This window comes from Lepus europaeus, chromosome 20, assembly GCF_033115175.1.
Source record: "Lepus europaeus isolate LE1 chromosome 20, mLepTim1.pri, whole genome shotgun sequence".
NCBI lineage: Eukaryota > Metazoa > Chordata > Mammalia > Lagomorpha > Leporidae > Lepus > Lepus europaeus.
Genome location: NC_084846.1, coordinates 2,873,875 through 3,012,500, shown reverse-complemented (window position 1 = coordinate 3,012,500; position 138,626 = coordinate 2,873,875). Strand labels below are relative to the sequence as shown.

General features: G+C 62.6%; 3 protein-coding genes and 2 pseudogenes across 4 annotated transcripts; 3 read left to right on the top strand and 2 right to left on the bottom strand.

The window, feature by feature from the left end:
- The first annotated feature begins 29,292 nt into the window (after positions 1 to 29,292).
- Positions 29,293 to 50,601, top strand: LOC133749540 (long-chain-fatty-acid--CoA ligase ACSBG2-like). Its single transcript, XM_062178736.1, has 13 exons — positions 29,293 to 29,454; positions 30,236 to 30,324; positions 30,791 to 30,911; positions 32,259 to 32,342; positions 33,546 to 33,695; positions 36,604 to 36,780; positions 39,554 to 39,735; positions 39,815 to 40,048; positions 44,529 to 44,746; positions 46,847 to 46,986; positions 47,105 to 47,351; positions 48,483 to 48,590; positions 50,253 to 50,601. The coding sequence occupies exons 1-12, from the start codon at positions 29,308 to 29,310 to the stop codon at positions 48,554 to 48,556; spliced, it is 1,863 nt and encodes a 620-aa protein (XP_062034720.1). The 5' UTR covers positions 29,293 to 29,307; the 3' UTR covers positions 48,557 to 48,590; positions 50,253 to 50,601.
- Positions 49,802 to 50,011, bottom strand: LOC133750151 (U2 spliceosomal RNA; annotated as a pseudogene).
- Positions 50,602 to 52,169: 1,568 nt separating the features above from the next.
- On the top strand, positions 52,170 to 69,485 carry LOC133750008 (long-chain-fatty-acid--CoA ligase ACSBG2-like). Its single transcript, XM_062179384.1, is given in 17 exon segments — positions 52,170 to 52,227; positions 54,894 to 55,064; positions 55,067 to 55,110; positions 57,443 to 57,531; positions 57,633 to 57,661; positions 57,664 to 57,752; positions 58,571 to 58,785; positions 58,787 to 58,916; positions 59,664 to 59,811; positions 59,858 to 60,149; positions 63,276 to 63,487; positions 63,677 to 63,747; positions 64,303 to 64,393; positions 64,396 to 64,551; positions 67,793 to 67,860; positions 68,423 to 68,854; positions 69,381 to 69,485. Coding segments are annotated over 17 exon segments (2,400 nt in total).
- On the bottom strand, positions 68,174 to 133,003 carry MLLT1 (MLLT1 super elongation complex subunit). 2 transcript variants are annotated; one of them, XM_062178349.1, is made up of 12 exons: positions 132,948 to 133,003; positions 124,816 to 124,996; positions 110,871 to 110,953; positions 83,140 to 83,283; positions 79,293 to 79,418; positions 75,932 to 76,483; positions 73,247 to 73,334; positions 72,178 to 72,286; positions 70,596 to 70,695; positions 70,398 to 70,469; positions 70,240 to 70,311; positions 68,174 to 70,148 (listed from the first exon to the last, which is right to left on the bottom strand). In XM_062178349.1, exons 1-12 carry the CDS (start codon positions 132,957 to 132,959, stop codon positions 70,020 to 70,022), a joined length of 1,668 nt encoding a protein of 555 aa, XP_062034333.1. In that variant the 5' UTR covers positions 132,960 to 133,003; the 3' UTR covers positions 68,174 to 70,019. The 2 variants fall into 2 exon arrangements, with proteins under 2 accessions (XP_062034333.1, XP_062034334.1); XM_062178350.1 differs by lacking the exon at positions 132,948 to 133,003 and adding an exon at positions 131,920 to 131,993.
- LOC133749700 (synaptophysin-like protein 1) lies at positions 112,699 to 116,958 on the top strand (annotated as a pseudogene).
- Positions 133,004 to 138,626: the final 5,623 nt, after the last annotated feature.

Genomic DNA, 138,626 nt, shown 5'->3' with positions numbered 1-138,626 from the left:
CAGGCACCAAAGGCCGCTGACAGGAAGCGTCCAGGACAGGCGAAGCCACAGGACGGGAAGCAGCTGGGCGGCTGTCAGGCGCAGGGAGAGGAGCGGAAGGGGCTGCTAACGATGAGTACAGCGTGTCTTCTGGGGGGACGATAAGAGTGTTCTGAGATGGGGTGAGTGACAGGTGCACGGCTCCGTGCGTCACACGTCCTGCGACACACAGCTCGCGGTACTGGGGCACAGTGCTGGATAAGGCCGGTTTCTGCATTTACACATACTGTTATCTCGCAATGTACTCTTTCTTTTTGTCAAACATTAATTTATCTGGAAGGCAGAGAGCAGGAGAGACAGAGATTGAAAGAAATCTTCCACCCACTGGGTCATACCCCAAAGGGCTGCAACAGCCGGGGCGAGCCAGGGCAAAGCCAGGAGCCAGGAGCTCCACCCGGGTCTCCCACATGGGTGGAAGAGGCCCAACCACTTGGGCCATAGTCCGCTGCCTTCCGGAGCTGGATGGGAAGTGAATGGGAACCAGTGCTCCCGACACGGGAGGCTGGAATCGCAGGCAGTGGCTTAACCCGCTGTGCCCCAGCGCTGGCCCCTGCACTGCTTCAAGGCACAAAATGGTGGAGCACACGCCAGGATCAGCGCCTTGTCCAGCTCGTACTGACCGCGTCTCCCGACTGCACCCTCCAGGACGCTCGCCCGGTCACGACGCAGCGCTCAGGACATGTCCCCTGGACTGGGGGACGTGCGCCTGTCCTGAAAACCACTGCCCATACACCAGGGTGAGCTTCAAGGCACAGGAAGTCTGGCTCGCCGAAGCTGCCGGGGTCTATGCCCGAGTCCCGCGGCAGCAGTTGTCACAGAAAGCTAAAAACGGGAACAGACACTCGACGCAGTGGTTAGGATGCCCGCGGCCCCCCGCAGCGCCTGGGCTCTGCTCCCAGCTCTGCTCCTGCCCCCACTCCCTGCTCGCGCGCCCTGGGGCAGTGGTGGCGGCTCCAATGAGCGGCTCCTGCCCACCTGGGAGACCTCACTGAGTTCCTGGCTTCTGTCTGTCTGCGGCCTGGGTCAACTGTGGCACACATTTGGGGAGCGAGCACGCTAGTTCTGTTTCAAGAAAAAAAGGGGGGGGGAGGGGCGGAGGGAGAGAGGGAGGGAGGGAGGAAGGGAGGAAGGGAGGAAGGAAACAGCTGAAAAGCTCCCTCACAGAGAAACTTCAATGGTTTGGCCCAGCCTCGCTGTAACACTGTTATCATTAACAGGAATGAGGCACGTCTCCAAGTTAGAACTCCAACATCCACAGTGCCTGGCACACAGCGGCCGCTGACACTGGCACGATGAGGTTATGTTTAAAAACACAACTCTCCTCGCCAGCACTGCGGCGCAGCAGGTGAAGCTGCCGCGGCGTGGCAGCCCACACCGAAGTGTTGGTTTGAGCCCGGCTGCTCCACTTCCGATCCAGCTCCCTGCTAATGCACCTGGGAAAGCAGCGGAGGACGGCTCAGGTTGGGCCCTTGCCACCTATGTGGGAGACCTGGGTGGAATTCCTGGCTCCTGGTTTCAGCCCGGCCCAATCCTGGCAGCTGCCGGCATCTGGAGAGTGAACGAGCAGATGAGAGATCCCCCCCACCCCTTCCAAAGAAACCAAATGAAAAAATTTACACGACAATCATGAGTCAGATATCTACATACGGAAACTGGGAAGGTCCCATCATTTTATAAAGATCCAAGTAGCTACACGCTCATTGAATGGAGGTTATCCAGGTAAGTTACCGTGAGGTAAACGATGGCAGGGCTGGCACCGTGGTGGAACAGGTAACGCCGCCGCCTGCAGTACCAGCATCCCACATGGGCGCCAGTTCGAGTCCCGGCTGCTGCATCTCTGATCCATCTCTCTGCTGTGGCCTGGGGCAGCAGTAGATGCTCGGGCCCCTGCACCAGCATAGGAGACCCAGAAGAAGCTCCTGGCTCCTGGCTCCGGATTGGCCCAGTTCCAGCCTCTGTGGCTATTTGGGAGTGAACCAGCGGATAGAAGACCCCTCTCTCTCTGCCTTTCTGTGGCTGCCCGAGAGTCCAGGAAAATCGGGGAGAAAATACCCGCATGGCGGGGGCAGTGGGAGGCTCGGGGGCAGCGGCGGTTTCTGCTGCGGACAGGCCCCTCCCCGGCCGCGTCTGCCCAGAGACCCCGTCTGTTCTGGCGTGCCGGGGGCTTTAGGTCAGTCCCCCTCACGCTCTCATTCCAGAGAAGCCGGCTCCAGGTCTAGCCCCTGGGTTCTAGCCGGGACTCCTGGCTAAGGCTCAACTCAAAACAAGTCAGCTACCGTACGCGCCTCGGGAGTCGCGGAGCGGGGCCGGTGGGTGGGACGCCCGTGTCCCCCACCACAGCGCCTGGCTTCGGTGCCCGGCTCCTGACCCAGCATCCTGCGAGTGGGCACCTGCAAGGCAGCAGCGGCGGTCAAGGGTCCCTGCCAGCCGTGCGGGAGGCCTGGACGGAGCCCTCGGCTCCTGGCTTCAGCGCCAGCTGTGGCGGGCGTCCGGGGAGTGGACTGGCAGACAGAAGCTCTGCCTGCTTTTCAGGTAAAACTCGTGTACGAGCTGCCAGTGAGCGCTGGCAAATATCAGCCAAGGAGAAGAACAATGATGGAGAAACGGAAACTGTCGCTGAGGAAGGGAACCGTTAGGAGAAAGCCAGCCAAGAGAGCTTGCGAAGCCAAAATCCCCGCTGATAGCTTCAGAAAAACTTGGGTGACCAACAAACACCCTCTGCCTACAATCCCTCCGAGACCCGGGAGTGGTGAAGCCCCCCGCAACGCCGACTCAGAAGGGCTGCAAAGATGGGGCCGGCACTGTGGGACAGCGGGTGAAGCCACTGCCCACGGCACTGGCATCCCATATGATCCAGCGCGAGACCCGGTGCCCCCTTCCCATCTGGCTCCCTGCTAACGGGCCTGGGAGTTGGGTCCCTGCATCCACGTGGGAGACCCGGAATAAACTGCCGTCTCCTGCCTGGCCCAGCCCTGGCCCTCACAGAAGCAGTGGCTGGAAGATCCGCCCCCGCCCCCTCCGCCTCTCCCCCTTTCAAATAAATAAAAATAAATTTTAGAAAAAGAAAGAAAGGCTGGAGAGCAAGCAGAGGGCCATGAGCGAGGACCCTCAGACAGGTGCACAGCTCCTGGGCCACGCCCTCGGGGAACTCGACCCTGGGAGGCGAAGGAGGCTCCGGGGGGATTCTGCGGGCATTTAAGACAGACGGAGAAGCAGAACCAGTCAGTCAGTGTCTCAGAATCTCGAAGGGCGCCAGAAACAGAAACAGGATCCACTGAACTTGAAACAGAAGAACACGGCAGGTTAAGCATGATTATCCAGTACTAGGTCACGGAAGCCTGGTTGGTTTGTTTGTTTGTTTGTTTGTGAGGCACAGAGAAGGGGGAGAGACAGAGAGAGAGAGAGATGTCCTCCATCTGTGGGTTCACAAAGACCAGGACCCCATCCGGTCTCCCTCGTGGGTGGCAGGGGCCCAGGCACTCAGCAGGAGCAGTGGCTGCGAGGTGGGCAGACAGAGGCCCCGCAGGTCAGGTCCCCAGCAGGCCGCTCGGGGCCACTGGGCAGGAAGCAAAGGCTTTGGTGGGGAGGAAAGGTGGCGGGAATGCAGAGAGAACGCAAAGCAGCCGGGCAGCGGTTGCTGGGCGACAGTTGGCGCGGTCCAGGGCAGCAGGCGTGACCCTGCTAGCAGCCGGGCCTCCCCAGGCGGCCCCCACGGGCACGTGCGCGGCTCACAGTGACAGAGTGAGGCCGAGCCAATGCCACGGCACAGTGAGGTGATCTGAGCATCCCTCACAGGGAGCGGGTCCACAGGGAGAGGCCAGGTGGGCAGAGGCCACCAGCATCCCCCGTCACCAGGTTGTCAGGGGTCTGTGACCTGCTGAGGTCAGGAGTGAGCCAGGGCCTTCAAGGTGAGGGTCAGGGAGGGAGGAGGTGGCGCGGCTCTGGGCCAGCACGGGGCACAGACCTGGGCCCGCACCGCTCCTGCCCCGGCTCCCTGCTCACACGCCTGGGAGGCAGCCGGGACGGCTCAAGTGCTCGGGCCCTGCACCCACATGGGAGACACAGATGGAGCTCCTGGCTCCTGGCTTCAGCCTCACCCAGACCCAGCTGTTGTGGCCATTTGAGGAGTGAACCAGTGGAAAAAGATCTCTCTCTGTCTCTCCCTCTCTGTGTAACTCTGCCTTTCAAACAAATAAATCTAAAAAAAAGAGAGAGAGAGACTTAGAACTTGAACCCATCTCCACTTGAACACCTTCACCTGTGTGGCCAGCACAGGAGCCACTGGCCACATGGGCCACTGGGTCCGTCAAGTGTGGCCGCTTCAAGCTGCTCTTTCTAAGACGTAACACACAAAGAGAAATACCCTGGTGCTCATGTGCTCGTATTGATTACGTCTGGAAACAACAGCATTTTTGATACAGTGCACTGAGTGAAGCGCACTATTAAATTACGTTCATCCCTCTCTGTGTACGACACAGCTACCAACAATCTCAGGTTACGCGTGTGGGAAGGCCGTGGGTGATGACGCCGAGGGTGAATCACCAAGCCGTGACTGCGCAGTACCTGGAGAGACCCCGCATTCTTAGCAAGCAAGCAAAGTGATTCTTACATCTAAGTATGATCTCGCCAGCCCAACGACCGATTACTCTCCTTGGCGTCCCACAAATAGCTGGACACGGAGTCTGTCCTCTGGGCCTTCGCACGGGAGACAAAAAGGGTTCCTGACGGAGCCCACGGTGGCCATGGAGACGGGCGCTGGGGTCTCAGAGCCCTGGCCATCAGGCACTGGGCCGGACTAGTTCAAGGGCAGGGAGTGGCGGTCGGGGGAAGGGCACAGAGCCTGAGCTGGAGCGGGGGCAGGGGGACAGGCGGGGCCCCTCGGAGAAGGGCTGGGGGCAGCATGGGCGCAGGCAGGTCCGTCCTGTCTGGTCTCCAGCTTTCACAAGGCCCCCCAGCTAAGAATGGTTTTCACATTTTTAAGTGGATGGAGAAGTCACAATCAAAATACGTTCCGTGGCATGGAAACGACGGGAAGTCCACGTGTCCGCGTCCATGCATGGGTCTTACTGGCCCGCGGCCTGCGCGTGCTGTCTGCGTCTTGACGTCCACACCGCCGTCGCTGCGTGCTCCTTTCGAGGGAGGCTGCGCTGACTCAGGAACATTCCAGGGCTCCTGTGGCTCAGCTGGAATCAGGCCGCCTTGTCCGAGTCAGAGAGCCGCGCTCTCGCCAACGCGCAGAGACATCTACCAGGTGGAAACGTTCACTCCAATTTAAACAACCGGCCCCACAACTACTCCTCAAGCCCTCGGTACCCAAGCAGTGAGCAGGGACCCAAACGTCCCGGGAGGGTCACGCTGCTGGGCAAGGCTGCTCCGCCCATCCCGTCTGAGCCCCAGCGGACTGGGGAGCTCCCTCTGGGTCTCCCACGTGATGCAGGGCCCTGGCCCTTGGACCATCTCCCACTGCCCTCAGCGTATTAGCAGCCGGGACACAACCAGTACCCGAATGGGACGCTGGCACTGGCACCGCACTGCAACGCCTGTCGGACATGCTCACAGGGGTATCGCACACCACTCCCCCGCCTTGGCATGTCCTCACTGCTCACCAGGGAGGTAGCGCAAGTGCCCGGGATGGGGCGCAGTGCGCTGTTTGCCCAAGGACATCACGCACACCCACCCAGCCATGGCTTCCAGCCCCTGGAGGCAGCAAGTTTGGGAGAATGAAGAAAAACAGGGCCTGGGCCATGTCCTTCCTGTAAGGGAGGAGTTGGGGGCTGCCCTAGGCGTCCGGAATCAGAGGGTGTTCACCAGAGCCGCCCAATCAGACGTCAGAGGGGACCACGAGAGCTGAGACCTGCCGGGGGTGACGGCGGCTAGAGGGGTGAGGACATGACACCCCCAGTCTTCAGGCCTGGGCGATGCAGGGACGGCTCCAGCAACACCCTTGGCCGAGACCCCCAGACAAGGAGCTGAGTGCTGGCTACTTGGGTTTGTGGCAAGGGCAGGGCACTGAGGGTGGGACCCCACAGTAGTGCACCCCTCTACACTCGGGGCCTTGATCTTCCTGCTGGCCCTGTGTTCCCTGAAGCTACCCAAGAAGGATCCAGACTGAGCTAAGGCTGCTGGGTCAAGGCAAGTGGAGTTGGGCGAGGAGAAAGAGCTCCTCGGACCCTGGCCGAGGCAGGGGTGCCCGTCAACGCGTGCCCACCCTTCAAGGGCGTCCAGCACTCAGACAGCGTGGGCTTCGCGAGGCCACACCCCAGGCCCCCGGTGGATGTCTGAACCCATGGTAGCAGGCCCTGTGTGTGTCCTATTCTTATACACACAGGTCGATGGTAAGTGCTCATTTACAAGTGATTATCAACAGTAACTGATAATAAAATAGAACAAGCACAGTAATATGCTGTCATAGGAGTGACTTAAAACTGATAAGTTGCTTCTTTCTGGAATTTTCCATCTAATATCTTCAGCTTGTGGCTGGGGGGGGGGGGGGGGAACACAGGAATTGTAAAAGGCCAAGCAGGGGCCTGTGCTGAGGCATAGAGAAGGTTAAGTCTCCACCTGCGACGCCAGTGTCCCACAGGGGTTTGAGCCCCAGCTGCTCCACTTCCAATCCAGCGCCCTGCTAATGCACCCGGGAAAGCAGAGGAGGACGGCCCCGGTCCTCGGGCCCCTGCACTCAGTGGGAGACCCGGAGGACGCTCCTGGCTCCCAGCTTCCGATCGGCCCACTTACAGCCACTGCGGCCGTGGCAGCTGTCTGGGGGGCGGAGCAGCAGATGAGGGGTTCCTGCCTCACCTCTCTCTCCGTGTAACTCTGCGTTTCAAATAAATAAATAAATCTTAACAAACGTGACCTCTCAGAGCGAGCGCCTAGCCTAGTGTCCCGATGCTGGTTGAGATGCGTGGGGGGCCTGGGTTTGATGCCCAGCTCTGGCTCCTGACTCCAGCTTCCTGCTAGCGCAGACCCTGGGTGGCAGCGGTGCTGGCCCAACCGCTTGGTTCTCTGACACCCATGTGGGAGACCTGACTGTGTCCCAGCTCCTGGCTCCCGCCCCAGCCCACTTGGCTGTTGCAGGCCTATTCGGAGAGTGAAACAGTGAACGGGAGCTCTCTGCCGCTGTCTCTCAAAAAACAAAACCTCTTCGCCCGGTAAGAAATGTGGGGCTGCCTGGTGGAAGCTTCAGAAGCGGGCCTCTCCCAGCGCTGACCTAACAGGGCCACAGGATGGGGAGGCTGTTTCCTTCCAAGTCCACCAGGGCCACCTGGTCAACGACCTTGAACCCATGCCTCCATGTTGACTGTGCACCCCTGACACCAACACGAGACAGCAACGCTATTTTTCTTTAACGCTCCGCCGCCGAGTCCCGAGGCGTGCTCCTGTTAAACACGGAGACCATGCACGTCCCAGCATGGCTAAGGCTGTCTGGGCACCACGTGAGCCTTGCTCCAGTCTCAGACAAGAGAGCTGGGCAGGAAGACTGCCCACGGCCCTCTGCCAATGGCAGCGGCCTCACGTGTGCTGGGAGACACGGGCGGACCGGTGAGTCAGGCTGGGGATATGGTCTCCGAGGAGGGAAGCCAAGTTTGGCAACGTCTGCCTGCGGGGCGGCAGTGGCACAGTTCAGCCACGGCCTGGGACCCTGGTGTCAGAGGGCCTGGGTTCGAGTCCCTGCTCCCCTCCTGAGGCCGGCCCCCTGCTAATGCGCACCCTAGAAGGCCACCCACGCGGGAGGCCTGGACTGGGTGCTGGGCTCCTGGCTGTGGCCTGGCCCGGCTCCAGCTATTACAGGTATTTGGGGAGTGGAGCAGGGGATGGAAAATCTCTTCCTCTCTGCCTTTCAAATAAATTAAGTAGATTTTTCTTTGCAATTAAATAAATATTTGCTTACGAAGTGAGCACACCGTGTGCCACTCTGTAGGTCCTCTAGAACCTCGTCCACTGGCACAGCTCGGGCCAGGCTGACTTCCTGGCGGTGGCCCCAAGGTCTCTGGACCTTCCAATCGCCCACAGGTTGCTTGAGGCACAGCAGAAGCGAAGCTTTCACACACAGACAAGCTGCCCGATAACCTGGCTCTTGCACAGAGCGTAAGGGAGACTTCCTTCCCTCCACAAGGCTGGAGTGCCACGTCCTCACTGACTTTGAACAGAGGGACCTTGCCGATTTCCAGGCGAAACACGAGACACACTAAGCCCCTGCAGCCAGCGTGACACGGAAGCAGGCATTTCATAGTCTCCGCTGGGGCTCAGCGCCTAGCAGGGTTCCATCCCACGTGAGAGCCTCACCCCTCCCCGAGCTTTCTAGAAAAGAACTTGCCTTGACGTTTTAGCTGGGCAGAGAGGAGTCGAGTGACAGCAGAGGGGCCTGGCAGGCTGGTAGAGGAAGACCACTACGTATCAAAGGGCTGGGTGTTCAGACCAGCTCAGCACCAGGGAGTTCTCAAGGCTACCGGACACCTGACCAGGGTTTCGTGATTTCTGCTTCTTGTTAAAACTGAAGGCCAGTTGCTGGCGCCGCGGCTCACTAGGCTAATCCTCCGCCTTGCGGCGCCGGCACACCGGGTTCTAGTCCCGGTCGGGGCACCGATCCTGTCCCGGTCACCCCTCTTCCAGGCCAGCTCTCTGCTGTGGCCAGGGAGTGCAGTGGAGGATGGCCCAAGTGCTTGGGTCCTGCACCCCATGGGAGACCAGGATAAACACCTGGCTCCTGCCATCGGAGTAGCGCGGTGCGCCGGCTGCAGCGCGCCTACCGTGGCGGCCATTGGAGGGTGAACCAACGGCAAAGGAAGACCTTTCTCTCTGTCTCTCTCTCACTGTCCACTCTGCCTGTCAAAAAAAAAAAACAAAAACAAAAAAAACTGAAGGCCAGCACCACGTGGCACAGGCCTCGCCAGATGTTGACGAGCGCTCGCGTTCACATGGTTCACTCACTCACACACTGGAGAAGAGGCCCCATGCGCAATGGCCTACGGGACGTGGGCGGGCACAGCTGTCCCGTCCTCCGGCGCTTGCCATGAGCAGGAACAGGAAATAAGAGGCACACAAACTCCTGCGTGTTCAAGTGGCCTTGTGACGCTACGTGTGGTGGTGATTCCCCGGCAGTCCCTGTCACCTGTGGCCGATTAATCCACGGGCCCCCACCCCGGGGACACGTGGCAAGGCCTACAGACCCAGTCGGGTGTCCTCTTGGCAGGAGGGGGACGGGGTGCCGTCGACACCCTACAGGGCACAGCAGCCTCCGCCAGGCCCCGGCGTAGCCCAAGTGGGCACAGCCAGCACTAGCCTCCTGTTGAGAGACTCACGGTGCCGGGGCGAGGGAGCAGAGGGTTCGCCAGCAGAAGGGACGTCCAGGAGAGGGCTCAGCAGGGCGACACCTGTTGAGGGGATGCTGTCGGCGACGGTCGGCAAAGGTTCAGGCAGCAAGGCGGGAGTGCACCCCGTAAGGCAGTAGGAGGGAGCCTCTGGGCTCGGGGCTCCCGGGATGGCTGGGGCTGGGGATTTATAGGGCTGGTCCTGGGGGAGGGAGCCGCGTCACCGTGGAACCTCCTGTGGGAGGCCTTGGGTGGAGCACCATCCCCACGGAAGCTCCTGCCAGAAGTGCGGGGTAGAGACGCCAGGGAGACGGGTGGGCCAGAGTTGCCCGTTTCTTTATCTCAGCTGGGCCATCCAGAGCTTGGTCTTTGGCTATTTGCTGCTTGGTTTTCCCATAATGGCCCTGGACAAACGTGCGCGTCACTCATCTCCTTCTCCGCTTGGCCTGGCTTTGGTTTGCGCCAGCCACGATCTCAGATCAGCCACCATCTAAGGTCGGCCACCATCTAAGATTGGCCACCACCTCAGGCCACCACCTCAGACAGACCACCACCTCAGACAGACCACCACCTCAGATAGGCCACCACCTCAGACAGACCACCACCTCAGACAGGCCACCACCTCAGACAGACCACCACCTCAGATAGGCCACCATCTAAGATCGGCCACCACCTCAGGCCACCACCTCAGACAGACCACCACCTCAGACAGACCACCACCTCAGACAGACCACCACCTCAGACAGACCACCACCTCAGACCACCACCTCAGACAGGCCACCACCTCAGACAGACCACCACCTCAGGCCACCATCTTGGACAGACCACCATCTTGGACAGGCCACCATCTCAGGCCACCATCTTGAACAGACCACCATCTCAGGCCACCACCTCAGACAGGCCACCACCTCAGACAGACCACCACCTCAGACAGGCCACCACCTCAGACCACCATCTCAGACAGGCTACCACCTCAGACAGACCACCACCTCAGACAGACCACCACCTCAGACAGGCCACCATCTCGGGCAGGCCACCATCTTGACAGACCACCACCTCAGGCCACCATCTTGGACAGACCACCATCTCAGGCCACCATCTTGGACAGACCACCATCTCAGGCCACCATCTTGGGCAGGCCACCATCTTGGACAGACCACCATCTTGGGCAGGCCACCATCTTGGACAGGCCACCATCTCAGGCCACCATCTTGGACAAACTACCATCTCAGGCCACCATCTTGGGCAGGCCACATCTTGACAGACCACCACCTCAGGCCACCATCTTGGACAGACCACCATCTCAGGCCACCATCTTGAACAGACCACCATCTCAGGCCACCACCTCAGACAGACCACCACCTCAGACAGACCACCACCTCAGGCCACCATCTTGGACAAACTACCATCTCAGGCCACCATCTTGGGCAGGCCACCATCTTGACAGACCACCACCTCAGGCCACCATCTTGGACAGACCACCATCTCAGGCCACCATCTTGGGCAGGCCACCATCTTGACAGACCACCATCTCAGGCCACCATCTTGGACAGACCACCACCTCAGGCCACCATCTTGGACAGACCACCATCTCAGGCCACCATCTTGGGCAGGGCACCATCTTGACAGACCACCATCTTGGGCAGGCCACCATCTTGGGCAGGCCACCATCTTGACAGACCACCACCTCAGGCCACCATCTTGGACAGACCACCATCTTGGGCAGGCCACCATCTCGGACAGACCACCATCTTGGACAGGCCACCATCTCAGGCCACCACCTCAGGCAGGCCACCTCCTCAAGGAAGCAGCTTCCGAAAGAGGCACCTTCAACGAGCCATTTCTGAACCCGCAAAGCTTCCGGAATGTCTCCTTTTCTCCTCGCCTCCCCGATCCTGTCTCCCATACAGGAAGGCCGGTCCACGAGGAGACACTTGAGAGACTGGGCTGGACTGGGACAAGCCTCGAACGTCCAGCTCGGTCTGAATGGTTACGACAGAGCAGGAGGCCTGGACACCTGTTTGGCCAATGAGCGTGGAGAGCAGGTGCCCGCGGTGCGTTCCTCCCCAGATCGCCCAGAAGCGCCGTGGCGGGGCGGCAGGGAGGAGCCGAAGGGAGAGGAGGACTCCTGTGGGGAAGAAAGCCCAGGCCCAGGGGAGGGGGTAGCTGAGGCTGGAGAACCCTGCCTCTCGACAGGAGAGGGGGCCGCTTCCACCCTGGGGAGGGCCGTGGAGCTGGGTGAGAGCTGGGCTCGGGAGTGTGACCTTCTGCGCCCACATCGCACGCCTGTGGCACCCAAGACACCGCCCCAGAGACAGGCCCCTGTGCACGTAGATTCTTCTAGAAAATGAAGAGTTCTTTTTAGAACTGGAAGCCCACCCTTTCACCGGCCTCGGTGGGTCTAGAATTCCACACGCCTTTCCTCAAAGCGGGCACGTCTCTGGCTGTGTTCTGAGAGCAGGAGGTGCGGGGCGAGCCCGCGTGGGGCTCTAGTCGGTCCCCGCCAGCCCGTGTGGCGCAGGCACAAGTTTCTGTGGCTCACAGGCCTTGTCCTGCAGACCACCCCTCGGACAGCAGCAGGTCCATGGGAACACAGCACTGCCTCTAAGACATACATCGCAAACATACGTGAACACAATTGAGAAGCGGCAGAAGATGGACAGCCCCAGGCCTCGGGCCCCTGCACCCATGTGGGAGGCCCAGATGAAGCTCCTGGCTGCTGGCTTTGGCCCGGCTATTTTGGCCATTTGAGGAGTGAACCAGCAGATGGAAGAGCTCTCTCTCTCTCTCTCTTTCTCTTTGTAACTCTGCCTTTCAAATAAATAAAATAAATCTTTTTTAAAAAATCAGGGCTGGTGTTGTGGCAGGGCAAGTTAAAATCTTTTTTTTTTTTTTTTTGATGTAATCATTTATTTGAAAAGCAGACTTAGAGAGAGAGAGAGGGAGAGACAGAGAGAGGTCCTCCAGCCACCGGTTCACTCCCCAAATGGCCAAAAGTGCTGGAGCTGAGAAAGGCCGCAGCCAGGAGCTCCATCCGGGTCTCCTACATGGGTGCAGGGACCTTGGGCCCTCCTCTGCTGCCTCCCGGGCGCACTGGCAGGGAGCTGGACCAGAGGTGGAGCAGCCGGGACTGCTGCCGGCGCCCACATGGGACGGGGGGTCGGTGTGGCGGGCAGTGGCCTTACCCGCTGGAAGCAGCTTTCTCAAGGCCCCGTGACTGCCCGGACAATTCCTGGCACCGCGTGGCTTCCAGGCCCCCGAGCGCCAGGCCCTCTGCCTTTCTGCGGGGGCAGAAGCCTTGTGCTCGCGGAAGCCTCGTCTCTCCGCCCCGGCTGGACCTTACTCTTATGGCCTCCAGCGCTTTTGTGTTGTTGCTGTTAATTTTATTTACTTAGAAGGGAGAGAGAGAGAGAGAGGAGAGAGAGAGAGAGAGAGGTCTCCATCTGCTGGTTCAGCCCCACACGCCCACAGCGGCCAGGGCTGGGCCAGGGGCTCCATCCGGGTCTCCCGTGTGGGTGGCAGGGTCGAGGCCCCTCGAGCACGTGCACTAGCAGGGAGCGGGGGTCTGGGGCGGAGAAGCCAGGAACCACACAGCCTGACGAGCGACGTGGTCGTCCCAAGTGGTGTTGTAACCCCCGAACCGAACGCCTGCCCCACACTCAGGCCTTTCGATTTGATTTCCTCTTCTTCAACCTCTCTAGCTTCTCCCCCACCTGAGAGGTCCTTCCCAACCTCCTCCGGCCGGCCGGATTCACAGCAGCCGCCGCGGCCGTCCGCGGGCGCGTGCAGACTCCGCGCAGTCCACCCACGCCACGCAGTGTGATTCAGCCTGGGGAAGGTAGGGAACTGACACCTGGCACGGCCTGGCCTCGAGGCCCTTCCGCGGGCTGAATACACTGCTCACAAATGTTCCCTAACGGGCCACCCCAGGAGGTCCCCGTGGCCCCCGGAGTGGCCCCCCGGAGCCAGGAAGCAGACTGGGGGGTGCCAGGGCTAGGGGAGGAGGAGGGGGAGTGTTCCTGGGGCCAGAGCTTGAGTTTGGGAAGATGAGGAAGTGTGGGGGCGGGCGGCGGTGAGGGCCACACAACCACGTGGATGTGCCGAAGGCCATCAGACCGCGTGGGCAGTCTCCCGACGTGCACAGGAACCTGCACTCTCTCAAGTCCCTGTCCCACGAGCCTCGGCAAGTGCCCCCTTCTCCCCCCGCCTGTCGCACTGGCAGACTGGCAGTGTGTAACCGGCCACGGCGCAAGCCCAGACAGCCTGCGATCTCCACGGCTCTGGCCCGGCCTCGCGGCCCTCTCCACCCTCTTCTTGGGTGACCTCATCCATTCCTGAGCCAATTACACGCTGACCGCTCCCAAATCGTGACCTCTCGCCCCGGCGGGCCTGGGCTCCTGACCCCGACACCCAACCGCTCGCTGGCACCCCGTCCCCTCCGCGTCCCTCAGCATCTCGGGCGTGCCAGGCATGTGGCCGGGCGCAGCGCTCCCCTAACAGCCCAGCCGGCCTCTGCCGGGGCCCCTAACTCGCTGAAGTGTGACCCACCATGCAGCCCCTAAGGACAGACACCTCACCCCCGGGGACACCCAGGACCCGCGCAGCCTCGAGCCCCAGGCAGCGCTGTCCTCCTCGCCACCCCCGGGTGTTGCCTCACGGAGACCTGGCACCTTCTGCTGGCCAGAAGGGACAGCGGTCACACGGCCGGGGGCCGGCACTGTCTGGGTCTTCCTCCACACCTCGGCCCCTCCTCCCTCTGCTCACCAGGCTTCAGAACCTGGCCCCCCTTCCCTGCCTTGACCAGGCCCAGCTGATCCCCCCAACCGCCACAGGGCCTTTGCACCTGCACCCCCCCCCCAACACACACATAAGGTCCTTCCCTCCGAACTACACAGGACTGACTCCTAGGGGCTTCCAGAAACACCGCGGCCCACCACTCAAGTTCACATGTGCAAAGTCCCCATTACTCCCCGTTCTCAAACACACGCCTCCACACACGGGCGCAAGACAACAGGGAGACCCCAGGAGGCGGCGCACGCCTGGGCTCCACCAGGCCACAGATGACAGATCACCGCTCGACTGGCCACTTCCCTCACATCTACAAACTCTCCAGGGCTTTCCAATTGCTCCCCCATTTTAAAACACGAACTGCGGCAGTGTAGACGGGTCGCAGCCTCTGAAAGCCACTCGCTTACCCCTCGTCGGCAAGCAGCGGCAAGTCAGCGGCACTTTCTGGAAAGCCAGAATACTCCCAAACACGCTCAGATAGGAAGGAGCAACCGCCAGGGCCTCCGCCGGACCTTAAACACGCAGGACGCAGGCATCACAGAGCAGGAAGGCAGCTTCCGGAGACGGAGCAAGGTGCGGCAAGCCGGGCCGTCTGCTCTGGGGCCTGGCGGAGCCCCGGCACGCACGCCAGGCCCGGCCTCGGCTCCAGATGGCCTCTTTCCAGCCATCGACCGGGCTGGCATCTGAGAGCCAGCGATAACAGAGAAGGGAAACCAGTTTCCAGAGGCTCTCGTCTGCAAGTGCCGCCCACAGAGCTGGCACCCGCCGGGGCGCCGCTGGCCGAGGCACGGCAGAGGGGCCCGCTCTGCGAGCCGGCGGCCGGAGCTCGGGCGGCTGCTGGAGGTCCTTCCTGGCTGGGCACCCACACTCGGCAGAGGGGGCTGTCTGCACCAGGGAACTTTAGATTAATTCTCGGCCTCTCCTACCGAAAGCGCTCACTCAGACAAAACCCACGAGGGGACCTCACAAAGTCCACGGTGAGGCAGCTGCTGTGGTTGTGTTAAGTGGCCGCTCGGGCCGTCCACAGCCCGTATCAGAGAGCCTGGCTCGAGTCCAGCTTCCCCAGTGTGTGTAGGTAGCAGGTGATGGCCCGCCCCTCCGGGAGACCTGCATTGAGTGCCAGGCTCCTGGCTTCGACCTGACCAAGCCCTGGCAATCGCAGGCATTTGGGAGAATGAACAGGTGGATCGAAGACCTCAATCTCTCTCTTCGTTCCTCTGCCTTTCAAATAAATAAATAAATATCTTTTTAAGTTTTCAGAAAGTCCATAAAAATGGAATTAAAAGTTTCTTTTTACACGCAAAAAATTTTTTAAATCCATGCACAATTTTCTCATCATATGCATTTTCCATTATGTCGGGTTTTTTCCCCCATTTATTTGAGAGACAGAGAGGGGAAGCTCCCATCACTCTCCAAATGCCCCCACAGCCAGAGCCGAGCTGAGTCAGAGCCAGGAGTCGCCCAGGTCTCCCATGGGGGTGGCAGGAGCCCAGCTCCCCGTGCCATGAGTGCTGCCCCAGGGCCTGTGTTAGAGGAAGCTGAACCAGGAGCCGGAGCCAGGTGTCAAGTCAGATCTCACCTGCGAGGCCAAGTGCACCCCCGCCCTTGGACCCCCCCCCCATACTGGTACCAGTCAGGAAACAACACAAAAGAGCGCCAATCCCAGGCCACTGGCTCATTCTAGTAACGGCTAGCGGTGCTCGCGGTGGAGCACGGGCGGGCTGGGTGCTAAACACCAAGCTGTTATTCCCAAACTCACGGACGCCAGGCCTCCGAGCGCACGCGCAGTGACGTCACAATGTCAACCCTGCTCGCCGGGCCCCAGGGCCGGCACTGCCACCCACAACTCATCTTTTCCTCTCCCCGCCCTCCTCCAAGTGCGCCCAGTCCGAGCTCAGTAATACATTCATTTAACAGAGCTGTGCCAAGGGCCTCTGCGCTGACTTGTGACAACAGCACAGGCACGAGCTACGCACAGTCCAGCGCAGGTTTCGCTGGGCCCTCCAGGCCGCAGGCTAAGCGCTCTCTGCGGGCAGGGCTGCAGAAACTGCCCAGGGAGTTGAGGTGGACGGGATCCTGGATCCCAGGGGCACTAGACCGGGAGGGCCAGGGCTGCCCTCAGCTCCCAGTGCCGCGGAGCCACCAAAGCTCAGAACTAACACGGCAGGACCTGCAGGGGGCTGGGGGCCAGGCGTGGTCAGAATCTAAGTGACCTCCAAAGGAGGAGTGGGCAGGATCTGCTGACGGCCTGGGAGAGAGCAGTGAGGAGCAGCGAGCTGACCAGGAGCAGGTGTGGGGCTGTCAGTGAGCTCTGTTCCCTCCCCCCTTCCACGGGCTGTGCCAGGCACGTGTCTAAGTAAGAACACGGCCCAGGGAAGAGCTAAGCGCCATCTAAACTCCAGAGAGAGAGAATTCAGCCACTCTAAAAAAAAAAAAAAAATGCACAAGTCCACATCCCTTCGGACAACGCGGAATCCTGAACCGCAGGGCCGTGTCTGGCGGCGGACACCTGACCTAAGCTGCCAGGAGGATACTTCCGGTCCCGAAGCCCCGCCCCTAGCCCCCCCCCCCCAACGTGGGCATCTTCACCCAGGGTTGCAGAAATGTGAGCGTGGACTTGGACCTCCCCCTCGTTAGGCTGGGAGAGGCGGGGGTCTGTCGGGAACTCCCTTGGCTTTAGAAGTTGCCGCTTGACAAGTAAGAAGACTGAGCAGGGGCCCTAGGGTAAACAAGCAGCGAGAGGACCCCACGGACGTGTGATTCCCCAGCTACTCCCCAGCTACTCCGGGAATCCTGCAGGGCCCGCTAAAGCCACGAGAGTTAAATTAAGTAGGCAGTACTATGAGCCAATTCCAACTCTAACAGGAGGTAAGAGACGAGCGCCAGGGCCTGGCTGCCGGCAGGTCCCCGACACTGTTAAAGCGCCGGGGGTGACACAAGCCCCCGCCCAGAAAGCCAGTCCCAGCCGGCTTCAGAAGAGGCGCCTTCCTGGGACTCGGTGGGCTGCCCCCCGCCCCCCACCCTGGGCGCACCTGCGGGGCTTAGATGATTGGCAGGGGCAAACCTCTCCTGAACTGCTCGCCAAAGCAGGGGCCCTCGGGGATCACCCGCCGGGAGCCAGGCATGGCTCCCACCCCCGATCTCCCCACGCTGTGGATGAGGGCGCCCTGGGGAGCCCCGGAGACCACGGAGGTCAAACGCACCACCAATCCTCACCCGGAGCTGCCATGAGGCCATTGCTAAGCTTGGCAGGCCCGGGTACCCCCTCGCGCGGCCCCGGGGGGGACACAGGGTAGGGACAGAGAGGGGGACAGCTCCTGTCCACGCTTTGTGTGGTCATCATGACCGTCCCGTTAGGAGATGCCGCTGATCCGTTCCTTCCAGAAACTTCTGTGATTGACCCGTCCTCCTTGTGCCTACTCGGGCTGTTTTGACTGTTGTTGGTCTCGGAAATTATGACTAATTATGATTACTGGGCTCGGAAGGATCTTTATTTCGACTTTTGTACGGACTTACGGGGTAATATTATTGTCGCTACTGTGGGTCTTGGGAATATCTCATGTGAGCTTCACTTTTAAAACTTGTACTGGGCGCAGGACTGGCACACACATCCGGCGCACGGAGTCTGGGGAGCCCGCACGGGCTGCGCGCTGCGGGTCCCCACCCGGCCGGCCCGGCAGGTGGGCCCCGGGGACCCCGTGCTGGCGGCTGCGCCCCCGGCCCGCCCGGAGGCTCGCGGCCGAGCGCCCACGGGAACCCGCGCCGTGCGGGCTCTTTAACAAGAATTAGTTTCTTTTCTTTTTTTAAACCCACAAACAACGCTTTGGTGAAACTTTTCTCGCTTCCAGCTCTGTCCAAATAGGGGAGCTGCGGTGCGGGCGCGCCCGGGGAGGTTCCAGGGGAGGGCGGACCCGGGGTCCCCCAAGTCCAGGAGCGGGGCGGGGGCGGGGGCCGAGGAGCCCCCCGCGCGCGGGTCCGGGCTGGAAAGGTGAGGAGCGGCCCCCGGGGGGGGGCTCCGTCCCGGCACGGGCGCCCCCACTTTGTGGTCAGAGCAGCAAGGGCGTCCCGGGGGCGCCCCCAACGGAAAACGGGGACCCCGGAACCTGGCGGTGCAGGAAGAGGGCGTCTCCCCCAGCGCGGGGAGGCGGGGAGGAGCCGGGGTGCCCCGCGCCGAGGATTCGGGGTGAGGGCGGTCCCCACGGCGGGGAGGCTGCGGGTCGAGGCGGGGCCCCCGGGCGCCCCCACCCCGGGCAGGGATCCGGGCAGCGAGCGCGACCAGGGGGCCCCCAACTCGGGGAGGAGGAGGAGTTTGGCGGGGGTCCTGGGGGGCCCCCCATCCCGGCGAGTCGGAAGGGGAAGCGGGAGACGGGCCCCCCGCCTCCTAAGTTTTGGGAGAGGCGACGGCTGAGCGCGGGAGCGGGGTCCCCCCAAACTCGGCGGGTGCGCTCGCCGCCCCCGGCCCCTCGGCCGGGCCCCCGCCGCCCCCCGCGCTCCCCGGGCCGGTCGCGGCGGTCACCTGGAGTTCGGGCCGGGAGTTCGGGCAGCGGCTCCCGCGGCGGCGGCGGCGGCGGCGGCGGCGGCGGCGGCGGCGGCTGCGTGTTGGTCCCCGTTGGTAAGTAACAGTCTCCACGGCTACAGTCTCTATGGCGGCGGCGGCGGCGGCGGCCGCTCCTCCTCAGGCTCCCGCCGCCCGCCCGCCGGCCTCGAGCAGCCCGCCCGCCCGCCGCGCCGGGGCGGGGCGTTGTCAGCGGCAACCGTTACCAGGCTCCAACCGCCCGCCCCGCGCCCGCCCCGGCGGCGGCGGGGGGGCGGGCCGCCAGGCGCTGCGGCAGCGCATTGGCTGCCGGCGCTGTCCGTCGCGGGGGGGCGGTCCCCGGCCGGGGAGAGGGCGCGGCCCGGCCAATCACCGCGGGCCGGGGCGGGGCCTGGCCTGGGCGCGCGCGGCTCGGAGCGTTGGCGGCGGGCGTTGCGCGCGGGCCGGGCCGGGCGGCGCGGGGCTCCCGCACGCGGGGGGCTGCGTGCGCTCCGCCGGCGCGGGCGGCTCGGGGTCCGCGCACTCTGGCCCACGTGCTGGGAGTCTTCGCTTGTTTTGTACACAGTTAATTCCTCATCCATTTCACATTTTTCTTCTAAGACTTTTATGCCAGACAAAAACTACGGGAAATTCACATTTTTTTCTTTGGTTTCGTTTTTTTTTTTTTTTTCCTTTTTTTTAACGAGGTTAAAGGTCGGCAGACCGGCCCTGTGGGCCGACTCTTGGCTGCTGTGTTTGTAAATAAAGTTGTTGCTGTTTAGATTTATTTATTTACTTATTAGAGAGAGAGAGGTGTTCCATCCGCTGGGTCACTCCCCAGATGGCTGCAATGGCCAGGGCTGGGCCAGGCTGAAGCCAGGAGCTCCATCCGGGTCTCCCACGGGGGTGCAGGGGCCCAGCACTCGGGCCATCCTCCACTTGCTCTCCCAGGCCACAGCAGGGAGCTGGATGGGAAGTGGAGCAGCCGGACTCGAACCCGCGGCCACATGGGATGCCGGCACTGCAGGCGACAGCTTTACCTGCTATGCCATAGTGCCGGCCCCTCAAATGGATAATTTTTTTAAATAAAGTTTATTTTGCTGCAAAATATTTGAAACTCATGCAGGTTTTTTTTTTTAACCATATGCATCTTTAATACATTTTTGAAGGCCCCTTTTATTTGAAATGCAGTTACCGAAAGGAGAGAGAGAAAGAGAGAGAGAGAGAGGTCTTCCATCTACTGATTCATTCCCCACACGGCCACAACGGCTGGGGCTGGGCTGGCCTTGGCCGGTGGGCTGGGCCAGGCTGGGCTGGGCTGGGCCGGGCCGACGCCGGGAGCCAGGAGCTCCCCGTCCCCCACCCCCGCCTCCCACGTGGGTGCTGGGCCGTCCTCGGCTGCTCCCCAGGTGCACCAGCAGGCAGCTGGGCGGGAGCCGTGCTCACCCACCGCACCAGCATGCTGACCCTGGCAGGACACCTTTCCTGGGAGAAGGGTGGCTGGGCGAGGGAGAGTCTAGAACAGCCTGGGTGCAGGTTTCCAGGACCAGGGTTCTCCGACCTGGGGCCGGGCTGTTTCCCAGCTCAGCAGGACGTCGGGTCGGCCGTGCCAGTCACTTCCTTTCGGCTGGCTCCTGGGATTCTTATGCAAACACCAGCACTCACAAGTCCCAGGTGGGCGGGCCGGGGGGGGGGGGGGGGGGGAGTTAAGTGGCAGGATTAGTAGTTGGCGGCTCCACTGCCGCTCCGGCTCCCTGCTGGGGCACCTGGGAAGACAGCAGTGACCCCGAGTGCTGGACCCCCGCACCCCGTGGGAGACCCAGGTGGAGCTCCCGGCTCCTGGCTTCCGCCCGGGCCATCTCCAACCTTTGCGGCTACCTGGGGAGAGAGAGATCATCGATCCATCTCTACGTGTCTAAGTTCAAATTTCAAATAAGATGTTGATAGTGATTTCCTAAGTTGATTTTACCTCCACCTAAGCAAGCTGCAGTAATCAATCCCTTTGGTTCAATTATTACTTTAGGCAAAAATACTTACTGGCGCCCCCTGTTTGCCAGGCACCTTTGAGGGTGCTGGGGACAACGCTGGAAATAAAGGAGTTTTTTTTTTTTTTTTTTCTTTCTTCCCAGGATTCCAGAAAGGGTGATGTGGGAGAGGCTTGGGTGAAGAGTGGGCGGGGCTTATCTTCCTTGGCGCAGCCCAGGGCAACTCTCCAGGGGCCGCGCTAACCCTAACCCTAACCTTCCTGTTTGGCCCAAGACTTGGGGACTTTTCAGCGCTGAAAGTGGGAACTTCCCATTGGCCGCGGGACAAGCTGGTCACCCTGAGGTGACAGTGGAGCCAGGGCTGGAGGAAGGAGGGGAGAGCTTTGCAAGTCAACACCCCTGGGGTGGAAGCTCCGGGAAGAAACCGGAAGCAGGCCGGGGGTGTGGCTGTGGGTGGGCACGGGGGTGGGGGGCAAGGGGGAGTTCTGATCTGTCCTGTGGCCGGTTTGAGGCCAGGAAGGCAGCAGGTTGAGGAGGAGGCCCCTCCCGAGCCACTGCATTGAGCTCCCAGCTCCCAGCTCGGCCCCCTCCTAGCTTCCCTCCCCTGCAGGTGTGTAGGACTGGCAAAGCCATAGTGACAGAAGCTAGAGCGGTGGCCGTTCCCAGGGTGGAGAAAAGTGGTGATGGCTGCAGAACCCTTTAAATACACTTAGGACCCCTGAGCTGTATGGCGATCCTAGCTGAATATAATTGGCTTTTAAAACTCCCCAGGAGCCGCCCAACCCGGGCTCCATCCCAGGCGGGCCAGCGCAGGAACCTGCAGGCTTGCAGGCAGCCAGCCTGATACCGCGTCTGTGCTTCGGAAAACTCCACCAACCAAGAGCTCTTTGGGGCCAGCGCCAGGGCAGTGCAGCCTGTAGCAGCAGCAGCCCATGCAGGAGCGCGGGTTCAAGTCCCGGCTGCTCCACTTTCGATTTGGCTTCTGCTAATGGAGCCTGGGAAAGAGGAAGATGGCCCCGAGTGAGGATGTGCCTACTCAAAATAGGTCGACTTGGGGGCTAGCAGTGTAGCCCAGCTAGGCAGCTGCCTACAAGGCTGGCATCCCATACTGGAGCACCGGTTCGAGCCCTGCTGCTCCACTTCAGATCCAGCTCCCCGTGAATGCATCGTGGAAAGCGTGGATGTCAGATCTAGTGCTTAGGCCCCTGCCATCCACATGAGAGGCCCGGATGGAGCTCCTGGCTCCTGACTCAGCCTGGATGGGCCCAGCCCCAGTCATTGTGGCCATTTGGACAGTGACCCAACAGATGGACGATGTCTCTGTCTCTCTCTCTCTCTCTCTCTGGTACTCTGCCTTTCAAAAACCCTAATGGGCACCCTGAGTGATTGCAGCTGATGGCCCAAATCCTTGGGCCCCTGCCACCCATGTGGGAGCCTTGGGTGGAGTTCCTGGCTCCTGGTTTTGGATTGGACCAGGTTTGGGTGTTGTGGGCATTTGGAAAGTGAGCCAGCAGATGGAAGATCGTGTGTGTGGTGTGTGTGTGTATGTCCTTTTCTCTCTATTGCTCTGCCTTGCAAATAAGTAAATAATCTTTAAAAAAAAATAATAAGGTTGACTGGGGCTGCCATCGCGGTGTAGCGGGTTAGGCCACTGCCCGTGACACCAGCATCCTGTATCAGTGCCGGTTTGTATCCTGGCTGCTCTGCTTCCAATCCAGCAGATGGAACATTTCTCTCTCTGTCTCTCTCACTGCAACTCTGCCTTTAAAATAAATACATATTGGAACAAAATAGAAATTAAAAAAAACTTACAAATGTCGCCTTGCTGTGTCGATTGGTTTGAGCCGAAACGTAGAGAAAGCTCAGGTGCAGAAAGAGCCACCCACTTTGGCTTTTTCTGCCAGAAAGATGGCGGGGGGGGGGGGGCAAGGAAACAGCTCTTGTCCCTGGGACCTGGGAATCAGCATTGCAGTAGGTCCTTTCTGTACCCCTGGATAGTCCACTTCCTGGTGACTCCCCAAGAAATCCCTCTGACCTGCTGTTTCTTCACACATCTACTGTTCTTTGTCCAAAAAGCGGGGAAATGTCTTGTTTTGACCATTTCGTAGGATTTTCACGCTCTGGGAGGGTCCCCGTGTACAGGCAGGCAGGAAGGACATCCTCATGCCTTTCTCCTGGGTATACACTTTTGCTGATCTGGTTCTATGAAAACTTGGCCGAAATTGCAAAGCTGGGATCTCAACCTGGACTCCAGATGCTTAGCTCCGCCCCGCACCTCGTCTCTGCCAGGGGCATTGGCAACATACTTGCAGGTGCACTTGCTACTTCTGGAAAAATAACAAATCTAGGGTTGGATGATGTGCTACAGTGGGTAAACTATGTCTGCTCCACTTCCCCTCCAGCTCCCTGCTAATGCACCTGGGAAAGCAGTAGAAGATGGCCCAAGTGCTGGGGCCCCTGCACCCACATGGGAGACCCGGAAGAAGCTCCTGGCTCCTGGCTTCGGATCGGCACAGCTCCAGCCATTGCAGCCGTTTGTGGAGTGAGCCAGCAGATGGAAGACCTCTCTCTCCGCCTGTTTCTCAAGACAAAACCACACAAAGCGGCCCTGACGGTGCACTTGATCAGGACTGGAGACTGGGGAATCTTCCAGACCTTGGGGGCACGTGACTCCCGGGCCGGTAAAACCTTCCCAGTCCTAGGTGAGCGCCTCCCTGACGGGCTGCTTCCACTGGACTGAGGACTTTAATTCCCGGGGCCGTCAGAACTTCTGCAGACCAGTTAGGCATGGGGGGGGGGGGCTGGGGGCTGGGTTGAACTTGAGCGAGGGCGACACACGGGCCCACGTCCCTGAGGAGGGGCCGCCCACGGGGGGTTTCAGGCTGCAGCACCTGCGTGCCACGTGCATCTTGGGTTTTAAGCGTGGATTTACTTATTTAATATGTTGTGGCCCGTTGCCACATTCTGTGTGACGTGGAATCATTTCCATGGCAAACGGCAGTGGCGACAGAGCCGCCCACAGAGGGGGCAGGATACGGTAACTCAGATACAGTGTTCAAAATTCACGCTTCCCCAGCCAAGGGGCTGAGCCATTTCTAGGTAACCAGTGAGGGTAGGCACAGAACGGCCATCCCCAGGGTCCGTACTGACTGCAGATGAGGGGGAAAGCCAAGGAGGATGGAGAAGCCGCAGAGCAAGTGACACACCTTGGGGGCATGGGGAGGGCGAGAAGGAAAAAGGTTTTAAAAGTTAGAAATGGATGGAAAACATTCTATAAACACCTGCATCAGGACTGAACATTCACACTTTTTTTTTTTTAAAGATTTGTTTTTATTTATTTGAAAGGCAGAGAGAGAGAGAGAGAGAGAGAGAGAGAGAGAGAGAGAGAGAGTCTTCCATCCTCTGGTTCACTCCTCAAATGGCTGCAATGGCCAGAGCTGGGCCGATCCAAAGCCAGGAGATTCTTCCTGGTGTCCCACATGGGTGCAGGGGCCCAGGCACTTGGGCCATCTTCTACTGCTTTCCCAAGCCATAGCAGAGAGCTGGGTGGGAAGTGGAGCAGCTGGGACTCGAACCGGCGCCCCCATGAGATGCCAGTGTTAGAGGCGGCGGCTTCACCCGCTACGCCACAGCGCCGGCCCCTCCATTGGGGTTTGTCCTCCGCAGGTTCATGTGCTAGAAGCTTGGTCCGCAGCATGGCCGTGGCCAGGGCCACCCTCATCCCCCAGGGCTGGGACGCGGGTCAGACCACACGACCTCCCCCACTAGGCCTGTGTGATCCTGAACACGTGGCCCCAGGAGGAGCACAGGTCGCCTGTGCGGGACACAGAGGTTGTCCGTGGACTTGGGCCACGCGTGGAGCTCCCAACAGGGCAGGCAGCTGTCACGGCGGTTAGAACGCTACTTGGGCCCTCACGTCCCATGTCTAAGGGCCCGGGGTCACATCCTGGCTCAGGGTCCTGCCAAGGTGCACCCTGGGAGGCGGCAGTGCCTGGGCCCCTGTTACCCATGTGGGAGCCATGGGTGGAGCTCCATGCTCCCGGCTGCAGCCTGGCCCAGCCCTGGGAGTGAGGCAGCAGAGGGCAGACCTCTTTCCTAATACAATGGAAATAAATGAAAAAAGGGTTTTAAAGTTCATGGAAAAGTGGAATTTGAAGAAAAAGCTTAGGGCCGCATCCCCGTACTGGAGGACCAAGTTCAAGTCCGGGCTCCAGCGCCTGACTGTGGCGTCCTGCTGCGCGCACCCCAGATGCCGCAAGTGACGGCTCGAGCAGCCGGCCCCTGCACCCACAGTGGAGACCCAGGCCGAGCGCCGGCTCCTGGCTGCAGAGCCCCCGTTCCCAGCCCCTGTGGCCATTTGGGGAGTGAACCAGCGATGGAAGACCCCCTGTCCTCCATTCTGCCTCTCAAACACATTTCTTAAATTGCTTTTAAAAAGCTTATTTTGGGGGTGAGCACTGTGGTGCAGCGGGTTAAGCTGCAGCCTGTGATGCTGGCATCCCCTATGGGTGCCGGTTCGAGTCCCAGTTCCTCCACTTCCAACCCAGCTTCTTGCAAACGCGCCTGGGAAGGCGGCAGTGACAGCCCAAGCGCTCGAGCCCCAGCCACCCACGTGTGGGACCGGGATGCAGCTCCTGGCCCGGCCCTGGCCACTGCGGCTATTTGGGGAGTGAACCAGTGGATGGAAGATCTCATTCTGCCTGTGTCTCCCTCAGCGTCACTTTGCCTTTCAAATAAATAAATCTCAAAGAAAAAAAAAAAGGTTCATTTTGATGAGCCCCCACTTGTACCCACGCATGGGCTTTTTCAGCGTTCGTATCTGCCAAGAACTTTCACGTGGCCTCGTGGGCACAGATTTCAAAGTCTGGGGGCACCAACATGCACGTGTCCTTTAGCCCCATCCTCCTGCAGACTTCTGAAGCCCCCCGCGGTTGTAGCGCTTGCTTGCACCCCGGTCTGGCGCCCTTGGCACCTGGCTTTGAGCTGCTCTGGAGCGGTCCCCATAAATGATGGCGAGGAACCCAAACCCTCCCAGCGGGAACCAGGCTCGGATGCACAAGTGGGATTTTTACCCCCGGCTGCGGGCTGCACCCCTGTGTTCGCCTCGCTCCCTCCTAACTGCTGTCTCCTCCCATGGGCTCCACCCTTTAACCCAGGGGTTGGAAAGCTGCAGCCCAGGGGCCGGGCCGAGCCTGCTACCTGCTGTCCCGTGTGACACGTGCTGCGGCTGCCCTCAGTGTGACAGTCACCTGCGATGCTAAAAATAGTTGCTGTCTGGCCCTATACAGAAAAATTTCTGCTGCCTTCTGTGTGAATGGAGGAAGTAAAACCCAGGGAGGTCAGGCTTCAGGTACAGCTGGATCCAGGGCCTCCGAGGCTGCCACCAGAACCCGATCTCCCTTTACCCATGCTCCGGCTCTGCTTTCCCTGCACTGGGCTCGCTCCTGGGGGCAAAGTGGCTGCCAGAGACCTTACCTTTCAGCAGCCCAGTGTGAAGAGATTCTCCTCTTCTTAAATAAGGTGTAGGAGTTTGTGTGTGTGTGTGTGTGTGTGTCACTGTATGAGGACGCACATGGGTTTGAGTATGTAGTTGAGTGGACATGCGTGGTTGTGAGTGTGTCTGAGTGTGTGTACGTACACGTTTGTGTGTGTGTGTGCGCTGAGTGTACACTGTGCCAATCAGAGGCGGAGAGGCGCCTGGCCACCAGCCTGGGAGCCCGGCTCAAGGTCACCCCCCTGTCACTCAGCTCAGGAGGCGGGACGTCCGGCGCAGCTTTGAAGGCCGCCGGTGGATGTAACAGAAGCCCTGGCGTGTTCACTCCCTTTGCTCATTGGAACCGAAGCCAACTTCCAGTCTCAGGGCTTGAGCTGTTTGCCTGAGAATGTCAGGTCCCTGTGCCCTGCGACCACCTCCCCGCCATCCCCCCAAAAGGTGAGAGGACCCGCCTCCTTCTCGCCCGGGCGGCCACTCTTGGTGAACACGCTGGCTCCGGGCATCAAGCCGCCCTCCAGTGAGGTGCCCGCCCAGCCTGGTGCAGCCCGGGGCCTGATTCCGGTCCAGTGCGGTGCCCGCCAGCCTGGTGCAGCCCGGGGCCTGATTCCGGTCCAGTGCGGTGCCCGCCAGCCTGGTGCAGCCCGGGGCCTGATTCCGGTCCAGTGCGGTGCCCACCCAGCCTGGTGCAGCCCGGGGCCTAATTCCGGTCCAGTGGCATCGGGAGCGCCTGGGTTCAAGTCCAGGCTCTGCTCCCAATTCCAGCTCCCCGCTACTGCAGACCCTGGGAGGCGGCAGTGACGGTGGCTTGAGCACTCGGGAGACCTGGGTGGGGTTCTGAGCCCCCAGCTCCGGCCCTGGCTGTCGGGGGGATCTGGGAGTGAACCAGCGGATAGGAGACCTGTGTCTCTCGCGGCTCAAGGAATCTTCCCCCAGCTTCCCACCAGCCCAGCGGCGAGACTCAACCCCCGAGCACGCCTCGCCGGCTCTCCGCAGTTGGCACAGGTCCCCGCTGTCTCCAGGAACATCCCCAGCATTAGGGGCTGCCTCCCTAGAACCTTCCAGACCCAGGCACAAGTGCACGCGTGGATGAACGAACGATGAGTGAGAAGCGGACGATAACCTCTGCCCTGGAAGCAGTTCCCTCCTGCGGGGAGGGCGGGAGGCAGGGCTATCCAGTGATGTCACAAAAGGTTCCAGAAGGTTCTGGAAGGTTGAATGGGGTAGAAGACCTATTGGAGAGGGGGGAACTGCCCACCTTCCTGCCCTCCCTCCACCACCAGCGTCCCGGCCAGCCCTGGAGGGTGACGAGGGCCGGGGAGGGGAGGGGCTGCCCGTCCGCTGTCTCCGTGGGAGGGGCAGATGTCACAACTCCGGATGCCTGACCGTGGCCGCCCAAACCCTACCTCATGAAGAAGGGCAGGTGCCGGGGCCTGGGGGTGGGGCCTGGGGGTGGCGGGAAGCTACGGAGACCCGAGTCCCCTTGCTGAACTCGCTTCTCCTCGCTTTTCAGTGGGCTGGAGCCGGGAGCGATAGCCGTGTTAGCTGCTATTTCCTACTTTATAAAGAGTTTATTTCCATCTGCTTGGAAGGCAGAGCAACAGACACACACACACACACACACATCTTCCGTCCGTTGGTCCACTGCCCAAATGGCCACAACAGCCAGGGCTGTGCCAGGCCCAACCCAGGAGCCCAGAATCCCATGCGGGTCTCCCACGTGGATGGCAGGGGCCCCCGCACCAGAGCCCGCACCTGCTGCTGCCTCCCAGGGTGCAATGCGCGCGAGCAGGGAGCTGGACCCAGACCCAGGCGCTCCGATTCAGGGCCTCCTGCGGCAATTCTGCGTCTAGCCCACACTCCGACTTCGGCCACTTGCCTGCGGCTCCGGAATGACGCACCCTCGGGGCTCGCCAGGCTAACTTCACAAAGACGATTGTGTGGCTCTGGCGCTGGCCAGGCCCCGGGGTGGGGGTCCCTCGGCAGGGGCAGGAGGAGGCCACCCCGCACCCTCAGGGAGTCCGGAGAGCTCCTGGGCGGACAGCGCCACCTGGAGGCCGCGCCCGCAACGCGCAGCCCGGGGGCGAGGTTGTGCGGGTCCTGAGCTCTTGTCTGTGGTTCGCAATCCACGGGAGGGCAGCCCGAGGCAAATCCCGCAGCCACAGGCGCTCCGTGCAGCGCCTGGAGGGCTGGCCGCCCTCTGGGGAGCGAGTCAGTGGATGGAAGGTCTCTCTCTGTCTCTCTTTCAAATCAATAAAATGAATCTTTAAATTAAAAAAGCAGAAAGTTGCACGTGTACTGAACAACAGGTAATTGCTAGCAAGCGTTAGGAGTCACCTAGAGATGATCTACAGCTCAGGGCCGGGAGCTGCTGTCAGGCACAGCAGGTGACGTCCCAGGTGAGCACTGCTTCAAGCGGCTGCTCCACTTCCCATCCTGCTCCCTACCCTCTGGCACACCACCCCTCTCCTCTCCTGCTCAGCCCGGGGCAGGCATGACTAATGCACCCAGGGTTCTTGGCAGACATGAGCAGTGGATGGAGGCTGGCCCCTCTGCCGGCCCTGCTCAGGCGCCTGCTTTTTGCCTCGCAGTAATATGAAAAGCAGTCCCGTGGAGCCCGGGAAGCCCGAGCCCCCAGCGACTCAAGAGGAAGAGCCCGCGGACCATGCCACAGACGCAAGCAAAGCGCCAGGTATGCTGGGCCGGGGAGGCTGGCGACTGCGCCACCCTTGGCCCAAGCCTCAGGCCTTGGCCAAGGCGCCTGGTCCTCTGGGGGCCCCCTGACCACTCCTCCCAGGCGGGTGATGGACAGTGTAGGGCGGGGCCTCCTTTGCGCAGTGTCCGGCCCTTGCTGCTCCGCGTGCACACAGTGTGGCCACAGCGGTGCGCGTTCCTTACACGTGAACCCTGTGACGGCCGTGCTGGGCCGAGGGGGCCTCCCGTGGCCGCGGGCAGCCACCTTCTCCAAGCTGCCCTTTCTCAAGGCAGAAAGAAAACCACCACTTTGGGGCAGGGGTGAAGCCACCGTGGGGGGATGCCCGCAGCCCTGGGTTCCAGTCCCGGCTCTACTTCCAACGCCCCCGGTGCCTGCCTGCAGTCTCTCCCAGCCTGTGGACCGTCCAGCGAAACGGAGAGGTCCTCCTGCGACTCTCAAAGCACGGGCCGGGCCACGAGACCCCCATGACCATCCCCGAATTCTTTCGCAACTCAGTCAACCGATTCGGCGCTTACCCGGCGCTGGCGTCCAAGAACAGCAGAAAGTGGGAGATCCTGAATTTTAACCAGTACTACGAGGCCTGCCGCCGGGCCGCCAGGGCCCTCCTCAAGGTACGGCCAACGCTGCTCCAGCCCCTCGCACCCCGTCTGGGGCCAGGGAGCAAGACGCACCAAGGCGACCGGGGAAGTGTTCGGTGGGACCCCTGGCCCTCAGCCACCCAGTTCCCCAGCTCTTATCTCAGTGTCTTGTTTGTGTATTTGAAAGGCAGAGATGGAGATGGAGGGAGACGGAGAAAGATTGACACCTGCAACCCGCCGGCTCCCTCCCCAAATGCCCACAGCGGCCAGGGCTGGGCCAAAGGCAGGAGCTGGGAACTCATCCGGGTCTCCCATGCAGGTGGCAGGGACCAAGGCACTGGGCATCACTGCTGTCTCGTGTCCTACTGGTCACTCAGAGTGACCTCGACGCGCCCGGGGTGCGTCCCAGGGACCGCTGAGAGAGGGCAGTGATGGCCCAAGGACTTGGGTCCCTGCTGCCCACAAGGGAGACCCGGATGGAGCTCCCGGCTGCAGCCTGGCCCAGCCCTGCCTGGCAGCCCGGGATGAGGGGTGGGGGGCCAGACACCCCCACAATGGGCCGGCCGAGGGGGAAGCAGCCCCGGACAAGGGTGGGGGCCCAGACACCCCCACAATGGGCCGGCCGAGGGGGAAGCAGCCCCGGCCGAGGGGTGGGGGGCCAGATACCCCCACAAGGGACCGGCTTAGGGAAGCAGCCCCGGCCGAGGGGTGGGGGGCCAGATACCCCCACAAGGGACCGGCTTAGGGAAGCAGCCCCTGCCGAGGGTGGGGGCCCAGACGTGACGGCGCGCCCCTGCCTCTGCTTCCCGTGCAGCTGGGCTTGGAGCGCTTCCACGGCGTCGGCATCCTGGGATTCAACTCTGCGCAGTGGTCCGTGGCCGCCCTTGGCGCCATCCTAGCAGGGTAAGGCGGGCTGAGCAGCAGGCACCGCCGTCCCAGAGACACTGGGCTGCGGGGGGTGGGGGTCTCAGACTCAGAAATAAGAAGGCAAAAGTCACCGAGCAGCACTCGCCACTGGCCCCGGGGAAATGCCAGTGAAGAGCCCCCGGGGACGCCTCCTGCAGCTGAGTGGTGGCTGGGTGGAGCCTCAGGGCCAAGCCTCCCTTGCTGTGGGACCCTGAGCCGGCACCGCTGCTGGCCTGGGCCTTGCTTTCCTCTTCTGTAAAACGGGGTGCTGTCAGTGTCCCCAGGGCGACTGTCATCATGCCAGTCTCATCATTGCGGGTTTCGTCACTGCTAAGTTGTGGGGCAGGGGACTGCAATCTCAGAATTTGCCTGGGACCGTCTCCTCTCCTCTGGGCTCCCCGGCCACCCTCATCTGAGGCGTGCGTTGTGGGGGCGCACACCTGCGCGTGTCTTCTCTCCCCAGGGGCCTCTGTGTTGGTATTTATGCCACCAACTCCGCCGAGGCTTGTCAGTACGTCATCGCCGACGCCAAGGTGAACATCCTGCTGGTTGAAAATGACCAACAGTTACGGAAAATCCTTTCGGTAAAGCCCAACCCGACACTGGCAGCCAGGCCGCCCCGGGGGACCGCGGGGCTCCAGCCAGGTGTCTCCTGGCTCCCGCGTGACGCTGCTGACAGAGTGGGCCCATGGTAGCCCCGGGGAAGCCGCTTGTGGGGCGCACAGGGTGGAGGGGGATTTTCAGCTTCCGTTTTCTATGAACTCCGTTTGCTGCTCAGCCTCCATTCAGAAGCCACGGCTCCGTGATGTTTTATAGGCTCTCCATACGCGCTGCTTTTCTTCTAGAATTGCTGACCCGCGCCCCTTGGCCCCACCTGCCCTCTGAAACGCTCCTGTTTTTCTCTTCTGTGTCTTTCCTGAGCCCCGCTGCTCCCGGCCCCAGTCTTGCCGCGCTGGTCTCTGGCTCCCTGCCTCGCGCCTTTGCTGTGGGGTCTGCCTCCTCACTGCCCCAGTCGGTGCTTTCTTTAGTCTCTGGGTGTGTGATTTTATTTTTGAGATTTATTTTATTTATCTGAAAGAGTTACAGAGAGGGCTAGAGCCAGAGAGACAGAGAGAGAGAGAGAATCTTCCATCCACTGGTTCACTCCCCAGATGGCCACAATGGCCGGAGCTGCACCGATCTGAAGCCAGGAGCTCCGTCCAGGTCTCCCACGCAGGTGCAGGGGCCCAAGCACTTGGGCCATCTCCCACTGCTTTCCCAGGCCACAGCAGAGAGCTGGATCAGAAGAGGGGCAGCCGGGACAGGAACCGGAGCCCATATGGGGTGCCGGTGCTGCAGGCAGAGGCCGAGCCTACTGTGCCACAGTGCCAGCCCCGCTGATGTTTTTAATCTCAACCTGGCTCACAATTTTCTTTTGCTCTGTGGTAAAACTTTAGGGTGAGGTTTCTTTGTACATGGTGAAAGCTGGCTCCTCTCTGACTTCTTTTCATTTTTTAAAAGATTTATTTATTTGGAAGAGCAAGAGAGAGAGAGAGAGAGAGAGACAGCCGGGGCTGGGTCAGGCGGGAGCCAGGAGCCAGGCGCTCCCACAGGGTCCCCACGTGGCTGGTGCGGCCAAGTGCTGGCTCCATCCTGGGGCCTGCCCCATGCTGGGACTCCCGCATTCCTTAAACACCCCCTTCCCTCTGGACAACGCTCCTCCTGTGGCCCCAGGCAGGGGCTTGTTCAGGCCCCTGTGCCACCGTCCCTCACCCAGCCACATCTGCACCTCCGTGCACCTGCTGTGGACTCTGCAAGCCGCCCACAGTGAGCCCAGCCGCCCAGGACGGCCTGGGGGCCGCGCCAGGGAGAAGGCTGAGGACCCTCTGGCCGGCCTCCGGCTCCCCAGGCCTGGGTGGGTGACAAGAGGCCCACCCAGACCTTTCTTGCAGATCCCAGAAGCCAGAATGGAAACCCTAAAAGCCATCGTCCAGTACAAGCTGCCCATGAGAGAGAGAAATACCAACCTGTATTCTGTGAGTGTGTGGGGGCGTGGCCTTTCGGAGACAGAGGAAGTGGGTGGGGCCTAGCAAGGGAAGTGGGAGGGGACTCTCAGAGGAACGGGTGTGAGCACAGGAGTGGGTGGGGCCATGTAAATGAAGTGGGCGGTGGGTGGGGATTCTCAGAGGAAGGGGGTGAGTGCAGAAGTGGGTGGGGACATGTAAATGAAGTGGGCAGGGATTCTCAGAGGAAGGGGGTGAGCACAGGAGTGGGTGGGGCCATGTAAATGAAGTGGGCAGGGATTCTCAGAGGAAGGGGGTGAGTGCAGAAGTGGGTGGGGACATGTAAATGAAGTGGGAGGGGACTCTCAGGAACGGGGCCTGGGCACAGGAGTGGGTGGAGCCATGTAAAGTAAGTGGGTGTGAGCGCAGGAGAAGGTGGGGCCACGTAAATACAATGGGCGGGGATTCTCAGGAATGGGGCCTGGGCACAGGAGTGGGTGGGTCCATGTAAATGAAGTGGGTGGGGATTCTCAGAGGAAGGGGGTGAGTGCAGGAGAGGGTGGGGCCATGTAAAGTGGGCGTGAGTGCAGGAGAGGGTGGGGACATGTAAATGGAGTGGGCGGGGTTTCTCAGAGGAACTGGTCTGTGCGCACAGTAGAGGGTGGGGTGGTGGATGGACGCTGTCTGTCTGAGGATGTGTCTGTCTTAAATAAACACAAAGAAGTTGGGGTGGGCGGTGGAACGTGCAAAGGCAGCAGATGAATCACAGGGAACCCACAGAGCCCCAGCGTTCGGCGTTCGGGGGGATGACCGGTTCCCGGTCACACAGCGGCGGGTTACACATCACCTGCGGAATGTCAGATGTGCTCCGTGGTCCTCCGGGTGTGTGTGGGCGCGACACGAGCACTGCACGGCCGTACAGAGGGCCTTAGCGCCCGTGGGTCTTGGTGCCCCTGAAGGTGCCCAGGGCCCCCTGTGTGAATTCTGCGGCCACACAGAACGGCGCGAGGTGGGGCTGGGTGTCTTACAAAGGCGGGAGCTGGGGCAGGGCAGTGGGAGTGCCCTGTCCCGTGGGGGCACTTCCAGGAAGTGGTGGGGCAGGAAGCAGACACCTCCGGGTCCCAGCTCTTGCACAGCCTAAGCCTCTCCCAGGGGAGAGCTGATGGGACGTGGTGTGAGTGGGAAAAGGAGCCTCCCCCGGCTGCCTGGCCATCCGCTGCTGTCTGCCGCCCACAGTGGGATGACTTCATGCAACTTGGCGACAGCGTTCCCGACATGCAGCTGGACCGGCTCATCGAGAGCCAGCGGGCCAACCAGTGCGCCGTCATCATCTACACCTCAGGGACCACGGGCAGCCCCAAGGGAGTCATGCTCAGCCACGACAACGTAAGCCGAAGCCCCGCACCCTGCGGGCCGGGGTGCAGGGCGCCAGCAGCCTTGGGGGCTGGAGAGCGCAGGGCTGCAGAGCCAGGGCCTACCTGCGGGCCGGGGTGCAGGGCGCCAGCAGCCTTGGGGGCTGGAGAGCGCAGGGCTGCAGAGCCAGGGCCTACCTGCGGGCCGGGGTGCAGGGCGCCAGCAGCCTTGGGGGCTGGAGAGCGCAGGGCTGCAGAGCCAGGGCCTACCTGCGGGCCGGGGTGCAGGGCGCCAGCAGCCTTGGGGGCTGGAGAGCGCAGGGCTGCAGAGCCAGGGCCTACCTGCGGGCCGGGGTGCAGGGCGCCAGCAGCCTTGGGGGCTGGAGAGCGCAGGGCTGCAGAGCCAGGGCCTACCTGCGGGCTGGGGTGCAGGGCGCCACCAGCCTTGGGGGCTGGAGAGAGGGCGCCACCAGCCTTGGGGGCTGGAGAGCGCAGGGCTGCAGAGCCAGGGCCTACCTGCGGGCTGGGGTGCAGGGCGCCACCAGCCTTGGGGGCTGGAGAGCGCAGGGCTGCAGAGCCAGGGCCTACCTGCGGGCTGGGGTGCAGGGCGCCACCAGCCTTGGGGGCTGGAGAGCGCAGGGCTGCAGAGCCAGGGCCTAGGGGGCAGAGCTGAGTTCAAGGCCTCGCTCGGTGATCTCGGCCAAGACATCTGACGCTGGCTGCTAAGCCTGTTTCCTCACCTGTAGTGTGGGAGTGATGCAAGCCTGTTGCGCTTGGCGATTTGCTTTATTTATTTACTTGAGAGGCAGAGTTACCGAGAGCCGGGGTGGGGGGGGGGGGGAGCTCCTATCTGCTATTTCGCTCCCCAAATGGCCACAACGGCCGGAGCTGCACTGATCCGAAGCCAGGAGCCAGGAGCTTCTTCCGGGTCTCCCACACAGGTGCAGGGGTCCAAGCACTTGGGCCATCCTCCACTGCTTTCCCAGGCCACAGCAGAGAGCTGGATGGGAAGTGGAGCAGCCGGGACTCGAACCGGCACCCGTATGGGATGCTGGCGCTGCAGGTGGTGGCTTTACTCGCCGCACCACAGCGCCGGCCCCATGAATTGTTTTGAAGATTGAAGGCATTAGTGTGTGTGGAGAGCCTGGAAACGCCCGAATGGTGAGGGGCGCACGTGGAGCAGCACCGTTCTGTGTTTCGGGGCAACGCAGAAGTGTGGACGTTCCGATGGACGAGGGAACGCGGTTGGTCAGGAGGGAGTGCATACAGTCGTCCCGCAGGGGCTGGGGCCCAGGCCTCCCCGGAGACCCCAGGTACCCCCACAGGAAACGGTGTTCACACAGAAGCCGTCACATCTGCCCGTAGACTGACCCCTCCCTCGACTCCTCGCCCTGCCTAACGCGACGTCACTGCTGTGTAGTTGTGTGGCTTCACTGTCCCTTGTCCAAAGTGCGGGGGACCAGAGTGGGCTTCAGTTTCGATTCCCACCCACCCCCCCCCCCCCCAGATCTCAGTAGATTCGCATCTGTGTCATGAGCTGTCTTGGGAGAGCTGCCACGTCTAAGCGTGAAATTCACGCCCCTCTCGCTCATACAATGTCTTTCTTTTTTATTTATTTATTTATTTATTTTTGACAGGCAGAGTGGACAGTGAGAGAGAGACAGAGAGAAAGGTCTTCCTTTTGCCGTTGGTTCACCCTCCAATGGCCGCCGCGGCCGGCGCACCGCGCTGATCCGAAGCCAGGAGCCAGGTGCTTCTCCTGGTCTCCCATGGGGTGCAGGGCCCAAGCACTTGGGCCATCCTCCACTGCACTCCCTGGCCACAGCAGAGAGCTGGCCTGGAAGAGGAGCAACCGGGACAGGATCGGTGCCCCGACCGGGACTAGAACCCGGTGTGCCGGCGCCGCAAGGCGGAGGATTAGCCTAGTGAGCCGCGGCGCCGGCCCATACGATGTCTTTCATGCACCTGCCTTGTGGCTGTGCCTGTTCCACGGGGTCAGGCGTGGAATTTCCACTCGGGGGCGTCCGTGTCAGCGCTCGGGGGGATTCAGAGTTTGGGTTTTCGCGTCAGCAACGCTTAATAATGACGAGAGAGAGAGAGAGAGAAGTCCGGACACGTCCAGCCCAGGTGCCATTTCTTCCTGCGAATGTTTGCAGCCTACGGTCGGCCGGCTCCGTGGATGCAGGACCCGCGGACGCGGAGGGCCGGCCGTGCTCGTCCACGTGCAGGCCGGACCGACACCGACAGGAGCTGAGGTCACCGTTAGGAACGAGCGAGGCGGACGCCTGCTTCACGGCTTCACTTAGAGAAGCGTGGGAAACCACAGGAAGTGGGTGGGACTGGCCTGGCGAGGAACGGGCAGGGCGGTTGGACACATTTGGGGGGGCTGGGGGGGGACAGTCACGTCCTGATGGCAGGGACGGCTCCACCGGTGGGGACCTGGGCCCCCAGCTGTCAGAGTGCACGGCCAGCACCTGCAGCTGCCTGCACTGGACGGCGCCTCCGGCTGGCGTCAGGGAAACTTGCGAGTTTGCGAGTTGCGCGCTCCATGCACTTTAGGGGCGCTGCTTTCCAGATGAGGACTCGGAAGCCAGGCCAAGGTCACGCAGCAAGGAACACATTAGCTGCAGGGCGGGAGCCCCGTGTTTTAAATGACTGAGCCCCCTCTTCGGGGGCCACTTGTTCGAGTCCTGGTTCCTCCACTTCTGATCCCGCCCCCTGCGAATGGCCTGGGAAGGCGGCTGGGGAGGCTCAAGCACTTGGCCCCTGCCATGCATGCGGGAGGCCAGGATATTGTCCCGGCTCCTGGCTTCCGCCCGGGCCAGCTGAAAGGCGGAGCGTTTCTACCTGTGAGGACCCCCCTCGGCCCAGCAGGTGCACCATGACCAGCTGCTCGGGTCAGTGAGCTGGCCTCCGCTTCCCGGCCATCTCCTGTGTTCTAGATCACCTGGCTAGCCGGGACTTTGGCCAGGGACCTGGGCCTGACAAGCACCCTGGGCAGGCAGGAGGTAGTGGTCAGCTACCTCCCCCTCAGCCACATCGCAGCGCAGATGATGGACATCTGGCTGCCCATCAAGATCGGAGGCCTCACCTACTTTGCTCAGTCAGATGCGCTCAAGGTAGGCATCCTTCAGAGTGGCCTGGGAGGTGGGAGAAGGGCTCCTCCGCTGGACAGATGCCAAGCGAAATCTCGGGTCTAGGGAGTCCTCCCCCCCCCCCCCCTTTATCCTTGTAACAGCACTGGAAACAGCTGACCACAATCTTTCCACTTTTACCCTTACCCAAGTCAGGGCATCTATGTACGGTTGTATGGGTTGCGCACGGAACAACTGAATGGTATTAGTAGTAACATGTACGTGTGTGTGGATGTGGATCTTTTTTTTTCTTTTCTCCCCTTAATTCAGGATTCCCAAATCCAAAAGGCTCCAAAAGCCAGAGTTCTTGGCAGTCAGGTGTGATCCAGACTGGCAGGTCACCGGTGAGGGTCCTCATCATATCCCGTTGGTGGGAACGTGCCTGTCTTACTGCACGGTATCAGCATGACGGACCCCAGCACTCTCCCAGAGCTGCTGGAGGACTGTGGCAAAGATGCAACAGGCGTGCCGAGGCCGGAGGCGTCTACACCCCAAAGCACACCTGGCCCCAAGGGTTTGAGAGGTTTCCAGCCTGTTGTGCAAACAGTGGTGCCCCGACCGCCAGCCTCGGGGACTCATCTTCCTGGATCTCCAGTGGTTTGCATGTGTGACATCATCCTTTCTTGACGGATGTGTTTTGACTATTAAAACATTAGCTGTTCCTTTAGCTGGGGCAGGTGAGGCGCTGGCCTCCTCCCTCCACCTCATGGCCTCCACGCCATCCACGCAAGGGGAACCACTCTTAGTTCACCGAGCCAAGCAGTTTCCCGTAGGATTACATTTCCTGTCTCGTACAACTTTAGGTTTTTCACGGAATTGGTAGTTGCCTTTTTTTTCCCCCACTGGGGGAGGTTTTGCCTACCAGTCCGGCTGCTCCCCCTGCCAGTGCTCACTGGTGTTCTCCAAATGGTCAAATACCCACGGCTACTTACTTATTTCTTATTTCCTGCATCCTTCTGCCCTGGCTGGACCGGCTGTTGTTGCAGACTGTCCTGGGTTGGGCCTTCTAGAAGCAGGACCTGAGATGGGGGGGTAGGGTTTGTGCTTTATTGAGTGTGGAGTATGGGTAAAAACCGTACGGACGCACGGAGCGCCGGGCAGGACAGCGAAGCCCAGGGCGTTCAGCTGCCTCTCACCCCCGGACGGATCCCACTGGAAGCTCCGGGGCACGGACGGCAGCCCGGAGCTCTCCTCAGGCGGTCACTGGCTGCAGACCGCACACCTGAAAGGGAGTGTGGCTTCCCCGGGCATCTCTGAGCGAGGACGCGTCTCGGGAGAACAGGGACCACGGGCCTGGGGATCCGAATGCAACATCAGCAGCACCGTCTACGAGCCGTCCCCACTCCCGGGTGGGGCTTTCCATTTCCTGGGGTCTCTGGCTCTTATTGGCATTATTAGCCCTTCACCCAGGCGGTCACAGGAGCCGAAGCTTTTGTTCCTCCTCTGTCTGGACCGCACAGACCTTCAGAGCCAGGGAGCGCTCCGGGATTTCCCCTCAGCGGCTCCGCTCGTGCTAGGTCCCCACGCCTCGTCAGATGGTGGGAGTGTGCCCGGAGCGCAGTGTACTTCCCGCCCTCCCGCCCTCCCGCCCTCCTCTCTGTCTTCCATCACCCACGCCCCGGCTCTGCCCCTCCCGCCTCCCTCCTACACAGACTCTGTCCTGGCGTTGGCCACCCACATCGTGCAGGATGACCCACGAGACGCCGACGTCACAGGGCCCAGGGTCAGGCTGTGAGCATCTTCGGGGTGGGGGCCGCGATTCTGCTTCCCACACTCCTCCGCGCGCAGGTTAACGCTCAGGGCCTTCGCCCGTCTTTCAGAAGGTTCTCCACACTGTTCTACGTCCGGCCACTCTCCGGGCCCCCACCCTCCACGCCGAGACACTGAGTACCCAGTAAACACCGTCCGCTCTGATCGGATCCACAGGGCTCACCCGTCACCTGCAGGGCCCGAGACGTCTCTCCCTCCCCACATTTCTCAGCACCCCAAACCCGCCAGCATTTCCCAGGTGTCTACTGAATGGGGACAGCGGCGTCTCGACGTTTGAGGAGGCGGCGCGGCTCACGCGGGTGGGGGCGCTGTTTCTCCCACGCCCCCTTGCACCTGCTGTGGCCGACTGGATCTGAGCCTCCGCTGGGAGGGGCTGAGAGGCGTCCCTCAGGGGTGCAGGGTGTCTCCGGCAGGCGGGCAGCGAGCCGGGCGCCTGGCAGCTCTCTGAGGGAACGTGTCCTCAGATCTTCGGCCTGTGTCCGGATTCGGTTGTTGAGCTCATCTTAGTGCTGAGTTTTTGGGGCTCTTTGTATATATTCTGGCTGCGCATCCTTCGTGAAATGCACGCGTCGTGAACCCTTTCTGCTGGCTCCGTGGCCTTTCTGTTTTCTTTGTGGTCAGAGTTACAGTGAGAGAGGGAGAGAGAGAGAGAGAGAGAGAGGGAGAGAGGGAGAGAGGGAGAGAGAGAGAGAGAGAGAAAGAGAGAGAGAGAGAGAGAGAGAGTCTTCCATCCGCTGGGTCACTCCCCAAATGGTCTCAACGGCCAGTGCTGGGCTGGGCCGCAGCCAGAGCCAGGGGCTTCTTCAAATGGCCGACAGCCACGTGACCCATCACACCCCCTTCCCAAAAAGCCTCACCGCGCTCCGCCCAGTCCCTGGGGGCGCGCGGCTGAGCAGCCCCCGGCCGGCCACCAGGCTGATGCCCCCGCCAGCCGCGGAGGGCGGGCTGCGCGGCGCCCAGTGACGCGTGTCCCGTCGGGGCTGCGCAGGGCTCCCTGGTCAGCACGCTGCAGGAGGTGAGGCCCACGGCGTTCCTGGGGGTGCCCCGCATCTGGGAGAAGATGCAGGAGACGATCGCGCAGAGCGTCAGCAAGTCCTCGGGCCTCAAGAAGAAGGTGTTTTCGTGGGCCAAGAACGTCGGCCTGAGGGTCAACACGCGCAAGATGATGGGGTAGGTGCGGCCCGGGCGGGGGCGCGGGGAGGAGAGCCCGCCCGGCCCCCGACGCCCCTCTCTCTCGCCAACCCCCCAGAAAGCACGACAACATGCTGAGCTACCGCATGGCCAAGGCCCTGGTGTTCAGCAAGGTGCGGAACTCCCTGGGCCTGGACCGCTGCCGCTACTTCATTAGCGGGGCCGCGGCGCTGGCCCCCGAGACCTCCGAGTTCTTCCTCAGCCTGGACATCCCCATCGGCGAGATGTACGGCCTGAGCGAGAGCGCGGGGCCGCACACTGTGTCCTCCCAGCACAACTACCGGCTCCTCAGGTACGGGCCCCCCAGGAGCAACCCAGCCTTGGCGCGGCGCGGGGGGCAGCGCGGGCAGACGGCTGGGCCCCTGTGCCAAGACAAGGCTTCTAGAAGGTTCCACGCTCCCCGCCGCCCAGCCCGGGTCTCCCCAGGCCGGGGGAGCCCTGCTTGGTCAGAGCTGGGGTGTGGGGGGCCGGCCGCCAGGACGTTCCCTGGCCGCCCCCTGGGTGTCAGTGCACCTCTGCGTGTACCTCCAGGGGCCACTACCGCAGGCCCCTCCCTAACCCCTCCGCGGCCTTCTCCCGAGCTCACATACCACAACCACGCATCGGAGGCGAGCGGGACCCCTGGCCTGAGAGCCAAGCTGCCCACAGACCCCGGCTGGGCCTCCCCCGACCCCTCCCCACCTCCCCCGGCCCCCCTCACCTTGCCGGCCTGGCTGCTGTCCCAGACCAGGCTGTCTCCAGTCACGCGTGTTCTGGCCAAGGATGCCAACGCGCGGGGAACCTTCCGGATCAGGCAAAGCCCTCCCCTGCCCTTGCCTTCACCTTGCGGGGGTCTCCCCTCTGCACCTCTCGCCCCCTTCCTGGGTGTTTCCCGTGCAAACCCAAAGGCCCACTAAACTTCAAAACCGAACAGTCATTCCTAGAGATTAGAGACACTGTGCTGTCCGGGGAAGAAAGGTACACATGCTGGCCTCTATCTTCAGTATGATTTTAAGATTTATCTATCTGAGGGGGGGGGGGAGAGAAGGGGGGAGTGAGGGGGGAGGGAGGAGGAGAGAGAGAGAGAAAGAGAATGAAGAGAACGAGAGAGAGAGAGGGAGGGAGAGAAGGGGGGAGTGAGGGGGGAAGGAGGGGGAAGGAGAGAGAGAGAGAAAGAGAACGAGAGAGAGAGAGAGAGAGAGAAGGGAGAGAGAGAGAGAGAGAAGGGAGAGAGAGAGAGAGAGAAGGAGAGAGAGAGAGAGAGAAGGGGGAGTAAGGGGGGAGGGAGGAGGAGAGAGAGAGAGAAAGAGAACGAAGAGAACGAGAGAGAGAGAGAGGGAGGGAGAGAAGGGGGGAGTGAGGGGGGAAGGAGGGGGAAGGAGAGAGAGAGAGAAAGAAAACGAGAGAGAGAGAGAGAGAGAGAGAGAGAAGGGAGAGAGAGAGAGAGAGAGAAGGGGGGAGTGGGGGGAGGGAGGAGGAGAGAGAGAGAGAAAGAGAACGAGAGAGAGAGGGAGAGAGAGAGAGAAGGGAGAGAGAGAAGGGGGAGAGAGAGAGAGAGAAGGGGGGAGGGAGGGGGGAGGGAGGAGGAGAGAGAGAGAGAAAGAGAACGAGAGAGAGAGAGAGAGAGAGAGAGAGAGAAGGGGGGAGTGAGAGGGGGGAGGGAGGAGGAGAGAGAGAGAGAATGAGAGAGAGAGAGAGAGAGAGAGAGAGATCCATCCTATACGCTGGCTCGCTCCCCAAATGCCTGCCATAGGCAGGGCTGGCCGAAGCCAAAGCCGGGAGCCAGGCGCTCCACCTGGGGTCCCCACATGGGCGGCCGGCACCTGCCGCCTCCCAGGGTGCACGTTAGCGGGAAGGGGGACTGGAAGCAGAGCTGCCAGGACTCAGACCAGGTGCGGGGCTGCCCACCGCCCGCCTCTGCCCTTGAAGTTTCTTCAAAAAGGAACACAGGCAACCGGTCCCCAAAAGACGCAGGGAAACGCTCCTCCCGCTCGCTCGTACGAGCTGCCTCGCGAAGACGCACAAACCTGCCGGCTCTCGGATGTGGGGCCGAGGTGTCGGGCGGGCTGGTTCTCCCCAGGGTGAGGCTGCAGCCCAGGCCTCTCCCCAGCTTCGCAAGTGGCTGGTGACCCCTGGGCTCGGTGTCTGTGGAAGCATCGCTCTGACCCCCGCCTGCGTCTTCACACGGTGTCGCCCTGCGTGTGCACCCACGGGCAGGTCTCCCGCGTTCTACAAGGACATGGGTCGCGCTGGGTTCGAGGCCAGCCTGACTCCCACCGAACCCCCATCCCACCGAACCCCATCCTGTTTCCAAATAAGGTCCTGTTCCGAGCTACTGTGGGGTGGGGGAGACCCGGTTCAAACCACAACAAATGTCCCCACGGCAAACAACCGCCACACACTCCTCCAAGTGCGGCTGGTGTCAGCAGCCGCCAGACTGCACAAGGCTCCCCGGAGCGCACGGAGAAGCGGGATTAGAAGGCAGACTGGGGGCAGGCGCTGGACACTGGTGGGGTGGCTGCACCCCCGCCGTGGTGCCCAGCTCCACCTCTGACTCCGCCTGCCTGCTGATCCACTCCCGGGAAAGCAGAGGCCATGGCTCCCGTAGCTGGGTCCCTGCCACCCACCTGGGGAACCCGGCTTGAGTTCTGGGCTCCTGGCTTCAGGAGGACCCAGCCCTGGCTGTTACGGGCTTCTGGGTAGTGAACCAGCAGATGGAAGATCCCCCTCTGTCTTTGTCTCGTTCTCTGCTTTTCAAACAACAAACACACACACACAATGTTTATGCAAGAATGTGCACACAGCATTTTTCGTAGTACACATTTTCCGAGAACTTTCCAAAGACCCTGCATTTGCCTGGACTCCCATTTTTCCCGCACCATGATGGACTGAACCTCTAACTGTTGCCCACGGACTTCCTGAAGTGTCCTTATTCTGTGGTCCCACACGGAAGCATCTTCCTTGTAACAGACCTGACTCTCCTCTCAGCCCCCCGGGCTTGCTGGGAGCCTGGGAACCAGATCACCTGGGGTGATCCAAGTGACCAGACCGGAACACCAACTCCCACGCACTCTGGACTTAGGCCTTCTGAGCTCAGGAAGCAGGTGGACTTGGCTAGTGAGGGGTTCTGAGCTTGTGAACGTAAGCACCCGCCTCCTTTTTAATAGCTGCGTAGTATTCCACTGAATGGACATACCACAGTTTTTACTAAATTGCGTCCCCTTTATTGGTAGATGTTTGGGCTTAAAGTTCCCCAGCGGTTATCCCTACAAACAATGCTAAAGAGAATGCTCTACATATACATGATATATTTTGCTAAACCAAGTGGTGACAGATGGCGTCCCAACTTTCAATTACATTCCTTTTACTCTGAGAGCGAAAACAAATCTTCTCCTACATTTAAATCCATTTGTAACTTTTCCCCTCTAAATTATCTGCCCATATTATCTGCCCACTTGAAAAACTGGATGATCAATTGTTATTGATTTGTTGGTGCTTTTTACATAGGAAGAAAATCAGCCTTTGTATTTCATGTGAGTTACAAATATTTCACTTCCTGGTTTGTCTCTGGTATTTTTGTTCATAATTATGGTTTTTTGCTTGTTTTGCTGTACAGAAATTTGTATGGTTGAATTTCTGTCTTCTACAGACTCTATGTTTGGGACATTTCTAGAATGTCTCTGACATGAAAGTCCTAAGGAAGTCATTTGTAGGTCCCAGGCTTCTCTGGGGGAATCTCCACACTTACTCCTAAAGCTGTGGGCATGAGATGTCAGCAGTGCCCTAAGACTGCCCTCGCGGGCTGTGGGCGCAGCTGTGCCTGCTGGGAGAGGCCTGTGGTCTCCAAGGAGCCGTCCCACGTGGGGCGGGTGTTCCGTCCTCGCGCGTGGCCCCGTGTCGGTGCTAGCAGGCGGGGGGCTTCCGTTGAGCACATTTTACTCCTCCCAAACATGAGGGCGCTTCGGAAAGCTTGTGGAGGGTCCGGCGCTGTGGCACGGCATGTAGAGCCACCGCCTGCAGCACCGGCATCCCATGCGGGCACTTGCTCGAGCCCGGCTGCCCCAGCGCTCGGACCCTGCACCCGCATGGGAGACGCAGAAGCAGCTCTGGCTCCTGGCTCCCGGCTTCAGTCCTGGCGGCCATTTGGGGAGTGAACCAGCGGATGGCAGATCTCTCTGTGTCTCTGTCTGCCCCTCCCTCTTTCTCTATAACTCTGCCTTTCAAATAAATCAGATAAATCTTTAAAAGTCTGTGGAAAAAATAGGGTCAAAAGATACGTTCATTTTTGGCCCCAAAATTTGAAATCCGTGCAAATGAAGGGATCTTCAAAAAGTTCAAGGAAAATGCAAAGTGTGCAAAAAACCACCGTGCATGCATTTCAAGGCTTTTTTACCCGATGTCTTTTAATCCCATTTGCTCATGAATTTTTAAGAAGATTTAATATTGTTGTTGTTATTATTATTTTATTTGAAAGAGTTACAGAGAGGGAGATCTTCCATCCACTGGGCCACTCCTCAGACAGCCACAATGGCCAGGGCTGGGCCAGGCTGAAGCCAGGAGCCAGGAGCTCCATCCTGGTCTCCCACGCAGGTGCAGGGGCCCAGGCACTTGGGCCATCCTCCACTGCTTTCCCAGGCCACAGCAGGGAGCTGGATTGGAAGTGGAGCAGCCAGGACTCGAACTGGTGCCCACGAGGACACCGCCTGCATCCGCCCGCTGCGCCCCATGGCGGGGGTGGGGGGGCTGGGCCGCGGTACAGGCAGCGCCCTGAGCGCCTTCCCTGTGCCCAGCAGCTGCGGGAAGGTCCTGAGCGGCTGCAAGAACATGGTGTCCCAGCAGAACAACAGCGGGATCGGGGAAGTGTGCCTGTGGGGCCGCCACGTCTTCATGGGCTACCTGGACATGGAGAGCGCCACCGCGGAGGTCATCGACGAGGAGGGCTGGCTGCACTCCGGGGACCTGGGCCGCGTGGACAACCAGGGCTTCCTCTACATCACCGGCCGCATCAAAGGTACCGAGGGACGGGGCTCCGCAGGGCCCCTCCCCGCGCAGCCGGCTCTGTCCCTGGGCTCGGCGTCGCCTGTCGGTCCCTACACACACACCGTGCACCACGCCTAGGACGGATCTGGGACCGGGCCGTCTGCACGTGGAGGTGACTTCCAGAGTAGCGAGGATTAGCCTGGGGCTAAATGAATGACAGAGCAGGGACCGGCCAGCTTTCCCGTGCACAGCCCTCTGGGTCGGCAGGACAGCGTCTCTGTTGCTGTCGCTCATCTGCGGCCGGGGAAGAGCCAAGGAGGACGCGTGAACTCCCAGGCAGCGACTGTTCAGTGGAGGGGCTGTGTCAGCTTCATTCCTGAGACAAGGGACAGAGTGCGAAGGCAGACGGTTGGCTCAACGCGACACTGCCAGCGTCAGGCATGGCTGGATCCGGGTGCCAACACGACATCCAGGGAACATCTCTCTCCTTCCCTTCCCGAGTGTTCCTCTGTGCTGGTGCCATCCTTACAAAGGCTTTCCACAAGTTGGAGTCCACTTCCCACCCCCAGGAGTAAGTCTGTGCTAGCTCCCCAGCAGTGTGAGGCTCAACATTCATCGGGTTCCCTTAAGAGCCCTTTCAGAGTGAGATGCTGACTTGGTCTGACCTGGTCACGTGTTCCTCCTTGGGACCCACCTCACCCCAGACACATGTCCGTCAGAGAGAGGGAGGTGCTTCCCCGAGGCCCCCTTGTCACCCCAGCGAGGAGTCGGCGGCCAGGCCGCACCATGGGGGCCTGCTCTGCCATACTGACCATTACTGCTGCTACACGGCTACTTCCAAAAATGGAATTAAGAGATAAGTTCATTTATTTTATATATGTGTTTATTTGAGAGGCAGAGAGACAGACAGAGCTCCCGCTTGGGGTTCCCATCCCAAACACTTGCAACAACCAAGAGGCCAGGAGCCGAGAGCTCCATCCGGGTCTCCCCTGTGGGCGGCAGGAACCCAAATACCTGAGCCCTCCCTGTTGCCTCCCAGGGTCGGCCTCCGCAGGAAGCTGGAGTCAGGAGCCAGAGCCGGAGCCAGGACTCGAACCCAGGCCCTCGACGTGGGATGTGGGCGCCTTTACTGCTAAGCTAGATGTCCACCAGTACACTTATTCTGTTGCAAAAGGATTTTGAAATCCACAGTCTGTGTAGCCCATGTTTCTGAAGATCCTTTCTATGAGTGGATATAAAAAAAAATAATAATAAAATAAAAGAGCCTCTGCCTACAGCGCCGGCATCCCACATGGGCACTGGTTCGAGTCCCGGCTGCTCCACTTCCCATCCAGCTCTCTGCTGTGGCCTGGGAAAGGCAGTAGAAGATGGCCCGAGTGCTTGGGCCCCTGCACCTGTGTGGGAGACCCGGATGGAGCTCCTGGCTCCTGGCTCAGTCTAGCGCAGCTCTGGCCATCGCAGCCATTTGGGGAGTGACCCAGCAGCTGGAAGACCTCTCTCTCTCCCCTTCTCTCTATTTCTGGCTTTCAAATTAATTATATCTTTTTTAAAAAATAAATACATGAAGATTTACTTGATTTATTTCAAAGGCAGAGCAATTGAGAGAGAACAAAAGAAACTTAACATTTTAATTCCATTTTCCGATAAACTTTGTTAAGGACCAAGGTCAAGCTCTCCGTGCAAGATCCTAGGTCAAGGTGGGGGGAGGGGTCTCGGTGGGGGGACAAAGGGCAGGTGATGGACAGGAGGTGGCGCTGTTGCCGCGGGGAGGTTCCTTCTTTGAGTCAGCTGTTCACTTCCCCCCACCCCGACACCCAGGCTGGAGCCAGACCCTGCGGGAGACAGGGCAGGGCCACAGAAGGGCTACACCCAGGCTGGAGCCAGACCCTGCGGGAGACAGGGCAGGGCCACAGAAGGGCTACACCCAGGCTGGAGCCAGACCTGCGGGAGACAGGGCAGGGCCACAGAAGGGCTCACGTTGGAGGAGCCCAGGCCAGGGCGCGGGAAGCGGCTGAGACTAGAGGGGGGGGGCGGGAGGAGGGGCAGGAGCTCCTGTGCCTCCGGGGCTTCCCGGCAGCGCTTGGTCTTGTCTGTCCTGAGGGGGCGGGTGCCAAGTCGGCCTGTGTTCCAGAAATCCTCATCACTGCGGACGGGGAGAACGTGTGCCCGGTGCCCATCGAGGCCCTGGTAAAGCAGAAGATCCCCATCGTCAGCCACGCCGTCCTGGTGGGGGACAGGGCCAAGTTCCTGAGCATGCTGCTGACCCTGAAGGTGACACCCCGGCCGGCCGGGCCGCCCCAGCGCCCCTCGGTCTTCCGGGGGGCGGGGGGCAGGGGGGAGGCGAGGCGGGGCCGGGGGCACGTGTGGTGACACGGGCGTCCTGGGGCAGTGTGAGACCGACTGGATGAGCGGGGAGCCCCTGGACAAGCTGAGCCCAGAGGTCATCAACTTCTGCCGAGCCCTGGGCAGCCAGGCCAGCACCGTCACGGAGATCGTGCGGCTGCGGGACCCGCTGGTCCACACGGCCATCCAGCAGGGCATGGACGCCGTGAACCAGGAAGCCATCTCCAACGCCCAGAGGATCCGGAAGTGGATGATCCTGGAGAAGGACTTCTCCATCCAAGGCGGGGAGCTGGGTGAGCAGGCCGGGGGGCCGGCGGCCTTGACGCTGGGGACTGGTCCTTCGCTAGCGTCCGGGTTCCCAAGGGCTCTGCAGAGAGGTCCCCTTTCCGGGGAGGGTCTGTGGGACCAGCCAGGGACCGGGGTCAGGATGCTGACGGCTCCTGCTGCGGTCCGGGCCGCCTCCTCACAGCAGCCCTGCCCTAACCACCCTGGCTCAGGTGGTCCTCAGTACCCCTGACCTGTCTCGTGGGGCTTGCCATTGCGCCCATGTTCAGCCTAAGTACTGGTCTGCTCGGTTATACCCGAGCGTGGCGAGGGCCCCAGAGCAGCCGGGGTGCGGGTGCAGGTGCAGGGAGGGACTCCATCTTGAAGCAGGCGGCCAGAGACTCGGGGTCGGCCCCGACCTCGCGAGGACTCTCCAGAAGCCCAGGGCGGTGCTCCCAGGGACCCCACGACCTTCCCTCTGGGTCCTGCCCGGCCACCCTGGGGCCTGAGCCTCCAACACGTGACACTCTGGGGGACGAACCGCACCCAAGCCACACCAGGCTGGCTGTGCCTGCACCAGTGGCCGTCCAAAGCTGTCCTTGGAGTCTGTGGCTGCCCGGGGAGGGCTCCCTCCAGACAGGGGCGGGCCCTGGCCTCTCTCTCCGGGGCTCCCTGCCTCCGCCCGGCTGCACTTTGGGAAGGGGAACCAGGACAAGCGGGTGGCGCTGAAGGGCCTGGGGCCGCTCCCATCCCCTCCGCGTGGGGAAGACCTGCCCCTTGGACCCTCCATCGTTTTGTCTGAGTCAAAGACGCTGTCCTCATGGGGTTCTTCGAGACCTCTGGAGCAGAGTCCAGAGCTGGGGGTGACCCAGAGGCTGTGGAAGCCTTGGGTGGTAGAGCAGAGAACCCCCACCTTTGAGTCTGGACCTCACAGGACCCGGCCCTCCTCAAGCCTGTTTGCTCACTGTGAAGTGGGGCCAGAGGACCTCCCCCACTGGGTACGCGGCTGCACTCCTCGCCACAGCCCCGGGGGGTGGGCCTCTCCTCGTGTGCAGAGCCGGCCCCCCCCCCCCCCGGGACCCGGTCACCTGCTTGTGCCTGGGGAGTGTGGGCTTTCTCTTCCCTCTGCACGACCTAACCGATCTCTCCTCTCCTGTCAGGTCCGACGACCAAAATTAAGAGACATTTCATAACTCAGAAGTACAAGCAGCAGATCGAGAGCCTCTACCAGTGACCGCAGCGGCCGAGCTGCTCCCGCTGGCCTAGAGGTGAGGTGCCGGTGCCAGGCGTGGCTGCCCACTGCAGCTCCTCGGGGGGGGGGGGCAGGTCCCGGAGCAGAGCCGCAGAGGCCACGCACGCACGCGCACAGGCGGCTGCGGTGGGCTCCGGCTGGCCTCGGGCCTCGGTCCCCTCCAGCAGGGCCGTGGTAGGGCATGCACACCCCCGCCACTGCCTGTGCTTCTGAGGCCTTTCCCAGGCACGCTGGCCCTCCAAGGGGCGGTCAGGGCGCGCACTGAGCTCCTGTGCCCTCCACGTCACCCCTTCCCCCTCCCCACGTCCACAGGGGCCCTCTGTGCAGCCCAGGGGCCACGTGTCTCGCCTGGGCACACCGTGGCCTTCCGACGCCCCAGCCGGCCCCGCTGTGGTGGTCTTCTCAGAGTCGGGGGGTGGAGGGGGCTCCCACAACAGGAAGGATCGTCCTGGAGTCCGGTCTGAGGCCGAGGCGCTGGCTGCGGTGGCACCTCCGTGGCTTGGGGGGGGGGGGCTGTCTTCTCTCCAGGTGGTTCTGTCTCCGTGTCTAAACAGCCCCTTCCCATGAGGACACCAGTCACCCTGGGCTGGCCTGGGGCCAGGACTTCCAGCAGGTGCACTCTGGACCTGCGGCCCCTGCTCGCTGTTTTAGCCCTCCAGCCCCTTCGCTGGTCAGGGTCTTTGGGGATGGGTCCGTTCAACACAGCACACGTGCCGCTCCCCATCCTTTGCGGTATTTCCAATTCCATTTCTTTTTTTCTTTTCTTTTTTTTAAATTTATTTTTTGACAGGCAGAGTGGACAGTGAGAGAGAGAGACAGAGAGGAAGGTCTTCCTTTTTGCCGTTGGTTCACCCTCCAATGGCCGCTGCGGCCGGCGCATCGCGCTGATCTGATGGCAGGAGCCAGGTGCTTCTCCTGGTCTCCCATGGGGTGCAGGGCCCAAGCACTTGGGCCATCCTCCACTGCCTTCCCGGGCCACAGCAGAGAGCTGGCCTGGAAGAGGGGCAACCGGGACAGAATCCGGCGCCCCAACCCGGACTAGAACCTGGTGTGCTGGCGCCGCAAGGCGGAGGATTAGCCTGTTAAGCCACGGCGCCGGCCTCCAATTCCATTTCGCAGCTGAGCGAGTGACCAGCACACGAGTGTGGGGTCGGGGGTGCACCCCTGCCCGGCCCTGCCCAGCGTGAGGCCTGTCTGAATTGAGGTGTGCCGTCAGGGAAAACACACGCTGGGTTTCCAAGGCTTGGGAGGAGGAAAAAACCAATATAGAAATAGTCTTATTGTCTATTATCAAGTATTATTATTAGCAAGTATTCAAACTTGATCGCACGTTGAGGTGACAATGTTTGGGGCATCCTCTGGTTACACAGAACTTATTAGACTGATAAGAACAGCACAGATACTGCACTTGATCTTAGCCAAAGGCCGAGAAGCGACGGGACTTTGTAGAATGAATTTTACTTGTTCCCTTTTTTTAACGCAGCTACTTGGAAAGTTTCCGCTGCGTGAGCGGAGTGGCTCCTGTGTTTTCCTGGGACGCCGCCGCTCCACGGCTCTCTGCGGAGGGCCCTGGGGCTGAGCGCAGTTCACAAAGAGACCCGTTCGCTCGGGAGCACCGTCGGTGGATCTGACTGCCAAGAAAGGACCCGCGTTACATCTTGTGTCTCTCCCCTCGCAGCTTCCAAGAGCGAGGTCCCACTGGCTCACTCCTCCGAGCAGGCGCCCCGGCCTGCATCTGCGGGAGGTCCGTGTCCTGGCCGTGCCGCTGGTGGGGGCGCCCTCGCCTGGCCCTGCCTCCTGAAGCCCAAGGACCCTCACAGGACCCACAGGCTGCGCATCTTCAAGGCCCGGGCCCAGGGCAGCCCCGGGGTGGGGGCGACCGAGCACTGGCTGGTGTGCAACGAGGGTCTGGCTTGGGGGCTGGGTTTTCCCCTCCTCTCTCCCCAGGGGACTTGAGAACTGGGCCCTGGCGTTGCTCGCACGCCTGGGAGCCATGCGGACACCCTGCCAGGCTCTGATAATAAATCTTTCTGGTCAGCCGGGAACGCTCTGCGTGGTGTGCGGGGCGATGGAGAAAGGCCCCGATCCTGAGGTCTCTGTGTGTGAGCTTAAACTTCGGAGGTTTTTAATCTGGAAAAACAGATCTCCAAGTCCCAGCGTGGCCACGGAGGCCCGAGCTCCTGTACAGGGAACGCGGTGGCCGACTCCCAGAAGCCCCTGGTGCAGGACAGCAGCTGTCGGCACAGTCAGTGTTGGTGAACGCCTGTGGCCCGATTCCACCACTGGGGACGCGTGTGACGCTTGCCGTGACGTGCAAAGCCACAGCGAGGTAGAGCCAGGACTCTGGGGGTGGCGCCGTGCAGAGTAAGCCAGCACCCGTGACGCCGGCCTCCGTCAGAGCGCCAGTTCGAGTCCCGGCTGCTCGGCTTCCCGTCCAGCTCCCTGCTGATGTGGCTGGGGGGGCAGCAGCGATGGCCCACGTCCTCGGATCCCTGCCCCCGCGCGGGAGACCCGGACGGAATTCCTGGCTCCAGGCTTCAGCCTGACCCAGCCCAGGCCCCTGCAGCCACTTGGGGAGTGACCCGGTGGACAGACCATCTCTCTGTCACTTTGCCTTTCAGACAATACGAACACAAACTCAGCACGTCAGGTTTCATAAAAGTTCCTGTGTGTTCTGCACTTGCATTCTAAAGGCTGGGTCGTGGCAGGAGGACGTCTCCACGATGCTCCCCCGCTCGTTATTAGGGCGCCCTCGTCAGCGTATCCTCTTCCCCCACCGCTCCATCACTCCCTGTGTGCAGGCTGCTGTGACGGCTGGGACGCCCCGCGCACACCTCCGGGCTGCCTGGGCGCCGCTGCGGGTCTCTGCGTGTGAGCGCCGTGTCCTCACCGCCCCCGGCCTCGAAACACAGGCAGCTCACACGCAGGGGCACACACAGGGGCACACACGCAGGGGCACGCACAGGCTGCTCACACACACAGGCACGCACAGGGGCACACACACGGGCACACGCAGGGGCACACATGCAGGGGCACGCACAGGGGCACACACACGGGCACACACAGGCTGCTCACACACGGGCACGCACACGGGCACACACACGGGCACACACAGGGGCACACACGGGCACACACAGGCTGTTCACACACACAGAGGCACACACAGGCTGCTCACACACGGGCACACACAGGGGCACACACACGGGCACACACAGGCTGCTCACACACACGGGCACACACGGGCACACACACGGGCACACACGGGCACGCACACGGGCACACACAGGCTGTTCACACACACGGGCACGCGCAGGCTGCTCACACACACGGGCACACACAGGCTGCTCACACACACGGGCACGCACACGGGCACACACAGGCTGCTCACACACGGGCACACACGGGCACACACACGGGCACACACGGGCACGCACACGGGCACACACGGGCACGTCTAACGTCCCCTCCACGCTCGTCACTCAGCCCGTTACTCTGCCAAGGGGAGAAGCGATCGCCCGTGAGTCCCGCCCTCCTGGCTGTTCCTCAATGGCTGCTCGTTAACGACGAGGCCCTGCAGGGTTTCCTACACTCAACCATGGTGCACATTACCGGCACGCAAACCTTGCGGTCTGAGGCGTCTGCCGTGCACAGTTGTGCGGCACTGCCCGTCTCCACGGCGTCTCCTGCCTTCCCCCATGGGACACTCTGGTACCAAAGGGACAGCCCCCCACACACACACACAGCCACTCTGCTCTCTGTCGCACCCACTGGACAGAAGTCGAGCACGCCAGGAGTGGAGGCGGGGCCCACGTGTGGTGTTCATGTTGGCTCCTGCAGTGTGGGAGCCCCGCGGTGTTCCCGGCTCGGGGAGGCGGTGCGGGTACCCCGCCGTGTTCCCGGCTCGGGGAGGCGGTGCGGGTACCCCGCGGTGTTCCCGGCTCGGGGAGGCGGTGCGGGAGCCCCGCGGTGTTCCCGGCTCGGGGAGGCGGTGCGGGTGCCCCGCCGTGTTCCCGGCTCGGGGAGGCGGTGCGGGAGCCCCGCGGTGTTCCCGGCTCGGGGAGGCGGTGCGGGAGCCCCGCCGTGTTCCCGGCTCGGGGAGGCGGTGCGGGAGCCCCGCCGTGTTCCCGGCTCGGGGAGGCGGTGCGGGAGCCCCGCGGTGTTCCCGGCTCGGGGAGGCGGTGCGGGAGCCCCGCGGTGTTCCCGGCTCGGGGAGGCGGTGCGGGAGCCCCGCGGTGTTCCCGGCTCGGGGAGGCGGTGCGGGAGCCCCGCCGTGTTCCCGGCTCGGGGAGGCGGTGCGGGAGCCCCGCGGTGTTCCCGGCTCGGGGAGGCGGTGCGGGAGCCCCGTCGTGTTCCCGGCTCGGGGAGGCGGTGCGGGAGCCCCGTCGTGTTCCCGGCTCGGGGAGGCGGTGCGGGAGCCCCGTGGTGTTCCCGGCTCGGGGAGGCGGTGCGGGAGCCCCGCGGTGTTCCCGGCTCGGGGAGGCGGTGCGGGTGCCCCGCCGTGTTCCCGGCTCGGGGAGGCGGTGCGGGAGCCCCGCGGTGTTCCCGGCTCGGGGAGGCGGTGCGGGAGCCCCGCGGTGTTCCCGGCTCGGGGAGGCGGTGCGGGAGCCCCGTCGTGTTCCCGGCTCGGGGAGGCGGTGCGGGAGCCCCGCGGTGTTCCCGGCTCGGGGAGGCGGTGTGGGTACCCCGCGGTGTTCCCGGCTCGGGGAGGCGGTGCGGGAGCCCCGCGGTGTTCCCGGCTCGGGGAGGCGGTGCGGGAGCCCCGCCGTGTTCCCGGCTCGGGGAGGCGGTGCGGGAGCCCCGCGGTGTTCCCGGCTCGGGGAGGCGGTGCGGGAGCCCCGTCGTGTTCCCGGCTCGGGGAGGCGGTGCGGGAGCCCCGTCGTGTTCCCGGCTCGGGGAGGCGGTGCGGGAGCCCCGCGGTGTTCCCGGCTCGGGGAGGCGGTGCGGGAGCCCCGCGGTGTTCCCGGCTCGGGGAGGCGGTGCGGGTGCCCCGCCGTGTTCCCGGCTCGGGGAGGCGGTGCGGGACCCCGTCGTGTTCCCGGCTCGGGGAGGCGGTGTGGGACCCCGTCGTGTTCCCGGCTCGGGGAGGCCCCACGGCACACAAACCCACACTTCACTCCCCGTCCACCCAGCAGTGGGCGTGTGGGCTCTGAGCTGCTCCGGGCGGGAATGGACGAGGACTTCCTCTCCCAGCTCCGCTCTCAGCTCGCTTTGGGCAAACAGCCACAAGCAGAATTTCTGCAGAATACGGCCATTCTTTTTTTTAATAGGCAGTTAGATAGTGAGAGAGAGAGAGTGAGAGACACAGAGAGAAAGGTCTTCCTTCCGTTGGTTCACCCCCCAAATGGCCGCTACAGCCGGCGCTGCGCCGATCCGAAGCCAGGAGCCAGGTGCTTCTCCTGGTCTCCATGGGGTGCAGGGCCCAAGGACCTGGGCCATCCTCCACTGCACTCCCGGGCCACAGCAGAGAGCTGGCCTGGAAGAGGGGCTACCAGGACAGAATCCGGGGTGCCGGTGCCGCAGGCGGAGGATTAGCCTAGTGAGCCGTGGCGCTGGCTTTTTTTTTTTTTTTTTTTTAAGAATTCAGTAAAGGCCTTTAAATGATTCTTGGCTAATCGATCGTGACGGCATCCGACCACATTTGAAAACGGCGCCCTCCGTGGCCGGCGCCGCGGCTCACTAGGCTAATCCTCCGCCTTGCGGCGCCGGCACACCGGGTTCTAGTCCTGGTTAGGGCGACGGATTCTGTCCTGGCTCCTGGCTTTGGATCAGCGCGGTGTGCCGGCCGCAGCGGCCATTGGAGGGTGAACCAACGGCAAAGGAAGACCTTTCTCTCTGTCTCTCTCTCTCACTGTCCACTCTGCTGGTAAACAACAACAACAACAAAAAAAGCAGAACCAGACCTGGGCGCTCCCTGAGCCCTTAGGGGAGGCCGGCTGGATGGGGGCCCAGCTCTCAGGGCTGGCCCAAGGGCGGCTCAGGCAGCACTGAACCTTTGGGGTCCTGGCCGCCCCCCAGGGGTGGGGCCGGCGGTCCTGGGGGGCAGCTTCTGCCGCTGGCTAGCAGTCACCGGGGCACCTGGCTCCTGGGAGGGACAGAGCCTCCGCTGAGCTGGCTGCGTGCAGGTGCCGGCTCTCCGAGACCTCCCCTGGGGCAGAGCGCCTGTCCGGCCGCCTGCCCCGCACCCCTCACCAAGCAGCCCTATCCCTCTGGCCGCCTCTCTCTCTGAGCTCCCAACTCTCCCAGGTTTTGTCCCGGCATCCGCCCACCTGCCTGCCCCTCTCTCCACCGCGGCTGACCGTGCCCGCCCGCCTGCCCGCAGGCCACAGCTACTGGACGACGCATCGCCGCGGCGAGCTGTGGCAGCGGCTGGACAAGACCGTGTTTGCCCCCGAGGCGCCCCTCACCGTGCACGACATGGTCATGGGCACGGCCGTCAAGTAGGCCAACTACGTCGCGCTCGGCTCCCAGCGCAGGACCGGCTGGCACCTGCTCGCCACGTGGAGGAGTGCCGGCGCGCGGCCAAGGCCTTCCTCAAGGTACCGCTGGGGGCGCCCTGCGCCGGCGCCGCTCCCCTCCACGCACGCGCGCCTCTCAGCCACTGCTGCCCGCCCGCGCCTGCGCCTGCCCCGAGCCGCAGAACTAGGGTTCGAATCCCGGCCCCTCCCTACAAGTGATTCTGTCTCTCTGTTGTTCAGTTCCCTCCCCTGGGAAATGGAGCTTTTCCTTAAATACGTAAACGCGGTCATGCACGGATAGGACGCGCACATGACTTAGGCCTGCCACACTCAGTGTAGAAGACCCCACGCGCGCGCACTACAATGGCGCCTGCTCCACCCGCACAGCTCCGGCACACCACGGGCTTCGCACCTGCATCCGCTGTCGTTCTCGTGTTTTATGGATTTGTTGTTTTTATTTGAAGAGCGGAGACAGAGCGAGCGAGCGAGAACGAGAGAGCGAGAGAGCGCGCTCTTTAACCTGCCGGTTCACTTTCCAAACGGCCTCAGCTGCGCCAGGCTGAAGCCAGGAGCCGGGAACCAACCAGGCCTCCCGCGTGGGTGGGCGGCAGGGCCCCAGCTCCCGGGGACCAGCATCAGGCCGGGAGGACGGTGTCCCAGGTGTGCCAGGCCAGGCCAGGCCAGGCGGGGGGGGAAGCACACGCCCTGCGCGCAAGGAGGCCCCGCCCTGCGGCTGGAGCAGGTTGCACGGGGAGGTGGGCTGCGACCCTGCAGGAGGGCTGCGGGCGGGGTGGCGCCCTTTGGTGGCTGAGCAGGGACCCGGCCGGCTGGATGGATGGAGGGGGCGGGAAGGGTCCTGGCCGGCTGTGTGTCTCAGGACGGCCAAGATTTCTTTCTTTTTTTTTTTTTTTTTTGACAATCAGAGTGGACAGTGAGAGAGAGAGAGAGAGACAGAGAGAAAGGTCTTCCTTTGCCGTTGGTTCACCCTCCAATGGCCGCCGCGGTAGCGCGCTGCGGCCGGCGCACCGCGCTGTTCCGATGGCAGGAGCCAGGTGCTTCTCCTGGTCTCCCATGGGGTGCAGAGCCCAAACACTTGGGCCATCCTCCACTGCACTCCCTGGCCACAGCAGAGAGCTGGCCTGGAAGAGGGGCAACCGGGACAGGATCGGTGCCCCGACTGGGACTAGAACCCGGTGTGTCGGCGCCGCAAGGCAGAGGATTAGCCTGTTGAGCCACGGCGCCGGCCAAGGACGGCCAAGATTTCTGTCCTGAGGCCGGCGTGGGGTCAGGAGGCGGCGACATCTTCCCTGTGCGGTCCAGGACACCTGTCAGAGGACGCAGCGAGGCGTGGGCAGGGAGAGGCCCGCCTGGATCACACGGAGCCACCTGTCCGGCCCCGCGGGTGGGCGGGCCCAGGCGGGCTGCGGATCCACGCGAGGCGGCGGCGCCTGAGCGGGCGGTCCTCCCGAGGTTTACTGAGCACCGCGAGCCGGGGGCGGCGGCCAGGACCCGGCTTCGGAGGGCCTGGCGTCAGTGCCAGCTCTACTGCGGGCCCTCTTCCCGGCAGGCAGCGGTGAGGGCTCGGGGACACCCGGCCGGAGCTCCTGGCTCCTGGCCTCAGCCCGGCCCAGCCCCGGTCCTGCTGGGCATCTGGGGGGACCCGCAGATGGGAACCGTCTGTGTCTCCGCCTTACAAATAAACTAAGTCAAACACAACCAGCCCCAGAACCCGTCTAGTATTAGCCGGGAAGGGCAGCATCACACCGACACCCACACACGCAGCAGGTGCCGTCCGCCACCCCGGGCCAGTCCAGCTGGGGACAAAGCGGGGGCAGGCCTGCCGCAGCGGCACCCCCAGCAGAGTGCAGGCTGGCTGGAGTCCTGGTGGCGCGGCAGCAGCGGACGACCCGCGGCTGGGCCCCCGCCACCCACGCAGGAGACCCGGATGGAGGTTCTGGCTCCTGGCTGTGGCCTGGCCCAGCCCTGGCTGATGCCATGGGCATGTGCGGAGTGACCCACTGGTTGGAAGTTCTCTCTCTTTCTCTCTCTCTCTTTCAAGTAGATGAAAATGAACATTTAGGAACATTTAAAAATGTCCAGGAAGGCATTTTCCTGCATTTTCTTGGGACTTGCCCATCTCAGCGCCATCAGCCTGGGGCCAGATCCTCACTTGGGTTAGGGCTGTGCTGTGCCGCATGGAGTGAGTGTCTCAGCATCTCTGGTCTCCCCATGACGCCAGGACGTTCCCTCCCCCAACCTGTGACAGGTGCTGCCAGACGTCCCCTGGCTGGGAGCGCGGCACCAGGCACGGAGGCAGGGGCACCTGTACCACAGAGCGGCCAGGGCGCGAGCTCTCGGCTCGAGGCTGCTGGGCGACGGGGCCCTCGGAGCCTCGCTGGGCCTCCTCCCCCAGCTAGGCCTGCAGTGCTTCCACAGCGTGGCGATTGTGGGCTTCAACTCGGAGGAGTGGGTCATTGCCAGCATTGGCGCCATCACGGCGGGGTAAGGCCCCCGCCTGCCCTTCCTGAGACATCCGGGGTCTCCGGTCCCACCTGCAAACGCTGGGCGCTGGGCTGCCTCACCTCTGGGGTCTCCAGTCCCAGAGGCTTCGCCGCCAGCATCCTGTCCACCAACACCCGAAGGCCTGCCAGGTCATCGCCGGGAGCTCGAAGGTGGGAGCTTTTGTGGTGGACAGCGCCCGGCGACTGCGGAAGGTCGTCCAGGTGGGTGGCGCGGGGCACGGCCCCCAGCCTGATAAAGAAGCAATCCTGCAGTCACGGTGGGGTGATGGCAGCCAGAGCCCCCCACGCCCCGTGCTGGGGCGCCCACAGTCGACCAAGGCCCCACCGGGACGCTCCGGCTCCAGGGAGCAGCCTCCGTGCGGCTGAGCCCATTTCACAGGTGGGTCACTGAGGCCCCGAGCTCCCGGGAGTCAGCTCGCTCGCGGGACGCCCGCTCCTCCCCTGGGGACCCAGCGGTGCGCCCTGGCCCAGCCCTGGCTGCGGCCAGCATCCGGGGACTGGGCATCACCCCCGCGGGGGGCAGTGCCGTCCAGCAGCGAAATTAAAAGATAGTTTTTTTGGTTCCAAAAAAAAAAAAAAATGTACGAAACCCACGCCTGCAGGGGGTCTTCAAAAACTGGTGGGCGTGCATCCCAGAGAGACGACCGGCCAAGGATCTCGCGGCCGCCCTTTGCCGCGGGCTCGGCCCCGCCCCGCACCCCGAATCTGCGCCAGAGCCTGGAGCCCGGCTGAGCGCCGCGGGGCGTCCAGACCCAGGCTTCCTGAGGCACCTCAGGCCACCGTGCGTACAAGGAGACGCAGACCCGGAGGAGAACCGGGAGCCGCGGCCACCGGGCCCTGGGCGGGGGCACCGGGCTGCGGGCCCTGGGCAGGGGCGACCCGGGCTGCGGGCCTGGGCAGGGGCGACCCGGGCTGCGGGCCTGGGCAGGGGCGACCCGGGCTGTGCGGGCCCTGGGCAGGGTGACCCGGGCTGTGCGGGCCCTGGGCAGGGTGACCCGGGCTGTGCGGGCCCTGGGCAGGGCGACCCGGGCTGCAGCCCCCGCCCGGGCTGCGCGGGCCCCTGGGAGCCCAGCGGCCGCCTCTCCGCGTGGCGAGGGCTCCTGGGGCTGGCCGCGGGCATCTCGGACGACAGGCCGGACCGGGTCGTCGACTCCCAGCGGCCCAACCAGTGCTGCACCCTGGTCCGCAGCCCGGGGGCGGCGGGGCCCCCCGAGATCGTCACGCTCAGCCACGACCACGTGGGCGGCCCCGGCCCAGAGCCTGCGTTTTCGGAGCCCCCCGGAGGGCCAGGAGGTGCGGCTGAGCTACCTTCCGCTCAGCCACACCGGGGCCCGGCTCCTCGACGTGTGGGGCGCCATCTTCCTGGCAGGTGCACCCAGCCGGAAGCTCTGAGGGTGAGCGCCCGCCCCCTCGGGGACGGTGGCCAATGAGCGGCTGCCCTGAGGGGTGAAGGGGAGGAGTCAGCCCAGTCAAAGCCGGAAGTCCCGCCCTTGCCACGCACACGCCCTTCCGGGTCTCCGGCCTGGGTCCGGGAAGGGGCCGGAGTGGCCAGCGGCTGGTGCGGTGCGGGGTGGGACGTGCGGGCCTCGCGGGGGGCGCGCGTGGCAAGGGCGGGAACAGCCCCGAGGCGCTGACGGGGCGTGAGTGGACGCGGCCCCTCCTTGTGGAATACTACGCAGCCTGGAAGAGGCAGGGGACTGTGCCGCCTTCTACGGCGTGGAGGGCCCCGGGGGGACCTGCGGCTCGGGACCCCACTCCTGGCGGGACGCAGCGTGCGGTGGGGGTGCCCGGAGCTGCAGTCTGGGCAGCGGGCGGAGGCGGGGGCTGGCTGCCATGCGCGCTTCATATTGAAATAACAAAACGGCTCGAGGTGACCCTCATCTCCCGCTGGGCGGGTGGGGGCGGGGTCCCCGCTGGGCCTCCGGGCTGCAGGCCCCGAGGGTCGTGGGGGCACTTGAACCCCTGCCTTCCTCTTTGTCTCTACTTGTCTCTCTGTCTGCTCCTTCCCTCCCCACCTCCCGTCTGCAAGGGCCGGGCACGATCCACGGAGACAGCCGGCTCCCACGCGTGCTGTGCCGCAGGGCAGGGCTCTGGGGGCCCCGCCCCACGCAGGGCTCCCTGGTGGAGGTCCGGCCCACCTCCCTCTGCGGCGTCCCCCGGATCTGGGACCCCACGCTGGACCTGCTCCAGGCCGGGCGCCTGGACTCCAGCGCCTTCCGGCGGAGGATCGCCAAGTGGGCCCTGGCCGTGGGGCTGTTCGGTGAGGCCGGGGCAGCGCGCCAGCCTCGCTCTGTGTCTGAAGGCAGGTCCGTGCCCCCTCTGCCTCCGCCTGGCCAAGAAGCTGACCTTCAAGGGCTCCAGGAAGGGCCTGGGCCTGGGGCGCTGCCCCCAGTTCTTCAGCGCGGACCTGAGGCTGCCCAGGGCCACCCTGGGCTTCTTCCTCAGCCTCAACATGCCCATCTCTGGGATCCACGGCCTGTCCGAGGCCTGCAGCCAGACGGACCGACAGGTCTGGGCCCGCCCCCTCCGGCCCACCTTGCCATGCTCAGAGGGTCGCTTCGGCGGCTGGCGCCTTGTTGGTGACACTTGGCCTCTCAGGTGAGGAGCCCTGTGGCACGGAGCTGTGGCCACGTAGAGGTGACCTTGAGACACCCTGAGAGTGTTTGGAGCGTGGGAGCCGCCGCGGGGGTCGGCGCTGGCTCGGGGTCCCTCGTGGGGCTGAAGGTCCGGCCCCAGAACCGAGAGGCGTGACGTCAGAGGAGTGTGGTCAGACAGACGGAGCCGGGGTGGGGTCGGCTGCCAGGCATCCGAGCCGTGTGTGTAACCCTGCGTGATCGTCCGAGCCGTGTGTGCGTGTGTGTAACCCTGCGTGATCGTCCGAGCCGTGTGTGTGTGTGTAACCCTGCGTGATCGTCCGAGCCGTGTGTGTGTGTGTGTGTAACCCTGCGTGATCGTCCGAGCTGCGCGTGTGTGTGTATGTGTAAAACCCTGCATGATCGTCTGAGCCACGTGTGTGTGTGTAACCCTGCGTGATCGTCCGAGCCGCGCGCGCGTGTGTGTGTAACCCTGCGTGATCGTCCGAGCTGCGCGTGTGTGTGTGTATGTGTAAAACCCTGCATGATCGTCCGAGCCGTGTGCGTGTGTGTAACCCTGCGTGATTGTCCGAGCCGTGTGTGTGTGTGTGTAACCCTGCGTGATCGTCCGAGCTGCGCGTGTGTGTGTGTGTAAAACCCTGCATGATCGTCCAAGCCGTGTGTGTGTGTGTAACCCTGCGTGATCGTCCGAGCCGTGTGTGTGTAACCCTGCATGATCGTCCGAGCCGCGCGCGTGTGTGTAACCCTGCATGATCGTCCGAGCCGTGTGTGTGTGTGTAACCCTGCGTGATCGTCCGAGCCGTGTGTGTGTAAAACCCTGCGTGATCGTCCGAGCCGTGTGTGTGTGTGTAACCCTGCGTGATCGTCCGAACCTCGTGTGTGTGTGTGTAACCCTGCGTGATCGTCTGAGCCGCGCGTGTGTGTGTGTAACCCTGCGTGATCGTCCGAGCTGCGCGTGTGTGTGTATGTGTAAAACCCTGCATGATCGTCCGAGCCGTGTGTGTGTGTAACCCTGCGTGATCGTCCAAGCCGTGTGTGTGTAACCCTGCATGATCGTCCGAGCCGCGCGCGTGTGTGTAACCCTGCATGATCGTCTGAGCCGCGTGTGTGTGTGTGTAACCCTGCGTGATCGTCTGAACCTCGTGTGTGTGTGCGTACCCCTGCGTGATCGTCCGAGCTGTGTGTGTGGGGTGTGGGGTGATGAAACCCTGCGTGATCCTGAGGCTCTCACAGGCCACGGCAGGGCTCACTGCGGTCACGTTTACAGCCCCCGCCCCTGACAGCCCGCAGAGGAGGGGCGCCAGCGCCAGCCCCCCCCCCCTCCTGGGAGACCAGCCCCTCCGCCCCGCCAGGGCCGTGCCCAGGACGCTGTCCCCTGTCCGGAACAAAAACAGCATCTGGAGCTCCCCCGCGTGTGCTGCCCGGCCCCGCGCTGGGGCGAGGGCTCCGCCGCGTCCGTGCCCCACGAGGGGTTGGCTCCCCCCCACTGTCACTCCACACCTGCCCCCCACTGTCACTCCACACCTGACCCCAATGTCACTCCACACCTGGCCCCCCCACTGTCACTCCACACCTGGCCCCCCCACTCTGTCACTCCACACCTGGCCCCCCCACTGTCACTCCACACCTGCCCCCCCCACTGTCACTCCACACCTGGCCCCCCCACTGTCACTGCACAGCTGACCCCCCCACTGTCACTCCACACCTGACCCCCACTGTCACTCCACACCTGCCCCCCCACCCTGTCACTCCACACCTGACCCCCCCACTGTCACTCCACACCTGACCCCCACTGTCACTCCACACCTGACCCCCCACTGTCACTCCACACCTGACCCCCACTGTCACTCCACACCTGCCCCCCCCACTGTCACTGCACACCTGCCCCCACTGTCACTCCACACCTGCCCCCCCACTGTCACTCCACACCTGCCCCCCCACTGTCACTCCACACCTGACCCCCCACTGTCACTCCACACCTGCCCCCCCCACTGTCACTCCACACCTGCCCCCCCACCCTGTCACTCCACACCTGACCCCCCCACTGTCACTCCACACCTGACCCCCACTGTCACTCCACACCTGACCCCCCCACTGTCACTCCACACCTGCCCCCCACTGTCACTCCACACCTGCCCCCACACTGTCACTCCACACCTGACCCCCCACTGTCACTCCACACCTGACCCCCACTGTCACTCCACACCTGACCCCCCCACTGTCACTCCACACCTGCCCCCCACTGTCACTCCACACCTGCCCCCACACTGTCACTCCACACCTGACCCCCCACTGTCACTCCACACCTGCCCCCCCACTGTCACTCCACACCTGACCCCCCCACTGTCACTCCACACATGACCCCCACTGTCAATCCACACCTGCCCCCCACCCTGTCACTCCACACCTGACCCCCCCACTGTCACTCCACACCAGACCCCCACTGTCACTCCACACCTGACCCCCCACTGTCACTCAACACCTGCCCCCCCACTGTCACTCCACACCTGACCCCCCCACTGTCACTGCACACCTGACCCCCACCCTGTCACTCCACACCTGACCCCCACTGTCACTCCACACCTGACCCCCCCACTGTCACTCCACACCTGGCCCCCCCCGTCTCCACACCTGACCCCCAATGTCACTCCACACCTGCCCCCCCCACTGTCACTCCACACCTGCCCCCCACTGTCACTCCACACCTGGCTCCTCCCCCCCCACCCCGTCTCCACACCTGCCCCCCACTGTCACTCCACACCTGCCCCCCACCCTGTCACTCCACACCTGACCCCCCCACTGTCACTCCACACCTGCCCCCCACTGTCACTCCACACCTGCCCCCCACCCTGTCATTCCACACTTGCCCCCCCACTCTGTCACTCCACACCTGCCCCCCCCACTGTCACTCCACACCTGACCCCCACTGTCACTCCACACCTGACCCCCCCCACTGTCACTCCACACCTGACCCCCCCCCCGTCTCCACACCTGGCCCCCACACCTTCACGCCGCACCTGGCTCCTCCCCCCCCCCGCGCCCTCCCTGGGCCCTAGGAGCCCGGCGTGTTGTGGGAGCAGCGGTTGTGGGATGGGAGGGCTGCGGGGTCCTGACTCCCCTGCGCCCCCAGCTGCGGGGAGGGGCTCCTGGGCACCCACACCAAGGACGAGGACGAGGCGGGCGTGGGGACCGTCTGCTTCTGGGGCCGGAACGTCTTCATGGGCTCCCTCGGCGACAAGGCGGCCACCCGCCAGACGACCGACACGCACGGCTGGGTGCCCACGGGGGACCTGGGTTTCCTGAACGCCAACAACTTCCTCTACGTCGTGGGCAACGTCAAGGGTGAGCAGGACGGCGCTGGGCTCCGCGGGGCGGCTGTGGACGGTGGTGCAGGTTGCACACAGCACAAGGTCCAAAGAGGGCCGACTTCCAGGCTGCCGTACGCCTGGGGCCTGGGAGCTGCCTGGCTCCCGCCCCAGAGCCCCGCCCTTCCGCTCCCTGCACGCAGACCGGCGAGTCCATCAACCCCAGCCCCAGTGAGGACGTGCATCCCCATGGTGCGCTGTGCCGTGCTGTACCTGTGCGCCCTGCTCACACTCAAGGTGCCCTGCGGGCGGAGGGGGTGGGCTCTGGGGGCCCGGGGGCGTGGCCTGCTCCGCTGGCTTGGGGACATCTGCGTCCCGCATTGGGGCCTGGGGTCGAGTCCTGGCTCCGCTCCTGACGCCAGCTCCCCACATGTGCGCCCTGGGAGGCGGCCGGGGCGGCCCAAGATCTGGGGCCCCGGCAGCCCCGTGGGAGCCCCGGACGGAGCTCCTGGCTTCAGCCTGGCCCAGCCCTGGCTGCTGCAGGCATGTGGGGAGGGAACCAGCTCGCTCGCTCCCCCCACTCTCTGGTAAATAAAGCCTTAGTAAAATAGCAGGCGCCACCTGCCCGCGGCGGAGGCTCGCCCGTGGGTCCTGAGCCGTCCCTCCTCCTGGAGGCCGCAGCCCAGCTCTGGAAGGAGCCGTGCCGAACCCGGGCTGCCCCCAGCAGCGGCCGCATCGGGCGGGGCCCTGGGCCTCTCAGCTGGCCAGGGGTCACGTGGCTGCCATGTGCGGGGGCCGTGCGCTGGCCGAGGGTGCAGGGGCTGCTCACCAGGAGCGGCCTCCACCCCCCAGCGCCAGATCAGCTCGGAGACGGGAGAGCCCCGGGGCGCGCTGACCAGCGAGGCCGTGGCCTTCTGCCGCAGGCTCGACAGCCGGACGTCGTGGGCGGCCGCGACCCCGCCGTCCTGGGGTCCATTGGGCGGGGCATCGAGGCCCCCTCGGACGGCACCAGGATCGTCAGGTGGACCGTCCTGCACACGGACTTCTCGGTGGCCGGCGGGGCCGCCCGCTGCCCGGCACACACGCCGACGTTCCGGGACGGTGGGGGGGGGGGGGCTGCGGCGCCGGCTCCCCGGCCGAGGCCACGCGCTGTCCCGGTCGGGGACCTCCTGGGAGTGGACTTGCCTCCATCGCAGGGGCCACCATGAAGCTGAGGAGGGCGGCAGCCAGGAGGTACCAGGCGCAGATGGAGCAGCAGCGCCGGCGGCCGCGGGGCTCCCAGATCCCTCTGCTGTGCGAGCGGCCGCGGGGCCCCTCCTGCCGGACTTCCGGAGCGGGAGGGGCTTCTGCGGGACCGAGGGAGTCCCCGACTGGGGAAGGCTCTAAGCCCCAAGAATAATAAACCTGGGTCACCGACAGCGGCCTGGCCCAGCGCGCCGGAGCTGGGGCAGAGGGACCTTGACCCTGAAGGCGGGGGCCTCGCAGGCCTCCAGTGCGGCCCGGGCATAGCTCACGGCTTCTTTTATTCTGAAACCAAGCCCCCCCCCCCCAAAGGGAGGGTCGCTGGAGAGACAGACTGGGGCCCTCTCGAGCTGCTGCTGCCGGCCGTACCCCAGCTGTTGGCGCACAGCCCGGGGTGCCGGAGGACAGGAAGGGCCCAGACCTGCTCCTGTGGGGGAGGGGAGGGGCGGCAGTGAGAGGGGCTCCACCCCGGATTTGTCAGAACCACCCGGGGAACGCGTGGTCTAAAGGCTGCACCCAGGGGCCGGCGCGGTGACCTAGCGGGTAAAGCTGCCGCCTGCAGGGCCGGCATCCCATAGGGGCGCCGGTTCGCGTCCCGGCTGCTCCACTTCCCATCCAGCTCTCTGCTGTGGCCTGGGAGAGCAGTAGAGGACGGCCCAAGTCCTTGGGCCCCTGCACCTGCGTGGGAGACCCAGAAGAAGCTCCCGGCTCCTGGCTTCAGCCTGGCTCGGCCCTGGCCGTTATGGTCGTTTGGGGGATGTAAGAAATAAGCCAGTGGTGTATTTTCACAGCAGGCTTAGCCCCGGGCGGCCACGAAGGGCGTCAGCCGCAGTGCACGTGGGCTGCCCGCGGCAGGTCCGCTGCCGAGGCTGCTTTGCGATCTGGATCTGCACCCACCGGGCCGGGTCTCGGTCCCCCGGCCCCACCCTGCCTTAGGCGCTGTGTCAACCGATGGGGAGCGGGGGAAGGGACCTCTGTGTGGCAGGGACCCGAGGAGCTGGGTGTCGGGGGCGGGGCCTGCTTCCACCTGCTGGTCACCCCTCGCCCTGCCCCCTCACGTGCCTGGCGGGCAGGTGGAATCAGGCGGGGCTATTCCCAGACGGTGAGCCAGCAGGCGGGAGCTCCCCCCACCCCATAGCTCTGCCTCTCAAATAAATAAATCCTTAAGCGAAACACCCAGCACCCAACTCACGGAAGAGATACGGAGAGAAACTCCCAGTCCACGCGGCCCGGCAGGGCTGGGTGGCTCAGAGGGGTTCCCAACCGTTCCCGGGGCTGCAGGGGCCACCACGGTGCGGGCCGTGGACAGCAGCGGGAAACACGGGGCCCTTACAGGGCCGTGGGCACGAGGGACGTCGCTCACGTTAGAACTCAAGGCCCGAGAGCGCGCAGTTCCTCCCTCGGGGAGGTCTGGAAGGGACACACGGAGGCGCTGGGGTGGTCCGGGCCCGGCGGGGCCGTGGCTGCAGGCAGGAACGCTGAGGCCCAAGGGTCGGTCGGATGACCGCGTGTGTCTGACCGCGGAGCCAGGTGGCCCCGGAATTCTCTTCTGCTTGGAGGCGTCCGCCAGAGGGCGCTCAAGGGCGCTCAGCCTGGTCTTCACTCTGCCCCCCACCCGTGAGGCACCCACAGGCTCCAGCGCCAGCGGCGTGGTGAGGGCGCCCCCTGGCTGTGGCACAGAGACGCCGCAGCAAGATCTGAAGCCAGGCAGGGGCCAGGCTCTTGGGTGGAAGCCTTCTCAGGAGAGCCAGGGTCCCCTGAGGACCTCGCCAGTCCCTTCTGAGGGTGGCGGGCACCCCCAGCGACCTCCCTCTGGGCTGTCTTAAAGGCCCCCACGAAATGTCGCCACCCTGGGGACCAAGCTTCCAGCACAGGGACCCACATCTGGACCACGGCACTGCTGGGGGGCTGAGCCGGGGGCGTGGGCTGGAGACGCAGCCCCTGGGGGTGGGAGGGGCAGAGGGTGAGCTTCACCCCCAGAAGCCCCACCCACACCCCAGCTCCTCAGGGGGCCGAGCGCCAGCTTGGGGTGTCGGCTTCTCAAATCGGAGCACCAGTTCGAGTCCCGGCTGCTCCACTCTGGATCCGCTCCCTGCTAAGGCGCCCGGGAGGCAGCAGAGGATGACCCAAGTCCTTGGGCCCCTGCACCCATGTGAGAGACCCGGATGGCGTTCTTGGCGCTTGGCTTCAGCTTGGCCCAGCCCTGGCTGCTGAGGCCCTTAGGGGAGTGAACCAGCTAAGAGAACATCTCTCTCTCTCTCTCTCTGCCTTTCAAATAGGAAAAAAAGCGACAGATTTGGCCTGTGGGCCAGTTTGCTGACCCTGGCGAAGAGCAGCCGGAACTCTCCCGCGGTGCCGGCCAGAGCACTAGCCGGACCAGCTCTCTGAACAACCGCACCCACACGGGCCGCCTATGCAAGAGGGCTTCTGGGTGGCTGAGCAGCGGGGGGGAGGGGCCAGGCTGGCGTGGGAACCCTCAAGGCCAAGGCTTGAAACCAGCGCCCGCCCTGGGCTCTCCGCCTCCCTCGCCCGTTCGCTCTTGGCCTCCAGAACCTGTGTGCCACGTGGACCTCGAGGTTCCTTTACAATCGGGCCGTGCCGGGGGGCCTGGGGAGGGCTGAAGACGGGCCAGAGGGTCTCCCAGGCCACCCAGACTCGAGTCTGCAAAGCACCCCGAGAACTCAAGCTGGTTTTTACCTGTGGGCTCTCCTGGAAGGTCCGGTGTTCGGGGGCGCAGAACCGCGGGCTCTCCCAGGCTGGGCCGAGGCGCCTCCCCACGCTCCGGGACCCGCAGCCGCCCTCCTGAGCCACTGCGGAGCGGGCCTGTGAGTAGGAGAGCTGTGAGGCACACGGACCCGCCGGGGCAGGAAGTCCCACTTGCTGGGCCGGTCTCGGGCGACCGGCCCTTGGAGGCTGCCCTCTCGTCTGCTGGTGCGGGTGCGAAGGCACCGAGCGCTGGGGAGAGTTCAGGAGGTGCGAGCCCCCCACCCCACCCCGGGCGTCGTGCCGTAACAACTCCGTCAGGCCATACACAGCTTCAGGGGCTCAGGTCTGAAACCGGTACCCGAAGCCTCCGCCACCTTCCTCCCCGCTCCTCTAGGGGGCGCCGGAGCCCAGAGCAGCTGGATCTGCTCGGACACAGGCCAGGTCGGGAGCAAAGCCGGCGGGGTGAGCTGGCAGGGGGCTGCTTGGCTCCGGGCAACGGCTGTCCTACTCCCCCACACCCCTGCCCGCCCACCCGTGCACCCCCCGGCCCTTCCTCTCCCTCCCACCCACCCACCCCCACTCACCCACCTGTGCGTGGACCCACCCCGTGTCCGCGACATCGACTTCCTTTCAGCGCTCATCTAGCCCCCGCTTCCAAGGAGGGGGCGGGGCCTGCGCAGGAACGGGCTGGGCTCTGCCGCGGTGGCGCCGCCCACCCCGCCAGGCCCCTCCTGGCACCCGGGCCCCTCTGGGCTCGAACCACAGGACGCGCCGCTCTGCTTTCCGTCTGACTTTATTTCACTTTTGTTTTCTATAAAACTCCTCCATAATTTCACAATTTAACAAAAAGTTTAAAATCCAGGACAGAAACAATCCTGTAACTCGTTACAAACACGTTCCTCCTTATTCCTGTCAGCCAGGATTGGTCTGGGCCGCCGGGAGGGAGCCCCGGTTCCTGGGGCGCGGAAGGTATTCGATACCCTCTGGTGTCCGCTCCGCGTCGGCTCGGCTTACACCTGTTCAGGACGCGGCCACTCCGGGTTTGCACTGGGGCGAGCGGCTCAGCACGGCGCGCCCCGGAGCCTCTCCGGCCCAGCTGCTGGGCAGCCAGGGCGAGGAGGCAGCAGCTGGGAATGCTGGCGGCCAGCGCGTCCGTCGCGGGGGCGAGGAGCCAGCCCTGGAGGACAGCGGTGAGGCCTTCCGGCCAGAGGAGGTAACAGAAACGGGCCGCTGCTTCCGGGGGCTTTGCCGACAGCAGGAAGGGCCGGGAGCCACCGCCGAGGCTGCGCAGGCCACCGCGTGGGCCCCGGAGAGCCTCTGGGCAAACGGCAGCCCGGCGACTGCCCGCGGCCTCTGCCCACAGAAGGCGGACTGGCGGCGCCATCCCCGCGCCCACGCGGGGCACTGGGGCCTGTCCACGTCCATCTTCAGCGGAAGCGCGGGCGCCCACTTTGGAGTATTATTGGCCTGCCTGGGGAGGGGGCGGGCGGCGGCCGGAGCCTGCCCCTCCCCGATACCTGAAGGCAGCGGGGCCGCAGGTGGCGAGGGGCCTCTGAGGTCTCCTCTGGAAGTTCTCGGCCTTTCCCGACGCTCCGGGGGAACCCCCAGGGCACTGGAGTTGGGGGGGCCTTGGAGGCACGGAGTGTCGGGGTGTGCCCGGCAGACAGCGCAGGAAGACCAGGGGGCGCAGGGACAGAGCCGGGCCCCGCCCCGCGCGTGAACCCATAGCGGGGTGGGGGTGGGGGTGGGGGTGATGGGGCCCTGCCCCCTCTGCCTGCACAGGGACTTGAAGAGACAGGGGACGAGGGGTGGGGGTGGGCAGGGCGGCACCAGGGGGACCTGGAGTGGGCTGTCTCGGGGGGCGGGGCTTCCTGGGCTGGCGTGGGGGCGAGGGGCCCGCGTGGAGCACAAGTCCCCGTGGTCCCTGGAGAACTCCACAAACTACCCCATCTTATTTGGCAAAAGCTCATTTTGTTTCAAAGTTCGAAGACTTGCTCAACAACGCGGAGGAAGAGGATCCTATGGAGGAGGTGCGCCCAGAGGCCCGGCCGGCGCCGGCCGAGCAGACGCCCGGCCGCCCGGCGTAGTGTTCAGGGGCCGGGCCCGGCGGGAGGCGGCCCGACAGAGACCCCGCAGACAGCTTACCCTAGAGTCCCAGCTTAGCCCCCCACCCCCCACGTCATTGCTGCCACAGAAACGCACATGGGAAACCGCTCGTGTACAGAACAGCGCACACACATGTATAATATAGACAACTGCACAGCGCGGCCCGGCCGGGGTGGGCGGGGGCGTGTTCGGAACCGTCTGGGAGGCTGGGCTCGCCCGGATGCTCAGAGAGGCCACGCAGCCCCCCGGGGCGCCGGGCCGCCCCCAGCCCCACGTGTTTCTTCCTCTGCGGGGAGCGAGGCCCAGCCTGGTTGATGCCCCCAACACAGACCACTTGCCGGGAGCAGCCCGGCCCCCCTTGGGGGGCGGGCGGGGGGGAAGCCGCCAGGAAAGTGCAGCTGGCTCCGAGGGCCGAGGGCAGGGCGGTCGCTAAGGCAGTGCCACGAGCAGCGGGGCCCGCGCACAGCCCCCCCGGGCCCGGCAGCGGGGGCCCCTGCCCGGCACCCGGCCCCGGGTCATGTGGCCACGGCCTCCAGGTAGCTCTGCAGCTTGCGAACCGTGCTCTCGTCCAGGGAGAAGAGGTCGAAGTCGAAGGTGGTGTTGGTGACGTTGAAGTGGCCGGTCTCCTCGATCAGGTTCACGATCTGCAGGGGGCGGGGACGCTGGTGGCCTCAGGCTGGGGGCTCAAGGGCCGCCCTGCCCCCTCCCCGCCTGCTGGGCCGGCCCCCCCCTCACCTGCTGCAGCACGTTGCGCTCCCGCAGCGCCATCAGCCGCCGGTGCAGCTCCACCAGCTCGTCCGTGTAGGCCTGGGGGCGCGCAGTGGGGCTTCAGTGGGTGCTGCAGCCCCGCCCGCGGGCAGCCCACGCCCCCACCCCGCAGCCCGCGCCCCCACCTTGTCGTAGCCGCCCTTCTTGAGGATCTTGTCCGGCTTGCTGCAGGGCTCCGGGCTCCGCCGGCCGGGCGCCTGCAGGAACCAGGTCTGCTCAGCGCTCACCCAGGCCTCCCGTCCCGGCGCCCAAGCCGCCCTCGGCCCCGATCTCCAGGGTGCGGACTGGGTACCACAGGGCACGCTGGAGCCGCCCAGGCTCACCTTGCTGTTGGGTGGGGGTGGCTTCTGGGGGGGCGGGGGCTCACGGCCGGGCAGGCAGGAGTCTGCGCTGTTGTCACTCTCGCTGTCGCTGAAGCTCAACCTGAGACAGGCGGTGCCCAGAGTGAGGGCTGCGGCTCCCCTCGTACAGCCCTGGCCGAGGCAGTGTGCGGAGGCGACAGGCCCGCGGGAACACAGGGCCCTCGCACGGACCCCGGCTGGCGCCGCCTCGCGGAGAACCTGTCCCCGAGGGCCACGGGCAGCGCGGCACCACCCTCGGCAGCTCCGCGACACGGAGGCATCGGCCTCACCCCCTGGGTGGGCCTTGGCTTCCTCACAGGACGGGCCTGGCGTTGTGCCCAGCAGGTGAGAGCCGCTGCCTGCAGCCCAGCATCCCGTACGGGCCCCAGTGTGGCTCCCGGCCGCTCCACTTCCAGTCCCGCTCCCTGCTAACAATGCGCCTGGGAGAGCAGCGGAGCACGGCCCGAGGGCTTGAGCCCTGCGGCCAACTGGGAGACCAGGAAGAAGCTCCTGGCTCCCGGCCTCAACCTGGCCCAGCCTCCGCCGTGGCGGCCATTTGGTGAGTGAACCAGTGGATGGGCGATCTCTAACTCTGCCTTTCAAATAAGTAAAATATAAATTTTAAAAACAAAGGCACAGGACAGCAGCACGGGGGTGGTGCTGCCGCGCCTGAGGGTCCTGCCCCTGGCCTCAGCTTTCCCGGCAAGGCTGCCTGGGCAGGACGGCGACACCGCGCACCCCGCTATCCTCGGCGCCTCCTGCGGCCTCCAACAGGCTGGCTGACTGCGGTCGGGGGCGGGCAGCAGTGCTCAGCCCCCAGCGGTGTGTGTCCTGAACCTTCTCCCACGGCAGCGGCCCGGCCCCCTCCCCAGCCCCTTCATCTCCAGGCCGGGCTCCACCTCACTGGTTACCCAGGTGACACTGCTGCCCACGGCCACGGCCACGGCCACGCCACTTTCACCTCTTCCCTGTGTCCAGCAGGTGGCAGCTGGGTGCCAGCCAGACCCCGGGCCTCCCAGAGAGCAGGCCAGGTCAGGAGGGGCAGCCCTGCCCGTGTGGTCCGAGCAGGGCTGCTCAAGTCCCTGTGCCGCACTGCCAGCCCCGAGAAGGGGACCCACGACTGTGTCCTCGCTCAGCAGGCAGAAGCCGCGGACGCCGCCCAGCCACTGCCTGCTCCTGGCTCGAGTCCGGAGGCCGAGGCCCTGCGCGGCCACACTTTTTCCCTGGCGGTCACCTGCCCGGGGGTCCTTCCCAGAATTCCCTGGGGCCCTGGTGGCACAGACCACGGCCACTCCTGGCTGAAAGAGGAGCCACTGAGGCCCCCAGGAGGGGGGCTGGGGAGTGCCAAGGTGGGGTCACTCCCAGGACCCTGGACTGTGTCAAGGCCGGCTCAGGAGGGCCAGATGTTGCTGTCCCCGACCCTGTCCCCAGACAGGGCTATGGGTCGGCCCTGCCCCTACCCTCTGCAATATGGAGACAGTGCAGAGCACCGCCCACCAGGGCCCCGTGACCCCAGCCCACCCAAGGCCCAGGGACCTCAGGACCCGACGCCCCGCCCGGTCACCTGGAATCCCGTCCTGGGTTTGTCTTCACGGTGGCCTCGTCGCCTGATGAAGAGTCGTCCTCGTCGGACTCTTCTGACTGCAGGTCCTCCACCATGGAGCGCAGGGGTCCTGGGGAAGTGCGAGAAGGCCTCCGCCCGCTGAGCTCGGCGCTGTGCCCCCCACCCCCATCCACGCGCAGACCCCCATGACCCTAATGCACACCCGGGGAGCCCTTCCTGCCAGCCTCCTGAGGGACCCCTGTGCCCGCCCTGCCTACCTTCCCGGGCCTGTTCACAGGCCCCGGGCCCGTCCATCGGTGCCGCTGAGGGGAGGCGCTCCTGCCCCCAAGTGCAGAGTCTGGGGCTCTCCCTCGGTGGGGCGGGCGCAGCGGCCAGAGCCGGGCTTGGACGCTCTGCTCGGGCCACAGGGTCCCTCACCCAGCCACCCCTACTCAGACCTGCCCAGGCCCCACCTAATTCCCTCTGGCTGCTCGCAGCCCACCGTCCTCCCCTTTCTCCAGAGGCACCCGTTCCAGTCCCCTACAGACGGCATCTTGGTTTATATTCCTGTTACCATGGCAACGGAGGGACACAAAGCCCTCAATTACCTTGGTCACGTGGCCTGGCTCCAGCAGGTTCCCTCCCTTCCCGGAGATCAGAGCACTCATCCCCCAGCACACGCCTGAATCCCAGGCCAGACCCCCCAGCCACTGCCCCCCGTGCCCCCAAAGGATTCCCGCCATCGGGGGAGGTGGCACACTCCCTCCCGCAGCTCTGAGCGAGGGCGCCGCGGTCCCTGGGTCCGTGCGAGCTGCTGGGCCCTGGCCGCTCTCTCCCCGTGCCCAGGGCCCCTCCGCTCCAGGGCAGCCCCGGGGCCTCCTGCCTTCCCCACAGCAAACCCCACACTTGGTGACAGGGAGCTGCTTCTGCCCCCGCGCCTCCCCTCCCTCCCTGTCCCTTTCAGACTCAGGGCGTGCTGCTTTCTGTAGCACAGTCCCACGCCAGTCAGGGAGTGACGGTGAACCCTGACCCCGGGCGGCTGCCCCACAGGAACCCGCCCGCTTCCGCCCGTCCCCGTCTCATGACGCACCTTGGCTGTGGTTCTGAGACGGCTCAAAATCCGAGTCTGAGCTGGAGTCCGAGCTGGAGCTGGAGTTGGACGGGCTGGACGGGGCGGACTTCACCCGGCAGGGGCAGGCGGGTGGGGGAGGGGAGAATGACACCTTTCAGGCCAGAGCGGGGGGGAGAAGGCGCTCTGGGGTCCCCACAGGGCCCCTGCATGCCTCGCCCAACCCAGGACATCAGCAGTGTGACCTCCTTTTTCCCTCTGAGGACCCGGTACAGCAGAGCCCGCCCTGGGTACCCATTCTCTTTCCCACCACGGCACTGTCCTGGGCCTGAGGGCCCAGTGCACGCGTGTGTGCGCTGAGCCAGGCACCCTCCCCCCACCCCGCCGCAGCCGTCTCCCCCCAGCGTGGTCGCCAGGGAGCAGCCAAAGCTAAAACAAACGTGACAAAGAAACTGAAGGGGCAAGAAGGCGGTGAGGGGGCCTGTGTGAGGGCATGGGTGTGCGAGCGGGGGCCTGGGCTGGAGGGCATGGGGCTGCGCCTCCTGGGAGCACAGCAACCGGTCACTGCGAGTGCCTGCCCCACAGAGCCCTGAGGCTGGGCCAGGACCCGGATGCTGCCCGTTCCGGGCTTGGCCTCAGCCGGAAGCTCTGAGGGCAGAAGCCGAAGCCTGAGCCTCGCAGAAGCTGCCCGGCCGCTGGAGCTGCTCACACGTGACTGTCCAGCCTGCCTCAGCTGCCGCCAGCCAGGGGAGACGACCCTGGGACAGGGCTCAGGACCTCGGGACGCCGAACGCCACATGCTCTGGGGCCCTTGGCTCCTCCCCATGGCGTCTGGGACAGGGCGGCCCCACCCCGCAGAAGGGGCGCAGGAAGGCCCAAAGCCTCTCCTCTCTGTGAGCAGGGGGTACCTGAGAGGGAGGGGCCTCTGCTCCTGACCCAGCCCACTCCACACACACCCGCCAACCCCTGCTCGCCCACCCTCTCAGCAAACGGCCTTCCCTGGGCAGCACAGCCCCCTGCACACACCCGGTGCCTGTTCTAACACTGGCCCCACTTCTAAGCCTCGGCTTCCCCCTCTGTGTGTGGAACCAGCCCTGCAAGCCAGCTCAGCAGTGCCACCTGCAGGAAGGCGGCCCCCACGGCCTCCCACGGGTCCCCAGTCCACAGGGGGGTCAGCCTTTCCTCCCGTGTGGACCTGGGGCGGGGGAAGCATCCAGAAGGCTTCAGCCAGACCCCTGGAGGCGTGGCCAGAGTCCAGCATGGTGCTGGAGCAGCCCGAATGCCTGGTGCAGGACCCCAGAGGCCCAGCCTGGAGGCCGGGACGCAGCAGCTGCCCAGCGGTCTCGGAGTGCGGGTGAGGGCTGGGCACGGACTTCGGCGGTCACGGCCACGGCTTTCTAGCAGTGGAGCCGCACGCAGCCTCCAGCGAGACTCGGCCTGAAACGGGCAGGGGGAGGCCAGGCAGCCTTGCCCACCCCACAAACCTGGACTTCACGGAGGCCCGTGGTGGCCAAGGCCCTGCCCGGAAGCCACTCTGCACAGGAGGCTAGGAACTCCCGGGCCTCCCCATGTGGCTCCTGCCTCAGGAGCCCAGTGTGTAAGGCCACGGAGCTGGACGCCAGCCCCAACCCTGTGCAGTTTCCACGTGAAGGGGACCTCCCTGCTAGACAGCCTGGGTGTCCCCTGTCAGGGCAGGGGTCTGGGGCAGGCCAGCTGGCGGGTGGGGCCTGCGGACTCTCAGCCTCAGCCGCCCTCCACGGCGGTGCCCACCCAGCCGTGGTGCACAGGGGCCTGGAGGCGGCCCCGGCACCTACCCCCTGGCCTAGGGGCTCTGGGCAGGAAGACGTGGGTGAGCACCTGCCAGGCCTAAGGCTTTGGTGAGGTGGCTCTGGGGCCCCAGCAGCTGCGGACCGCCAGCAGGTGACACTGCCAGGTGACACCGCGTCTTCCAGCAGCTGGTTGTGGGACGCACACCAGCTTCTGTGTCTCTGAGCCAAGGGGACGCAATGTCACCACCCCCAGCCTGACAGCCCCCATCCAGCGCTGTCACCTGCCACCAGGCAACCCTCAAGAAGCCAACACTGCCTTCCCCTGAGACCCTCATTCAAGTGGAGCTCCCTGCAGCAGTGCTGGGGGCTGCCCTAGAGGGCGGGACTTGCTCACGCACGCACCCAGGCTTCCATTCTCTCAACTCCAGACACAAGCGCAGTGGTCGAGACACTGCCGCCACCATCCACGGCCTCCCAGGAGGCCTGGCTGTCAGGCCAAGAGGCTGGCTGGACGGTGGGTGGCCTGCAAGGAGCTGTCTGGACACAGCTGCAAAACTAGCCCTGGCACCGCCTCTGTAGGGGCCAGGCTGTCCCTGAGGGGCTGACCAGACACCCAATGTCCCTCCTGTGTGCGGCAGGGGGACTGGGCCCAGGAGCGGAGCAGCAGGAAGACCTGGGGGATGAACTCCTCCCAGCTGACCACGCGGGGACTGAGAGCCCATCAGCTGCCCAGGCCCACGCAGGCCACCGCACAGGGCCTCAGGCATCGTGCTGCCCGGAGCCACCACGAAGGCTCGTGGGGACTACGGACTCCGCCTCCCGGGGGCCCTGACCCAAGGCAGAGGCTCACTGAGCAGGACGTGTGTCCGGGCTGTGGGTTCCAGTCCCACCTCCCCCGCCAGGCCCGGCCGGCAGGGAGGCCGTGCCCCCCACTCACCTCTGACTTGAAGGAGGCCTCGTCCTCCGAGTTGGACTCCTCCACCTCCAGCGCCTTCCGGGCCTCCCTGGGCTCGCTCTCGGCCTTCACCTTCTCCCCTTTGCTGCTGCTTTTGTCCTTGGCCGGCTTTTTGTCCGGGAAGGAGGAAGACGAAGTGCGGGGCGAGGTGCCCGGGGCGCTCCGGGAACCCTTCGAGCTGCTCTTCTTCGGCTTTTTGGCGCTGGGCTTCGGCGAGTCCGCGGCGGCCGGCCGCTTGCTGGAAGCCTTGGGCAGGGCTGGGGGCTGGGGCCCCCCTTTGGGGGACAAGCTCTCCAGCTTGGCCTCCTTCAGGGCCATCTTGGGCTCCTTGAACGCAGCCTTGGGCGGCGGGGCCTTGTCCTCCTTGGGCAGCCGGCCCTCGGCCAGCTTGCGCGCGTCCTTGCTGCCCTTGGCCTGCTCGCGCTCCAGCTCCCGGGAGGAGCCCTTGCTCTCCGAGTCCTTCCGCGGCCGCTCCCGCTGCTCCTTGGTCACCTTGTGCGGCTTCGAGGCCTTGCTGCTCTCCTTGTTGGCGTCCTGCAGGGCCGAGGCGGGGGCAGGTGGGGGAGACGCAGGGTCACACGGCGTCCCGGGGCCGCCCTGCTCCACCCCGCCAACCTGCCAAGTGTACCTCACCCGATTCAGGCTCAGCTACGGCGAACCTCTCAGAGCGGGGGTCAGGCAGCAGGTGAGCTCACAGGGAGCAGTGCCCGCACCCAGCACTAGGAGGTGTCAGCGGGCCAGACCCCTCTGAGCTGAGCGCAGTCACACAGAGGGGCACCCCGCGGCGGCTGCCCTCGAGACCCGCTGGCTCTGGGGGTGCGGGGGGCGGCCTCACCCCTTCCCCGGCTTCCTCTTGGCCCCAGCACCGCTCTCCACCTCAGTGTTTCCTGCTCTGCTGCCCTCGGCCCGCCCCAGCTGTCCAGCCCGCTCCAGCCTGACCCAGGCAGGTGACACTGACGAGCGCCCGCTGGGCTCCTGCTCCAGGCCTCTCGGGATCCAAGCCATCTGGGTGGTGAGACAGGGAGGTCTCAGCCGTGGAATTCAGAGCGCAGCGTGGAGCCCCCGTGAGGATACAGGTGGAGCGGAGGCTGAGAGCAGCCCTGCCAGGGCCCCTCCCAGGTAACTGTCTACAACCCCACTACCCACACCTGAGGGGCGGCCATACGTCACGGGGCAAGGGCACAGGCCTGGCACCCGGCGAGCACTCAGCTCTGATGGTCACCACTGCCACGTGCGGCCTGGGCGTCTCCAGTCGCTCCCAACATGAGGACGGGGACGAGGGCCCATCAGTCCCCATCTCAAGGCCGCCCACGACCCCAGAACAGTGAAGCACGGAGGTTCAGAGAAAGAGCGAGCAGCCCGACTGCCCGAACCCAGCCAGCGCCACAGGGAGCCTCCACGGCAGGCACCTCGGGGTGAGCGAGGGCCCTCACGCCTGCCCCCGAGGGTGCACGTCCTGCTGGCCTTGCCACCTGAGGCAGGGACTGGAGGGGCACAGAAGCACCACAGGCTGATCCACCTGCAGCTCGCCAGCGGGCCCCTGGCTGTGGGAGGTCCAGGCTCTCCAGGCCCAGGGGGCACAGAAGCACCACAGGCTGATCCACCTGCAGCTCACCAGCGGGCCCCTGGCTGTGGGAGGTCCAGGCTCTCCAGGCCCGGGGGGCACAGAAGCACCACAGGCTGATCCGCCTGCAGCTCGCCAGCGGGCCCCTGGCTGTGGGAGGTCCAGGCTCTCCAGGCCCGGGGGGCACAGAAGCACCACAGGCTGATCCACCTGCAGCTCGCCAGCGGTCCCCTGGCTGTGGGAGGTCCAGGCTCTCCAGGCCCGGGGGGCACAGAAGCAACGGGCAGCTAACATCACTGCCCCGGGGGAGAAGCCACTCACGGGCCGCGCCCTCCGAGGGCCACACAGTACTGTGACAGCTCAGATGCGGGTCTGCCCGCAGGCAGGGCCTCGGGGAGAGTGGACAACAGAGATGGACCTCAGCAGGACCTTGTGGCACCTGAGAAGCCCACGCAGACGCTGCCTCCCGCAGCCCGAGGTTCCCAGGTGCAGGGCAGGTGGAGCCGGGGACCTTGCCCACAGCCCTGACCTCAGCAGGACCTCGCGGCACCTGAGAAGCCCACACAGACGCTGCCTCCCGCACCCGAGGTTCCCAGTGCAGGGCAGGGGGAGCCGGGGACCTTGCCCACAGCCCTGACCTCAGCAGGACCTTGCGGCACCTGAGAAGCCCACGCAGACGCTGCCTCCCGCAACCGAGGTTCCCAGTGCAGGGCAGGGGGAGCCGGGGACCTTGCCCACAGCCCTGACCCAGCTTGTAAGCCCAGCTGGTGTCCCTGCCAGGGGGCTCCCAGGGTCCGGCAGCCCCTGCAGACACAGCTCTGCGGCCACAGGGTGTCCCCACCACGCGGGAGGCACTGCTCCAAGCGGCTACCGGCTGCTGGCAGTGTCCAGGCGATGTAGCAAGCAGACAGCAAGCCCCCTCTCCACTCTGCTCAGACTTCCAAAGAAGCCTGGGGGCGCAGAGCCCCGCAGGAAGCCCTCTGTTCTTCAAACTCTGCAGGGGGCCCGGGAGCCCGGGTAGGACGTCCCGCCCCTGCTCAAAGACCGAAGACTGAGGATGCCTGAGACCTGCTTCTCCTGTGGGGTCACACACAGGTGAGCTCCCTGCACGACGTGGGGGCCCAGGCCCACACCAGCCCCAGGAAAGAGGAGGAAACACAGAGAAGAGAGGACAGACGTGGGCTGTGGGACTTTGACCAAGGCATTGGGAGGGATGCACAGGCACGGCGCTGTGGGCACGGCGACCTGGCCCAGACCTTCGGGAAGGTTGCGAGAGGCCTCAGGACGGCCCAGTGCCCGGCCCGACTGGGCCGCGCTGAGAAGGCAGCACGTCTGCTCTAGGGAACCCAGCTCTCCGGGCGACCCTGCCTCGGCCCCTCCCCACGCAAGCCCTGCCCTGTGGCAGCCACTGGCAGAGAAGCAAAGCCTGGAACAGCCAAAGGCAGGCACAGCCCAGGCTGCAGACCCCAAGAAGGCGGGCGGCCGGGCGCGGCCCAAGACGGAAACGGCCTGACTCCCGGCGGCCGGAGCGAGCGTGCGGGCAGGGGCTGTGGCGGGACAGTCCCCAGCGCCGGCTCAGCAGTCTGGGCAGCTTCGAGACGAAGGACAAGGCCCCGGGACGACTCGGCCTACGCCTCGCACCCTAAGGAAGCGGCAGGGAGTGGCGGGGAGCAGAGCGCTCAGGAGAAGCCGCCACGGAGCGAGTGCGGCTGCGGAAGGCCCACGCGGCAGCGGGAGGGCACCCGGCCGGGCCGGGGCTGGGCCTTCCGCCTCACTAACCTTGCAGCCGTGGGACGGTTTGGTCTTCTTGGGGTCAGAGAAGGCAGAGAGTGGAATTGTGGGTAACATGGGGTAGTCGGGGCTGGGCCTGGACACCGATTCTGCTCCTTCGGGCATTACCATCACCTAGTGACAAAGAAGAGACAGGCGTTACAACGCGGGAGCGAGCATGGCTGACGCCATGGAACGGGGCCTGAGCATCACTTTCCCGAGAGAATGGCAGGTGCCTCCTCCGTGGGAGAGAGCGAAGAGAAGTCCTGGGTCCCAGGACGGCTGGGTCCAGGAGAGCAGCGCGGCCTCCGGAGCGAAGCCCCAGGCAAGTGGCCAAGACGACGGGCGGAGGGAGGGCGCCAGGGAGCGCGAGAAGGCAGCCACGGGCCAAGCCCGGCCAACGCTGAGTCCGGAAGGGCCCCACGCACAGCCGCAGCCGGCACGGGGGAGAAGGGGGAGCCGGAGGGCAGCCCCCACGTGTCCTGGGGACGAGCCTCCTCCTCCACGGGCAGGTGGCCAGAGCTACAAGGGCGAGGCTGAGGCAAGAGAAGACCTGCGCGGGGCGGGGCGGGGCGCCCACTCCGGCCACTCCTGCCAGAGCCAGGGACAAGGAAGTGCTCCCGGGAACACCTGTCTGGCTCCGGCGAGGCTGCCGAGACGCCAGCTGCAGGGAGAGAGGGCTCGCGGCAAGGCTGGCCGGCTCAGCGTCAGAGAAGGGCTCCCAGAGGGCGGCGAGCGCGGGGAAGGCGCGTCTACCTCGCAGAAGCGGCGTCACTCACAACCCGCAGCCCTGGCGCTCCGGGGACGCCCACAGCACACGGAAGCCAAGGGAGGCAGCAGGCCCGGGCCGGCCCCCGCTACAGGGGCTTCACGGGAGCCCACCTGGCAGACCGAGGTGTGCCCCGGGACGCGGCCGCCCCGGGCCTGCCTGATGCCATCTCAGGACAGCGCAGTCTCCTCGCGTCAGGGACAGACCCTCAGCACAGGGCACAGGCAGGAGTGCTTCTCCCTCCACAGTGCCGTGGCCACGACCACGCGCCCCGCGGGCAGGTGGGGCCGAGGACGTGAAGGGCTGGCCGCTGAGCCTGGTCATGACAAATCCCAGGACACCCCTGACCACCAGGAAGGGCACAGGTGCTCTCCTCCACGTACAGCTCGGACTTCCCTCGGTAATCCCGGCACGCCAGCTGCCGTGGCACCTGCTCCCCTGGCAGCCCTGTGTGCAGCCTGGCCGCCTCCCTGCCGCACTGCCCTTCACAGGCTCGGCCGGATCTGCCCTCCCCATGCTCCCTCGCGGCCTCCTCCCTGCCCTGGGTTTTATGTGTTTAGACGACGCCCTCACAGCCTTCATCTCATCAGAGCAAAGGGAACCGCCGCCCGCAGGAGCTGAGGCCCGCACGGGGCTCGGAGCGGCCCCACGACGCTGACTGTCTCCCGAAGAATGAGACAACGGGGCCTCTGGGGACGCCCAGAAACGCCTTGTGGAGACGACAGCGCGTGGCCATGCAAAGTGGGTGCAGAGGCGGTGCTTGGGAGGGCCTGGCCCCGCCACCTCCCCGCACCCCCAGTGCCGCCAGCGTGGGCGCACGACCTCACCGGCCTCCCCAGTCCAGGCCACAATCACAGGTGGACCTTTACCAGGAACACGGCAGGGCTCCTCCAACTCCCCGCCACAAGCAAATCTGACTCGTGCTGACGGAAGAGTTCCCAGAAGACCCGACTGTACTACGTGGAGAGGAGACAGATTCCCTACGCAGCAACACACACCCTCGAAGACGGGCCTGCGCCCCACCCACCCACACGTGCCCCAATGACACAAGAATCACGTCACATGCGCAAAACACACCACAGCAACGCGCCCCACACTCACACACAGTGCTGGCTTGATTGACTGCGGGCACGCTGGTTCTGAGATCTGTCCTGTGACCCAGCCTCAGCCCGGCCCTCCCCCGGGACAGTCCCTCCCCACGCCCCTCAGCATCCCGCACCCCTGTCCTGTGACCCAGCCTCAGCCCTGCCCTCCCCCGGGATGGTCCCTCCCCCCACACCCCTCAGCATCCCGCACCCCTGTCCTGTGACCCAGCCTCAGCCCGCTCCTCCCCCGGGATGGTCCCTCCCCCCACACCCCTCAGCATCCCGCACCCCTGTCCTGTGACCCAGCCTCAGCCCGGCCCTCCCCCGGGACGGTCCCTCCCCCCACACCCCTCGGCATCCCGCACCCCTGTCCTGTGACCCAGCCTCAGCCCGGCCCTCCCCCGCACACCCCGGCTGTCCTCCCCACACCCCTCAGCATCCCGCACCCCTGTCCTGTGACCCAGCCTCAGCCCGGCCCTCCCCTGCACACCCCGGCTGTCCTCCCCACGCCCCTCAGCATCCGCACCCCTGTCCTGTGACCCAGCCTCAGCCCTGCCCTCCCCCGGGATGGTCCCTCCCCCCACACCCCTCAGCATCCCGCACCCCTGTCCTGTGACCCAGCCTCAGCCCGCTCCTCCCCCGGGATGGTCCCTCCCCCCACACCCCTCAGCATCCCGCACCCCTGTCCTGTGACCCAGCCTCAGCCCGGCCCTCCCCCGGGACGGTCCCTCCCCCCACACCCCTCGGCATCCCGCACCCCTGTCCTGTGACCCAGCCTCAGCCCGGCCCTCCCCCGCACACCCCGGCTGTCCTCCCCACACCCCTCAGCATCCCGCACCCCTGTCCTGTGACCCAGCCTCAGCCCGGCCCTCCCCTGCACACCCCGGCTGTCCTCCCCACGCCCCTCAGCATCCGCACCCCTGTCCTGTGACCCAGCCTCAGCCCGGCCCTCCCCCGGGATGGTCCCTCCCCACGCCCCTCAGCATCCCGCACCCCTGTCCTGTGACCCAGCCTCAGCCCGGCCCTCCCCCGCACACCCCGGCTGTCCTCCCCACGCCCCTCAGCATCCGCACCCCTGTCCTGTGACCCAGCCTCAGCCCGGCCCTCCCCCGCACACCCCGGCTGTCCTCCCCACGCCCCTCAGCATCCCGCACCCCTGTCCTGTGACCCAGCCTCAGCCCGGCCCTCCCCCGGGATGGTCCCTCCCCCCACACCCCTCAGCATCCCGCACCCCTGTCCTGTGACCCAGCCTCAGCCCGCTCCTCCCCCAGGATGGTCCCTCCCCCCACACCCCTCAGCATCCCGCACCCCTGTCCTGTGACCCAGCCTCAGCCCGGCCCTCCCCCGGGATGGTCCCTCCCCCCACACCCCTCAGCATCCCGCACCCCTGTCCTGTGACCTAGCCTCAGCCCGGCCCTCCCCCGCACACCCCGGCTGTCCTCCCCACGCCCCTCAGCATCCGCACCCCTGTCCTGTGACCCAGCCTCAGCCCGGCCCTCCCCCGCACACCCCGGCTGTCCTCCCCACGCCCCTCAGCATCCCGCACCCCTGTCCTGTGACCCAGCCTCAGCCCGGCCCTCCCCCGCACACCCCGGCTGTCCTCCCCACGCCCCTCAGCATCCCGCACCCCTGTCCTGTGACCCAGCCTCAGCCCGGCCCTCCCCCGGGACAGTCCCTCCCCACGCCCCTCAGCATCCGCACCCCTGTCCTGTGACCCAGCCTCAGCCCGGCCCTCCCCCGCACACCCCGGCTGTCCTCCCCACGCCCCTCAGCATCCCGTGCCCCTGCCTTGAGGCCAGCAGCATCCCGCAGGCTCTGTCGGGGCCCTCCGCTCCCAGGTGACCTTGTGGATGGGCAGGTAGGTGCTAATTACCACAGCCACCCAGGATACCGCAGGGAGACCAGCGAGGCATGTCCACAGCTGCCAACGCCCAGCCAGCCCTTCCGGGCACTACCGCGCACCCCCAGCACCCTCGGCGCCCCGCCCACGGGGCACACTCACCCCGCCAGCCATCAGCAGCTTGTAGCGGAACTCGGTGGTGGGGTTGTTGAAGGTGAGCTTCTCACAGCGCAGGTGGTTCACGGGCGGGTTGCCCTCTGGGTTCAGGAAGAGGTCGTAGGTGAAGCAGACCTTCCTCGGCTCCTCCTGCAACCGGGAAAACAAGGAAGCTGGGGTCAGAGGGCAGCCGCGCGGGGCCTCACACTCCGCACCCTCAGGGGCTTCTCTCCTGCCATTCAGAACCCAGCAGCCCTTGCAGCCCCTCCCACCCCGCAGGCGCCGATGGCAAATGGGGAAACCGAGGCTCACAGCCGTGGCCCAGCTGAGCGACGGTGCTGAGACCCAACCCCGAACTCCGAAGTCCCGAACCTGCACGCCACAGCTGCCTCCTTCTTAGGGAGAATCAGACAGTCCTCGGCCGGACACACACGCACACACCTGACACAGCGCCGCACACTATACACTCTACAGCCGCACACGACACACAGCCGCACACTACAGCCGCACACGACACACAGCCACACACTACAGCCGCACACTACACACTCTACAGCCGCACACGACACACAGCCGCACACTACAGCCGCACATGACACACAGCCACACACTACACACACTACAGCCGCACACTACACGGTCACACAACAGGGCGGGACCCGGAGGGGGCTGCAGCACAGCATCACGAGATCGCCCACGCCAGGCCCATCCCACGCCCTCGACACCTCAACCTCACGGGACAGAGGCCTGTGCTCTGCCCCCCCCCCCCAGTGCCGACAGGGCCAACAGCTCCCGGTATGGGGCGGGCACCGGATGGGTCTGGGGGAGAGGGCGTGAGGAGCTCCTAAGTGGCAGTCATGAGAAGGGACACATGCGGCTGCGACACCCACAGCTGAGGGCCGGGAAAGCCCCAGGGCACAGCGATGCACCCGTGGGGCTGCGACTCTGCCGCTCCCGAGCCAGGGGCTGGGACTGTGAGGACCCTGGGAGTCGTGATGAGGAGCTCACACACTGAACACGCTGTCCCCGAGACGGCCCCACCCACGGCGGAGCGCATGGGTTCCAGTCTCGTCCTGCTCCTGACTCCAGCTCCCTGCTATGTGCACCAGGAGACAGCTGGTGACGGTGACAGTGACGGTGATGGCTCAAGCACCAGGGGCCCTGTCGTCACCCATGGAGCAGAACTGGTTAAGTTCCCAGCTCCTGGCTTTGGCCTGGCCTTGACCTGACTGTTGTAAGCTTCTGGAGAATGAAGCAAGTGATGGAAGATCTCTCTGCTGCTCTCTCAAATAAAAATTTTAAAAAATTAAAAATAATATAAATAATATAAATTTAAAGCGAGCAAAGAGTTTGGGTAGACAATTCTCTACAGACAGAGTAAGTGCACGAGAGAGGAGACACAAGCAAGACTTCCGTGAGATGCCACGGCACACCACGAGGGTGGTGGCGTTCCAAATCCACAAAACAGAAGCAAGTGTTGGACAGGACCTAGGGAACCAGAACCCTCGGACACTGCCGGTGGGCACGTGAAATGGGACAGTCACCTCGGGAAGCCGGGCACCTTCAGTAGGTTAAAGACACAGGGACCGCCAGGCCTCACGCACCACAGACACACCGACATGTGCCCACCTACGCTCACGGCGCGGCACCCCTGTGATGTCCCCAAACCAGAAACAAGCCAGGTGTCCGTGGCCAGAAGCAAGGACGAACACAGCGTGGCCCGCCCACACAGTGGACGTCCCCAGGCGCTGACACCGCCACAGCGTGCAGCACGCTGGGCAGACGCAGACTCAGAGGGCCACACCGCGTGGGGCTCCACGGCTGGGAGGCGCAGGAGGTGGATTCCTGGCTGAGAGGGACGGGGGCGGAGGACACAGGAAGGCCCTGCCCGCGGGGTGCAGAGAAGACCCTGGGCTCAGAGAACTGCTGACCGGGTGGGCGTCTGGCGTAGAGGCCAAGCTGCCGCCGCGCCCGGGTTAGAGTCCCGGTCCGCCCCCAGTCCCAGCTTCCTACCAACGTGCACTGCGGGAGGCAGTGGTGACAGCGCACGCACTTGGGTCCCTGCCGCCTCCGCGGGGAAACGGACACAATTCCTGACCCCAGGCTTCAGCCCCCCGGCCTTAGCCGCTGTTGACATCTGGGGAGTGAACCAGCAGCTGACAGCTCTTTGTTTGCCTTTCAAATACAGAAACAAAATTTGCCCAAAATTGTGATCGCTGCACAGCATTGTGAGCGCACCAACATCCACTTTGAAAGGGGAACCTGACGTGTGACACAGACCACACCACTCACTGGGGCCGGCGCTGCGGCACAGGAGGCCGAGGCTCTGCCTGTGGCGCCGCATCCCACGTGGGCACCAGTTCGTGTCCCAGCTGCTCCACTTCCCATCCAGCTCTCTGCTGATGGCCCGTGAAGGCAGTGGAGGCTGGCCCAAGTGCCGGGACCCCGGCACCCATGTGGGAGACCCGGAACAAGCTCCTGGATCCTGGCTTTGGATGGGCTCAGCTCCGGCTATTGGGGCCATCTGGAGAGTGAACCAGCAGATGGAAGACCTCTCTCTCTGCCTCTCCCTCTCAAATAAAAATAAATAAATAAATAAATAAATAAAATAAAATAAAATAAAATGCTACACTCTAGGAGAGAAAGGTCTGGCAGTGTGGGAGGTGGAGGTGCCCGAGCAGGGCCTCTGTGCTCAGAGATCTGCCCAGGAGGGGGTGAGGAAAAGGCCCTGCCCTCGCCCCCGCTGTCTGCAGCCTCCCCACGCCCGCCAGGCCCCTGCCCTGCAGCTCCGGCGCACAGCTCAGTCACCTTCTTAGTCCTGGGACAGAGGAGGCGGCAGCAAGGGGCTCAGGCTTCCCCAGCGCTCACTGGGCGGTGTGTCTGAGCCACGTCCACCCTACAAGCTCTGCTGAGGCTGGGCGTGGGAATGGCAGGTTGTACGTCAACGTCAGCAAAGGTGGCAGCACCCTGCCTCGCACGACCTCCCAGGGTGGACCACGAACGCTCTGTCCCCACACTGCATGTGCCATGGGGAGGAACCCTGGGGGGCGTGAGTGCTAGGGCACCACACAGGAAAACAGGTCTTCTTTATCCCACCCGGACCCTGGGCTCAGGTGGGCTTCTCCCAACCTCAGGGGAGGGCTCAAGACTGGTCTGAACCAGACTGGAAACCGCCCTCCCCTTGGGTGAGGAGCTGGGAGGGGGCAGACCTGCAAGAACACCTCTCCCCGTCTCGGCTTCCCGCTGACGCTGACACACGCGAGGGTGTGGGGGGGGCAGCCTCCTGAGGACAAGCGTGGGGGCCCCAGCACCCTGACCTCATGTCCTGGAAGGAAGCAGCCCCCACATCTGCACGGGCCGGCCAGACACAGCCGTGGGTGACGCGGCCGGCATCGCCGAGCCCTCCGCCCCTCCCCTCCAGAGGCACCTGCGTGCCGGGGGCTGTGGTGACCCTTCACCTGCTCCTCCCCTTGGTGCTGGCCAGCACAGGCAGACGGATGAATGTGATGCCACAACAGCTCAGGCGTGGAAAGCCAAGACTGTGGCGAAAAATGTCCTCCATGAAGGACCTCAGTGGGTGAGACCCCGGTGGAAAGAAGGGGCCACCAAAGGAGGAGGTACTTTCCCCGGGAGGGAGCAGAGAACTTCCACTTTGCTCACGGCCTGTCTAAACACTGACGGAGTTGTGGATTCCAGAGGCTGCCACAGCCGAGGCAGCGCACATCAAGAGCCTCGGGGGTCACTGACGTCATCCCAAGAATGCTAAGTGTTAAATTCACAAGAGTCACTGTGCGCTGACTTCGCATGCGGGACCTCTGTCCTCAGAGCTGTGTTATAATTATGTCAAAGGCTCACAAAAGATGTACCATTCTTGGGTGCTTATTTTACGTTTCTAAAAAAGGAAGGCAAAAACAGAAAAAAGAAGTGAAATTAACTTCAAGACGCAATGACTCTGAACAGCCCTCATCTCCACTGTTGAGGAACAGTTCTGTGGGTTTTCCTGTGCAAAATGTTGAACTCCTTACTTAGTACTAAGTCGGTCTTCTGTGTATAATGTTAATCAAAAGTGGATCTTAGTGGAGAATGGGGGGAGGAGGAGGAGGGCGGGAACAGTGGGAAGAGTCACTGTATTCCTAACGCTGGACTTGTGAAGTGCATGGAGTTTGTATTCCTTAAATAAAAAGTTTCTTGGTGGAGGGAGAGATGGCCTAACAAGGGTGTGTCTGGGGGGCCGGCTAGGAGGCTCCCCGGAGCTGGGCAGACAAGCGGAGGGAAGGGACAGGTGCCCCCGCTGAACCCACAAGGGGAATCTGCCTCCCAGGCCACAGCGTCCTCGCTGACAGCCCCGAGTAGCCAGTGTGGCTGGGGCTGAAGGGACAGAGGGTGGGGGGCAGCAGGGCTCGGCCGCCAGCAAGGCTGTGGTCAGCGGGAGGCGGTGTCAGGCCACGACTCAGAACTGCGTGTGGGGCTGGGGAAGAACCCGAGGGCCCGGCCCTTGTCCTGCCCCAGGTAAACACGGACAAGGGGGTGGCGTGAGCACACTCCAGTGGATGCAGGAGGCCAGACTGACACTGTGCGATGACCGCCACGGGCCATTCGCTCGGCCACTATCACAGACAGCACAGGGACAGGCAGCACGCACGGGGCGGCTCCTTTAACAACAAACGCTGGCAGAGGGCGTGCCCAGGGATTACAAGGGACCTAAGAGACAAACCCATGAGTCACCACGCTTGGATCTCACCTAGATCCTGTTCTCAACAGAGAAAAACAAGACTTCAAACGCCGGCTTCCAAAGGATCGCTATAAACTAACACAGGAGTAACAATGGTATCAAGTAAGGGGTTATCTCGTAGGCACCTTCTGAACACTTATACATGACGTGAGGACGCTTGAAATCTGCTCCAGACGGACGCAGGAGGGGCAGGTGTCTGCCTTGCCATCCCACGTCGGAGGGCCTGGGTTCAAATCCTGGCTCTGCTCCTCCTAACGCGCACCCTGGGAGCAGCAGTGATGGCTCCTAGTTGGGTCCCTGCCACCCACACGGGACCCTCGGATGGAGCTCCTGGCTCCTGGCTCCGCCCACAACTGTGGGCATTCGGGGAGCGACCTCAGCTGGGAACTCTCCAGCTCTGGCTCTCCGCCACTCAGATAAATAAACAGAACGTAAAATGTCTGCCTCCCCGAGAGCCGCAAGCTGGGAGGGGGTGTGAGGGAGGCAGCCCCCCGCTCGGGGCCGGGCAGGCAGCTGGACGCCCCAGGAGCACTCCAACAGCACAGGGTTCGGCCCAGGGCGCGGTCGGACCCTGCCCTGCAGAGCCCCGGCTCTTCCTGTGAGAGGTCAGAGCTGCCGGCAGGGCTCAGCGCTGGGCTCCGGGACGCGGAGGAATCCGGGCGGCAGCACTTGGAGAGCAGCAGAGAGGGTGCCCTGGGGATGGCCCTCTTCCCGCCTCTCTGTCAGGGCAACCCTACGCACCCTGTGTCAGCTCCCTACCCCCACTTCCAGCACAGCTCCTTCCACCCATGGCACTGAAACCAGCTCCAGGTCACAGCTCACCTCCAGCCACCAAAGGCGCCAGTGGCTGCCTGCTCGTCCTCCACCTCTGCCCTGGGCTGGACCTGGGACCTGTGCGTCCCCCTTCCTGACCCCACCCTGCAGCTGGGCTCAACCCTCCACTGACCTCTGACCGTGACCCCAGACGGGCTGTGTGGTTTCTCTCCTCCAGCCCACAGGGCCACTGTTCCTGGTTCCCAGGGGCCCTGGTGCCGGGTGAGGGCCATGCACGCGCCCAGGATGCAGGAGGTGCCCCCCACATGCTCACAGCAATGATCAAGACCAAGGTAGGACTCTCCAACCTTAGGCTGAGCGCGCTGCCGCAGGACAGCGGAGCAGGTCTGCTAGGCCAGGCTCTGCTGGGCGCTTCACAGCCCCACACGCAGGCACTCGGGTGTCCCTGCTCCCAGCAAGGTGCTGCCCAGAAGTCCTGGATCGTGGGAGCGGCTCCTCGCACCCACAGAAAGCGGACAGGAGCGGCAGCGACTAGAGAAGACCCAGTCCTTCCTTCTGGACTCCATGGAGGGGGCAGGGCCAAACACGTGATGAGGGCAGCACCTGCGATCAGCCAGCCAGCCACGCCCACAGGTGAGACCCTCAGAGAGCGCTCCAGACCCCTCCCAGGGAAAGCAGTGCACCAGGGAGGTAGAGGCCTGGCACCGCAACACCCCGAGGCCAGCAGCACGCTCGGCAAGGCTGGCAGACATCTGTAGCCGCCCCAGCCAGACCCCGACCTGGACGCAAGTCCACCACGGCCTCACTGCTGGGCTGTGGGCCACAGCCGGCGGCTCTCCCCCTCAGCAGCTACGGTGTGGCAGAGCTGGTCCAACAGGTGCCGGCGCCGAGGCTGCAGCACACGTCCACCCACGCACCGGGCCCGGCACAGGCACGCCTGCCTGCACTCCTCAGGTCAAAGGCCGTGGGGGCTGACGTGCCTGGGAAGGCAGCGGATGACTGCTCAAATCCTCGGGCCTCTGTCACCCACATGGGAGACCAAGATGGAGTTCCCGGCTCCTGGCTGAAGCCTGACCCAGACCTGGCAAAACTTGGGTTTTATGATTATTTGGGGATGGGAAAATCTCTTCCTCTTCCTCTATGTTGTTCTGCCTGTCAAATAAATAAATCTACTAAAAAACTAAAAAAAATATTTAGTTCAAAGGCAGAGAGAGAAATCTCTATCCCACTGGCTGATTTCCCGGATGGCCACAACAGCCAGGGCTTGGCCACGTGAGGCCAGGAGCCTGGAGCTCCACCCAGGTCTCCCACGGGGGTAGCAGGGAGCTGGATGGGAAGAGGAGCTGGGACTCAGCCACTCCGGTATGTGGCAGGCAGGCCCGACCTCCCAAGCAGCGTGCCAATGGCCGTGCCAGTCATTAACCCTGGTTAGATCTGTGTAGCGCCTTCTCTCTCTCTCTGACGTGTGGGGCTGGAGTGGCAATCCTGCAACCCAGGGGGGAGGGACAAGTGAGCTTTACCTGCTGCAGCTAGACCCGGGGGGGCGGGGTAAGGGGCTGCTCTGCCCTTCTTTCTGCCGTAGGCTTTCCATGTTCAACATGACACACGTCAGCTCTGAGGTTTAGCTCAGCACCGCCTGTGTCCCAGGAGGCAGGTGGCACCCTGGGCACCCTCGCCCTGGCTCCTGGCTCGCTTCCTGCAGCAACACCGGCTCTGCACAGGCTGGTTGCAGCCCACACGTGCTCGGAGCGGAAGTCACGGCCCTCACCACCTGCCGGGGGAGAAGCTGAGGTTCCGCGGTGTTTGGGCCTTCGCCAAAACCACACGGGAGCCACAAGGGCCAAGCACTGTTGGGAGCCTCTCCCCTCCGCGGGGCCCCGCCCGCCCTGTGTCAGCTCTCTGCACGCTTGGAGTTCCTGTGCCACGGCCGCTCTGGTGAGCAACACAGACAAACAAGTACAGGGAGCCACCCCCAAGCCCGCTGCCCAGGCGCACGCACACACGGGCGCGGAGGGGCACGGAGCGCTCCTGCAACAGACACGGGGACTCGGGTGAGTGACAGCTGACGGAAACAAGCGGGCAGGTCGTGCAGACTCGGGAGGGAACAAGGGGACCTGCGCCTGCTGCCACAGCGAGGATGTCGGAAATGCGGGGCACACTCACCCCACTCACACCCCATCACACACCTACACACACTCACAGCCCCTCATATACTCACACCACTCACATGCACACCCACACCCCTCACATACACCCACACCCCATCACACGCGCACACACCTACACACACTCACAGCCCCTCATATACTCACACCACTCACATGCACACCCACACCCCATCACATACACCCACACCCCATCACACACCTACACACACAGCCCCTCATATACTCACACCACTCACATGCACACCCACACCCCTCACATACACCCACACCCCATCACACACTCACACACCTACACACACTCACACTCAGCCCCTCATATACACACACCACTCACATGCACACCCACACACACTCCCTCACACACATACCCTCACACATTCACACCCATACCCACTCACAAAGTCCAATCATACACATACCCATGCTCACACCCACTCACAGTCACATACACACACTCACACTTACACACATATACACACACTCTCACAAACTCACACGCACACATTCACTCTCACACAGGCTCTGGTACTCAGTATGGCTTCTCCAAGGAAGGGGGCTGGAGAGCAGATTTCAGTCTTGTGTAGTCTCTACGGTTTTCCTAATCAGAACACTTAAAAAGGCTCCCAGGCGGGGTTTGGTGCAGTGGTTACGATGCTTCCTGGACTTAAGATGCCCACATCCCATATCGGAGCGTTTGGGTTGGAGTCCAGCTTCTCCCCTGACCCCATTCCCTGCTCACACACCCCAGCTTCTCCTCTAACTCCACTCCCTGCTCACACACACCCCAGCTTCTCCTCTGACTCCACTCCCTGCTCACACACAGCCCAGCTTCTCCCCTGACTCCACTCCCTGCTCACACACAGCCCAGCTTCTCCTCTGACTCCACTCCCTGCTCACACACAGCCCAGCTTCTCCTCTGACCCCACTCCCTGCTCACACACACCCCAGCTTCTCCTCTGACCCCACTGCCTGCTCACACACAGCCCAGCTTCTCCCCTGACTCCACTCCCTGCTCACACACACCCCAGCTTCTCCTCTGACCCCACTGCCTGCTCACACACACCCCAGCTTCTCCTCTGACTCCACTCCCTGCTCACACACAGCCCAGCTTCTCCTCTGACCCCACTCCCTGCTCACACACACCCCAGCTTCTCCCCTGACTCCACTCCCTGCTAGCACACACCCCAGCTTCTCCCCTGACTCCACTCCCTGCTAGCACACACCCCAGCTTCTCCTCTGACCCCACTCCCTGCTCACACACACCCCAGCTTCTCCTCTGACCCCACTGCCTGCTCACACACACCCCAGCTTCTCCTCTGACCCCACTGCCTGCTCACACACAGCCCAGCTTCTCCTCTGACCCCACTCCCTGCTCACACACACCCCAGCTTCTCCCCTGACTCCACTCCCTGCTAGCACACACCCCAGCTTCTCCCCTGACTCCACTCCCTGCTAGCACACACCCCAGCTTCTCCTCTGACCCCACTCCCTGCTCACACACACCCCAGCTTCTCCTCTGACCCCACTGCCTGCTCACACACACCCCAGCTTCTCCTCTGACCCCACTGCCTGCTCACACACAGCCCAGCTTCTCCTCTGACCCCACTCCCTGCTCACACACACCCCAGCTTCTCCTCTGACTCCACTCCCTGCTCACACACACCCCAGCTTCTCCCCTGACCCCACTCCCTGCTCACACACAGCCCAGCTTCTCCTCTGACTCCACTCCCTGCTCACACACAGCCCAGCTCCTCCTCTGACCCCACTCCCTGCTCACACACAGCCCAGCTTCTCCTCTGACCCCACTCCCTGCTCACACACACCCCAGCTTCTCCTCTGACTCCACTCCCTGCTCACACACACCCCAGCTTCTCCTCTGACCCCACTCCCTGCTCACACACACCCCAGCTCCTCCTCTGACCCCACTCCCTGCTCACACACAGCCCAGCTTCTCCTCTGACCCCACTGCCTGCTCACACACAGCCCAGCTTCTCCTCTGACCCCACTCCCTGCTCACACACACCCCAGCTTCTCCTCTGACTCCACTCCCTGCTCACACACAGCCCAGCTTCTCCCCTGACCCCACTCCCTACTCACACACAGCCCAGCTCCTCCTCTGACTCCACTCCCTGCTCACACACACCCCAGCTTCTCCTCTGACCCCACTCCCTGCTCACACACAGCCCAGCTTCTCCTCTGACCCCACTCCCTGCTCACACACACCCCAGCTTCTCCTCTGACTCCACTCCCTGCTAGCACACAGCCCAGCAGCCAGTGGTGACAGCTCAAGTACTTAGGTCTCTGCACCCACACGGGAGACCTGGGTGGAGCTCCTGGCTCCTGACTTCCTCCTGGCCCAGCCCTGGCTGCTGTGGGCATTTGGGAAGTGAACTTGTGGACAGGAGATCTCTGTAACTGTCTTTCAAGTATGTGTATGTGTGTGTATATATATACACTTGAAAGACAGAGATCTCCTGTACATAAATACACCTCAGCTCACCCCTCTCACACACAAACACCCCCACTCACATACACTCACACACCTACACCCATACACTCACAGCCCCTCATATACACACCCACATATATACACATACACACATATACATATATATATACATACATATACACACACATTTTTTTAAAGGCTTAAGAGAGCTGACAGCACTGTGGCATAGTAGGTAAACCTGCTACGTGCAATGCCGGCATCCTGTATGGGCACCGTTCAAGTCCCAGCTGCTCCACTTTTTTTTTTTTTTAAAGATTTATTTATTTATTTGAAAGTCAGAGTTACACAGAGAGAGGAGAGGCAGAGAGACAGAGAGAGGCCTTCCATCCGATGGTTCACTCCCCAATTGGCTGCAACAGCCGGAGCTGCACCAATCTGAAGCCAGGAGCCAGGAGCTTCTTCCAGGTCTCCCACGGGGATGCAGGGGCTCAAGGACTTGGGCCATCTTCTACTGCTATCCCAGGCCATAGCAGAGAGCTGGATCGGAAGTGGAGCAGCCAGGACTCGAACCGGCGCCCAAAAGGGATGCTGGCACTTCAGGCCAGGACGTTAACCCACTGTGCCACAGCGCTGGCCCCTGCTCCATTTCTGATTCAGCTCCCTGCTAATGCACCTGGGAAAGCAGTGGAAGATGGCCCAAGTGTTTGGGCCCCTGCACCCATACAGGAGACCCAGAAGAAGTTCCTGGTTTCAGTCTGGCCCAATCTTGGGTGTTGCAGCCATTTGGGGAGTGGACCAGAAGATGGAAAATCTACCTCCCTCTCTCTCTCTCTCCCCCCCTCCCTCTCTCTCTCCCTCACACACTATGCCTTTCAAACAAGTAAATTTAAAGAAGGTCTAACAGTGAGCATAGTGTGGGCTAAAGACCACGGGCTGCAGGGTCAGACACCTCCTGGGCACCAAGGCGAAGCCACCACGGCCTCACGCTGCGGCCCTGGAAGAGCACAGCACCTCCCTGAGCCCTGGTGACAGGAGGAACTGAGAAGGAAGGAGAAAGGACCACGGGGCCGGGCCGGCCTTCTCCCTTCACGTGCCTCGGTAATCAGACGGGAGGCGTCCCCGCAGCACAGCTCGAAGGGCAGCACGCAGCCCCAGCACCTGGCCACACGGGATGGCGCGTTCTCCTCTCGCCCCTCAGTGCTGGGAAGACCTGGACCGTGTGACCCAACCAGGAGACTCCGCCATGTGTGCCTCGGCCTCCTCACCGTCAGGTGGGGGTAACAGAATCTGCCCACACACAGGTACCCAGAAACGCCGCTTGTCCACGGCAGGCATCTGGCACAGCGGTTAACGTGCCCTCATCTGGACCCACCAGTGCAGGCAGCAGTGCGCGCTCAGGTACGCGGGTCCTTGCCACCCACATGGGAGGCCCAGGTTGAGCTCCAGGATCCTGGCTTTGGCCTGGCTCGGCCTTAGCTGGTGTGGCAGCTGTGAGACTGACACACACCAGTCACACCACAAGTGCAGGGGCAACCGCTCTACTCTGCACAGGCTGTCTGAATCCTAACCCCCCGAAGACCGCCAGGCAGAGCCCCGTGCCAGGCCCCAGGCCTCCCCCGCTCACCAGCGCCTGCTGCCGCTCTGGGGCACGCAGAGCAAGTACGTCTGCTACCCAGCCGCCGTCTTTGCAGGAGCGTCTCAGGGAGGGTGACAGCAAAGCCGCGGGGCCAGTGACTGGGTAAGGATGTCGGCGGCTGCGGTGGGGGCCCTGCACGCCCAGACAGCCTCTGGCCCTCTCTCTAGGAGCCGGGAGGCAGCACTGGCGCAGGGGAGCTGGCACAAGCCGCCTGGGTGTGGACCACCGCACCGGTGCCCCCAGGGTCCCCTCCAGGCCCTTCTCTACCCGGCTGCAGACCCCACCCTCCAGGAAACACAGGAGCATCAGGGGTCCACATGGCGGGACAGGAAGACGCCGCACGGCTGGCAGCACCGCTATGGCCTGTCACACTCAGGGCCGAGCTCTCCCCGCGTCTTCTTACCCAACAGCCCTCTCGTCCTACCGGCCCCAGCAGCCACCAGCCAGGGCTTGTCAGCTCCGCGGCAGCCACCCCGGGGAGCCTGCCAACCCCTCCAGACAGCTCTCCCCGGCCTCCATATAAACCGAGGGCAAACGGAAGCCTGGCGGGCCCTGGGACCACACAGCTTCACGGTCCAGAGGGTGGGGGCAGTGCACAGGTCAGGATGGGGCAGCCCTCGGGCCTCCCTGGTCCTGGCAAACTGCCTGGCAGCTGCTGCTCAGGGCGGCCCAGCACCAGCCAGCCGGGAGGGGCCCAGGAGCCACCTCTGCCAGGCGCTGGAGCCAGTGCCGCTTCACCTGTGTTTAGAACTCTTTAGGCCCGAGCCAGGCCAACTTCCTCACAAACCGGACCAAGGTCTCTTCCGGCGCCTCGCACACACTGCCCTTAAGGAACGCCACGGGAAGCCCGTGGTCCAGCGCCAGCTGATGCGGGCGGAGGACGTCTACGTCGGCGGTGAACAGCCAGAGCCGGCGTTCCACTGAGGCCTCGGACGCTGCAGTCTGCTCCCCGGCCAGGTCTCACAACGAAGGGGGCGGGGCAGGGGCAGGGGCAGGGCGGTCCCCGCGCCCCAGCGCCCAGGGCATGCGTCTAGCGACGTCTACAAAGCTGCAGGACCCGGCCGGCCGCCTCTCGCCCAGCTTCCAACTGGGCCTCACGCTTCCTTCCAGCCCTCCAGACACTCGGACCAGGCGGCAACCAGGTTTCACTTGGAAGAGAGGGGATCAGACCTGGAGGGCTTCCCAGGGAAAATCAGCGTGCGCCAAATGTCGCCTTCAGGCCAGCTGCTGACCTCGGCAAGGGACTCGGAACAAAGCAGCAAGACCGGCTGTGCTGAAGTCCACGGCGTCCACACGGAGCCGGGAACTGGTGGCTCACCCGGCACAGGGCTCGGGGCCTGAGGAGCGGCCTGGCCACACAGCCATCAGGGAGGCTGGACAGGGTGGCGGGCACCCTTAGGAGGGGCAGCAGCGACCAGGCTCACACCCAAGCCCGAGCCACACAATCTGCAGGCCCAAATCCTTGGGTCACAACCCCCCAGGTCAGACTTATAGCCACTCCCACGTGGGCCTCCCGGGCCCCAACCCTGCTTCCAGATCAACCCCTGACCCAGACAAAACACTTTGTTGGGCAGCTTCTGAGCTGTTCCTGGGAGGGACGAAGCCACGGAGTCACAAAGCCACGTCACGTGACTGATCTTCCCGGAGCAACGGGCACCCGCTGGGGACTCTGAGGCGAACAGGCCAGAGGGTCCCCAGGGCTGAGGGGTGAGCCTAGCGGCGGACGCCATCACTTCTTCCCCGCCTGGCACGCTCAGCGGCTCCCGACGTGCAGTGATGGACGGCCCTGCCCACCCCGCCCGCCCCTCCTGTCACCCGGATGTGCCCTCTGCACAGCTGTCCCTCTCCTGTCCTCCGGCCTGGCTGCCGCCTGCTCAGACGTCGCGCTCTGTGTCACACTCGCCTGCTACGGGAGACTCTCCCAGCCCTCTCCACTGGGCCCCCAAGATGCAGCCAGAGCGCCGGCACTCTGGCTTCGGAGAGCTTGTGACTCCGTCTCACTAAGCCGTGGTGTGTTCACTCCCGCCTGACCGTTTGGGAAGGCCATGAGAAATGGGCCATGCCCACTCCGGTCTTCACTGGTCCCTGGGCTTAGGAAGTATTTGGTGAATAAGTCAATAGAGCTCCAGTGAAGAATAGAAAGAAAAAACCCCTTAAACTTTTTAAAACATTCAAGATTTGTTTTCAGGGCCAGCGCTGTGGAACAACGCGCTAAGCCTCCGCCTACAGTGCCAGCAGCACGTATGGGTGCTGGTTTGAGACCCGGCTGCTCCACTTCTGATCCAGCTCCCTGCTAATATACCTGGGACAGCAACAGAAGACGGCCCAAGTGCTGGGGTCCCTGCACCCACATGGGGGACCCGGATGACACTCCTGGCTTCAGTCTGGCCCAGCCCTGGCTGCTGTGGCCATTTGGAGAGTTAACCAGCAGATGGAAGACCTCTCCCTCTCTGTTGCTCTGCCTTTCAAATAAATTTAATTTTTTTAAAAATTATTTGAAAGGAAGAGAGAGAAAGAGAGGGAAACAGAGCAAGAACTTTACCTGCTGGTTCGCTCCCTAAATGCCAATGACCAGGGTAGGACGAGGCTGAAGCCAGAGCCTGGAACTCCATCCGGGTCTCCCATGCAGTGGCAGGGGCCAAGGACTTCTGCTGCTTTCCCAAGCACATCAGCAGGGAGCTGGGTTGGCAGCAGAGCAGCTGGGACTCAAACTGGCGCTCCAATATGGGATGCTGGCGTTGCAAGCGGCTGCTTAACTTGCACACCACAATGCTGGCCTCAATTAAAAAAAAAAAATTTTTTTTAGGCCCTCAACTGCAAGAGACAAACGACAAAGGTGTCCAACTAGCTACGATCTTCCCACGCTGTCAGCAGGCAACAGGCAGCAGCCAAAGGGAAGCATGGGCCTGGGCCTGGCACTGGTTCGTGTTCCAGCTGCTCCACTTCCAATCCAGCTCCCTGCCGGCGCACCTGAGGAACCAGTGAAAGACGGCCCAAGGTCATGGGTCGCCACACCCACGTGGGAGATCCGGAAGAAGCTCCTGGCCCTGGCTTCAGCCTGTCCCAGCCCTGACCATTGTGGCCATTTGGGGAGTGACCCAGTGGATGGATGGACAGTCTCTCTCTCCGCCCCTCCTCTCTGACGCCGTCTACATTCCTGCATCCCGATTCACAGTGCCTCTGCTCGAATCCCAGCTCCTCTCCCGCCTCCAGCTTCCTCCTCCCGCAGGCCCCAGGAGGCAGCTGTGAGGGCTCAAGTGCTTGGGTCCTGCCGCCCACCTGGGAGCCCCGGACGGAGTTCCCAAACCTGGCTTTGGCCTGGCCCAGCAGGGCTGTGTGGGCACCTGAGGGGTGAGACAGCAAACCGGAGCCCTGGTCTCTGGCTGCTGGCTCTCCGTCTCGGTCACGCTGCTTTTCAGACACATCAAACACCAGAACCGAAAGTGCAGTCTGTCAGTGAGAAAGCAACAGCCTGGCTGTCCCACTGTAGTACCTTTGCTGGGTAAGAGACCCACAGTGCGGTCACACACCCAGGAGAGGATTTGCTGATCGTACGCTCAGTAAAATAATTGTCCCCCAAGCACAGAAATGGTCCTTCAAACTCGACAGTGAGGGCAAGTCCTGAGGGCGCAGAGGCCCCGTTGGAGCTGCGCCTCTCAGGAGGGGAGAGCGTGGGCAGTGGTCTCACGGAGCTCTGTGTGCGCCACCTCTGCGTGTAGTGCCCACGCGGCCCCGCCTGCAGGCTGCACTGCCCGCCGTGGGCCCTCCCGGGGCCTGCATCCCGCCACCGGTCCTGGCCCCACACTGCACAACCTGTGCTCGCTTCACAGCCGCTGGCAGGCTGTCTACGCAGTAACGAAGCTTGACCGGCACAGCAAACCCCGAGCAGACCCTGCCCCACGGGAGACAGACAAGCCGCAAACAAGCACCTGGGCGACGCTCTGCTCCACGCCAGTGGCCCACAGGAGAGAACTGAGCCCCAGGACGCCACGGCCCATGACCAGGAGAGCGCACAGGCGCTGGCGAGGACGGGAGAGGCGGGAGGGCTGCCGGTGGGCTCTGGACAGCTCTCCTCAGGGCAAAACACAGAGCGGCCCACACATCTAGCAACTCCCCTGGAATCAGAGGCGACGGTTTAGGCCACAAACTCTGCGTGTGCTGAAACCCGCCACACTCAAGCCCTCCGCCTGCAGCGGGTGAGCTGCGTGTCACGGGCATTACACCTCCATCAGGCTGTTCCGACAGAGCCGGGGCAGGTGCCTGCCCCAGCAGTTACGCGGCCAGTTGGGGGCCCACATCCCGCATCAGAGCGCCTGCCTTTGAGTCCCAGCTCCTGACGCCAGCTTCCTGCGAACGCGTACCTGGGAGGCCGTGGTGAGGGCTCGAGTGCTTGGGTCCCTGCCCCCTGCGTGGCAGACCTGGTGGAGCCCCTGGCTTGGGCCTGGCCCAGCCCTGGCTGTGGCAGGCATTTGAGGAGTGAACCAGCCGATGGGAGCACTCTCCCATCTGTTTCTGCCTTTCAAATAAACAAGTAAAATCTTTCCTAAAAAAAGAGAAAGAAATAGCGCTACACACCCCTTAGAAAGCCAAGAGGGGAAAGAAAGGGAGGAAGCCACGTGCCTGGGGTGAGAGCTGGCGCTGACGGGGCCAACAGGAGCCCTGGCTGTGAGGGCAAAGCAGCCCAGCCTCGTAGAAAGTGCCGCAGCTAAACCCATGGACCCGGCGAGATCCCACAGCCCCAACGCTCTCACCAAAACCCACGGACACGGCCAGGTCCCACAGCCCCAACGCTCTCACCAAAACCCATGGACACGGCAATATCCCACAGCCCCAATGCTCTCACCAAAACCCACGGACACGGCGATATCCCACAGCCCCAACGCTCTCACCAAAACCCACGGACACGGCGAGATCCCACAGCCCCAACGCTCTCACCAAAACCCACGGACACGGCCAGATCCCACAGCCCCAACGCTCTCACCAAAACCCACGGACACGGCCAGGTCCCACAGCCCCAACGCTCTCACCAAAACCCACGGACACGGCCAGGTCCCACAGCCCCAACGCTCTCACCAAAACCCACGGACACAATGAGATCCCACAGCCCCAATGCTCTCACCAAAACCCATGGACACAATGAGATCCCACAGCCCCAACGCTCTCACCAAAACCCACGGACACGGCGATATCCCACAGCCCCAACGCTCTCACCAAAACCCACGGACACGGCCAGATCCCACAGCCCCAACGCTCTCACCAAAACCCACGGACATGCAGAGATCCCACAGCCCCAACGCTCTCACCAAAACCCACGGACACAATGAGATCCCACAGCCCCAATGCTCTCACCAAAACCCATGGACACAATGAGATCCCACAGCCCCAACGCTCTCACCAAAACCCACGGACACGGCGATATCCCACAGCCCCAACGCTCTCACCAAAACCCACGGACACGGCCAGATCCCACAGCCCCAACGCTCTCACCAAAACCCACGGACACGGCGAGATCCCTCAGGCCCAGACACTACCACCAAAACCTATGTGCGTGTGTTCACAGCAGTTTGACTTGTTTTCACCCAGAGCTGGAAGCCGCCCAAATGTCCTTCAACAGCGACTGACTGGAACAGCTACAGCGAGGCCTCAGGACTCTGCACACCACGGGGCCACACCCAGAAACACACAGCGCATCCACGCAGCGGCACGTGTGAATGGGGGGGTGTTTCGCTAGTCAAAGAAACTGACACAAAGGCCTCCACACTGCCTGTCGATGTATACGGCAATCTGGACAAGGCAAAAGCCACAGGAGTGGGAAACAGCGGAGGGGCGGGGCAGGGGCAGGGGAGGGGTTGGCTTCAAAGGGACAGCACACGGGAGACACAACTGCTCCTGTCTGCAGGATGTCAACCCAGGGTGTGTCCCCCAGGACAAAACAACACACACACACAGAGAATGATGACACATGGGTGAGGGAGGGACACACACACACACAATGGTGACCACCTGGGAAAGGGAGGGGACACACACACACACACACAGAATGATGACACATGGGTGAGGGAGGGACACACACACACACACACAAAGATAATGATAACCACCTGGGGGGGGACCGACACACACACACACACACACAGACACACAGAGATAATGATGACCACCTGGGAGATGGAGGGGACACACACACACACAGATAATGATGACACATGGGTGAGGGAGGGACACACACACACACACATAATGATAACCACCTGGTGGGGGGACAGACACACACACACAGGCACACACACAGAGATAATGATAACCACCTGGGGGGGGACAGACACACACACACACACACACATAGACAAACACACACAGAGATAATGATAACCACCTGGGAGACAGAGGACACACACACAGAGACACACACACACAGATAATGATAACCACCTGGGGGGGGACAGACACACACACACACACACACAGATAATGATGACCACCTGGGAGACAGAGGGGACACACACACACACACACACAGATGATGACCACTTGGGAGAGGGCGGACACGCACACACACACACAGATAATGATGACCACCTGGGAGAGGGAGGGGACACACACACACACACACATACACACACAGATGACCACCTGGGAGAGGGAGGGAACACACACACATACACACAATGAGACCACCTGGGAGAGGGAGGGGACACACACACACACACAATGATAACCAGATGGGTGAGGGAGGGGAGACACACACACACACACACACTATGATAACCAGATGGGAGGAGGGGACCCATGCCAGACTGCAGCTCTGTTACTACAAACACGCCATGCAGCCACACTGACAGAGGCGTGGGGGACAGCTGTCACCCACAACCAAGCCAGACCCTGCTCTAACGGGACAGCACCAGGCTGGACCCCAGAGCAGCGCAGGCCCGCCCCTGCCCTGCAATGCAGGGGGGAAATCCATTTCTCACAGGCGTGCTGCCAGGCACACCGGAGCTAGACAGACAAGGGCATGCAGTCGGTCCTCGGTACGCAGGGGTCTGCATCCAAGGGTGTGACCAAGTGCGGATCAACATCTTTGGGGAAAGCCCTCTTTGTCAAGACTCACTGTTCTTGTGGGGATCCCCTACGTGGCACAGTGTCTGGGTCAGCGAGGGGCAGACACGACACTGGTCCCGTAAAGCCGTCACGGAGCTGAGCACTCCCGTGGCCCAGCGAGCACACGGCTGCAGAGAGCGAGGGAACGGGGAGTCTCAAGAGCGACAAAGGGAAGGGGTCAGGGAGACCTCTGCAGGCTTCACCTGGCTCCCCCAAAGTACGGGAACACAGACGCCAACACGCGCCAGGCTGCCCGTTATCTGCCGATGGCAAAGACGCGCACCGGGCCAACCAGGACAACTCCTGAGGAAGGGCCTGGGGCAGGGCCTCCGGGGGCGTCCAGAAGGGGCATCGTCTCCACAGACGACAGCACCGCGCGTGCGATTGCCCCCAAAGACGTGGAGGTGGAAGACAGGGATCCCGACCACCCTGTGCAGACGAGGTCAGTGTGTGACAACGTGTCAGCTTATAATAAACAAGTTTAAGAAAAAAAAATCTAGGGGCAGGCATTGGCCCAGCAGTTACGAGGCCACATCCCACGTCAGAGTACCTGGGCTCGAGCTCCCACTCCGGCTTCCCAGCTTCCCGCGATTGAGCACCGGGAGGCGGCAGTGACGGCGCAAGTAACGGGCTCCCTGCACCCACCAGGCAGACCCACAGTAAGTCCCCAGCTCAGGCCGAGCCCCTGCACCTGAGAGCCCCATGTAGATGTGCCAGGGTGGCCTTCCCCTGTGGCTCCGCCTGTCCCCTGTGCCACACACACTGTGCCGGGTGTGGCCTTTCACCATGACTCCGGCTGTCCCCTGTGTCACACACACTGTGCCGGGTGTGGCCTTTCACCATGACTCCGGCTGTGTCACACACACTGTGCCGGGTGTGGCCTTTCCCTGTGGCTCCGCCTGTCCCCTGTGCGACACACACTGTGCCGGGTGTGGCCTTTCACCATGACTCCGGCTGTCCCCTGTGTCACACATACTGTGCCGGGTGTGGCCTTTCACCATGACTCCGGCTGTGTCACACACACTGTGCCGGGTGTGGCCTTTGTGCCTCCGCCTGTCCCTGTGTCACACACACTGTGCCGGGTGTGGCCCTTCCTGCAGTGTTGCTGTGTCCCTGTGTCACACACACTGTGCCGGGTGTGGCCCTTCCTGCAGTGTTGCTCTGTGTCCCTGTGTCACACACACTGTGCCGGGTGTGGCCCTTCCTGCAGTGTTGCTGTGTCCCTGTGTCACACACTGTGCCGGGTGTGGCCCTTCCTGCAGTGTTGCTCTGTGTCCCTGTGTCACACACTGTGCCAGGTGTGGCCCTTCCTGCAGTGTGGCTGTGTCCCTGTGTCACACACTGTGCCGGGTGTGGCCCTTCCTGCAGTGTGGCTGTGTCCCTGTGTCACACACTGTGCCAGGTGTGGCCCTTCCTGCAGTGTTGCCCTGTGTCCCTGTGTCACACACTGTGCCGGGTGTGGCCCTTCCTGCAGTGTTGCTCTGTGTCCCTGTGTCACACACTGCTGGGTGTGGCCCTTCCTGCAGTGTTCTCGTGTCCCTGTGTCACACACTGTCCGGTGTGGCCCTTCCTGCAGCGTTGCTCTGTGTCCCTGTGTCACACACACTGTGCCGGGTGTGGCCCTTCCTGCAGTGTTGCTGTGTCCCTGTGTCACACACTGTGCCGGGTTGGCCCTTCCTGCAGTGTTCTCGTGTCCCCATGTTTGTACAGAGAAGCACCCTGTGTCGGGGCCTGGCATTCAGCACAGGCACAGGAACACAGGCCCCACACAGCCTGAGTGTGCAGCAGGCGAGTCCTCTGTGACATTCACGCAACACCAACACGTACACTTCCGAGCTGTTTGACCAGGGCCTAACACAGCAGCGCCCCAGTCCCCACAAGCGCTCCTGGGAGCAGGAAGCCGCAGGGGAGCCTGCAGTGCGAGAACTCGAGGGGGCACAGGACTCCCACAGGGGCTGGATGGAGGGGGCTCCCCTGGCCAAACGACAGCCTGGGGACCACAAGGTGGGGACAACAAACCTCTGGCAGGCTGAAAATGAGGGGCGAAATCAAATGAAGGCGGGAACTGCCGACCTTCCCAAAGCTGGAATAATTACAAGAGAACTCTACCGCCAAGGACGTGCCAACAAACCAGACAATGCAAAAGGAACGGACGCGCTCCTAGGAACAAACCGCCAGATCGGGCTCCGGAAGAGTCTGTCCTTCACAGCGCACAGCCAGCGAGTGACTGTGTCAGCAATCAGACCTCCCGGGAGGGGCCGGCACGGCGGAGCAGCGGGATAAGCTTCCGACGCTGGCATCCTGCGGCAGAGCGCCAGTTCGAGTCCTGGCCGCTCTGCTTCTGACCCAGCGCCCTGCTGCTGTGGCTGGGAAGGCGGCAGATGGCCCACGTGCTCGGGCCCTGCACCCACGTGGGAGACCAGAAGGTGGTTCCTGGCTCCCGGCTTTGGCCCGGCCCAGCCCCGGCTGTCGTGGCCACTTGGGGAGTAGGTCAGAGCATGGAAGTACATTCTCCCTCCCCCCGTCTCTGTTGTTCTCCTCTTCAAATGGATAAATAAGACATTTTTAAAGAGAAAAAAAGAAAACCTCTTGGGGCCAGCGCTGTGGCACAGTAGGTTATGTATCCACCTGCGGCACGGGTTTGAGTGTCCGCTGCTCCAGTTTCGACCCAGCTCCCTGCTGATGGCCTGGGAAAGCAGTGGAAGATGGCCCAAGTTCTTTGGGCCCTGCACTTGCGTGGGAGACCTGAAAGAAGCATCTGGTTCCTGGCTTCGGTCTGGCCCAGCTCCAGCTGTTGGGGCCATTTAGGGAGTGAAGCAGCGGATGGAAGATCTCTACCTCTCAGATAAATAAATAAATCTTTTTTGTTTAAAAAAAGGGGGGGGGCAGCAATGTGGTATAGTGGGTAAAGCAGTGCTGGCATCCCATATGGGCACCAGCTGGAGTCCCGGCTGTTCCACTTCCTTCCAATCCGGCTCTCTGCTATGGCCATGCCTGGGGAAGCAGTAGAAGATGGCCCAAGTCCTTGGGCCCCTGCACCCAGGTGGGAGACCCAGAAGAAGCTCCTGGCTTCAGATCGGCGCAGCTCCAGCCATTGTGGCCAGTTGGGGTGTGAACCAGCAGACAAAAGACCTCTCTCTCTCTATGCCTCTGCCTCTCTGTGACTCTGCCTTTCAAATAAATAAATAAATCTTAAGAAAGAAAGAAAACCTTCCACGGGGGATGGTTGTGGTGCCGTGGGTCAGGACACCGCTTGGGATGCTGGCATCCCGTATCAGAGGGCCCTGTTCAAGTCCCATCTCTACTTCCAGTCCAGCTTTCTGTTACTACACCTGGGAGACAACAGATGGTGGTCGAAGTTCTTGGGTCCCTGCTACCCACTGGGAGACCTGGATGGAGTTCCCAGCTCCCCAGTTTGTCCTGGCCTGGCCCTGGCTGTTACAGGCAGTTGGGGCACAGATGATCCTCATCAAAAGACCCTCAGCAAACCAACAGCACTGGAAGACCCTGCACCACAGCCCAGGAACACAAGGTGGTCCAGCATGAAGCCAATCCACACAGCACAGGAGAAAAGGAAGAAAACCCACACGGCGTTCTCAACAGTCAGAAAAAGCATCTGACAAGAATCAACACCTGTTCGTGATGAAAAGAAATGTGTACACGAGGACTAGACAATGTGACGTACTAAGAAATTCTGTCTGGTCACTCCCCCGGCCCTGGCACAGAGCTTTGAAGACCTCGGTGCCGGGGCTGGGGCCGGCGCTGGGGCCGGCGCTGGGGCGTAGTGGTAAAGCTGCAACTGCAGTGCCGGCATCCCACATGGTGCCAGTCCCAGGTCCGGCTGCTCCACTTCGACCCAGCTCCCTGCTAATGCACTTGGGAAAGCAGTGCAAAACGGCCCACGTGCTTGGGCCCCTGCACCCATGTGGGAGACCCAGAACAAGTTCCCAGCTTCTGACTGGGCCAGCTCTGGCCACTGCAGCCATTTGGGGAGTGAACCAGAAGATGGAAGATCCTGCACTCTGTCTCTCCTCCTCTGTAACTCTGCCTTTCAAATAAATAAATAAAGCTTAGAAACAAACAAAAACAAACCTTGACTTCTGAGTAGCAGCAGCATTTTGGTTTAAGATTGGATCTTAGTCCTGGGAGTGGGAGCCTCTCCAGCTCTTGCGATCCAACGTGATGGAAGCATCTATTTTTCATGTTCGCACGTACTGTCTGCACAAAGCTGGAGAGCTGTGGTGTCAGGAGCAATCAGAGCGTTTCGTTCTAAAAGGAGCCTTCCTGAACTGGATAAAGGGCGCGTCTGAGAAGCTCACAGCTGACACCGCACTCGGCGGTGAGAAGCTGAAACCTTCCCCCAGGTCAGGAGCAACACCAGGAAGCCTTGTTCACTAGTGCTGCCCACGAGGCACTGGGAGTCCTTGCCAGGCGCAGAGGCAAGAACAGGAGGGGCCGGAGGCGGCACGGAGGTCACACCGCCACTTGGGATGCCTGCAGCCCTCGGCCGAGGGCCTGAGTGCCGGCTACTTTGCTTCTGAGGCAGCTCCCTACTGTGCCCAGGAGGTGGCCGTGACGGCCCGAGCGCTGAGGCCCCTGCACCCACGCGGGAGACCTGGACGGAGCTCCTGGCTCAGCCTGGCCCAGCTCTGGCTGCTGCAGGCATGTGGGGAGGGAATCTCTGGAATGTCTATCACTGTATCCTTCAAATAACACATACATAAATCAATGTTCTTGAAGAGTTATTTGTTTGAAAGTCAGAGTTACACAGAAAGAGAAGGAGAAGCAGAGAGAGAGAGAGGTCTTCCATCTGCTGATTCACTCCCCAGATGGCCACAACGGCCGGAGCTGCACCAATCAAGCCAGGAGCTTCTTCCTGGTCTCCCATGTGGGTGCAGGGGCCCAAGGACTTGGGCCATCTTCCACTGCTTTCCCAGGCCATAGCAAAGACTGGATTGGAAGTGGAGCAGCCGGGTCTCGAACCGGCGCCCATATGGGATGCCAGCACTGCAGGCAGTGGCTTTATCCACTATGCCACTGCGCCGACCCCAGTAAATAAATATTTTTTAATAAGACAACTATGGAGGGAAAAACAAGCTTTGTAATAGAAGAACTCGTGCAAATCTCACAACTGTCAGAGTTTCATATCCAGAATATGAAAAGAACTCCTACAGTACAACAGTGAAAAGACCAACAACCGGCTTCCGACACAGGCAAGGGATGTATCTAGAAAGTTCTCTAAAGAGGGAACAGCACCAAGCATGGGAAAAGATGCTGAACATCCTGGCTCCTTAGACAAACGCAAATAAAAACCTCCAGGACATCGCGCCCCCAGCAGGATGGCGATGGCTGTAGCCCCGAAACCCAGAGGAGCAGCCCAGCAGGGACACGCAGAAACATGGGCCCACGTGCGCCCAGGGCTGTGGAACGTGGGCGCCGCAGCTGAACAGCCGGGCAGCCACGCGGGAAGTGAAACAAAACCACCACGCGAGCCGGCGATCCCACTGCAGGTGCCAACCCCCAAGAGCAGTGCATCTACACACTGTTCCCAGCCTCACGACGGACAGCTGCAAGCCAGTGGGCCCGGCCCCGAAGAGCAGGCAAACTGTGTCCAGCCACCCTCACTGTCCGCCCCCTCAGGCCTTCTCGGCTCCAGACGCGCACAGAACGGCAGGCACGAGAGCCGCCCAGCGTGCACGTTCCCAGCCGAGGTCGAGAAAGGGCAGACAATCGCCAGACAGCCGGCTCGCGGCGAGCCTGTTTCTCAGAACTCCAGCCCCAAGGAAGTGCGTGAGTTTCCTGGCGCTCACCGTCCCAGGATCGGCAGGTCTTTACAAAGCTTCAGAAGCAGCCAACTCGCACTCCGACAACACTGGCTAAGCACCACACAGGAAATCTCTGATGTGAGCAGAAACCACAAACGGCGCCACCAACTGCGTGACCCCGGGTGACCGGGTACCCAGAGCGGGGTGACCGCCTTCCTCAGGCTGTGTGCGGGGGCTCAGCTCCCTGCTTCCCTAGAGCTCCGTGGGCCACACGAGCAGCAGGGATACCGGTGCCCAGTGAGCTGCGTGCAGAGCCTCTGTGCGGGGAGGGACGACGCGGCCATTCCAAGAGCAGACCCACGGGAGACAACGCGGCCATTCCGAGAGCAGACCCGCGAGAGACGACGCGGCCGTTCCGAGAGCGGACCCGCGGGAGACGGCGCGGCCGTTCCGAGAGCGGACCCGCGGGAGACGGCGCGGCCGTCCCGAGAGCGGACCCGCGGGAGACGACGCGGCCGTCCCGAGAGCGGACCCGCGGGAGACGACGCGGCCGTCCCGAGAGCAGACCCGCGGGAGACGACGCGGCCGTTCCGAGAGCAGACCCGCGGCAGAAGCCAGTCTCAGATGTGCGGCCCCTACAGGAACTGCTCTGTTGATAAATAAACCCCAGGGAACCTGGCCTTTTTTCTCCCTTTTTTATTTTTCAAATTTTTTATTTGAAAAGGGAGAGAGATACAGAGATGGTGACAGAGAGACATCTTCCATCCACTGGCTCACTCCCAATGCCTGCAACAGCCAGGGTTATCGAAGGCCAAAGCCAGGAGCCTGGACGTCCACCAGGTGTTCTTGCGCGTGAGTGGCAGGGACCCAAGGACTTGAGCCAGCTGCTGCTGCACAGGGTGCACACTGGCAGGAAGCTGGAGCGAGAGGTGGAGGAGGCCTGGCACAGCAGCAGGGTAATGCGAGGGCTGGAGGAGGCCCCAGCCAGGGCTGAGCACTGAGCACCACCACCTCTGGGGAACCCTCTTTGCTTTCTTAAGATCACAGAAAACAGAGACAAAGGCAGCTTGCGGGGGAGGGGGGCTGGAGACAGAAAAATTACATCCACAGGTTACACCCCAAGTGCCTCCAACAGCCAGGACGGGGCCAGGCCAAAGCTGGAAGTGGGCAACTCAGCCCAGGTCTCCCCCAGGGGAGGCGGGAGCCCACACTGGAGCCGCCACCACAACCTCCTGGAGGATACAACAGCAGCAGCAGCAGGCAGCAGCCAGTTACTCCAACGTGGGACACAGGTGAGCGAAACACTAGGCCAAACGCCCCCTCGGCCCAGGGCCGGTGCTGTGGTATTGTGGGTAAAGCGACCATTCTCAGTGCTGCCGTCCCATGTGGACACTGGTTCTGGTCTCAGCTGCTCCACCTCTGATCCAGCTCTCTAATGCACCCGGGAGGCGGCAGGTGAGGGCCCCAGTGGCTGGGTCCCTGCCACTCATGTAGGAGACCCGGATGGAGTCTCTGGCTCCTGCTTTGCTGTGTGGCCACTTGGGGAGTGAACCAGCAAAAGGATCTCTCTGTAACTCTGCCTTTCAAATAAAATAAACAAATTAAAAAAAAAAATCTTTTCAGACCAGCAAGGATTCTACAGGCAGAACGGCTCACACACCAGCGCTCCTGCGTGAGTGGCCCTGCCCCTGGGCAGACACTGTGGGGGCAGCGGGCAGAGCAGCAGACGCCGGTGCCTGTGTGTGCTCAGCCCCACAGCAGGGAGGGGAAGGTCTGTGTGTCAGGGGCCAGACACACAAGCCTCAGCGGCCCGTGGAACCTGACCTGCTTCCGAGTCTCACAGGCACCCCATCCAAGCCCGCCCAGAGGTGAGCCTGAAGTGCCCACCGGGGCCCGGGCATGCCCACCCCACCCACCCAACTCCAACGCCCAGGGCCGCTGAGCACGTTCCACAGCTGGACTCACGCGGCCCCTCAGGTGCGCACCTGCTGGCCTCCCCTTCCACTCGCTGGAGGTCGCTCAGAGGCTGCAGCACACCTGGGCCTCGCCCCACACATCCAAGTCACACACCTGCTCCGGATGGTGACCCCCGTCCCACACACCCCTCAGGAGGAGCCCAGTTTTGGGGAACCCCACTCAGCCCACACTGGGAGGCCTTTCCCTTGAGAGCTAGCTGAGTCACACGGGCTGAAATCCACTGGTTCCCGGAGGCAGCCTGAGTGCCGGCTGCAGAATGTAGAACGCCGCCACGCCTGCCCCGAGACCAGGAACCCCTACAAGGAGCAGGGCGCGTCCGCAGGCCGCCCAGCAAGACCTCCTTCCTGAAGGCCACGCGCTTGCAGCCACGCCAGCCTGAGCCCGGAAATGCCACCACTGGCCCCTGGTGGCGCCTGTGAGAGTGCGAAGAGGCAGGCGATTTTCCCGTTTCGATTATTAGAGGAATTTAAAAAAAGCTTAGATGCTAGAGACGGAGGAAAATAACACACACCCCTGACCGTAACCTCACCCAGATTACCTTCATTAATACATAAGTAATATAATACACAATAACTAATATTGATGCATATGAGGGCACTTCAGAGTTTGTGGAAATGCTAGTAAAAGCCAGGTTCACACTGGTGTGAAAATTTCTGGAGTCCCTGCACATAGGGAGTCTTCAAAACATTCATGGAAAAATGCATTACGGAGAAACAACACGTGGACACTTATCCTGTAACTCCGCTTTTCCAAGACCCGTCTGAAGCCCCTTCACGTGACGGCTCTTCCCTAGACACCTCCGTGCACACGTGCCTCCCACTCAACACCACTCAGAGCTCTTTTCCCACGCACAAGCAGCAGCAGGCATGGAGGCTGCGCCCGGGGCTCCGTTCCCCACGGGTGGCCCTCGGGGACCATCTCAGCCTGCCCCACGGCGTGCACTGCTGCTGACACACTCTGTGGGCCCCTGACCTGAGCAGGATGTGGCTGGTCGCTTCCCTAGGGGAGCTGCACCCATGCACTCCCACCGGCTGCCGTGAGCCCGCGCCTGTTTCCCCGGGAATCACCTCCCACCCCCGCACTCCGGGCAGCTCTTCCCCCAGCGCCGCGTGCTGGCCGCTGCCGCTGCAGCACCTACCTTGTTTCTGAAGTGCACCTCGATGGGCATGATGAAGCCAGCGTACCCCGACTCCTCCACCTTGTACGGGGGCTCCTTGCACACTGGGAAGGAAAGGGAAATGCATCGTCAGTGCCCGCCGGGTCCCCAGCAGTGCCCGCACGGCCCCGCTGTCTCCCAGAACAGCGGAGCAGCGCTTCCCGAGGCCAAGCCACCCAGGTTCCGGGAGCAGCAGGGGCAGCGCCGGCAAAGGGAGATGCCGCCGTAGGGGCTCACAGCACAGCCGGAGAGGGCACTTGCCCTGCAGTGTGCCATGAAGCCACACAAGCTCCGCCTCCTGGAGCAGCAGGCACCGGGGCACGGGGGAGGCGTGAGCACAGGGCCAGGCTCCCAGGCAGAGGGCAGCCTCCACACCATCCTGGCGTGGCTCACTCCCGCACTTTGGGCAGGGAGTACACAGGCCAGGTGATGGAGAATGGTCTCCACGGGGCCTCTCCTCCTGGGCTCTCATTTTTGTTAAAAAAAAAAAAAAAAAGATTTTTTAAAAACATTTTTTATTATTATTTTTTGACAGGCAGAGTTAGAGAGAGAGAGAGAGAGAGAGAGAGAGAGAGGTCTTCCTTCCATTGGTTCACCCCCCAAATGGCCGCTACAGCCAGCGTGCTGCACCAATCCGAAGCCAGGAGCCAGGTGCTTCCTCCTGGTCTCCCATGCAGGTGCAGGGCCCAAGCACTTGGGCCATCCTCCACTGCCTTCCCGGGCCACAGCAGAGAGCTGGCCTGGAAGAGGGGCAACCGGGATAGAATCCAGCGCCCCAACTGGGACTAGAACCTGGGGTGCCAGCGCCACAAGGCGGAGGATTAGCCTAGTGAGCCGCGGCACCGGCCGATTTATTTATTTATTTGAAAGAATTAGAGAGAGAGAGCGAGCACAAGATGGAGAGCTTCCATCTACTGGGTCGCTCCCCAAATAGCCAAAAAGGCTGGGGCTGGGCCAGGCTGAAGCCAAGAGCTCCATCCAGGTCTCCCACATGGGTGCAGGGGCCCAAGCACTTGGGCCGTCCTCTGCTGCTTTCCCAGGTCATTAGCAGGGAGGTAGACTGGAAGTGGAGCAGCTGGGACTCAAAGCAGCCCCCTGGGATGCTGGCACTGGAGGTAGCGGCTTAACCCACTGTGCCACGACACCAGCCCCCGGGCTCTCCTTTAGCACCCAACAAGAGCATCCCCAAGCAACCAGGACAGAGGCTCGTGACGCACAGGGATTAAAAACAACAAAACCGAAACAACCCTGAAATGAACAGCAGCAGCAAACAGGAGAAGTCGCCCCCCGCAGTCCCGCCGTCCAGGGACCACTGTCCCACCTCCATCAGGGAAAACCCTCAGACCAGGGAGGAGCAAGCCCGCCTCCAAGCCCCACCCTGCAGAGGCCATGACCTCTGCTGCGGCTCCTGAACCACTTGAGTGGCCCTACTGGCACATGAAGAGCCCCGTTTCGTGCCTGTGTCCCAGTGGCAAGGGGAGACGCACACACCCACGAAAGCATTACGGCAGGACCAGAGACACACGCAGCAGCGCCCACAGGTCTCCTCCAGCCTCCCTTGCTGGTCTTCCCCAGGAGCCTCTAACACAGCACCTACCCGCTCGGCAATTTCAGTACACGGTGCAGCAGCAGGCCGCACGGGTCTCCCAAACTCGGGGATCTCCTGCAACTGGCAACCCCGCCTCTGGCCATCGCCTCCGCTTCCCCCTTCCGGCAGTCCTGTCCTACACTGTCCTGGGGTCTATTTCCGCTCCACGGGTCGGGGAGCCAGGCACCATCTGTGTGGGGCTGGCTTACTTCGCCTAACATAATGCCAACCGACAGAGCTGCATCAGGCATCCGCACTAGTAAGGTCATTCTTAGGTGGGCCAGAGATTGCTGGAAAAGTTACTGAAACACGACTTTTAAATTAAAACCATAAGATTTTCTTAAAAACAAAAAGCAGAAGCCAGCACTGTGGTGCAGTGCGTTAAGCTGCCGCCTGCGATGCTGGGGTCCCATACGGGCGCCGGCTGAGCCCCAGCTGCTTTCCTTCCGATCCAGCTCCCTGCTAATGCACCCGGGAAGGCAGTGGAGGGAGGCCCAAATCCTTCAGCCCCTGCACCCGCGTGGGAGACCAGTTGGAGCTCCAGGCTTCCAGCTTTGGCCTGGTCCAGCCCCAGCCACTGTGGCGAGTGAACCAGCAGATGGGCAATCTCTCCCTCTCTCCTTTACTCCGTCTTTCAAATAAATAAATAAATTGTGAAACAAACAAAGCAAAGGCTGAAACTTGGTACAGGTTGTCTACCGACCCAAACCCACCTGCCAAGCAAGGGGGTCTGCAGTGCCCAGTGCCCTCCAGGGCCAAACCCAAGAGTGGAGCCGTGCAGACACACAGGGTGTGCGCTGGCCTGGGCCACGGGCACCATCCACAAGGCTCCCTCCCCCTCCCCACAAAGCCCAGCTCAGCCCCCTGCCTGCCACAAGGGTCTGGGAGAAGGGGCCTGGTGCAGGGCGGTACAGGACTGGCTCGCTGATGAGGGAGTGAGTGCTCCCGAATCAGGCCCGGGCCCCACTGCGGTACAGCCTCCCTGGGGCCACCAGTGTCCCCGGCTGCCCCTGCTGGACACTTGGCACCATCATCAGGGGCTGCAGGTGGACCCAAGCAGTGACTGCGTCCGCTCCTTCGCTCACTGTACCGCCCCGGTCTCAGCCAGTGCCAGGGCTGGGACAACAGGCCACGAGGAACCCTGCCCTGTGGCTTACTCCTCGGGGAGACACCGCACTTCAGTAAAGGGGAGCAGGGGCAGCCCTCCTGCAGGGAGAACTGCAGCCTGGGGAGAGCTGCCCAGCCCCACGTCTGTCCACAGGCCTCTTCCCGGGACACGGAGGGGGACCTTGGATGTGCCCCCCACCAAAGTCGCTCCCCACACCCCTCCTAGAGCTGCACCTCCCCCACAGCTCAGGCCCCAGCTGCCCCGAGGAACTGATGTCCCTGTTGCCAAGTGCCATCAAGTCCACCTCCAACTGCTCTGGCTGCCGTGCCCAGACCCCGCCAGCCTCCTGGGCAGCCAGAGCGCCCGTCCACATCTAGCTGTGCCCCAGGGCCTGCCCACGGACCTCAGGGTCAACCGCGGCCCTCCGCACGGCCCACAAGACGCCTCGTCACCTCCAGCCTCGAGCCTTTCCCCAGGCCCACAGCTCTGAGCCCCACCTTCACCGCCTGCACAGCTGCACTGCAGGACAGGTCACTCTGTCCATTTGTCCATCTCCCCCCGCCTCCGAGCCACAGGCTCTGCCGAACTCCAGGGCGGAGTGCTTCCCTGCGGAGCGGGCCCAGGCCATGTCTGCCGGCTGGCACAGGTCAGAGCCTCGGTCCTGTCTGGACAGGGCGGGGTCCCTCCTGCCGCACGACAGCAGCTCAAGCCCACGGAGGGGGCACTCTGCAGTGGGCGGCCAGCAGAGGCTGCACACCTGGCAGGCACCAGAAGCAGGAGAGGCGGCACACAGAGGAAGCGGGGCCTGTTCTCCCTGCACCCCCCACCACAGGAGAGCACCGGCAAGGACGGAGGCCTGGAACGTCACCCACAGATCCGACTCCATGCCCATTTCCTCCCCACGCGCCCAGCCCTCAGTGCTGCACTTCCAGGTCACCGCTCTCCAAAGCTGAGGGTGACGTCACACCTCACCATCCCCACCAGACCACTGCTCGGCAAAGGGACTCTGTGTGTCCCTGTGGGGCTCCCACACAGCTGGCCTTCTCCCGGGGTGGCCAACAGGGACGACAGTGTGCTCTGGAGAGAGTGCAGCTTCCAGGCCGATGCCCACCGGGCCCAGGGCAGGGTGAGAGGGAGCTTCTGGCGGGCAGACAGGGCCGAGGACGAGCCGGGCCCAGAGCAGGGCAGAGCGAGGGCAGGGGCTGCAGGAGGGAAGTTGATGGTGGGCCCGGGCTTCTCTGTGGGGCGACAGGAATGTGCTGGAACTGCGCGTGCCGACAGGATCCGTGGTGAGGGCTGACTGGCATGGTGTACGCATTTTCTCTCAGCAAAGCTGTGACTTAACGCAGCCAGGGCAGGTGTTCGGCCGCCACTCAGGATGCGCACAGCCAACATCTGCTGGGTTCAGGTCCCAGCTCTGCTTCAGACCCCGGGCAGGCAGCACGAGGGCTCAAGTACTTGGGTCCCTGCCACCCACGTTGGGGCCCCACACTGAGTCCTGGGTTCCCAGCTTCAGTCACCAAGGTCAGCTGGGAAGTGAACCAGCGGATGCAATCTCAATCAATCAATCAATCAATCCCTCCCTCGCTTCCCCCCACTCCCCTTTGTTACCCCGCCTACCAACCATAAATAATGAGGAGAAACGGGAAGGCTGTTCTGGGAGCAGCAGCCCTGAGGGCCCTCCCTCCCACCTAGCCCACAGAGAAAAGTGGGCCGAGGGAAACCCCCCGTGCCAGGCACCCTGAGCCTACAGGTAACAGGACCTATCCTGCCCCTGCCCTAAACACAGTCCCTAAGAAAGGGAGGGCTCAAGGAGGCAACCTGGGGACAGCAAGAGAACGTGAAAGAAAGGAGGAAGCAGGGGCTGGGGCTGGGGCGTAGTGGGTAAAGCTGCCTGGGAGAGCAGTGAAGACGGCCCAGCGCTTGGGCCCCTGCACCTGCGTGGGAGACCTGGAAGAAGCTCCTGGCTCCTGGCTTCTGATCAGCTCAGCTCCAGCCATTGCGAGCATCTGGGGAGTGAACCAGTGGATGGAAGACCTCTTTCTCTGACTCTGCCTCTCTGTAACTCTGCCTTTCAAATAAATAAACTAATTAAAAAAAAAAAAAAGTGAGACGTCAAGAATGAGTCCGTGATCGAGCAAAGGCGGAGAGCAGCTACCGCTTGTCGGGCAGCTCCTGGGTTCCAAGCACTGCTCGTGACGCTCTACACACTCAGCCACTCTCAGAACTTCGTAAGGCAGACACGATTACTCCCACCTTACAGGTGAGACTTAGGTACAGAGAAATGGCACAAGAGCGGGGCCCACACTGCTGTAGCAGGCTGAGCTGTCACTCGCATCCCAGGAGGATGACGTGGTTGCACAGGTTCAAGTCCCAGCAGCTCCACCTCTGAGCCAGCTCCCCGTTAACGCATCTGGGCAAGCAGCAGCAGATGGCCCAAGGGCGTGGGTCTCTGCACCCCATGGGAGACCTGCATGGAGCTCCTGTCTCCTCGCTTCAGCCTGGCCCAGCCCTGGTCACTGTGACCACTGAGGGAGTGAATCTGGATGGACGACCTCTCTCTGCCTTTCAAACAAACAAGTCAGTCTTAAACAATCAGCAGACCCAGCTGCTGGGGTCTCGTCGGTGCCCTCCTCCTCCGCCCACCGTCCGGACTTTCTCCCTCCCATCCTCTGGGGATGCCCTCCTTCCAGGTCGACCACAGCCTCTCAAGGAGCCGCTCGGCCTCCTCGAGATCGAGTGGGCTGTCCCATCTTCACCTGCCGCCTGCGGGGGCGTCGAGGGCAGAACAGAGGCTCTGGTGAATTGTCCTCCTCGAGTTCCTGAGGACGAAGCTATTCCAGCTGGCCTTGGCTGCCCATGCAGGCTGAGTCAGGCATCATTTCGGGCGCCTCCAAGTGTAACTGTGTGTGGCGTGAGCTGGCTCAGCCACGTTCCACGGAGATTACTCTTCCTCGGCCCGGTCCTGTTACGTTTGCAGCCTTTGTGTTCTTGGACTGCACGGCTGCCCTTCTGCTGTGAGCTGGTTACGTGAACCTATGCCAAGACAGTCGCAAACCTCCCACGGCTGACTCTTTTTGTGGTGGGTGGGCACTTCGGCCTGGGCTAAGCTCTTACGGACATTAAAGTACCCACTGGGCACCATACTGTCCAGGAACTTGTGCCCTGCAAACAGTAGGATGTGCATCGTTACTTTGGTTCTGTGACTGGTACGGGATCCCTACGTGGATCTGTGACCTTTGGCTTTCTGAACAGGATACTTTGGGGAGGAAATGCGTGGTCTGCACACAAGGAGACCAGTTTGCACAGTCCATCAAGTACTCCTACTGCCCACGGCCAAGGAGGTGCCCCACCTCCTGCTGGAATATAATTAAAGGGAGAAAGGCACTGTGGGAAATGTGCGTCTCGCCTTGACTTGTTGCCAACATCTTGAGAAGCATTACTGGTCTCTAATAAAAGTAATGGCTTTTTCAATACATTGGTGGGTTTTCAACTTTCTGCTTTTTTACATAAAGCCTGTGCCTTTCTTAGAAATGTAAGATGTAGGCCAGCGCTGCGGCTCACTGGGCTAATCCTCCGCCTTCGGCGCCGGCACCCAGGGTTCTAGTCCCAGTTGGGACACCAGGTTCTGTCCCGGTTGCCCCTCTTCCAGGCCAGCTCTCTGCTGTGTCCCGGGAGTGCAGTGGAGGATGGCCCAAGTGCTTGGGCCCTGCACCCATGGGAGACCAGGAGAAGCACCTGGCTCCTGGCTTTGGATCGGTGCAGCGCCAGCCGTAGCGGCCATTTGGGGGGTGAACCAACAGAAGGAAGACCTTTCTCTCTCTCTCACTGTCTAACTCTGCCTGTCAAAAAAAAAAAAAAAAAAAAAAAAAAAAAAAAAAGAAATGTAAGATGTAGGGGCCAGCGCTGTGGCGCAGTGGGTTAAAGCCCTGGCCTGAAGCACCAGCATCCCGTATGGGCGCCGGTTCTAGTCCCAGCTGCTCCTCTTCAGATCCAGCTCTCTGCTATGGCCTGGGAAAGCAGTAGAGGATGGCCCAAGTCCTTGGGCCCCTGCACCCAAGTGGGAGACCCGGAAGAAGCTCCTGGCTCCTGGCTGCGGATTGGCGCAGCTCCAGTCATTGCGGCCATCTGGGAAGTGAACCAACAGATGGAAGACCTCTCTCTCTCTCTCTGCCTCTCATCTCTGTGTAACTCTGACTTTCAAATAAATAAATTAAAAAAAAAAAAAAGAAATGGAAGATGTAAGTGTATTCTTCCATGTAAACTTTAAAGTTCAGGGGCCTATTATGAGATACACTTTTTTAAATGAGCAATAAGTTGTTTGCTCTCTAAAGTGTTTACACCTTAAGCCTTAATGTGTATCTTCATTCGTAAAAGCGTATTGTCGTAATAGGAATGAAGTTCCATGGGACACACACCACTGTGAGTGTGTACGGATCACGTGCCTGAGGCCCGTCTTTAAGGAAACCTAGATTATTTAAGATGTATTTAGAAAAGACATACTGAGCCCAAAGTTTCTACCTGAACATTGTTCATGCTGTAAAAATGTAACGGCAAAAACTGGTATATGCTCTCTATCTGTTTTTTCTAAATGACCTGCTGTACTTAACACGTGTACTACAACTGTGTTGGGAGCAGGGATTGGGGATTTTATTTAGTAATTCTGCTACATGAGGCATAAGCCTACATGACTAGTGGTTTAATAGGGATTCAGAGAGAGTGTTTCCCATGAACTGCTCTGAAGTGCCCTCCTGTATCAGCAGAAAGAACAGGGTTCACCCAGACGCCTTCGCGTGGGGGGGCATTACCCTGGGAGACGTCTGCTTGCTCTCCTATGTTGCTCTTGCTGTGTAAGCACAGGTCGAGACCTCATCCCCTTGTGAGCAGAGAATAGCCACTTTGTTTTTTTTTTTTTTGCAGACCCTTTTCAGAGGGTCACAAAAATTAAGATTACCTTTTACTTTTGAAACATTTAACATTTAGAGTTGATGAAGTTGCTGTCTTGAGTTTAGCATTGATATTGTGAAAATAAATGTGATTCCGATTTAAAAAACATAATAAAATAAAATAAACAAAAAGGAGGCCAGTGCTGTGGCAGAGCAGGTGAAGTTGCTAACTGCAGTGCCGACATCACCGGTTCGAGTCCCAGCTGCTCCACTTCTGATCCAGCTCTCTGCTATGGCCTGGGAAAGCAGTAGAGGATGGCCCAAGTGCTTGGGCCCCTGCACCCGTGTGGGAGACCTGGAAGAAGCTCCTGCTCCTGGCTTCGGATCAGCACAGCTCCGGCCTTTGCAGCCTTTTGGGGAGTGAAAGATCTCCCTCTCGCTCTCCCTCTCTGCCTCTCTGTAACTCTGCCTTTCAAATAAATACATACATATTTAAAAAAGAAAGAAGAAAAGAAGGAAACAAGAGTCCACGTCATCGGGTCCAAGTAGGTCCGACTCGGACGCTTTCACAGGGAGACCAGAGCTGAGAGTGCTTTCAGGAACCACAGACTCAGGGCGGGGCTCCTCAACACCAGTCTCCAGGGAGGCCCTAAGAGGGTGCGGTGTTCGCCCAGAATCGTGTGCGTTCTCCCAGACTTCACGTCCTCTCGGTTGTGTTGTTTAGGGAAGAACGGCATGTGTTGAGTACAGATGCAACTAAGAAACTTTGTTTCAACCTGCAGCTGGTTGAATCCACAGATGCAGAACCCACAGATATCGGAGCTGACTGGATGTGTGATTTTAAAATTCAGTAGAGGGCGGGGCATCCCACATGCATGCTGGTTCCAGTCCCAGCTGCTCCACTTCCAATTCAACTCTCTGCTATGGCCTGAGAAAGCAGTAGAAGATGGCCCAAGGCCTTGGGCCCCTGCACCTGCATGGGAGACCCAGAAGAGGCTCCTGGCTTTGGATCAGCACAGCTCTGGCCATTGCGGCCATCTGGAGAGTGAACCAGCAGATGTTAGACCTCTCTCTCTCTCTGCCTGTGCTTCTCTAAGTATGCCTTTCAAATAAATAAATAAACCTTTAAAAATAAAAAAATAGGCCGGCACCGCGGCTCACTAGGCTAATCCTCTGCCTGCAGCACCAGCACCCCCAGTTCTAGTCCCAGTTGGGGTACCAGGTTCTGTCCCGGTTGCCCCTCTTCCAGTCCAGCTCTCTGCTATGCCCCGGGAAGGCAGTGGAAGATGGCCCACGTGCTTGGGTCCCTGCACCTGCATGGGAGACCAGGAAGAGGCACCTGGCTCCTGGCTTTGGATTGGTGCAGCGCCGGCCATAGCAGCCATTTGGGGGGGGTGAACCAACGGAAGGAAGACCTTTCTCTTTGTCTCTCTCTTACTGTCAAAAATAAATAAATAAAAATAAAAATAACAATAACAAATAACCTAAGTGCTCTAGAGAAGACAGGCCACCTGCAGAAGGATGGGAACCCAGCAGTCTCGTAATTTTCAGAAGATAATGAAGCGACGCCCTCAAAGCTCTCAGACCCAGAGTGCCGCAGCCAGTCCAACCTCGCCCGTGAGAAGACAAGAAGGGCATTTCCAAGCACGCTAGGAGTCAATGAGCTTACCAGCGTGCCTTAGGGGAGGTCTTAAGTAATTAATCTCCTGGGATATTAACTGAGAAATCACTCTACTAAAAGGAGAAAATAAACCAAGAAAAAAAGAAGAAATAAAGCCCTCCAGGAGAAGAGTGAGCAAAGGCCCGGGGGACGGCTAAGGAGATGACTCAAGGGGACCCAGGCCTGACGGAGAAGACTGGCGCAGACAAGAGCAGATGGCACTACTCAGGGGAACGACGGGAACCAAACACCCAGCCCCAGGTGGCAGCGACGGCTCAAGGAGCCGAGTCCCCGCCACCCACCTGGGGACCTCGATTGGACTCCCAGCTCCCGGCTTTGGCCTGGCCCAGCCCCAGCCACTGCAGTCACTGGGGAATGAGCCAATGGAGAGCGGTGCTCTGTCTGCTTCTCAAGTAAGTTTAAAAGCAAAACAAAAACAACTCCACAGATTAAACAAAATGAGCACAAGGATGGAAAAAAAAAAAAAAAACCAGAAACAAGAAGAGGAAAGTGTGATGAGGACAACCCACAAAGATGGGTACTGCAGAGCCACAGCCCAAACACGAGCACATTAAAACAAGGACATGGTCAAGGACCCCACCCGACCTGGAGCGACCTTGGGTCAGGATTCGGAACCCAGAAGAGGGGAGGGATCCAAGCATCCAGCTCAAGCTGAGGGCGGCAGGCAGCGCCCAGGAAGCAAATGCTGGGGTCGGCCCGCACCCTGGGCTGCAGGCCTTGTGATCCTCATCCCCCTTAGCGTCCAGTGTGGCTCCCAGAAGCCGGGCTGGAGACAGGGCAAGGTGGCGGCTCCCGGCCTGGTGGGAGTCGGACGACACTGACAAAAGCTGCTGGGGAGGAAAGGGCCAATCACTTGTTCAGCCCCGAGGAAGCACCTCCTGTGTCTGCAGGCACCGGTGTCGCAGCACACCCCACAGCCACAAATCCCAACACAGGGGCGGGGACGCCGGCAAGATGAGCAAACACTAGGTTAGGATGCTGCGAAGGAGACAGATAAAACAGTAAGAATGAAGCACGTGGCTCTGCACCCAGCAGCCAGAGGACGGGGACTCCTGGGGGCCCAAAGGGACGGGGCTCACCTCATCACAGCCACAGGGACAACACCACAAGAGAAAACCAGCCAGCTGTACTGGGGAGGGGCAGGTGGGCAGAGGGTGCAGTCTGAGATCAATCCTAACCTGATAGCACTGCTCACATCTGGAAAAACAAGGAGGAAACAGACCAGCTGCCGTTAGCCACACACTGCAGACAGGCCTAGGAAGAGCGCCCAGGGCAGAGGACTGGCCAGGAGATGGGGAGAGCAGTCTGGAGCTGCGCAAGGTCTGTCTTCAGTTTGTTACAGTGTGTGAACATCTGCCCTAAGAGATACCCTTCAGGAGGGAGGGAACCAGGCTTCGACTTGTTACAATGTGTGCATACTTGAAGTCAAAGATACTTTTTAAGCAGGCAAAGTACTGCCTCTTAGATGTGATACAATGTGTACACATCTGAAGTGTATGGCTGTCGTCTCTTTGATGGTACAAGGCAGGAATGTTCTATGAAGAGCTATTTCGGCAGCACTGCACCACTGTCTCTTTCATCTGTTACAATGTGTATCTGCTCCAAGGAAAGTATCCTTACGGGGGCTGCACTCCCAGCCACCCGCGGCTCTCTCACTGGCAGAGGGGCTCCCAGCCACCCGCGGCTCTCTCACTGGCAGAGGGGCGCCCAGCCATCCGGGGCTGTCACTGGCAGAGGGGTTCCCAGCCACCCGCGGCTGTCACTGGCAGAGGGGCGCCCAGCCACCCGGGGCTGTCACTGGCAGAGGGGCGCCCAGCCATCCGGGGCTCTCTCACTGGCAGAGGGGCGCCCAGCCACCCGCGGCTCTCACTGGCAGAGGGGCGCCCAGCCACCCGCGGCTCTCTCACTGGCAGAGGGGCGCCCAGCCATCCGGGGCTCTCACTGGCAGAGGGGCACCCAGCCACCCGCGGCTCTCTCACTGGCAGAGGGGCTCCCAGCCACCCGCGGCTCTCTCACTGGCAGAGGGGCGCCCAGCCACCCGGGGCTGTCACTGGCAGAGGGGCGCCCAGCCATCCGGGGCTCTCACTGGCAGAGGGGCGCCCAGCCACCCGGGGCTGTCACTGGCAGAGGGGCGCCCAGCCATCCGGGGCTCTCACTGGCAGAGGGGCGCCCAGCCATCCGGGGCTGTCACTGACAGAGGGGCGCCCAGCCATCCGCGGCTCTCTCACTGGCAGAGGGGCTCCCAGCCATCCGGGGCTGTCACTGGCAGAGGGGCGCCCAGCCACCCGGGGCTGTCACTGGCAGAGGGGCGCCCAGCCATCCGGGGCTCTCTCACTGGCAGAGGGGCGCCCAGCCATCCAGGGCTGTCACTGGCAGAGGGGCGCCCAGCCACCCGGGGCTGTCACTGGCAGAGGGGCTCCCAGCCACCCGCGGCTCTCTCACTGGCAGAGGGGCGCCCAGCCACCCACGGCTGTCACTGGCAGAGGGGCGCCCAGCCATCCGGGGCTGTCACTGGCAGAGGGGTTCCCAGCCACCCGGGGCTGTCACTGGCAGAGGGGCGCCCAGCCATCCGGGGCTGTCACTGGCAGAGGGGCGCCCAGCCACCCGCGGCTCTCTCACTGGCAGAGGGGCGCCCAGCCATCCGGGGCTGTCACTGGCAGAGGGGCTCCCAGCCACCCGCGGCTCTCTCACTGGCAGAGGGGCGCCCAGCCACCCGCGGCTCTCTCACTGGCAGAGGGGCGCCCAGCCATCCGCGGCTCTCTCACTGGCAGAGGGGTGCCCAGCCATGTGGGGCTCTCTCACTGGCAGAGGGCCTTCTCGCTGACCGCAGGCAAGAGGCCTGCAGAGCTTCACTGGCTTCAACGGGGAGCGGGGGCTTGCTCTGCTGCCTGGGCAGGCTCACTGCACGTGCGCTTGAGCGGGCACCTGGGCTGCTCTGTGCCTCCCTCCCAGGGATTCTGAGAGAGCCCAGGTGCAAGGCTGTCACCAGGAGCACAGGGCAGAGGCAAAGTCTGATCAGTGCAGGCTGCTAGTTGCCTCCAGGAGCTACCTGACAGTGCCAGTGGGCAGAAGATGAAATAAACACCATCAAAGCAGACAGAAACCACCACCCCGGCCGAACCCAGCACTCGGTGAACAGGGAGATGAGGAAGGACAGGTGAGGGAGATGGGAGGAGAAACTGGAGTAGATGCTGCCAGAGAAGGCAGAGAGGGGACGCGAGGCAGCCGTGGGTTCTTCTCGGCCACTGCGCTCCAGTCACGGTGTTAAGCCGACCCCCAGAGACATCTACACAGATGTGCTTTGGTGCAACCATTTGACCTAGCAGTTCAAACACTCAGGACCCACATCAGAATGTTGAGTTCAAATCCCAGCTCCAGCTACTGAGCCAGTTTCCTGTTAATGTGGACCATGGGAAGTAGCGGGTGATGGCTACCCACCCGACAGACCGGACTGAGGTCCCAGTTCCCAGCTTCGCCCCTCTCACAAGATATCTGGGGACTGAACCAGTGGCCTACAGTACTGTCTGTCGGTCTCTGCAATAAATAACAAAAATTTTAAAAACATCCCTGGCAACAGCGGCAGGACACCACCCACAGCTGCAGTCTGTGGGATGAAAAAGAAAAGCAGGGGCAGGCGCTGCAGCGTAGTGGGTAAAACCGCCACCTGCAGTGCAGGCATCCCACATGGGCGCCGGTTCGAGTCCTGGCTGCTCTACTTCCGATCCAGCTCTCTGCTATGGCCTGGGAAAGCAGTAGAAAATGGCCCGAGTGCTTGGGCCCCTGCACCCATGTGGGAGACCCAGAAGAAGCTCCTGGCTTCAGATCGGTGCAGCTCCGGCCATGGCAGTCAACTGGGGAGTGAACCAGTGGATGGAAGACCTCTCTTTCTCTCTGCCTCTCCTCTCTGTGTAACTCTTTCAAATAAATAAATAAATAAATAAATCTAAAAAGAAAGAGAGAGAGAGAGGGAGGGAGGGAGGGAAAGAGAGAGAGAGAGATAAAGGAAGAAAGGAAGGCAGGCAGGCAGGCAGGCAAGGCAAGGCAGTCCTGCTGCGAATGTTCCCTTCTCGGGAGGCCGCATCCAGCCAACAGCACGCGCTCCTGCTGTGAGCAGGGGCTGTGTAATTGCTCCCTCCTCCCAGAGGCCTGCATGGGAAGTGGGAGGGAAGATGGTGAAAATTCAGGGGAAGACACAGGAGGGCAAGAAACACATCGCCCAAGGCTGAGGAAGAAACCGGCAGAGACCAGCATCCCGGGAATCCCAAGGGGACGCCCTCCTGGAGTAAGGCGTCTCTGTCTGGGATGCTGACCACCTCTGCACAAGAGGAAGCCGCCTGCAGGGGCACGGCCAGCTTGGCGGGGTCCCAGAACGTGCTCCTGCTCCAGCCCAAGGCCACCCTGGCTCACCTGAGGCTCAGCTCCGTGGTCCCCCGGACCCCCGCACTGTCAGCCACCGCCCCATACCCCAGCAATAGGCAGACGGCTGCTCGGGGCGTGTCTGAGGATGATGGACAGCCACCATCCACGTCAGACTCTCCTGTGGCTGCCACGCCCCCAGTGAGCAGCGGCTCCTCACAGGGGAGCTGGGAGGACCACGCATGTCAGCATCAGGGAACCTTGCGCACCTGCTGCTCCCAGGCTGCACGCGAGGCGGGGCCACTCACCGCGTTTGGGCTTGGGGAAGCTGTCGTGCAGCCGGAAGATCACCTTCTCCACGAAGTGCTGGATCTCACACTGCTCAGGGCCACGCACAAACACCATCCAGTCGTGGGTGAACCCCTCCGTGGTGGGCTTCTTGCGCAGCTGGGCGCGATGTCCCAGCTCCAACTTGACCTGGACAGTGCACTGGAGGGACAGGGGCAGGACAGGGTCAGCACAGGGCCCTCAGCAGCACCACCACTGCCCGGCCCCTGTCCACAGCGACTTCCCATGCTGGCTGCCCAGTGTGACACACTCCTGACCTGGTGAGGGCGCACAAGGGCGCACAGGTGTCTGTGGGGCCCTGCACTGACTGAGCGCGGCCCATCGTTCTCTCTGCAGCCAGCACTGCCTCCTGTTCACCCCTCATCCTCTGCTCTGCTCGCACAGCCTCCATGGGGGCCTCATTCCTGCCTCTACAGTCCCTACAGATCTCCATGCCGGCCCCGCTCATCTCAGGCCCTCAGTGCAACGGTCACCCCCGCGGGGAAGCCTGCCCTGACCATTCAAGGCGAAAGCACCCCACCATCTTTACCACACTTGGTGTTCTTGGCATTTGTCATTCCAGAACCACCGGGCTGCCTGCCGCCCACCTGTGCCACCCTCGTGCCCCCCGGCGAGGCCTCATGGGCTGATCTGTGCCGTCCCCTCACTGCAGATGAGGCGCCGGGGCTCCGAGACTGAGCCGCGAAGCAGCACAGGCGAGGGCTGGGGCAGGTCAGCAGATGCCAGCTCCAGCCCAGGTCCGCGCAGCTGACCCTCTGCCTCGCGGGCCCCCCCGGCGCCTCTACCCCAGCACTTCCCGCCGCACACGACCTGTGCAGAACAGAGGCCCTCTACGGCAGCCACAAAGCCCCACCAAGCCCCACCGGCGTGGCTCCAGGGAGAAGGCAGAGGCAGCACGCCGCCCCTGCTGACAGGTTCCCGGGGGGCCGCGGCCTCCTCCTGCACCACCCAGCACTTCAGCCTGAGACGGGAGGCCGCTCCACTGAGCACACAGCCAGGCGCCTTCGGAGCCCTCACCACCCAGCTTGGCCGACACCCCCAGCAGGGAGCCTCCTGCAAGCATTCACACTGCTTGTGAAAACCTCCCAAACTCTCAACAGACACGGACCTGACAGCCGGGGTCAAACACAAGAGTGTTCCGGAGTAACACGGGGCCACATGCGCCCCGGCTTCCAGCCGCAGACAAGCAGGGGCGGGCAGTCACAAGGGAACGGCACCTTCTGGGTCAAACCGCTCGGTACCGGGCTCCACCAGCTCCCTGGCCCCGGCACCAGAGCTCCTGCCTGCTCCTTTGGACCTGCCTCCTCACCAGCTCACCGCGAGCATCTACGTGGCCACGATCCCTCCAGACCTGTCTCTGTCCAGATTCTGCCACTCGGCTGAGTGCGCCAGCGGCCGACGGGCCCCACCACTCCCCCAGAACAGAGCCAGGCCCTGGCACACCTCCCGCCTCCTGCCTGCCACGGCTGCTCTCCTTGCACATTTCAACCCTGGAGGTCGGAGTGCACCCTGGAGTCCACCTGTCAGGGTCAGGTCTGAGGGCTCCCTCCACGCACAGACACCATTCCCAACGCTGCGTCCTGGGTCCCTCAGCTGCGAAGGCGCAGGAAATGCACACACCCTGTGTTCCAGGCTGTCTGACAGCAGCCCAAAAGGGCTGCTTCCGTCTGCCCCATCGCTCCTACACCCGTGGCCTGGGGTGCCCTCTGCCCCTCTTTCTGCTGATCCAAATTCCACTCAGCCGAGACCCAGTGTAAGTCCAACTTTCTTCCGGGCGCTTTCTCATCCCCAGGCCTCAAACCAGTGACCCCCCAGCGTGCTCAGAAGGCCACAGACAGGCCCCGGCACCCCTCGCCCTGCCCCTGGGGAGTCTCTGGGAACAGGGACTGCACCCCACGTGCCCTGGCAGCCTCGGTCAGCAACATCAGAGTGACCACCCCAGAGAGGGAGAGGGAACGCGACCTAGTGGAGAGGACCACAGAGCAGCTCCAGGACGGGGGCTGGGGGGTCCTTGGGCACCTAGCAAGCCAGGCGCAACAGATGGGGCAGAAGCACACAGCTCGCATTTGGCAACTGAGAAAACAAACTTTAAAAAAAGACATCGTGGGGCCGGCACTGTGGCACGGTGGACTAAGCCTCCGCCTGCAGCACCGGCATCCCATATGGGTGCCGGGCTCAGGTCTCAGCTGCTCCGCTTCCCATCCAGCTTCCTCACTAGTATGCCTGGGAAAGCAGCGGAAGGGGACCCAAGTGCGTAGGCCCCTGCACCAACACAGGAGACTGGGAGGATGCTCCTGGCTCCTGGCTTTGGCCTGGCCCAGCCCTGGCCATTGTAGCCATTTGGAGAGTGAACAAGCAGATGGAAAATCTGTCTCTCTGCCTCTCAAATAAATAAACAAATGTTTAAAAATGAAACAAAGAGGGCAGAGGAGCGCCCTTGGCTCAGGGCTCCCCGGGGACGCAGCAGGGGTGGCACCTGGGACAGGGACACTGTGGGGTGCAGGGTGGGGTAGGGAGGGAGCACGCAGATTAGTGACAGAGGGATGGGCCACAAGGAAGCTTTAGGGCAGGGGAGCCCTCAGCCACCTGCACATGGTCTGGACCGAGGGGAGACAAGGACAGAAAGTCCCCCAATACTGGGAGCAAGCAGAGTGAGTGGCTGGAAAGAAACTTCAACAGAGCCTGGCGCGGGGGAGCTGGCCAGACCCAAAGATGGGGGAGACCCAGCTAAGCCCAGGAGCCATGCATCCAGGATGGCGGCAGTGTCAGGGATGGCAGGGGGGCAGCACGGGAGATGAGGGCGCCCACAAATCCCAGGGACGGAGGGAACCTTCCAGTGCAAACACCCGGCCCCACATAGAGACGAGGGGGCTCCGCGCCTGGGAGAGCTCGCACAACTCAAGGCGACCACAGCACCTCCTGCAGGAGTGCTACCCACGGAGAGTCCTGGAGAAAAACCCACCCCCAGCACCCCCCCATCATCCCTGACGTCCGGACAGAACCTGTCCTGTGTGCTCACACACCCCAGCCTCTCGCTCCAACCTCCCTGGACGCTCGGAGGGCACGGGGGGCGGGGGGAGCGGACAGACACCACGGCAACGCTACCACCGTTGCACTAGAGAAGGATCACTATCACTGACCCCAACGCCCAGCCCTCGGCCGACTTCCTGGCATCCCTGACACCATGGAGGCGGCGGAGCAGCGGCTGTGAACCAACGGAGACCACGGCTCCACCGGAGCGGGCAGGATGTGAGTGCCACAACCATGCCGCACAGGCCCCAGGCGATGGCGAGGGAAACCTTCCCAGCGTCAGGCCGCGCCCTAAGCACCACCTGGGCAATGTGTATGTCCTGGGGGTTGGTGCCAGCCTCAGCCTCCACACTAGCTGAGGGCACGCTACAGGCTCGGTTGACAGATCTGAGGTTCCCGGACCAGATTCCTGCACCCTAAGTGTCCCTCAGGAGGGGAACGTTTCCCTGACGGCTGCCGGAATCGTCTGTGAGGTCAAGACACGTCTGCGACACGGATTCAGCGCCACTATCTCAAAGAAGGAAGCGCTCATTCATTAAGACGTTCCAGCGGCATTAGCTGGAGACGCACGGGAACTTGAGCGCTGGCCAGCCGTGCTCCATTCTAACCACGATGGCAGAGGAGCCCAGCCCGGCCCCCAGCCAAGGGTTGTGTCCACTTTCCTCGACTCCACCTGGAGCTGAAGCAAACTGATCGGCTTTCCCCAGGAAGGCGCCAGGCTAAGAGGCTGCTGGGGGCTCGGCTGAGCTGGGAGCTCTCTTGCCAGTGGCTGTGGCCCAGCGTCTCCACCCAGCGGGATCCTCCAAGGCACCAGAATCACCTGCTGCTGAGCCAGACAGGACCTCTGTGAGCCACACTGGGGGCTCAGCCTCAGGGGCTGCCATCTGCCCACACCTCCTGGGGACCACCTTGCTGCTCAGGGCTGGAGAGAGCTAATCTCGTGCCCTGGGAAAGTCAGTGGGGGTGGAGGGGTCCAAGGGCTCCGCAGGCCATCTGGGGACAGTTAAGCTTGGGCAGAGGCCTCAGCTGGGACACTGCCCTCCCTCCAGGCCAGTTGGCACAAGGCACTGGGAACCCAAAGGCTGGAGTCCTCAGCCCGGCAAACCAGACAAACGGATCCCGGTGGGTTGCCCTCACTGGCCAAGAGAAAGAAGGAGACGGCCTTGTTCCGGAAGCTCTCTGCCACCCAGGGCCCTTCCCTCCACACGCTCCTCCCGGCTTCCCGTGAGCCCTGCCCCGCCTGGGCCCCAGAAGGCAGGTCTTTAACGGCAAGTGCGTCTCGGAGATTTCCCCTGGCCTTCTGCTGGGACCTCTCCGCAGCAGACGCCCTTCTCTCTGGGGTCCGCGGTTCACCCAGCGGTGGCATCAGGCCTGGCGTTCAGCTCCCGCATCGAATTCCTCCCAGTGCACCAACCCCGCCTCTCCCATGGGGAGAAGGCACTGCAGGCTTTGCCCTCGTCAGCTTCCACAGGCCACGAAGTCCCACCTGACCTCGCAGGGAAGGCAAAACAAGACCAAGCAAATGACAGCGCCTCCCTCCAGGCCCGGCCAGGCTTTCGAGAGCAGCCGCCGGCTACAGTGCGAGAAAGATGGGGAAAGGCTGGTGCTGGGCCAGGACGGGCACAGAGCCAGGGCCGGGGCACATGCTGACGGCCGCAGGAGGTCCTGGATTCTAACCACCAGCACCCAGGGGGCTGCCACCCAGCACCCCCACTGCCCCCTGGCTTCGTACGCCCCCGTTCCTCCAACCTACGGCACAAGGTTCATGACAAAGAGACGACAGGGCTCCACTCTCTCTCTGTAAGCCCAGGGAGAGTGCAGACCACGTGGCCATGCAAACACACCACAGCCCTTAGTGTTTCCAGGCTCCTGGGGACTAACCCACGGGAGCCCGCGGCGGGGTATCTGTGTAGGCAGTGTGCTGGGGGTCTCCCGAGTTCTCCTAGGAGCAGGGGAGCCATCTGGGGGACTCCCTGAATGTGGACAACCCCAGTCAAGGCATCTGCTGCCTGGCTGCCTTCACTTAACCAACGCTTGGCAAAGTCGGTGCAAAACTTCGCATTAGAAACTCGGCCAGGCATAAGGGAACCAGGACCTGGGCTGGCTGCGTCTTAAGCACTTTATAGGAATTTAAGGCCCGGGGGGGGGGGGGGAGGCTGCCTTCCCTGGGCAACAGTTCTAGAAGTGGGAGTGGGGCAGACGGGTCACCCTGCGAGGCAGTGCGCTAGGCAGCTCTCAGCTTTCCTAAGCAGGGCTTGGGGAGTCCCCCTGAGGCCTCGACTCATCTCCGGCCCTTCCGGACCTGTGTTTCCACATCTGTAGAATGGGCAGCTGGGGGCGGGGGCGGGCACTGCCCTCAGACACGAGCCTCCTCTAACGTGCTGCCCTCACACCCAAACCTCAGAGAGATTCTGAAGAAGCGGCAAACAGCGGCCCAACGGTCTGACCGACGTCACTGCTGCCCGCCCCGGCTGCCGGGCCCAGCCCCCTGTGATGGGGGAAATCTAGGCAACACCTGCCGGGTCCTCGGTGGCTCACCGGTGGCTCACGGCTCCCAGTCTGCACAATCTTCATCCATGTTACATCCCAGTCCCCTGCCCACCCCAGCCCTGGAGATTAACCCCACTCCTCGCAGACACAACCCCTAAACAAGCACCCGCCTCATCCCACTGCCAAAACACTAACACACGGATACCACACACACCACCGGCACGGGCGGGGGACCGAGCGCATGGGCCAGCGCCGGGGCAGAGAGATTCAGAAACCCTTTCTCCCGGCCTGGGGAAAGATGCCGACCGACGCCGACAAGCTGGAGGCCCAGCGCAAACGCGGCTGGAGCAGCAAGCTCTAGAGAAAGAGAAAGGCCAAACAGGAGAAGCCCAGGCTGGGAAAGCCAGCAGGTGCCCGCAGGAGAGCCACCTTTCCTGCCATGACAAGGCAGGGCAAGGCTGGCAGCACCTCAGGGGGCAGGGACGGCCGAGGCTCTGCCGCGCTCACGGCGCTGTCCACCCGTGGGGGAGACATCCTCTCTCATCCTTCTCTCCTGGTCCCCTCGGGCCTCAGCTCCCAGGAAGGGGCAGGGTGCTTGGGCCCCTCCCGAGTTTGCATGAGAACACAGCTGGGAAAGGTGAACCAGAACTTGGGTCCACTCCCCACCCCCACCCCGGGGACCCAGCTCTCGCCAAATACGTCCTCAGGGGCCAAGGTCAGCGCGGCCGGCGGAGCCTGTGGTGAAGACGCTGTCCCATGAGGCAGCGGCTCAGAAGCAGGGGTGACCGAGCACCTCAGAGCGGCTGGGCCACCTGAGGAAGCAAACTTTCCACTCTGGTTAGCCCAGAGCTGAAACAGCGCGGTGCAGGCAGACACAGCTCCCGAGGGCCTCCACCATCGCTGTCAATCAGCTTCCAACAGTGACAGCCGCCTTGCCGCTGGGGGCCCAGCACGCCACAGGGGAACGGCCGCCCGCTGGCCTAGGGCCCCTGTGGAGCAAGGGGTGGGGAGCGGGGACCAGACGAGAGGCACCAGGCTCTGTCCTGTCTCAGGACGTCCACCAAGCAGCTGCCACAAAGCCACCCTTACCTCCCGGGAGAAAGGCTAGCGACACCAAAGCCAAACGGGAGCCCGCCGTGAGTGGGTGCCGGAAGCACCCCGGTGCCTTGATGACCCTGGGCTGCAGGCAGCCCACGGGGTCGCCCCCCGGTCCCGAGACCACACAGCGCCTCTCCAGACAGGACCTCCTGCCTGGCGCCAGCAGCCAGGGACGCCCCGACCTGCCCTCGCTAACGGCGCCACCCCCACAGCCCCACAACGCCCTCCCTGGCCCGTGCCCCCACAGCCGGGGAGGGGGACGAAGCCGTGAGCCCACGTGGGTGCAGCAAAGGGCAGGGGCTCAGAGCTGAGTGCCGGGCCGGGGGTGCCAGGGCCCAGCAGGGGCGGGACAACAGGAGCCCTTAGGGAGGTGGGGGATGCTCTGGGGTGGGTGGGGGCGGGGGACACGAGGTGGAGGGTGGGAGAGCAGTGGCTCAAAGACTCACGGGGCAGCGGGTGCTGAGCTCAAGTGGGAGGTTGCAGGACTGTGAAGCGAGAGCAGGTAAGGTCCCCGGCCTGCGCTGGGAGACCTAGAACGGGGTTAAATGCAAGGAAGGGGGCATCTCAGGACCCCCGCAGCACAGAGGGAACAGCAAGCACGGGGGTCTGAAGGCCTGGGGGCTCCAGGGAAGAGACTGCCTGGCCCTGGTCCAGGAGGCTCTGAAGGCGACACAGCCCTTGGGGCGCTGGGGGCCCAGGGCGAATGACCAGGGCCCGACCCCAGAGGCGGCCCTACGCAGCAGCCCTGGGCCAGAGAGGCTGAGGAGGCAAACCCTGGCCCAACGGAGGGGACAGTGTGGAGCCCCGGGGCCCTGCTGAGCAGGAGGGGTCCCAGGGAGCCGGGGCCAAGGCGGCTGAGGGTGGGTGGGCCTGGGTTGGAGGAAGCAGCCGCAGCCCAGGGTCCTAGGGGCTCCGGGGGCGGGGGGGCTCAAATCCGAGTTCCAAGGGGTAGCGGGGTGGGGGCTCAGGGAGTTCGGGAGAGGGAAGCAGACAACTCAGGATCCGAACAGGCAAAGGGGCACAGGCCCGGCCTGAGGCGGGTGAGGGGTCCCCAGAGCTGCCTGGGCCAGGCCGGTATCCCCGGGCGGGCTTCTGGGTCCGACTGGGGTTCCCGGGGGGCTCCCCAGGGGCATCCTAGAGGGTGCTGGGGGCGGACAGGGGCTCCGAAAAGCGTCCCGGGGGACTCCAGGCCAGGCTGGGGTCCGCAGTGGCGTCCCGGACGGCTCTGGGTCAGGCTGGGGTCCCCCCACGGGGTCGCCCCAGGGGACTCCGGGCCAGGCCCGGATCCCCAAAGCGCCGGGGTCGCGGGTGGGGGAGGGGCGCCCCCGCCCCAGCGCAAGGCCCGGGGCGCTGCGGGCGAGCACAAAGCGGGGCGGGGAGGCCGGGACCGGGGAGGGCCGGGCGGGCGGGCCGAGGGAGGGAGGGAGGGAGGGGGCCGGGCGGGCTGCGCCGGGGCTGCGCGGCCGCTCCTCACCTGATTGTCCATGGCTGGCGCCCCGCCCCGCCCCCGGGCCCCGCGTCGCTCGCCGCCGCCGCCGCCGCTCAGCGCCGCCCCACCGCCCTCATTGTCTGTCAGGCGCCGCCGCCGACGCCGCTCCCGGCCGCCCGCCCGCCAGCCCCGCGGAACCGGAAACCACCGCCAGCCCGGGTCGCGCACCGACCGCGGGCCCCCGCAGCCGCCTCGGGCCCGCCGCCCCAACTGACAGTTGGCCAGGCCAATCGGGGGCGCGGGCGGCCGCTCGTTGGGCGGGACTTCCTTCTTGGCGGGGGCCTGCCGGGCTGCGGTCGGAGGGACGAAGCCCACAGCCAATAGGAGGCCGAGGCCGGAGGGGCGGGAGGAGGGAGGGAGGGAGGCGCGAGGCGAGCGCCGCCGAGGGGAGCGCGAGGTGTGCGCCGCACGTGGAGGGGGGCGGGGGCGGGACGGGGGCGCCGCGCCTGCGCGCTGCGACCCATAGGGGGCGCTACCTCGTGGCGCCGGCCTGGCCTTGCGGGAGCGTCCCCGGGGCGCGGCTGAGGTCACGGGTTCGAACCCCGGGGAGGGAGCCCTGCGGCATTTGGGTGATGGAGTGGGCCCTGGGCTAGGGGATTGAGATTGGTTTTGCAATCCTGGGTCTGTGTGGCCGCCTCTACCCGTTCCTGTCAGCGCCATGTGTAAAATGAACGGCATGGGATGATTCCATTCTGTGTCCAGGGCTGTTAAATGATCAATTCTCTCTCCCTCCCTCCCTCCCTCCCTCCCTCTCTCTCTCTCCACCCCCCCCCCAAAGGGAGAGCTCTTAGGGCTGGGACCCAGGTCTACATGCAAAATACGTTTAAGTTTCGTGGACCCCTTATACGCGCAGTCCGAGGGTGATTTTATACACTGCTTTTAATAATTTTCATCTGAAGTCAGGAGCCAGGAACACCGTCCAGGACTCCCATGTGGGTGGCAGGGACCAACACCTTCCTGCACTGGCAGAGCCGAGACTTGAACCCCGATCTCTGGTGCGGGACGCAGGCATCCTAACCGACGTCTTAACCCCCAGGCCAAACGCCCCCTCCCAGCCTGGGCACTTTGGCAGGTGCCCTCCCCTCTCCCTGAAACTCTCCCCCTGGTCTGTCCCTCTGGGTCACCCCTCGCCCTCCAAGCCTTTGTTCCCGGTGTAGGTTCCCAGTCAGACCGAGGTCACCCCTCTACTTAATCCTACCCCCACCGCAGATCCCAGCCCTCCTCACATTGTTCTGGTTTTCTCTTTCCACAGCACTTATCACCTCCTAATGTACACCGTTACTTATTAAGTTCATTGTCTGTCTCCTCATTACCTGCTACTAGGCTCATAGTTACCTATGAAGTTCATGGTCTGTCTCCCCTGACCGGTACCTCAGCTCCTTGAGAACAAGGATCTTTTTCTTTAAAACAAAAGAAGATTTATTCAACTGAGAGGCAGTTACAGAGCTGGGGAGAGGGAGCGACACAGAGAAGAGGTCTTCCTTCTGCTGGTTCACTCCCTAAATGGCCTCAACAGCCGTTGCTGAAGCCGGGAGACAGGAGCTCCATCTGGATCTCCGACCTGGGGGCAGCGACCCAAGCACTTGGGCCGTCCTCTGCTGCTTTCCTAGGTGATCAGCAGGGAGCTGGAGCCGAAGTGGAGCAGCCGGGACTCGAACCTGCACCCCTCGTGGATGCTGGTGCCACAAGCAGCAGCTTAACATGCTGAGCCACGGCGCCGGCCCCCAAAACAAGGATCTTTATCTGTCTCTTCCACTCATATATCCTAAGCGCAATGCATGTAGTAGGTGCTCTGTAAGCATTTGGTGCTTGAAGTGACAGTGACACTGAACCCTAGAGCCAGGTCAGTTCCAAGAGTTAGGACGGCTCAGCATTCATGCATCTTTAGCCCCTCCCTAGCATGTGCTAATCTAGCTTGGTGGCCAAGAGGACAGCTCCAGGATTCCGAGGCTGGGGCAGGCGACGGTGGAAGGAGCTTTAAATTGCACCTGTGCCCAAGCCCTACCTTCAAGGATTCTGGTTTTACTGCTCTGCGGCTCCTTTTTAAAATTCAGCAGAGAATTCTGGTGTATGTCCAGGTCTGAGCATCCGTGGGCTACAGTTAACGCCGCTCTTAGTTGTCCCTGTATCTAGTTTACAGCTCCCTTTGATCTCCGGCCGGTGACTTATTGAGATTACTCACTGATCCCTATTCCCATACATAGATGGGAGAGAAGGGAGTAGATTCAAAGGAAGACATAGAGTGAATATGTGGCAGAATGTGCCCTAGGTCTCGCTGGATCTATTTAGCATCCACTGAGCATGCTGTCCCAATGTTACAAATTCTGCTGTAAGATACAAGCGGTTAGAAAGTAGCTTTTCTGTCTGGCTTCCCAACTGCTGCTATGCTAGCTCTCTACCGCCCTCTGGTGGCGGAGTTTCTTTCCCCCACGTGTCACCTTGAAGATGACCCATCCAGCCCTCAGCGGCCAGGGAGAATTTTGGGAATCTTTCTGCCAGCAGCACGCTTTCCCTATCTCCCAGGTTGCTTCCAGGGGCAGGTGTGCTCACAGCCAGGCACCCATCGCAGCACTGACCGTGACCAAGCTGGAGTGGCGCCCAGTGGCCAACCAGAGTAATTTCAACCGCTCTGGAAGGTCACATGGAGACATTTGACTCTTGCCCCATAGACAGTGGGGAATCATGAACGTGGTTGTTTGTTTGTTTGTTTGTTTGTTTGAAGAATAAGATTTATTTATTTGAAAGGCAAAGAGGCAGAGAGAGAGAGAGAAGTCTTCCATCTGCTGGTTCACTCCCCAAATAGCTGCAACAGCCAAGGCTGGATCCAGCTGAAGCCAGGAGCAGGGAGCTCCGTCCCGGTCTCCCACCTGGGTGGCAGGGACCCGAGCACTTGGACCATCATCTGCTGCCTTCCCAGGCGTATTAGCCGGAAGCTGGATCGGAAGTGGAGCAGCCAGGACTGGAACTGGCACTCCTAGGCTGTGAATTCACACCCTGTGCCACAACACCGGCCCCCACGATTGGTTTTGGAGCGACCTGAATCTGCACACACAGACGACGCTTCCCCAGCAAACGGCGGGAGGCTGCACACGTGTGATTCTCCCTCTCCTGACACGCCCCACCCCTTTTCTTTCTGGTAATGGTTCTTGATTGACAGCTCCGGGTCCCAGGACCCGGGAGCCCATTCGGCCACCCTGCAGAAATTGACAGCTCGGGCGGAGACAGGGAGCCCAAGAGGAATTCACTCCCGTCGGCCGGCTCTCCTCCATTCACACAAGGTAGACAGGATGGGGTCCACCTTCAGCCCCGCCTTCCAACCCATCCAGAGGAAGTTCATGGCCAGGTCTGTATCCCTCCGGCCGCCAGGACAGATTCAAAGGTGGAGCCCAGGACGTCAGCTCGCCTGGGAGTGATTCGAAGAACTATGGACTTGTGAATTGAGACAAAAGTCAGTCACTCACATCAAACAGCCCAGCGTCGTGTGACCACCTCTGCCCGGCTGCGAGAAGGAACCTGCCCCATTTTCTCACCCCCGAAGGAAACCTACGCCCACTCAGTGATCCCCCTCTGTGGCCCCGGCCTCTGTCCGCGTGGGTCTGGCTGCTCTAGACATTCCCTATCAATGGACTCGCACGCTGTGTGTCTTTTCCTGTCTGGCATCTTTCCCTGCTGTGTTTTGGAGTAAAGCAGGTGGTGTGGATGCCCCACGCATTGTCCATTTGTCCAGAGATGGGCATCTGGGTTGTGTGCGCCTTCTGGCTCCTGTGGCGAGTGCTGCTCTGAGCATGGACGGGCAAGTATCTGTGTGAACCCTGCTTCGATTCTTTTTTTTTTTTTTTAATGTGCATTTTGGGGCTGGCGCTGTGGCGTAGTGGGTAAAGGCACTGCCTGCAGTGCTGGCATCCCATATGAGCACCAGTTTGAGTCCCGAATGCTCCACTTCCAATCCAGCTCTCTGCTATGGCCTGGGAAAGCAGTGGAGGATGGCCCAAGTCCTTGGGCCCCTGCACCTGTGTGGGAGACCTGGAAGAAGCTCCTGGCTTTGGATCAGCTCAGCACAGCTCCGGCCGTTGCGGCCATTTGGGGAGTGAACCAGTGGATGGAAGACCTCTCTCTGCCTCTCCTTCTCTCTGTGTAACTGTTACAAATAAATAAATAAATCTCTAAAAAATAAAATGTGCATTTATGTTCATCTAGCTGACAGGCAAAATGGCAGAGACAGACAGGTCTTCCACCCACTGGTTCACTTCCCAGTGTCTGCAATTGCCAGAGCTGGGTCAGGCTGAAGCTCCAACCAGGGCTTCCATGTAGGCGACACCTCCCAGGACTCCAGACGGGAAGCAGAGAGAGAGGAGGGAAAGGTCTTCCATCTGATGGTTCACTCCCCAAATGGCCTCAACAGCCAGAGCTGCGCTGACCCAAAGCCAGGAACCAGGAGCTTCTTCCAGGTCTCCCATGTGGGTGCAGGGGCCCAAGGACTTGGGCCATCCTCCACTACCTTCCCAGGTCATCAGCAGAGAGCTGGATCAGAAGTGGAGCAGCTGGGACTCGAACTCGTGCCCATATGGGATGCCGGCGCCACAGCAGAGGCTTAGCCCACTACGCCATGGCGCTGACTCCCAAGGGCTGCAGGCATCTTAACCAGCAGCTTAACCATGGGGCCTCACATCCAGCCCTCACTGTGACCTTGATTTGCATTTCCCTAGTGACCAACGACACTGAGCATCTTTCCACGTGCGCCTGGGGCTTCTGACTTCGCTTTTCAACTTGAAAGGATGCAAGCTGCTGGTGTCCACCCATGCGGTGGACCGGGGTGGAGGGATGGACGGAGCCTGCCCCTTGTGACATCACTGAAGCCTGGATCCAGCTGTGCCTGCAGCCTGACCCTTAAGCGCCGGTTGTCCCCTCATCATTTCAGCTGCCGGAGACTGGGACTTGCAGAATTACAGATCAGCTCAAAGACCCCGAAGGCTTCCTGCCCCAAGTTGAGGCTGGAGGAGGCCATCAGTGTGGCCCAGGAGCCAGACTCTGGGCCAAGTGGTGGCTGTGTGTGTAAGGACCACGAGTGACTTTTCGGATGACGTCACACCATCGTGGAGAAGGGGAAGAGCCGTGCGGAGTGGTGGCTTCTTTGTCCCCCTCCCAGGATGACTTGTGCAGTGAAACTGCCAACTCCGGGGAGGTCAAATGCCCCATCATGGATTGGACGTGGTCTGAGTGCGTCCTCCTCCCATCTCCCAAGGAGTCCTGCGTTGGAAGCATGTGTGCTGATGTTACGGTGGGCCTTTAAGAGGTGGGGAGGGCATTGAAGGCACTACCTTCGCAGGGATTAAGGGGGTCCTCAAGGGACCCTGAGTTACTGCCTACGAGAGTTGTTATAAAACTGGCCCCTCGGGGCCGGTGCTGTGTGCCACCTGCAGTGCCAGCATCCCATATGGGCACCAGTTTGTGCCCAGCTGCTCCACTTCCAATCCAGCTCTCTGCTATGGCCTGGGAAAACAGTAGAAGACGGCCCAAGTCCTCGGTCTTGGGCAGGTGGCTTGCCCTCTCTGAGCCACATCTATAATATGAGAGCATTCTCGTCTACCTAAAGTGATGCACTCCAGGGGCCTGGCTCACATCCGGACAAAGCCAGGCAACCCATGGACACTGAAGCCATCCGAG

Bases quoted from the DNA above. Each gene is read 5' to 3' on its own strand.
- LOC133749540 (XM_062178736.1), top strand. From the start codon at position 29,308: ATGACCATCCCCGAATTCTTTCGCAACTCAGTCAACCGATTCGGCGCT. The intron at 30,325-30,790 runs GTAAGGCGGGCT...TTCTCTCCCCAG, and splicing joins CTTGGCGCCATCCTAGCAGG to GGGCCTCTGTGTTGGTATTT. The intron at 30,912-32,258 runs GTAAAGCCCAAC...CCTTTCTTGCAG, and splicing joins AGTTACGGAAAATCCTTTCG to ATCCCAGAAGCCAGAATGGA.
- MLLT1 (XM_062178349.1), bottom strand. The intron at 73,335-75,931 runs GTGAGTGGGGGG...TGCCGGGTGAAG, and splicing joins AGGCCTCCTTCAAGTCAGAG to TCCGCCCCGTCCAGCCCGTC. The intron at 72,287-73,246 runs GTGCGTCATGAG...GCACTTCCCCAG, and splicing joins GTCTCAGAACCACAGCCAAG to GACCCCTGCGCTCCATGGTG.